The following is a 144179-nucleotide window of genomic DNA, read 5'->3' as shown; positions in this document are numbered from 1 at the left end:
AGGGCACCACACTAGTCAATGTCACTCAGTACTTCAAAACTCCCAGAGAAATCCAGTGACTGCAAACTAAAATAGCTGTTGGATTGTTTGTCATTACAGCACAGCTTGTTTTGGCCCAATTTTAAACTCCTGATTTACAGTCTGTACTAACCTGATAGTTAATATGTCCTTCACAAGCACTATCATCAGTCATCTACCACAAAAGCCTTAACATTTCCATACATTGGGCATCGTGACTCACCTTAATAGATGCTTCTTTACATGTGCTTGTGCCACAGTCAAATCTCTCTTTGTGTGTGTGTGTGTACTCATTTTATACTTCAACAGAGATGTTTATTCTTTCGAAGCACCATGAGTTATGTAACATTATATAGTCAATCCATTAATTGTCAAACAAACTGAACATCTATCAGTAGAGAGGACATCTATCAGTAATTGCATAAGGAAAGCTTTCAGTGTTGAGGCAGCTGGTCTACAGAATGATGACTATTGTGTTTGACCCTCCTAAATCACAATGCTCTATCCTGTTTGTAAGATCGCAAAGGTTTGGACTATGATGACTGAGGTAACATTTTCCTGTAGTGTGTCAGGCAGACAGTATAGACTTCTATAGATATTTAAATTTTCTGAAGAATGTGCAAAACTCAGCGACATGATGCTGAAGTGTTCTGGGTGGTTGCCGGGGCATTTCCAACACAGTCTCATGACAATTTGTAATAATTCTTATGACATGGCGAAATCGTACACTTTCGTTTTTTTGACGGTCCAAAATGCATATTTAGGGTGCATCAAAATAATCCACATGACTCCAGTCGACAAATAAAGTTCTTCTGAACGCAAACGATTGATTATTTTTAGAAACAAAGCAATACTTATATACTTTTCAACTACAAATGTTCGCTTCCGTACATCTCTGTGACGCACGCTCATGAGAGGGATGACGTAAGCTCATTGGTAAGGTCACACGTGGAGGAGGAGGCAGGAAGCGCGTCATTGTTTACAAGAAAAACTTGCACAGACCACAGACCAAGCACCGTTCACAAACCAAAACAGTCCAAAACAATTTCAAACATGATGTCAGAGGATTTTGATTTTAGAAGAGAAGAGGAGATGGAGTTTTTCGCCCAACCCTACCTATTTGAGCCGGAATACACTGATGAGGAACTGAGGGAGATGGAGGAGGCTGCAGCAGCGGTGCAATCACAAGTCTCGGAGAGGCAGAGATCTATGGAGACATGGTGGTGCACATGTAGTAAATGCCAACCAATGCCAACAGAGGCAGAGAGCCTATGCTGCCACGATTGGACCATAGCAATCCCACCGTTGGAAACAATTAGCGAGGCAGCCGGTGAGAACACAATTACTGAGCCCCAGCATTTTAGAGGTGTTTTTCAGTTTGCCACGAATAAACTGGAAGCACCGTCCGAGGACAGAAGGACCCAATGGCACCCTATCAGTAGAGTAATTATCATGTTTTGTTTGTTACTATAGCTACTATATAGAAATATATAGGCTATATGACAAAGTTTTCACACATACCGTCATGGTTACTGGTGTAACCTCCGTTCCCTGATGGAGGGAACGAGACGTTGGTGTCGATGTAGTGACACTAGGGGTCACTCTTGGGAGCCCGAGACACCTCTGGTCTTTGATAAAAGGTCAATGAAAATTGGCGAGTGGTATTTGCATGCCACTCCCCCGAACATACAGGTATAAAAGGAGCTGGTATGCAACCACTCATTCAGGTTTTACGCTGAGGAGCCGATATAAGGTCCGGCCATTTCAGCGGGTAGTTCAGCGTTGTGGCAGGAGGGACCAACGTCTCGTTCCCACGGGTAGAATGGGCTCGTAGCCCTACCGGGGGCGGCATGTTTTGGGCGAGACATGCCATAGTTATGGCGTCAATGAGCCAGTGGGCGATCCTCTGCTTGGAGACAGCGCTTCCTTTCTGCTGTGCACCAAAGCAGACAAAGAGCTGCTCAGAGATTCTAAAGCTCTGCGTGCAATCCAAATAGATGCGTAAAGCGTGCACCGGACACAACAATGACAGGGCTGGGTCTGCCTCCTCCTGGGGCAGCGCTTGCAGGTTCACCACCTGGTCCCTAAAAGGAGTGGTGGGAACCTTGGGCACATAGCCCGGTCGGGGGTCTCAGGATCACGTGAGAATAGCCCGGACCGAACTCCAGGCATGTTTCGCTGACAGAGAACGCTTGCAGGTCACCTACCCTCTTGATGGAAGTGAGCGCAGTCAGGAGGGCAGTCTTCAAGGAGAGTGCCTTAAGCCCGGCTGACTGCAAAGCTCAAAGGGGGCTCTCTGTAGACCCTGAAAAACTACAGAGGTCCGATGAGGGAACAAGGCGCGGCCTGGAGGGATTCAGCCTCCTGGCGTCTCTTAGGAACCTGATGATCAGATCATGCTTCCCTAAGGACTTACCGTCGACTGCGTCATGGTGTGCTGCTATGGCAGCAACGTACACCTTCAAGGTGGAAGGGGACAGCCTCCCTTCCAACCTCTCTTGCAGGAAGGAAAGCACTGATCTGACTGCGTACCTCTGGGGGTCTTCCTGATGGGAAGAACACCACTTAGCGAACAGACGCCACTTAAAGGCATACAGGTGCCTCGTAGAGGGAGCCCTAGCCTGAGTGAACGTGTCTACCACCGCAGGTGACAGACAGATAGGGAACTGAGTTCACTGGAAAAACAACATGGGCACAGCTGATGAATTCAAATATCGACCCTTTGTTTTTTTCAATGGTCTGAAATCCTCAGGGATAAAATGTTCACTGCACACCCTACAATATTTGAGAGAATGTAGGGGTGTACTCCAGAGGTCTGGGCGCGGGTGCCGGATGGTGCCCCTTCCCTGAGAAAGAAGGTCCTTCTTCAGGGAAATTTGCCCGGGGGGAGCTGTCACGAGGAGCGTGAGGTCCGAGCACCACGTCTGGGCGGGCCAGTAGGGTGCTTACCAGGACGACCTTCTCCTCGTCCTCCCTGACCTTGCACAGGGTCTGTGCGAGCAGGCTCACTGGGGGAAAACGCATATTTGCGAATGCCAGGGGACCAGCTGTGTGCCAGCGCGTCTATGCCGAGGAAGGCCTCAGTGAGGGCGTACCAGAGCGGGCAGTGGGAGGATTCTTGGGAGGCGAACAGGTGCACCTGTGCCTGACCGAATCGATTCCAAATCAGCTGGACCACCTGAAGGTGGAGTCTCCACTCTCCCTTGAGGGTAACCTGTTGTTACAGCGTGTCCGCCGAAGTGTTGAGGTTGCCCGGGATGTGAGTGGCTTGCAGCGACTTGGTGCTGCTAACTCCATTGGAGGAGACGGCGGGCGAGTTGTGACATACAGCGGGAGCGCAGACCGCCTTGGCGGTTGACATATGCTACCGCTGCTGTGCTGTCTGTCCAAACTAGCACGTGCTTGCCCTGGATCAACGGCTGGAACCTCCGCAGGGCGAGCAGAATTGCCAGTAACTCGAGGTAGTTGATGTGCCAACGCAGCCGCGGACCCGTCTAGAGGCCGGCGGCTGCGTGCCCGTTGCCAACAGCACCCCAGCCCATTTTGGAGGCATCTGTTGTGACCACAACGTGCCTGGAGACCAGTTCTGGGGGAACACCTGCTCGTAGAACTGAGAGGTCGGTCCAAGGGCTGAAAAGACGGTGACAGACTGACGTAATGGCCACGCGGTGTGTCCCGTGGCGCCATGCCCGTCTCGGGACTCGAGTCTGGAGCCAGCGGGGTGGCCACCGCCGAGGATGCCATATGCCCCAGGAGCCTCTGAAAAAGTTTCAGTGGAACTGCTGTTTTCTGTTTGAACGCCTTCTCAAACAGGCCAGCACCGACTGGGCGCGCTCGTTCGTAAGGTGCGCCGTCAAGGAGACTGAGTCCAACTCCAAACCAAGAAAAGAGATGCTCTGAACCGGGAGGAGCTTGCTCTTTTCCCAGCTGACCCGAAGCCCTAGTCGGCTGAGGTGTGAGAGCACCAGGTCCCTGTGTGCGCATAACACGTCTCGAGAGTGAGCTAAGATTAGCCAGTCATCGAGATAGTTGAGAACGCGAATGCCCACCTCCTTTAACGGGGCAAGGGCAGCCTCTGCGATCTTCGTAAAGACGCGAGGAGACAGAGACAGGCTGAAAGGGAGGACTTTGTACCGATACGCCTGACCCTCGAACGCGAACCGCAGGAAGGGTCTGTGTCGTGGAAGGATCGAGACGTGAAAGTACGCATCCTTCGGGACTACCGCCGCGAACCAATCTTGATGCCGGACGCTCGCTAGAATGCGTCTTTGCGTCAGCATCTTGAACGGGAGTCTGTGTAAGGCCCGGTTCAGTACTCTCAGGTCCAAGATTGGCTGCAACCCACCACCTCTTTTCGGTACAATGAAGTAGGGGCTGTAAAACCCCTTCTTCATCTCGGCTGGAGGGACAGGTTCTATCGCGTCCTTCCGTAGGAGGGTAGCGATCTCCGCGCAAGGTAGCAGCGTTTCCGACTTTCACCAAGGTGAAGTGGACACCGCTGAACCTGGGCGGATGCCCGGCGAAGTGAATCGCGCAGCCGAGTCGGATGGTCCGGACCAGCCCTCGTGACGGACTGGAAAGCGCAAGCCATGCGTCCAAGTTCCGCGCAAAGGGGACCAAAGGGACAATGTCATCGGATGTACCAGCAGGTGGGGCCTCGCAGCGGGGCAGAGCTCGAGGTGCCACACCACATCGTGGCCGTGCTGAGTCCGAGGACATCGAAGCACTTACCTGGCTCCTTGTGACCACCCCCGGAACAGCCTAGGACGGGGAGGAAGAGGCCTGTCCTCATGACCCATGGAGACTGTCACATAGGGGGCGGATTTGTGCCACAGCTGGGCGCTCAGGGCGGGAGACCGCCGCTGGAGCGCCAACCTGCCAAATGGAGTGGTGGACGGTGGTCGTGATGCCAGCCGTACACACTGGATATGTGACCCAGGGAACAAGGAAACCACTCTTGCTGAGCTCTTGAGTACTGCAGCCACTTGGGCATGCAGTGCAATTAAATGCAAAAGGTAACAAAAAGATGAAGATCTGCTTACCAGCTCCAGAGCAGCGGGTTTCGTTGTCCCTGGGTCGCCCGTCTCAGGGGCGCTTCGAAGACCTCCGTGGGTTCTTCGGTGCCGGCTGTGAGACGGGTGGCGTCGGCTTCCTGCGGTGGGCAACACGCCGGGGCCGGGCCGGAGGGGCGGGCTGCAGCGGAGCCGGTGCAGTCACCGCAGGGGGACGCCCTCGGCGATGAGTAGATGTCCCGATCACCGAATAGGCCCGCCTGGGAAATGGGGGCAGCAAGGAATTGTGTCCTGTCGGCCTCACCCATCTCGACCAGGTTGAGCCAAAGGTGGCGCTCCTGGACCACTAGTGTGGCCATCGTCCGCCCGAGAGACCGCGCCATGACCTCCGTCGCTCGGAGAGTGAGTTCGGTCGCCGAGTGCAGTTCCTGCATCAATCCCGGGGTGGAACTACCCTCGTGCAGTTCCTTTAGCGCCTTGGCGGACTTGCAGGAGAGCCATGGCGTGCAGGGCGGAGGCGGCTTGTCCAGCAGCACCGTAGGCTTTGACCATCAGAGACGACGTAAACTTACAGGCCTTGGACGGGGGCTTTGGGCACCCACGCCAGGTGGCGGCGCTCTGCGGGCATAGGTGCACCGCGAGCGCCTTTATCCACCGGGGGATTGCCGAATAACCCTTGGCCGCCCCTCCATCGAGGGTAGTGAGAGCGGGGAAGCTGAAAAGATCGGGACCGGGCAGTAAAAGGTGCCTCCCGCGACCTTGTCAGCTTTTCATGTACTTCCGGGAAGAAAGGAACGGGGCGGGGCGTTGAGCGGCACCGCGAGCCCAGGAACCAATCACAGAGCCGCGAGGGTTCAGGGAAGAGCAGTGAAATCCACTCTAACCGACGCTCACGGCTATCTGGGAAAGCATGTCGTCATCTCCGCGTCAGCCTGTGACTGGGCGATCGACCCCGAAGGGAGGAGCCCAGCTGAGGCTTCCGACTGGACGAGCCCGCTCTCCGATGCTGCACTCGAGAGCTCATCACTTTCGCGGGCTCCGAATAAGAGGTCGAACTCGCCGTGAGACGAGCCGGCGGACTCACCCGGAAGCCCGATCGGGGCAGACGAGCGTGCTGGGGAATGGGAGGTCCGCGGGGGGATACCCGGCGGAGGCGGTCCCATTGGGGTCCACAAATCGCCCCCAGTGCTAGCCGCGCTGTCCTCAAACCCGTGGGTAAAAGGACCGAGGCGGGAGCCTCTGGGGTGGCTCGCTTTCTTACAAAGGCGAGCCGCGACCGCAACGTTGCCATGGACATATTCTCGCAATGAGAACGTGACCATCCACGAATGCTGTCTCCGCGTGAGCAGTGCCCAGACACGAAAGACAGTGATCGTGACCGTTAGAAGGCGAGAGATAACGAGCACAACCAGGAATAACACACAATCGGAAAGGCATCTTTAAAAAGACGCGTCTTTAAAAAGATGTCCCGTGTGTGCGCTCTTTTAGAGAAATATATACTCTTTTAGAGGGGAAAAATGCTCTTTCAGAAAATATACTCTCTAGTTTTTCTGCCGAAGCGCCCAGGGGCGTTCTCTGCAGTGCACCAGTGCAGAGGAGGGAGAAGCTGCTGAAATGCGCCGTCAGATCCAGCAGGTGAATGAACAGTAGTATTCAGCTCAGCGAGCATGACCGTTCGGCTCCGAAGAGAAAATCTGAATGAGTGGTTGCATACCAGCTCCTTTTATACCCGTATGTTCGGGGGAGTGGCATGCAAATACCACTCGCCAATTTTCATTGGCCTTTTCTCAAAGACCAGAGGTGTCTCGGGCTCCCAAGAGTGACCCCTAGTGTCACTACATCAACACCAACGTCGAGTGAGTGACAGATAGGGAACTGAGTTCACTGGAAAAACAACATGGGCACAGCTGATGAATTCATATATCGACCCTTTGTTTTTTTCAATGGTCTGAAATCCTCAGGGGTAAAATGTTCACTGCACACCCTACAATATTTGAGAGAATGTAGGGGTGTACTGATATCCAGGTTCAGCGCGATAAGCCAGAGCTTCAATCGCTCATGATCATGTATAGCCAATCGATGAAAAGTTAATATTTTTTTCCTGCTGTGCATTTTTTGGGGGGTTTCTGAAAGTTGAAGCATCCAGGATACACACACCAAACGACCATTTTGAACAATACACTTATACAAATACAAATCTACAGCAAAGACAATTAAACTTTTGTACAGTGCTCCTTCTCTTATAAACAGTGACGCGCTTCCTGCCTCCACCTCCACACGTGACCTTACCAACGAGCTTACGTCATCCCTCTCATTAGCGCGTGTCACAGAGATGTACGGAAATTAACACTTGTAGTTAAAAATTATATAAGTATTGTTTTGTTCCTAGAAATAATCAATCGTTTGGGTTCAGAAGAACTTTATTTGTCAACTGGAGTCGTGTAGATTATTTTGATGCACCATAAATATGCATTTTGGACTGTCAAAAAAATGAGTACATTCATTTGCATTGTTTAAAGGAGGAGGCCTGAAATGAAATCCTAAAAGTCTTAAATTCTGTTTTGATGAAGAAAGAAACTCAGATACATCTTGGATGGCCTGAGGGTGAGTAAATTATCAGCAAATTTTCATTTTTGGGTGAACTATTCCTTTAATAACGTGAAAAATTACTATTACAATAAAAAAAAAAAAAAAAAAGTCAGAACTTCTTAAACTACTTCAAAGAGTTCTCATCCAAAAATCCTACATGTGCAGCAATGACAGCTTTGCAGATCCTTGTTATTTCTTTTTTTTTTTTCAATTTGGAATGCCCAATTCCCAATGCGCTCTAAGTCCTCATGGTGGCGTAGTGACTCACCTCAACGAACCTCAGTTGCCTCCGCGTCTGAGACCGTCAATCCATCTTCTCACGTGGCTTGTTGAGCGCGTTACTGTGGAGACATAGTGCGTGTGGAGGCTTCACGCTATTCTCCGTGGGGTCCATGCAAAACTCACCACACACTACACCGAGAGCGAGAACCACATCATAGCGACCAAGAGGAGGTTACCCCATGTGACTCTACCCTCTCTAGCAACCAGGCCAATTCGGTTGCTTTGGAGACCTGGCTGGAGTCACTCAGCATGTCCTGGATGGTACCAGGGGTGGTAGTCAGCATCTTTACTCGCTGAGCTACCCAGGCCCTAGTTTTGCAGATCCTTGGCATTCTAGCTGTCAGTTTGTCCAGATACTCCAGGTGACATTTCACCCCATGCTTCCTGTAGCACTTGCCATAGATTTGGCTGTCTTGTCGGGCACTTCTCATGCACCTTACAGTCTAGCTGATCCCACAAAAGCTCAATGGGGTTAAGATCCATAACACTCTTTTCCAATTATCTGTTGTCCAACGTCTGTGTTTCTTTGCCCACTCTAACCTTTTCTTATTGTTTTTCTGTTTCAAAAGTGTCTGTACCCCTGAGTCTTCTCTTTACTGTTGTACATGAAACTAGTGTTGAGCAGGTAGAATTCAGTGAAGCTGACATGTGAGGTGTCTATTTCTCAAACTGGAGACTCTGATGTACTTATCCTCTTGTTTAGTTGTACATCTGGGCCTTCCACATCTCTTTTGGTCCTTGTTAGATCCAGTTGTCTTTTGTCTTTGAAGACTGTAGTGTACACCTTTGTATGAAATCTTCATTTTTTTTATTTTTTTTTTGCCAATTTCAAGCATTGTATAGCCTTCATTCCTCAAAACAATGATTGACTGACGAGTTTCTAGAGAAAACTGTTTCGTTTTTTTGTTGCCATTTTTGACCTAATATTAATTTTAAGACATGACAGTTTATTGCATACTGTGGCAACTCACAAACAAACACAAAGACAATGTTAAGCTTCATTTAACGAACCAAATAGCTTTCAACTGTGTTTGATATAATGGCATGTGATTTTCTAGTACCAAATGAGCAATTAAGCATGATTACAAAAGGTTAAAGTGTTGGAGTGATGGCTGCTGGAAATTGGGCCTGTCTAGATTTGATCAAAAAAGACTTTTTTTCAAAACGTGACAGTGCTGTTTTTTACATCAGTAATGTCCTGACTATACTTAGTGATCAGTTGAATGCCTCTTTGGTGAATTATAGTACCAATTTTCTTCCAAAATAGATAAATCTGTACATTATTCCAAACTTTTGGCCGCCAATGTATGTAAATTATTTTAGGAATCTTGGCCGCGTTTAACCACCATTATATGAAGGATAAATGACAAACTATCAAATTAGAGATCTCCACCATATAATATATAATACAACAGGCTCATTGTATCTGCTCACAATATATTGAGCTAAAATTCCTCGTATATATATATACACACATATATATATATATATATATATATATACACAAGGAATTTTAGCTCAAGAAGGGAATTATGATTCATTTGGGGAATATTGAAAGAATTAAGGTGTACATCTGATAACTCGGTCACAAGTTGATATGACGCATCTGTTAACTTTTTAGAGTAATACCATTCTCATGGCCATCGAAAATAATATCAGAAATATGTTAAAATATTGTTTGAGCATGGAGTGCAGATCTTAAGAATAAATTGACAAGATTATTTATTAAGGTCAAATCCTCCTTGAATACAAACAATACTTTATTTCTAATCTACAACATCTGTGTCAGACTGTTTCAAGCTCCACCCTTTTCTGGGCTTTCAGAGCTCTTGTCTGTTAACTTGGTTTCAGTGGACCCATTTGAAGATTGGCACTTTGTGTCTTGGCTAATCTGGATCCTCTAGGTGACTGTGGGTTCTGATGAAGCCACAGTTCATGGAAGTCTTTCACACAGTTCTTGATGTCTGTATATGATTCATCATGAGCTTCTGTATGACTGGGTTTCTGTCATGTTGTGAGTTAGGATGTGGTTGAGGTTAAGGCTAATGGTTAATATCTGAGTTTTCGGTCCATAAGCCGGTGCCTGGCACCTGCTTTCCCGTCATTGTTCGAGACAGGATACGTATGAATTGTATTTATGGTCTGTCTTGGGTGGATTCTGCTTGAAGTATGCTGTGAGTAGCTTCAGCAGTTCTGGTGGGTCTTCTGCAGGTGGCTTCTCTTGTTCTTGTAAAGACTTAGTTCTGTGTCTGTCTGCACAGTGTGGAAATGGCTTTCATCATTGGTTGCTTTTAAGCGTCCATCTGAGTTCCCATGTCATCCTTTCTCTTGGATTGCTTGAGGGATGTGGTTTGTTCCACGGTTTTCCTCAGTGGTTGAACATACCTCTGGGTCTGGCACTGATGTGGGGGTCACACTCTTGGTCGCCATGGGGTTTACTCCACTCTGTGCTGAAGAACCTGGCTTTGCTGTGATGCCACATATCTTCTAATGCGAGCCCTTGGTTTTGAGAGGTAAGGCTTGAGACTGACGATGCCTTGGTGGCCTTTCTTGAGGCAATTCTTTATTCAACATAAGCCTTATGTGCTAAGTCATGCAGTTGTTGAGCTGTCATCGTGCAAGGACAGGCTGTGACACCTAGATGATAGCTCACCGTGGGATGTAGGTTTCAGAGGAAGATGGCTTTAATGTTGATTTCTTCTTCCATTTCAGGTTCGTTCCAGGACTTGAAGTAGGCTTGCTGTAGTTGATGGTAGTAGGCTTGTATGGTCTCTTTCTGACCGTGTTTGGTGTTCCGGGTAAACAGTTTTTGCTCAGACTCTGGGTCTGAAAATACTTTAATCAGGGCCTCTCTTAGAAGTTGGTAGTCAGACTTTGTGTGGTCTGTCTTGTCAAGAAAACTTCGCACCTCAAGACTGGATGTTGTCCATAGTAGGTAGAAAGTGTCTCTGTTAGTCATCTGAGGCCTCATATTTAGGTGGAAGCCTGTCATGTAGGTAAGCATGGATATTGTGATCCTAAGCAGGATTTGGCATGAACTTGTCAATGTTACTTGCCAGCTTGTCGAGGTCTTTAAAATAAATCCAGATGCTGCTTCAGGGTTCGTTGAGATGCTTGCCCTTTCACTGTTGTTGGCAAGTGGTTCTTGGAAGAGGGCCAGTGGGGTTTTGTGCTGTGGGCCCTTTTTTCTTTCATCATATGGCAACTTTTGGTTGGAGGATGCTGCTTTGTTGAACAAGGGTGCTGCTATGGGATGCCTGTCCATTTTAAGCTCTTGCCTTAACTCGTAAGAGTGTTTCATTCATCTCTGACCATGTCAAGCTTATCTTTGGTGAGGTCAAGTTGCTGGGCCAGGGTTTTTTAACTTCAGTTCTGGACATTTCCAGATGGCCTTCCAATGCCTTGTTTCGAGAGTTCATGTCTTTCAAATCAAACCTGGCTTTTTCCAGTTGCGCTTCAGTGTGCTTTAATTTCTTTTCCAGGTCCTTTTGGGCAGCTTTAACCTGCTTCTCTCTGTGCTTGGCAGCTGTCAGGGCTACCTGGATCCATTAGATTTCTCTCGTTGATGCTTGTTCCAATTGTCCGGACCCCTTGCGTCGATTTTGAGCTTCAGCTTCTAGCTGGTTGATGCGGCACATGGCATGCGTTAGCACCTTTTGGGACTTTGTGGACTGTTGTTTACTTCCTGTGTCAGATGGGTGGCATTCTTGTCACTCAGTTTCATCTGGCAAGGAGGTTGTGAGCTGGTAATTTTTTCCAGCATGCCACTCATTCCCACCTCCAAGCCTTTCCAGTGGGCCGTGGGGTCAGTCTTCAGTGACATGTTGGCACACTGTAGTGGAAGACTAGGGAGAGGGCTAACACAGATCTGCACAGGGTTAAGAGCTTAGGTGTAGTGTTACAGCTAGGTGTTGGCTTCAGTGTGTGGAGACAGAAAAGAAGGGTAGTAACATCTAAGTGTTGTTTTCAATGAATGTGGGTAACTAGTGAAGTGTAATTAAATTTCTTTTAAATCTGGCAGGATTGACACCATACACCTGATTTATGCGGTACAGTTGAAGTGCTTACCACAAATGTCTCAAAAGCACGCTCGGGGGGCGGTGACGGTTACCTGGCGCTTCTCTCTGCGATGTATTTCAGGATGTGGTTGCGTTTGGATGCTGGAATTTGGATTGTGTTGATCAGAGTAGTAGCGTGAGGGTAGACAAGGGAGAACACACAAAATTTAGTTAATGATTTAACATTTCAAGATGATTCTTATTGATGACAAATATTTTAACCAGAATTATTTGTGGTTCAACAGGCTTGGTCTCTAGGCTGTAAACAGTAAGGAGAGAAAAGAGAATTTAAAATGAAATGGAAAATTAAAAAAAGACTAAATGAAAAAACAATAAATGTTCTACTGTTATGCTTAATGGCAATATCAGGGATTCTGTTTGAGGCTTGGTGCTTGTTGACCGTGATTGCGTAACAGAAAAACTTTATTGGAGGGATTCTGTCAATTTAAAATTTCACAATGGGGAAGTGGATAGCATCTTATACTGTGGGGCCAATTCAACTTAATTTACATTTAACTCAGTTGGTACTTGAGAAACAGTATTTTGTAAGATGAGGTAATTGAGAAAGAGAAAAATGTAATAAAATGCATAAGAGAGAGAGAGAGAGAGACAAAAAAATGTGTTTACATTTTGAGAAGTTAAAGGGTTAAATCACATGTTTGTTCAAATGCAAGATGAATTTAACTGTAACAGGCCACAGGATGCTAACCACTAGCTTTTGATGCTATGGTTTAGTATAGGCTTTCAATGCAAGACCACTTATTCAAGTTAGCTTAGCTATGCTGTGCTATGTTTACAATATGGTGTTGGCAGGTTGTGCATGCCTGGTGAGTTGCCCCGGAAGAGGCGTTTTCATAGCAGCCAAACACATTCCAACACATTTTGTTACATGCAAAAAAGTTTTAAGCAAGCTTGTGAAACATCGGCACGTTTCAATGCACGAATAATAATAGTCGCATACAGCGCATTGTAATGCAACATGGCGCTTGCAATTTCAATGCATTCAAGGTGAATCTTAATGCACAAATAAAATAGCACACTTAGCCGTTTGCAGCATGAAATTTATCACTCTAGTTCTTTTAAAGAGCAATTCTTAAGCAATGCAAGTTACAGACAACTCATGTAATTGTTTTACGGATTGGCGCTTATACTTTCAACTCATTCAGAGGGAGACTAATCTATATTTAAGCGGCAGGTTCACTGCGGCTGTTGAACAACAACGTAAATTGATCAGAGCGGATTTTCGTGTCAGTTTCTGGTTACACAGCAGGGTCTATCCATTGACGGTACACAGATTTACTGCAAATCTCTAGCATGATCAAGCATTTACACTCCCATATCCCAATGCGAATATCACTACTCCAATGATTAACCACAGACAGTTAAGATAGACTAGTTGAGTGTCTTTTGCTGGGTCACATGGTCATTTCTGTCCTCCCCTCAAGACAATAAATGTATAGCCCTTTGTGTGTGAAGATTTCTGTTTCCCGCTCAAAATAGAGCAATGTTTAATCATGAACTTTTATATCTTAAATAAAACAAATGAACAAAATTAATTCACCCATTGCTCTCCTCATGGGAAAACAAACCTTCACATACCAGACACGATTCATTTGCTCTGAAAAATTGTTAACTAACTATTTCAACATGGATAATACAAGATTAAAATTCATAATCACCAATTTTTCAGTTATAAAAGTGATACTACAAAAGTGAAGTCACTACACATATTTTAAAGGTTACATCAGGCTACAATCATTTGTGTTAGATAAAGTTTTACTATCAAAAATAGACGTTGTGCAGTGTAGAATGCTTACATTTTACATTTACATTTACATTTATTCATTTGGCAGACGATTTTATCCAAAGAAACTTACAAAAGAGGAAAACATAAGCGAATCATCTTAAGGAGACAGTGGTATGAAAAGTGCTGAATTACAAAGTTTCACTAGCATCATAATAGTATTCAAAACAGAATAAAGTGCAACAGGAATTTTTTATTTTTTTTAATGACTGGTTAAGTGCTTATGGAAAAGATATGTTTTTAGTTGTTTTTTGAAGACAGAGAGTGAGTCAGCTTCACGGATGGAGTTGGGAAGGTTGTTCCACCAACATAGTATGATGAAGCTGAAAGTCCGGGAAAGTGTTTTGGTGCCTCTTTGTGTTGGTACAACAAGGCGACGTTCCTTAGCCGACCGCAGGCTTCTAGTGGGCATGTAGCTCTGCATAAATGATTTTAGGTATGCTGGAGCAGACCCAGTGACTGTTCTGTATGCCAGCATCAGAGCCTTGAATTTGATACATGCATCAACCGGCAGCCAGTGGAGAGAGACAAGGAGTGGTGCTCTCTTGGGTTCATTAAAGACCAGACGTGCTGCTGCATTCTGGATCATTTGCAGGGGTCTAATTGCACATGCAGGGAGGCCTGCAATGAGAGCATTACAATAGTCCAGTCTAGTTATGACAAGTGACTGGACAAGCAGTTGTGTGGCATGTTCAAAGAGGAAGGGTCTTATCTTCCTGATATTGTAGAGTGTAACTCTACATGATCTTGCGGCCTTTGAGATGTGGTCTGTGAAATTTAGTCTGTTGTCGATGGTTACCCCTAGATTACTGACTGATTTGGAAGGCGTTACTGCAGTTGCACCCAGCTGCATGGTGATGTTTTGTTCAACAGCAGGGTTGGCTGGAAAGACAAGGAGTTCAGTCTTGGCTGGGTTGAGTTGCAGGTGGTGCTCCTTCATCCAGGCCAAGATGTCTGCCAGGCAGGCAGAAATTCGAGCAGTCACTGTGGTGTCGTTGGGCTGGAAAGACAAGTAGATTTGCGTGTCATCAGCGTAGCAGTGGTAAGAGAAACCATGTGCCTGAATGATGGGTCCCAGTGATGTTGTGTATACAGAGAAGAGAAGTGGCCCAAGCACTGATCCCTGAGGTACCCCAGTAAGTAGCTGATGTGGCTTGGATACCTCACTTCTCCAGGCTACCTTGAAGGACCTAACTGAGAGATAGGAATTAAACCAGTCAAGCACAGTTCCTGTGATGCCCAGCGAGGAGAGGGTAGAGAGTAAGATCTGATGGTTGACTGTGTCAAAGGCTGCAGAAAGGTCCAGCAGAATCAGGACGGATGAACTGGATTCAGCTTTCGCCCATCTCAGCGACTCAGTGACCGACAGCAGGGCAGTCTCGGTGGAGTGTCCACTTTTGAAGCCTGACTGATTGTCATCCAGCAGCTTGTTCTGTGAGAGATAGGCAGAGATTTGATTGAAAACTGCCCTTTCAAGTGTTTTTGCCATGAATGGGATGAGAGAGACTGGTCTGTAGTGTTCTATTTGTGTGGGATTAAGTGCGGGTTTCTTCAGCAGTGGGGTTACTTGAGCCTGCTTAAATGTAGTGGGAAAAGTGCCTGTAAGTAGAGATGTGTTAATTATGTGTATGAGTGCAGGTAGGATGGATGGAGAAATGGCCTGGAGAAGGTGAGAAGGAATGGGGTCAAGGGAACAGGTGGTGGGGTGGTTGGAGAGGATGAGTTTAGAGATCTCAGTGTCAGTCAGAGGAGAGAACATAGAGACAGAAGAGTTGCATACAGGAGACAGGTGTTTGACAGGGTGTGGTGCTGAGAATATATTGCTGATGGTTGTAACCTCATTAGTAAAAAATGTGGCAAAGACATCTGCTGTCAGTGATGTGTCAGGTGGTGGAGGGCAGAGAAGGGTGTTGAATGTTCTAAACAAGCTGTGAGTGTCTGTGGAGATGTTGATCTTGTTCTGGTAATAGGAGGTTTTTGCAGATTTAACGTTATCTGAAAAAGTTGCAAGCAGAGACTGATATTTACCTAGATCTGCTGGATCTTTAGATTTCTGCCATCTCCTCTCAGCTGCCCTGAGGTCAGTCCGTTGTTCACGAAGGACTTCAGGTGGTGTAGCACGTGCTGGCCTAGAGGAGATAGGACAGATGTTGTCTAGACAGGTTGTTAAAGTAGAGCTTAGTGTGTCTGTGGCAAGCATGGTAAATACATTTAGTGTTGGAAGAGAGGTAGAGGCAGCAGTGGAAATGCGTGGAGTGAAAGAGAACGGAGGTTACGGCGAAAGAAACCAAAGGTGGAGAATGTTTTAATGTAGATGGGAGGGTCATGTTGAATTGAACAAAGTAGTGATCAGAGACATGTAAAGGAGTAACAAGAATATTTGAGCTGGTACAGTTACGTGTAAAAATGTGGTCCAGCCGGTTACCCGATCTGTGAGTTGCTGTGGTGTGTAGTCTTTCCAAGTCAAATGAGACCAGGAGAGTATTCAGTTCAGTGGCCTGGGGCTTGTCTTGGTGTATGTTGAAATCACCAAGAACCACAAGTGGCCTACCATCCTCCAGCAAGGAGGACAGCAGGACATCCAACTCCTCAAGAAAGTTTGTCAGCTGACCTGGAGGGCGATAGATGACAACAACATGTATTTTTTTTGGTTGCATTGTAGTAATAGCATGGAATTCAAAACTAGTATTGTTACATAGTGAAGAGTGTGTTGAAAAAGTCCAGTTGTTATGAATGAGCAAACCTGTTCCCCCACCCCTACCGGTGTGTCGAGGGGTGTGAGAGAATGAGAAGTTGTTGGAGAGAGCAGCAGGTGTTGCTGTATCCTCTTTTCATGCTTCCACAGAAAATGTCTTGTGCTCCCTTATTAGTCAATTTTCTAAGTGTAGCAATCTGGTCCAATAACAAAGAAGCCTTAGTCTAGGATTCTATGCTTTCCATTGCATTCATGAGGGTTTTTTGGGAGAGTCTCTTGCAGATGGTTGAGATGGCCATGTCATGTGATGACCATTAAGTGTGTGGGTATTTCCTGATTTATAACATGAGTAAGAAGGGGTCTGAAGGAAGGTTATGTGCTATCCTAATTAGTTTCCTTTGTTCAGATGATGGTTGAGAATAAAGAGATGTGCATTCTTACACAAGGTTAATTCAGACTTTAAGAGCACCATCTTGGCAGAGTCTTTAATTTATGACATTAAGTAATTTTGGGGTAGACTCTATATAATTTATCTTACTCCTCTTCTGTTTCCGAGCTCCTCAGATCTTACATAAATGATGTAATACAGTGAATAGAAATGCATATTTTATTGACTGTACACCCAAACCCCAACCCTAAACATAACTGTCAGTGTAGTAAAAATGTAATCTTTGAGGAAAAATTGAACCTCTGAATCATGCTCACCATTGTTTATGTAAACACGATTACTTCCTGGTGTCAGTGCAGGACAAGAGCCCAGATCTCACACACTGCTGATGCAACACACTATATGTCAGCCACAGGAGAAGGTTAATACTTTCACTGATGGAAAAAATGTCTGATGGGAGATGCCGTTGTCAGTAACTTGGCAGAATGGGGTCGATTTCAGGGTACTGGAACATTCGGTAGTCAGTAGTTGACTTCCTGTGTTATCATGTTGAAAAGTTTTGGATCTTTGATGGCAGCATTTTCAACAACCAAGGAGAGAAAGTTTTGCTGGCCAAAACCCACAACAATTGATAGATCTGAAAGGCCCAGGATGTAAGATGTGTCATGTATCAGGTCAGGTTTCAATCAGATGTCCTATATAAAGGGGAAAATGACTTGCTGGGTTCCAGGAAGTTACAGTAAAATTGCCGTTGGATTTAAATGTGGAATTAGATTCAAATGAGAAGAGATCTTCAACAGTTCCCATGTTAAAATGGGAACTGTTCTAAATGTACATGTAAATGTGCATCAGTTTATTGCCTTGAGTACCTGTTAGTTTACATTCAGGGTTTGTGTACAGATTAAATGACTGTGACTCAAATAGGCAAATAGGCTTCTGGGTACTTTCAAGCAGCAGCTTTCAGTCGTGGATATGAGAAGTGCTGCTGCTTTAATAATCTTTTAAGCTTTATATAATGTAATACTGTTTATGTATTTTCAAAAAAGTTATTATAAAAGCATATCTGTGATTTATAGTTAAGAAATATTTATATGTTCCTTTTGAACTATCATCAAAACCAGTTTAACTTGTTTTAATGAGCATGTATGATTATGTCAGACATGTAACAGGTTAATGAGTACACATCCTCACATGCTAAACACACTTCTAAAGCCTAAGAAATGTGTCTTATCAAAATGAAAACTCCCATTAGACATGCGTCTTACTGATTACATTGTTTGTATATATACATGGTGTCCATACACGGTGGTTGCAAAACGGGGTCCAGTTCATCCCATTAGATCTTAAATAGTGATAGAATCATCGTTTAATCATATTTGGCCTCTGTCTATGATGTGTTGGAAAAGTTGTTATTTATTTTATTATTATTTTAATACATTCATTTGTTTTAATATCTTTATCAATCTCTGGTTTATTAAGTTTGGTATTCCTTTTTACTAATAACTATAACCATAACTCAATAATCAAGATACTGTATAGTCCTCAGACATATTCATTGCTGATACAAAAATATACTCATTCATTCATCTACTCTTTGTACTCAGGTTTTATGTTATTCCATTTCCTTTTATATACTGTATATTTTTGTCTGCTTCAGAAGCCTATATACTCAGTGTTCCTACTGTTTATGTATGTATCTTGGCAGTTCCTGGCCCCACCCAAGGAGTATACAGTATATCACTCAAACCCTGGTAGATCTGTATAGAGAAATGCTATTCCATTTATCCGTATGACATGTTAGTTTCCCTTTCATGTCTCTTTATTAATGTATAAAATTATTCATGATTGGGGACAAACAATAATCCATGCGATTATCTAACTAGCTAATTGTGTGGCAGCAGTACCGTGCATAAAATCATGCAGATACAGGTCAGGAGCTTCAGTTAATGTTCACATCAACCATCAGAATGGGGAAACAATTTGATCTCAGTGATTTGGACCATGGCATAATTGTTGGTGCCAGATGGGCTGGTTTGAGTATTTCTGTAACTGCTGATCTGATGTGATTTTCACACACAACAGTCTCTAGAATTTACTCAGAATGGTGCCAAAAACAAAAAACATCCTGTGAGTGGCAGTTCTGTGGACAGAAACACCTTGTTGATGACAGAGGTCAACAGAGAATGGCCAGACTGGTTCAAACTGGCAAAGTCTATGGTAACACAGATAAACGCTCTGTACAATTGTGGTGAGAAGAATATGATCTCAGAATGCTATTCTTCGATGCAGGTTGGTGCTGTTTTGGCAGCACGAGGAGGACCTACACAATATTATGCAGGGTTTTAATGTTGTGGCTGATTGGTGTATATGTGCATTGTTGGAGCAGATTTAGACTGACTTCCCTCTGCTCTCTGCATCACCTGACTCTTTGAGGCCTTAGATCTCTCTCAGCTAACTATCTTTCTTTGTTTCTTGTATGAAGATTTTCAACAACTGTTATACTTCAGTCTTAGTATTGTGTTATTAAAATACAGTATATTCAACTATTTTACCTATGCATACATTTATTGAATTATTACTTCTGTTCTTTATACTGTTGATAATTTTCTTCCAATTAAAATTTAAATTCTTTCTTTATACAAAACCGAGTTGAGTGACATCATTCCTCTGCTGGATCGATAGGTTTTTGAATCAGTCTGTCATAGCGATTGTACTTGGAAATGAAAAAGAACCATTTGTGATCTGAGTTTATGGTATTCCTTTGTGAAAAGTTCAAATCTACTAACAACAGCTGCAGGTTAAGTGAGTCTTGGAGCTGACATGATAACAATGATGGTGATTTGTAAATATCAAGATTTATGTCAAATCATGAATTTGTCCTGATTCATTAATCCTGAAGAAGACCAAATCTCCAATTATCTTTAGGAATCAGGGTCTTTAAACCCCACAAATAGCACTTCTGGGGCATTTTCAGCTCAATCTGAGCAAAGCACCCACTGAAAGCGCCATCACAGTGCTTTTCTTTGTAAACATTAACTTCATCTATCAAACTCTTACTTGAATGGTGTTCTTAAGAAAAAGACACCGTATACTGTAAATACACACATAGTGAAGCACATCCTGCTGTGTGAGAGAATGTTACTGTGGGAAATGTGTCCAAATATGCACTAGGTGGATCTGCAATGAGTTACTTATGTAACTTATATATTTATATATGGAGACATGTCTGAACAGAAAGCTGTTTGTGACCTCGAGCTGCAGGCATGTTCAGACACATACATGCATGTAGTTTTGGCAATCATACGAGTTTGCTCTGCTGACAAAATGATAAAAAATTCATCTAGAAGAGGAAAGTTAGTCAAAACAATCTTTGATGTTGACATAGCTTTGTCTGAAAGTTTGAATAGTTTAAACATATTTCAAAAATACTTCAGTTCTCTACTATAGTCTAAAGCTGTGCTGAGGATAGACAGACAGGCAGAGACAGATAAAATCACTAATATAAGTTTGCACAATAACAGTGTGCTTTGTCAAGCCAACATGCTCAATAGAGTGTAGAGTGTGATGTAGTGAGCTCTAGACGCTGCTGTAACTTAAACCTCCCGAAAAGTGTGTGCTAAAGTGTGCATTTGCAAGCATCTTTTGAATATTTAAATCAACATGACTCACAGCGCATAGTGTAAATCAGCAAACACACACACACACACACACACACACACACACACACACACACACACACACATACACACACGTTTACCTAATAAGGACTTCTACTATTTTTACTATAAGCTAATTGTAAAATACATACAAATATATATTCTTAAGCTAAATAAAGCTAATTTAAATGACTTCAGACTAACCAAAACCCTATTCCTAAGAAAACTGTAATATTTATTTTATAAAATAGTATTTTTATTTAAAACAAGGTTTAATTTATTTATTTATAATTTGGTAACACTTTACATTAATGTTCCCTTTGTTAAGGGTTTATAAAGGAGTTCATTGATGACCATTATACAACAGTTAGTTCCGGTCCTCGAATCTGATTGGATGAGAGGTATTTCAAGTTTACGTATTTGTTTATGGTTCATTGAACAGGCATGGAAAACATTGTTTAAACCCTAAACAATAAAGATCTGTAAAGTTATTTAGATTTTTACAAAATTATCTTTAAAATACAGTGTCATGAAAAAGGGACATTTCTTTTTTGCTGAGTTTTATATATATATATATATATATATATATATATATATATATATATATATATATATATATATATATATATAAAAATCTATTCTAGATTAAATCTTATGAACTGATGAAAAAAGGTGTAGTCCCTCCAAGATGGATTCAGAAGTCTTCAAATGTCTGTAAGACCAAGATTTTTACACATCCTCTGAAGTGCCAACATTGCTCTAAAGGGTCTACACACTTCTGCATCACAATGATCTAGGATCAGATCCATTAACAGATTGAAGTCTCCACCCAAAACCATATCATGAAGGATCCCAGCTGCTTGTAACTTTACCTCAAGATCTATAAAAAAGTTCTGATCATCAGCGTTGGGTGCATAAATATTAGCCAAAATAAGATGTTGCCCCTGTTTTTCAGCCACAACAATAATGACTCTTCCTAAATTATCTTTGATCTGTTTGAGACATTTAAATTGTAAATGCTTACTTATCAATGTGATGATGACTCCCCTGCTCTTACTTAAACCAGCACTGCAACACGCATACCCACCCAATGCCTTACCAAGTTTTTCAGCTTCCTGTGAAGAAAGGTGCATTCCTTGAAGGAACACTATATAATATTTGTTATGCTTAAAGAAAGATACAACCTTCCTTTTTATTGGGTGCCCCAGCCCATTAAAATTCCACGTTTTATATTGACATGTAAAAAAAAATTGTGTACCCAAGGCAAAATTATATAGACCACTTTCCAACATTGATGCAACCATCAAATCCTGAACAACCCACAGAACACAAAAAGCACTTCAATCATGCGCACAACAGTCCCAACTAGCATCCATAACTCAGAAATCCGATGGTCAATGCATTCTCACGAGACTTTCCACATTACAACTGTTACCAGATTGCTCAAGTCTGGTGATTTTCCCCCCCCTGTTTTGTTTTTTTAATGTAAACCGTACCATTAAATTGCACATACATTTATGCCATAAAATATTCCCAGTAAATAATCACATCGAACCCACAAAATGAACAAATTAACTCAACAATAAGTAAATAAAGGGAGAAGAAAAAGGAGTAGAGCAAGAGTCAGTGGGCAGCAAACAGAATAACAAACCCTCTCAGGCTGCATCAGAAAAATGCACGATGTGTAGTCTGTATTGTTGATCGAGTGCAGGGAAAGTGACCCACTCACTCCATTGATTTAATAAAGGCCATAGCTTGTCATGGGCATGTAAAAGTCTTGCGCCCATCTTTGCCGTCAATTATCAGCTTAGCTGGATAAAGCAGTGTGAAGCTTACATTCTGTTGGTGCAGCAATTTTTTTTACACAATTTGAATCTGTCCCGCTTCGCTTGAGTAGATTTAGCAAAGTCCCGAAAAACCATGATGTTGTGGTCCTCCCAGCATAACTTGCCTTTATGGATCGATCAGAGTCTGTCACCCGCCCCGGGAAGCTGACCGAGAGCTCTGTGCACACGCTCAAGCTGGCGGCCTGCTGTGTTGATCAAATTCGGAATAAGCCCATGAAAAACTTCACCATATCCTGACCTTCCTGTCCCTAGGGAATTCCAATGATATGAACATTATTACGCCTGCTCCAATTTTCCATATCTCCTAGTTTTTCCCACCTGCGTTCCACATCAGCCTTGGTAGCAGGTGGGTTAGCCCGTAGCTCTCTTCCGTCTGACTCCAGAAACTCCACCCATTTTTCAACATCGTCCATTCTTGTGATCAGGGTGGAAAGATTCACCACCTTAGATGTGTTCGCTCGACCTATATCTGCGAGGCCCTCCATGTTGGTCGAGATTTTCGTCAATGCTGCATAATTTTTCGAGATATCCCAACCTATGTCATGAAGCTCGCTGATATCACCATCAATTGGACCTCTGCCATCTTGATCCTACGAGGTGTCCGACATGTGAGAACGTAAGTGCTTTTTAATGTCCCCAAAGGCCAACGATTTAAAATCTTTCAACATACTGCCCTCCCAGCACAGTTTAGCAAACAAAATTATTACAGCTCTGTAGAGCCGAGGAGGGCGGGGCCAGGCTGGAATGACGCACGCCCGTTCCCCGATCAGCCTGATGGGGTGCGCGAGGGATAAAGGCGGCCGGGGACGACAGTTCGAGAGAGAGAGAATTACAAGCAGCTGTGCTGTATGTGTTTTTGTTTAACTTTATTCATTAAATTATTAAGTCGTCAAACCGGTTCTCGCCTGCTCCTTTCCGCTGAACCCCCTTACAAGCTCTTACCGGTTAATATTGTTAAAAGGATAATAGGATAGGATAGGATAGCACCAGTATGAATTGTTTATGTTTTGGTTCTGGTATAGATGGCACCGAGTCTGTTAAGTCCCTTTCCGGTGCACATTGTTTTTGTTCTTCCTCCATTAAATGTGGAAAAAACCTTACCGCTTGGGCTCGTGGTTTATTGAGTCATAAATGAAACTTTTCCAAATGTTAATTTGTGAGGAGTATGTTCATCTAGGCCTGCCAATAATATTTCAAGGATATACTGTATAAGCTTCTGCTTCCCTCACTCCGACGACGATTCTTCTGGCATCCCTCCACCTCCCCATCTCCACATATATATTGCATAATGCCTATACCAATTATTTCAATTATCTTTCTATTTCTTGATTTAGTCCAATTGTCCGGGGGAATCTCGGAGTTCAAGCCCAGTCCTGCACTCAGCCCCTCTGGACCGCACACCAAATACGTTTACCTTAATGCGCTGCATTTTATTCTTTTAAAAAAACAAAATTCTGGGTAACAGTGAGGCACTTACAATGGAAGTGAATGTGGACAATTTTTTAACATTTAAATACTCACTGAGTATACTCACAGAGATGATTTTCCCAGCAGCTCTGCCCCCAGAGACTATTTCCCCAGCGGCTCCGCCCGCTCCCCCTGAGACTATTCCACCTTGAGGTCATCTCCTTGGTCTCCTGGCCATCCGCCTGATCTGCTCTGGTCTCCTGGCCGTCCGCCTGATCTGCTCTGGTCTCCCTGGTCTCCTGGCTGTCCTCCTGGTCTCCCTGTTCTCCTGGCCACCCGCCTGATCTGCTCTGGTCTACATGGTCCCTGGCTCTCCATCCTTTCAGCTCTGCCTTGGTTTCAAGCCTCCATTACTTTGCCTTCCTCTGCTCCCTTTGCCCCTTGTGCCCCCTTGAACTACCTGTTTTCCCCCACACCCCATTGACAATTTATTTTTGTTTTGTTTTTTGGAGCGTCTGGAATCCACTCCTTAAAAGGGGGGCTCTGTCACATATTCTCTGTTTTTTGTATTGACTTATGTTGAAATTCTGGTTTAGTTCCCTGTTCCTGTTTCCTGTTAGTTTTGTAGTCCTTTGTAGTTTCTTTTCATGATTGGTTTTCCCTTGATTGTTTCCCCAGGTGTTCCTCGTTCCCTTGTTTTCCCCTGGTTTCTTTGTCAGTCTTCATCTGTATTATGCTGTGCTTTTGTTCCCTGTGTTTTGTTTCATTATGTTCTGAGTTACCTGGTTTACCTTTATTTTATTAAAAAGGCTGCATTTAGATCCTCATTCCTCTCCTGTCTCGTCGTACAAACAGTACACAAGTTTTAACAGAAGATTTAATGTAAGTGTTTTTATAAAATTATACGCTTCACATTTTTGCCTTTAAACCCTACCAAAATTGGCCACATTCACTGGAAGTGCCTCACTGTAACCACAGATTTTTCACTTTCTATAAAGAAAAGTTCAGTTAACATTTATCCTTCTTGGAGAAACTAGGTTTGCAGCACCTAATGTGAAGTGTTACCATTCTTGTTTATCTTTACAGATAAGAAAAGTGTATTGTCAGATTTAGCTCACATCTGGGGACGGCTTACCAAACGACACCTCACATTTCAAGTTTGGTGTCAGTTAGTGTGTGTGTGTGTGTGTGTGTGTGTGTGTGTGTGTAAATGGAAAGGTTTTGAAATGTAGGAGTTACAGGAAACACAGAGGACATTCTTACCCAACATTAAATGAACTCTTTGTTTGACACAAAAATATCAGCACTGTGTAACAATTCAACAACTATTGTCCTACTGCACACCGTTTAACACAACACCACATTCTGTGCACTGGATATCTGATACACAGATGAAACACACAGACAGACAGAGGGAGAGAGAACACTTGACTTGCATTCAAAGTGTCAATGGAAAAACTTTTGCTCAGGAAAATATGAAAAAACAGGAGCATAGGCTTTCTGAGGCATTTCACATGACCTTGAGGCTGTGTGTGTGTGCGCGTCGGTTTTGGAACAATATCCACTGAAAAAAAATCAAAGACAATATCAGTGTATATGAAAAACCTGTACTTTAGCTGCCCACGCCTCTCTGAATGTATTGGGATGAAATCTCCTTGGCTTTTAAATACAAGACAAAAGAGGCAGAGAAAAAGTCCTGAGTCACTTGACTGTGGGCAGGACAACTTAATTTCACCAATCTCTCTGTCTCAAAATAGAAAAAGGTGCAGAGGTGTGTGTGTCTGTGTGAACATGATGTTTGAGTTTCAGGGGAAACTAAGAGTTACACCAAACAAACACACAACATTTGCTGAGGCTTATGTTTCATCAAAACATTAAGCTTTCCGATATCTCTATGTATTGTAAAACAATGGTGTTTATTGGCAGTGATACAATGGGAAATATGCTCCGTGTGGGGTATTTCTGGACTGTCTGTGCTGTCAGTAATAGCAGGGGTTTCATAGATCATTTAAACAGTTTTGACATTTGAGAAGTCAATGCCTATACTTTACTTTTCTTTACTATACTATACTGTGAGTATGGTTTTAGGGGGATTCCTGTGTAAATACTGTATATACAATGGCCCCAAAATGTATTTGGACACTTAGTCACACTCATTGTTTGTCATTGCATCAGATAACTAAATATCCAAGCAAAAATCATCTGCAAACAAAAGATATTAGAGCTTTTCTCAGAACCAACTTCACTTTTCATATTGGTGATGGTGTTATAGTAACAACAGATGCATGATTAAATATTGAAATTAAATAAACTCTTGGAGTAATTTAGGAGTATCTACAATCATAGTCAATGCCAACACAACAATAACTGCATCCATAATAAGATACAGTATGGTGAGCAGGGCTGGGCAATACAGCAAAAAAATTATATCTTGATATTTGTTTGGCCCTCGGTAAATATGAAATAAATTTTATTTTTCTGTATTTGCTCAGAAAAGGCTTAAAATTAAAGATGTTGAAATGAACGTGTTAACACATGCAATTCACTTAAAATGTTTAACGTATAATCAATTTTCACATTTGATTCTGATGATTCTAATCATCTAATGATTACTGGACGAAGTATGATTGTGTTGATCAGTGTCACCGCTAAAAGCAGAACAAGATGTTTGGAATGGCGTAAAAGTGAGTAAAAAAAATTATGTGTAACGTTGGATGTCTAGGAGTGGAAGAGGAAGAGAGGAGATGCAGGAGTGGAATCTTTAAATCCTTTAATTATAATCGTAGGAGCTGAACAAACGCTGGAGTGGAACAAACTATAAATCTAAACATCAACTTAGCACAAAGTAACACTTCACAATGTAACACTTCAAGGACTGACAAAGGAGTGGGCAAAACTAGAGGATATTTATACAAAAGGAACTAATGAGTGAATGGAATACAGGTGAGGATAACAAGAAACAGATGGAAGTGATGAGGCCAGTGCACTATGGGAAATGAAGTCCGGGGCAAAACTTCAAAATAAGAGTCCTTGAAGCACAGTTCAGCTAGTTGTGGCGTTTTGTATAGGGACCCCTAGTGTCACTACATCGACACAACGTGGAGTGAGTGACAGATAGGGAAAGTCCTGGTCCTAACCAGGACGTTACTATGAAATACAACAAAATTTGGGTACAATTTTATTTAAAAAATACACTTAAGTATAGTTTACACACATCTAATAAAACCATGTGTACATCTACAATTAATATCCATAGAAAAAAGGGAGAAAAATCTTTTCAGTTAAATGACAACGTTCCGACTCTGAATGGGTCTTCATCAGGTCAAACAAAATGAAACGTTTGTTCTGTTTAGGTTGAAACAATTTCATTAAACTGTTTTTTCTACACATTTTATATACACACACAAACAATGGAATAGAACATCACAGCTAAAGCTCTGTGGTATTTTGTTTGAGGTTATCCTTCCTCATTGATACTGCATGGGGTCATGTCAGTTGTCTGGGATTGATAGATAAATAAGATGTGAGGGGAACGAGACGCTGCATATGATCGCTATGGGACACCGTCCGAGTGTCACATGGTCTGAAGCCCTTATACAACCACACCAATTTATTGGCTGATGCCGCTTAAGAGATGCCCCCTGGGGAGCTATGTCACGGGCTTCATAAAGGTGCTCACTTTCACACCATCGAGTCAGATTTTCTGCAAAAGGCACAAGCCTATACCGCTGCTAGAGAGTATGGCCAGCTATGCAGCATCTTGTTCCCCTCAGGGATCCAAGGTTATGTACGTAACTGAGACGTTCCCTTTCAGAGAACTCGAGCTGCGTATGATCACTATCAGAATGAATACATTCACGCCATGTGAACAGTAGCTGCCAAATGTCTAAGCCCGTGTGGCTAGCATATAGCAGTCACCAATGTGGCAAGCATATAGCAGCACACAGGCGAGCTAAAGCATCTGAATAAAAAGCAATTATGAATTTACTTCTGTTCCAACAGAGAGAACCTGGAAAGCAGGAGTCAATCCCTCATCCAGATTATAAAATCTAACAAATGTATGCGGAGAGGACCATCCTGCCACCATACAAATGTCCTCCAAGGACGCACTTCTAGCCAAAGCCTATGAGGATGCCATGCTCCTCATAGAATGGGCTTGAATGCCTGAAGGTGAAGATAAATCACGTGCTTCATAAGCACTCAAAATAACATCAATAAGCCAATGAGACAGTCTTTGCTTGGACATCGAAACATCTATTCTGATTTACGCCATTGGCTAGTGCAGTCAACATAAACTTGTAGCGCCTGAACTGGTCAATGCATATGTAACCTTTCATGCTCCCCCCGACTCAAATGGGAGTAGAGAAAAAGCTTGAAAATGAATGGTATGCAAGCGAAATGACGTAGAAATAACTTTGGGCAAATAGCCCAAATGAGGTCTTAACACAACTTTTGAATACCCTGGTGCAAAATCCATACAAAAAGGATTCACTGACAGGGCATGCAAATCACTGACTCTCTTAAATGATGCCAATGCCACTAGCAGTGCCATCTTGTGAGTAAAAAAAATGTATCAGTAACTGTTGTCAAGGGCTCGAACAGACCACCTGAGAGCGCCTCTAAAATGACAGATAAATCCTATAAAGGAATGCAGATGGAAGGAAAAGTTCTAAGCCTGCGTACCCCATGCATAAAGCGAGAGACAAGAGAATGTCTACCGACAGAGACTCCATTGATAAGCGCATGTTCAAGGTCCACTTTCACTCTGCCAAACCTCCTCCAGATTTGTTCAATAATCTGAGGAAGAAATGTCCATTCTCCGGGCGTCAGACACTGTCTGGACAGGAGATCTGCCCCCAAGTTCAACCTGCCCAGAACATTTACGACTCATAGATATAGTGCATTGTCCCGTACCCACAGAAGAATACAATGTGCCAGCCTAAGCATGGCATGAGAACGCACCCCTCCCTGGTGACTGATGTAGGACACCACCATCCTGTTGTCCAACCGGATGAGGACATAACTGTCCTTAATCTCCAGAAAGAAAAACCTTAACGCCAGCAGCACTGTGAGAATCTCCAGCCAGTTTATGTGCCAGTAATGCCGCTGGCCCGTCCAGACTCCAAAGGCTGGTTGACATTTGTGTACAGCGCCCCAACCCGTGGAGGAGGCATCTGTCATTATCACCTTGCGGCGACACACCTGTCCCAACAGAACGCCTGAAATTATAAGGCGGGTTTGTTTCCATGCCTGCAGAGTTTGGTAGTGCATGCGTCAGTGGTTGAAGTCCTTTTGTGGAGTTCATGCAGCACTGAAAAGGTCTTACATGAAACATGCCCAGGGGAATGACAGCGGATGCCATGATCATGAGCCCCAAAAGCCTGTGAAATGTTCTCGCAGGGAGAACACATCCCACTCTGAACATCTCTACACACTGGCATAGTGCCCTGGCAACAGGATGCTCTTGTCTAGGTTTACACACAGCCATAGATTGCTAAAATGGCTGAGAACGACATCTTGATGTTGGGCAGCCAAAGTCTCTGAGTGAGCTAATACCAACCAATTGTTGAGATAAATAAAAATGCGGATGCCTTGAAGCCTCAAGGTTGCATCCATGCATTTTGTGAAAATGCGTGGTGCCAGTGCATGTCTGAACGGAAGGATGCAAAATTGGTACGCTAGGCCCCCAAAAGTTTTGTTTCTGCACAATCTGAATATGGAAATAACCACCCCTCAAATCTATTTTCACAACCCAAACCCCAGGCTGTACTTGTGACATTATTTGTTTCTGCATCAGCATTACGAATTGACATTTCATTAGAGTGAAATTAAAATGTCTCAAATCCAGAATGGGACACAAGCCGCCATCTTTTTTGGGATCAAAAAATTATGTCTGTAAAAGCAGCATTCTCTCTGAGAAGGGGGAATCTCCTCTAATGCCACTTTTTCTAAGAGAGAGTGAATTTCCCAAATCCAAAACAGGACTTCCTGAACAGAGACGTCAGTCTGAACAACCCAACTGAATACTGGTGGAGCCCACCTGAATTAAATGACATAACAATGCTCTATCGTTCAAAGTACCCAGTTCGAAATGCCCTGCATCTGCTGCCAAGCCAGTAGATGGGCAGACAGAGGAATTAATGCATGTCTCTCACCTGTAGTGCGACATGTAGCCACTAGATGGCGCAATTGGCTTACTTTTGACGACTGCCCCACAACCAGTGGCACAGCGGATGGGGGCCTTTGTGCTTTGGTTACATGTCGCACTACTGGCTGGATGAATGGGATTTAATAATGTTTCTGCCTTTATTGTATTCAGGCATAAACTATGAGTGCCCTGAAATGCATTTACATCAGGGACACTGACAGAATAAACCTTTCCCTGGTATTTTGAAAAGGAAAGAGTGTGTGAACATTGGGGGGAATGTTTATTTGAGAAAACTGGTTTGCCACAACGGCCCCAGCATTCTTTATGGGGGGACAATTGTGGTGCTTACATTCACTGTGTTTTGTGTACACTTGTGTTTGATGAACATTGAATTCTGTTATGCATGTCTTGAGACCCTTGGTCATGGAGACAGAGGCTGAATTCGGGAAGCAGTTTTTAAAAAAATATTTTTTATTAAATCTTACAATAATAAAGAAAAGCAAAAACATTATATATATATATATATATACACAAACAACATTTAAACCCCACAACCACCCCTCCCGTAATCTCTTGATAGAAGTTAAAGTTCCTCCCCCAGACTCTGAATTAGCAGGGAGTAATACACTGATGCCTCATGACCTTTTCCAAAAGCAGTTATCACCACTCCCAGAGTATCTGCCGCTTTAGGGGTGTGTATGCTACTCCCAAAAATAGTACAGAGTAGATGGCGCAGTTGTAAATACCTATTAAACTGAGATCTGGGGATCCCAAAATGTTGAACCAAATTTTCAAAAGATCTCAACACCCCATTCTTAACCTCCCTCACAATCCACTCTGACCAGCACAAAGGGGACTTATTAATACATAATTTTGGGTTCTGCCATATGTTTGAAGCAACATTTTAATAAATGTCAGAGTTAAACACTCTGAACACTTTTGTCCAAACCGAGTGCAAATGTGAAATAACGGTGTGTAACTTAACTTTTCTGAATAGTTTGATAGAGAGGCTTTGCAATGTCAAAATAGGGGCAAGAACTTCCTGTTCAATACCAAACCAGGGAGCGGCTCTCTCAGGTGGAAGTGACCAATGAGCCAAATGTCTGAGACTGAATGCATAATAATAAAACAAAATCTTGGGTAGGCCTAGCCCGCCTTTGTCAATCGGCCTATGTAACTTATTGAAATGTAATCTGGATGCTTACCATTCCAAATGAAGGACTTCGCAATGCTATCAAATTGCTTTAAATAAGAGAGGGGGACATCTACAAGGAGAGATTGTAACAGGTAGTTAAATTTTGGAATACAATTCATTTTAATAACATTAACCTTCCCAATCATAGATAAATGTAATGAATTCCACCTGCCCACATCGCCAAAAACCTTTTTTTTAGGGGATCAAAATTAACTCTAACTAAATCAGACAAATTTGCTGGGAAAAAAATTCCCAAATACTTAATACCTTGTTTGGGCCACTGGATGGCGCCCGGCTGGAAAGCCGTTAATGGGGAGTACGCTGTCAGAGCCAAGATTTGGATTTAGACCAATTAACTCTATATCCTGAGAATTTAGAAAAGGAATTAATAATTCTGTGGAGGCAAGGCATAGATCTAGTGGGGTCGGAGATGAATAATAAAATATCATCTGCGTAAAGCACACCTCCTGCCACCACCCCTGGGAAATCATCTTTTCTTCTTATCGCCGCTGCTAATGGTTCCAGGGCAAGACAGAACAATAATGGGGAAAGAGGGCAACACTGCCGGGTGCCCCTATCCAGAGTAAAATAATCTGAAATGAATCCATTTGTTTGTACCGCTGCTACCGGGTGTCTATAAAGTAACTTAATCCAACTAATAAAAGAATTCCCAAACCTGTATATTTCCAAAATCTTAAAAAGATAATCCCATTCTACCATATTAAATGCCTTTTCAGCATCAAGTGAGATGGCAGCATCCGGAGTCTGATCATTCACCACTGACCGCATGACATTGATGAAACGCCTAATGTTATCAGAAGAGCTGCGGCCCCGAATGAACGCCACCTGATCTGTATGTATAAGAGGTGTCATAACTTTAATTAATCGGTTAGACAAAATTTTAAACAAAATTTTAACGTCTAGCTGGATCAGGGAACTCTTACACTCACTTGGATCTTTGTCTTTTTTTTAAGAATCAGACTGATCTGTGCTTGTGTCATGGTTGGCAGAAGCTTTCCATTCTTTAGCATAAGATCTAAAAAATTCAGCAGCAAAGCCATCTGGCCCCGAAGCCTTGCCTGTAGGCAGGGCCTTAATTACCTCCAAGGTTATCTCAGAATCAAGAGAATTTGTTTGCTCAGTCATCAGTTTAGGGAGATCTAATGGTTCCACAAAGTTTCTAATATCTTCATCAGTAGATGAAGACGTGGAACTATAAAGAGCAAGATAGAATTCTTTAAAAGCATTATTAATATCAATGGCCGAGGTAAAAAATTTCACCACCAGCAGATTTCACTGAGGGAATGGTAGAAAAAGACTCTCTCTGCTATACATATCTAGTCAAAAGCTTCCCTGCTTTGTACCCCAACTCAAAATATGACTCTCTTGCCCTAAATAACCAAAACTCCACCTTCCGTGACAAAATAGTATTATATCTGTATTTCAATCGGGTCAATTTTCTGAGGCCATCAGACGACATTCGGTGCTTCAGTTCTATCTTGGTACTTTTAATATTCCCTTCCAACTCCACGAGTTCTCGTGCTTTAGATTTTTTGATGAATGAGGGATACTGTATGATCCAAACCCCTAAGAACCACCTTAAGTACCTCCCAAGCCATGCCCACAGAGGATACTGAGGACCAGTTAGTCTCCATATAAACACTGATTTCAGCCTTTAACATTTGTTGGAAATCAGGATTTTTCAAAAGGTATACATTAAAGCGCCAACTATATGATTTATTTTTCTCCATATTTGGCAACACCTCTAAATTCACCAGGGCATGATCTGAGACTAAGATGTTTCCAACTGAGCAATCAACAACCGATAAAATGAGGGACTTAGATATAAATAAAAATCTATTCTAGAATAAATCTTATGGACTGATGAAAAAAAATGTATAGTCCCTACCAGATGGGTTCAAAAGTCTCCAAATATCTGTAAGACCAAGATTTTTACACATCCTGTGAAGTGTCAATGTTGCTCTAGGGGGCTTGCACACTTTTGCTTCACTATGATCAAGGACTGAGTCCATCAAAAGATTAAAGTCTCCTCCCAATATTATATCATGAGGGGTGCCAGCGGCTTGCAACATCCCTTCAAGATCTATAAAATAGCCCTGATCATCAGCATCAGGTGCATAAATATTAGCCAAAATCAACCTTTGCACCTGAATTTCTGCTAAAACAATAACGACTCTTCTTAATTTGTCTTTAATCTGTTTGAGACATTTGAATTGTAGATGTTTACTTATCAGTGCAATGACTCCCTTCTCTTACTTGCGCCAGCACTAAATAAAACATGTCCAGAAACACTATATCATATTTCTTATGTTTAAGAAAAGAAATAACCTTCTTTTTATGGGGTGTCCCAACCCATTCACATTCCATGTGGAGAGAGACAATCCACTCCTATTAACATCTGACATTTTGACATATTAGAAAAAATAGATTGTGTGTATAAAATAAAATTATAAAGACCAACATTAGTGCCACAGTCAAACCCCGAACTTCCCCCAGAACCAAACAATACAGAAAAAAGAAAAACGTGCATATTAATCCCTCGCACGACAGTGCCAACCGACGTCCATCCCTCTAAACTCAAAAAGTCCATGTATGCCTACGAGAGTCCCCATGACAACTTTGCCGTCAGAAGGTGTGTTCCTCCACAAAACAAATTCCAGCCGCTAGCGGAACCAGCACAAAAAAACATTAAAATAAATAAATAAATAAAGCCGATCAGTTTCCTCAGACAGTCAAACGAATGTTCAGTGAGCCGGCTGTTTCATGAGTGCAGCAGATGACCTAATCTTTCCAATGTCCTACAAAAAATACTCCACGAAACAAACTCCATCCAATAGGAGGCATAAACACAAAGAACAAGTAGATTCATCCACAACTGTCCCAAAGGAGTGTTATTCCACAAAACAAACTCCAGCCGCTAGGCGGAACCAGCACAAAAAGAAACAAAAGGCGCTCAGCCTCCTCGGATGGTCAAGTGTATGTTCAGCGAGACAAGCCCACTTGGAGGCACGTGAGAAACACACCATGACTTCCTCAGTCCATTGATTTTATGAAAGACATTGCTTGTTGTGGGCATGTAAATATTTTGCAGCCATCCTTAGTATCTATTCTCAATTTGGCCGGGAACTTCAGTGTAAAGCAACCCTTCATCGATGCAAAAGTTTCTTAAAGGAGTGTTACTACACAAAACAAACTCCAGCCGCTAGGCAGAACAAACACAGAAAGAAACAAAAAAGGTGCCCAGCTTCCTCAGACTGTCAAGTGTATGTACAGTGAGTCAAGCTCACTTGGGGGCCACATGAGAAGCATCAAATGGTTTACTCACCCCACTGTCTCTATGAAAGACAATGCTTGCTGTGGGCATGTAAATATTTTGTGGCCATCCTTAGTATTTATTCTCAGTTTGGCCGGAAACATCAGAGCAAAAGCGATCTTCTGTTGATGTAAGAGTTTCTTGCATTCCTTGAATTGGTCATGTTTCTCTCATTGAATTTGCAAAATCTGGGAACAAGAAAATGCTTTGATTCTTTCAAGAAAGCTTTTCTTTGCTCCTCGCCTCACGCAACACAGGATCTTTATCAGATGATCTCAGAATTTGGCCAGAATTGATCGGGGCCTGTCTCCCTCAGCGAATCTGCGAGTCGGGACTCTGTGAGCTTACTCGATTTCCAGCTTATGGCCTGTTATGTCGAGCAGACTCGGGAAGAGCTAGTCTAGGAATTTCACCATATCTCTGCTTTCTTCATGCTTAGGAATTCCAACAGTTCGGACGTTGTTTCGCCAATTACGATTCTCTAAATCCTCCAGTTTTTCCCAAACACGTTCCAAGTCCATCTTGGTCGCTAGCGAATTAGCAGCTAATTCCCTCTCCGATGACTCCAGATAATCAATCCATCTCTCGACGTCCCAGATTCTTGTAACCAACTTAGAGAATTTAGTTTCCAACTCAGTAATCGATCAGCATATTACAGCAAGATCCTCTAAGTCAGCAACAACTTTCATCAGCATCACAGACATGCTCGCCAGTTGGCATTGAATTTCTCCCGCCGCACCGTCCAAACCCATTCCCTGGTCTGCGGGCCCGTCCGAGGCACCAGCTTGAACATGTAAGTGTCTTTTAATATCTCCATAGCCTGAGGATTTTGAATTCTTTGCCATGTTAACTTCAAAGAACAGATATGTAGCAGGGTGTATCGAATCTCACCAGTTTATGACATAAAAATTATTAAAAACTAGCAAAGTGTGCAGAGTTTGCCATTTACACATCCGCTCCTTGCATGGCATCACATAACCTCCAGAGAAGCAGTTTTTTAATGTTCGCTCCCCAGAGCAAGCTGCAGGGCAAAAATTAACCATATTCTGGTTGTCGGGTGTTCGAGGTGTATACAAAGGCAAACTTATCTCAATACTCACCGAAGGGCAAACGGGAGAAATGGATACATTTATATGGTCCAATTTCGTTCACTGAATGGGGGCTCACCCTTCGTTACACAGCAAGCCCATCAGGCTCATATGTAGATCTATTTTTATTGCACATTGAGTTATATTACGCGTGCCCCGAGACACTTGGTAGGCAGAGGCAAAACTCAAGCTGAAAATTTTCAATGCTCGTTCACCAGTGCAAATTACTGGGGAAACTGAGCTAAATTGGTGTACTGAAAAATGGGTTAGACATTAAACCGATCCCAGCATATAATGGGGGAACTACATGTAGTACTTGGTTTTGCACACCAGATAGAAAATGTAGTTGAGAATGCTCAACATTAAAATTTATTTTTTATTTTAAAATTTTTCACGTGATACATGTGGGGGGGGGGGGGGAGTTTGCTAACCTTGATTCATAGAAGGAGGCACAAAGTCCATTGTCTATCACCCTCGCAAATAAAAGCATCGCCTTGACCAACTCATTCCCCAGTGCGAGCTGTGGGGGGGGGGGGGGGTGGGGGAGATGGTGAATTCAAAGTCATTCCTTAATGTAATGCGCTTGGTTGGACTGCAAAACCATTGTGTGTAGATCCAACAGCTGTCTGAAAAGAGTGACATCCATGCCGCCATTGAAAAAACAAGCAGATATAGCAGTGCACTTTTCTTCTCTCACCAGAACGCCCACGTGATCCATGAAATGGGCAAAAGAAAAAAAGATTTAAAATACCTTGCATCTCCTGATAGAATCCAGAAAGAATAATGGCACCGGTGAAGCACTCCGCATGTTGGTTTGTCATCACTCAGTTAGGGAATATTCTCTTATTCCTGCCCCCTCGTTAGCAGTTCATCTTCGAATGGGGAGAGGAGAAAGAGAGAGGCAGAGGCCACTCCTCCATTGCCTTATTCATGTGCATTCTCCCAGAATGACACAGAAAAAGACAGGAAGGAAGATTTTCCAGCTAGGGTTTCCTTACCTTCCAATTACGAATTCTCTCATACAGCAATTTTTAATGGTGATGGCTCACTTGCTTTCGCTCAGTGGGAGGGCGACAAACACAAGAAGGATTCCCATGTCCATTCGCATTCCTTTCTTCTCAGACACAAATACCAAAAGCCGAAATCCCAAACGGCTCCAACACACAGAGCTCCAAATCTGGAGGCCGTAGAACAGGAACAAGTGGGGATAATGCCTCGTGGTGAGAAAATGCAAGCCTCGATGAAGCACCGTTGTCCTCGTTGGTCCCTTGTAATGTTTGAAAAAAATAAAACACACATTGAAATTGCTCTGAAATTTACGCTGTGTCAACTCAAACGCTGTGTTTGCCACTCAAAAGGGAGAAAAATAATCCTCGCTTCTACGTCAATTCATGCACTGAAGAACAGAAAATCTTTCTCGATGGCACGAATGCAAACGCATTTATGGAGCCTGTGACGTAGCTCCCTAGGGGGTGCCTCATAAGTGCCATCAGCCAGTAAATTGGCGTGATTGTATAAGGGCTTCAGATTGCGTGACACTTGGACGGTGTCCCATAGTGATCATACACAGCTCCAGTTCTCTGAAAGGGAATCTCGGATATAAAACATTAGTTGGTACCAACAAAAATTTACACCTGCTCCAGACCATGTGTAAATCATGTGTAAGACATTTGAACGTGTTGTATTAGGTAAACTGCCATGAGTACATTTTGATAGAAGTGAAATTAAGTAATGAAAAAAAGGTAAAAATTAAAAACTAAAAAAAAGAAGCTTTGTTTACTTTTTAAACCATTCTGTATAGGCCTACTTATTTAGAAATGTTTCTTTATTGCTTGAATTAATTTTATATTATAAAATATAATATAAAAAAAATATAATTTTATATTTATATTATATTATAACTCTGTTTATCATTTTTCCAGCAGAAGTGATTGATTTTTCTCGAAGAAATTAATGCTCTCTAACATGACTGGTTGGACAGACCTTACAGTCTAGCTGATCCCACAAAAGCTCAATGGGGTTAAGATCCATAACACTCTTTTCCAATTATCTGTTGTCCAATGTCTGTGTTTCTTTGTCCACTCTAACCTTTTCTTTTTGTTTTCCTGTTTAAAAAAAAAAAGAAAAACAGTCTTTTTCTTTGCAATTCTTCCCATAAGGCCTGCACCCCTGAGTCTTCTCTTTACTGTTGTACATGAAACTGGTGTTAGTGGGTAAAATTCAATGAAGCTGTCAGCTGAGGACATGTGAGGCGTCTATTTCTCAATCTTGAGGCTCTGATGTACTTATCCTCTTGTTTAGTTGTACATCTGGGCCTTTCACATCTCTTTCTGTCCTTATTAGAGCCAGTTGTCCTTTGTCTTTGAAGACTGTAGTGTACACCCTTGGGTGGGTTGCACCAATTAGGATTAAATTAAGCAGAATTTAGAGCTAATCCAGGGTTTGTTGATCCAAATTGTTTTTAATTTGAGTTGTGTTGCACCACTCAATTTTAAATATAGTTTAATAAATCAGAGATTAGACTGTCTGTATCTCTGTATCTATAATCTATAGATCATTAGTACACAGGGCCGATCAAAGAAAATGCCTCAGCAGCATGTACTGTACAATGTCACAAACTCTAAATAAGGCAGCATAATTTAAGAAAAAAGGACCACATGGGTCTCGTATAGACCGCCTCCCCTCGCATCAGTGCTACTGTTGTGGTCAGAAATAAAGAGCGACTGGCTGCCAGCTGAAGCGAATATGAGAGAGGAGGGAAGCAATAACGAACACCTGTCTCTTGTAAGCGCTCTCGTTAAATGCAGAATTAATGCTCCTCTTCGAGAGATCTGTTTGTCCCATGTCTCCAAATGTAAACCATGTGGAAGAGCTTAATCGCACTGCTAACAAGATGAGCCATCATCCTCGCAAAAATAACCCTGATTATTTTTAAACAAGGTTTAAAGTTTGGTGCAACAGAATTGTCAGAATCCTTTTTGGCGCAACCCAGTATCTGGCACAACCCGCTATCAGTCTATAAACTTTGTTAAGATTAAAACAGCAGACATTAACTCTGACTGGTGCCAGAAACAATGACACAGTCAGTCAAGTGTTGGAATCCTATTAACTAGAAAGCTACTGACATGTAACACAATTGCACTGTCACCAGGACTTGCACTATAAAATTGGCTTTTTTTGCCTTTTAAAATATGACATTATCCTTGGTAATACAGCATATGAGAGAAATTGAGACAAAGCTTTGATCCTTTCTGCTGATATCAGCTTCTGTTTGCTTGAAGTGTGGAGCTCTTGCTCATTGAACTTGTGAATAAACCACGCCCCACCAGATGGTATTTCTGTAAAATGAGACTGGCATCTAGTGGTAGCTGCTTTGCTCACACAAAGTTGCGTGTGGATCCTTAGATATTTGTGTGTGGATCGTGCAAGGCAAAACCAGTGGAAAGGAAGTCTCAAAATTCTAATGAATCAAATGGAATCGACACAAACAGATGTCAAATAATGCACGCGTCTCTTGATCCACAAATGCACATTCAGTGCTTCACAAGAACAATTTGTGTTTGATTTGGAACATCTCCCTTTGGTTGCACACACAAATTGTGATGTATTTGTACAAAAGGGAACACTTGCATTCACAAATATATCTCTATTTGTACAAATTCCAACACATTTATTTAATGAAAAATTTCAGATATACAAGTTGAAATGCATTTGTTTGAGGGTTGAAATAATAATCTGTGATGTTTTTTCAAATTGATAGGTAGATATTGTGGCAGACGCCTCTTGTTCATCGGGAGAGGAGGAACCAGGAACCGGGTTATACAACCAAAATACTTTTAATTAAACAAAACACAACATAAAACTGCTTTCCAGCATAACACAAAAGTGCACACACACGAACACTGCTACATGTGTCTCTCTCTCGAACTGGCATCCCCGGCTCCTCTTTAACCCTCTCCCAGCTGATTGGGCTGATTCAACGCCGGGCGTCCATCGTTACGGCCCGGTCACGCCCTCCTCCTCGTCACAGATATGCACACATTTATGAATAAATTTAGGACTTATTCATTGGTAGTTCTTTGTGTGTGAGTCAGCCATGGTAAAAACAGTTCAAAATTCAAATGAATCAAACAAAATCAACCCAAATACTGTAGACATCAATGAATGCATGCATGTCACTTGATCCACAAATGCACATTCAATACTTCACATGGTCATTTTGTTTTTGATTTGGAAAATCTTCCATTGGTTGTATACACAAATTGTTACACATTTATACAAAAGGGAACATTTATGTTCAAAAATATGTATCTATTTGTACACATCCCAGCACATTCATTTAATTTAGAATTTAACAGACACAAGTTGAATGGCATTAGTCTGTGGATTGTAAGATACATTTGCAACATTTATCAAATTGACGGATATGTATGCACACATTTGTTATCATTTTGAGACTAATTTCATCATATACTCAACTGGACCAGAGAAGATTAATGGTGGTGGATATTCTCCTGCCGGCGTGAACTGAATTTTTTTTTTTTACACTAAAGCTTTGTTTAAAACCATTTTTACTGACCTCTTGGACTGTTTAATTGACAAAACAACCTCTGATGACAGCAAAAGTATGCAATGACTGTAAGTTCCTCACTTTCTTTTTAGAATGAACATGCGAGTGTTTGATAAATCAGTATTTTATTATGTGAATGCATTCGATTTAAAAAAATAAAATAAAAAATTAACATTTATTATAATTGTTTGTATAGATGTTAAAAGCTTCCTATTCTCATTTACTAGTGAGTCTGAAGCAGGGGCGAGGCCAGAAATCTCCAAATGAGTGGACCTTGGTGAAACAGGGTGGACCTCTATTCTGTGCCTAATTTCATTGTGAATATAATAAGGTGTGCCCCGTTCCTCAGCTTTTATGAGTCAATATTAGCTCATTTACCTAATACTTAGAGTTGCACGTACAATAACAATAATTATTTTTTTAAACAATTATTATGTTTATTATCAGAAATGTACCTTAATAGGTCATATTGATGCAATTGTAATGGGGATGTCTCTGCGTTGTGTTGAATAAAGCACTCAATTGACACCATCTCACACCTTTGGTGGATTTTATTCTGCTTAAACACATTGAAAAGTAGTGATCAGTCCCAGTAATCATGCTCACGCATGTTCCACCACAACCACTCTCTCGGCTGGTGCAAATCTTAATCTTTATGTATGAAAAATATAGGACATGTATACAATAATTACACATATTATTTAAAATAAATATAGTCTGTACCTGCTAAAACACATTGAAAAAGTGGTGGTCAGTCCAAATAATTATGCTCACGTATATTGTATAATGAGGATGAACATTAAATCAAACATTACTACACATAAAACATGGTAGCTTGAGAAGAGAGCATACAATACACTTTCATACATGACAAAACAAAATACATGTCTATATTAACCCCCAAAAAATAAGATACAATTAATTAAAATATTTTCCAGGGAGCACTCACTCACCACAACCACTCTCTCGGCTATCTTATTAAACAGATTTCTTTAGACATATGTGAGTAAAGTAACCCTGCAGTTTAAAACTTAAATAAACAGGCCTAAATAAATAAATAAAAAACGTTTATCAAAGGAGGTTAGAGTGAGTGTGCAATGAGAGATTTCCCTCATTTTGTTTAGAAAGGTCTATGAGTAGTTCAATACTGATATCCATAATTTTAATCCTGTTCTTTGTGCATCTGTTCAGTTTCCAGCCAAAGAAACAACACCTTATTATGATGTGATGCTCATCAGGTCCATTCACGTTACATTCACTCCTTGCGTCACTTTTATTAATCTCTATAAGCTGAGCAAACATCTGAAACCTTGTCTTACCAAAGCCATAATTATTTATTGAATTGAATTCTGTAATAGTTAATACATTTGTGCGCCTCGACAAGGTTACAAAGAACTTCCATGGTTGTTAGTATTTCCACATTATTTTCATTTTGAGAAGACAAACACCTGGACATATTTGCCAAAGTGATCAGCACCTTTGGACCAGACAGCTCCCGTAACGAAGCACTTAAGTTCTACTTTATAATGAGCAATCTACATGTTGGTTTGGGAAACAGGCGTTACTCCATCGTAAAATAACGAACAACATCAGTTAAGATGATCGTAAAGGCTTAAGGTGCAACGTTATCGGGAAACCCAGCGTTGGCTATTTCCCCAAAGATCGAATCTTTAAAATCTGACAGCTCTCCTTTGGCTAACGTTCTGGGCTTCATGGAGCTGCTGCCATGTCGCAAAATATTTCTTTTGATTAGTAGTCTAATCAAAAGAGGTCTGGTGAAAAATGTGAGTGAATGAGATGTTCTATTTAACAGCTGTCCAATAGAGTTGTGGAATGTTACATTCAAATGGAGGCTAAAGAGTAGATAAGCACAGAAGAGAAACTTCTTGTTCATGAACCATTTCTGAGGTTGTAGCTACTGAATTATGACACATATTACAATTCACCTGTCTTCCCATTGTCCTTGCATCCTGAGATGGTCTGAGATCATATTCAGCGTTCTCTTAGATGACACTATTCCTGCAAATTGTTCCCAGATTACAAACAGGGAAGAAACAGTGAGAATTCGTCATATGCATGTTCCGCGAGCAATAAACCTTTAAACACACAGCGAATCAAAGATGCGCATCGACGGCTTCTCTTTCGTCTGTTTTCCAAAATATGATCAAGTGTGCTTCTTCAAACGTGCGTATTTGTGTCTAATGGCGTTTCTTGTCATATGTCACTCCAAGAAGTCTTAAAGGTCGCCTGCCACACAGTTGCGGGTAGATGATGAGCAAAATGACCTGCTAATTTCATCCCCTGCCATGTCATTTACAGAAACACCTACTATACTCCCACGTAAAATAATAATAATAATAAATTAAGTGAGCGTTGATACATTATCTTGGTGCTAAGCGCAGTAAGTGGAGTTGTTTACAGGCATGACTGTAGAGAGCTGCGCAGTGCAGAGAAAATGAGTGACTCGGTAAGAAGCAACCCATTTCAGTTCACCATAATAACTCTGGCCCTTATGTGGCCTTGCACCTGTTCTGAAGCTTTCCTTATATGGCATTTTTATGGCCATAGATTACGATAATTGTGAATAAACATGCACACGCCCCCTGTTTACAAATATTTGGAATTCACTGACATATACACGTTTTACTCACAAATCTGGTGAGTATGAAGCGTTTGTGAATCCAGCGGAAAGTTTTCGGGAAGGTCCATTTTATGCGCAAATTACTCAAAATTTATAATGTGGAATGTTCGAGTTACATCCAATCATTTTAGTGTCAGAAGCTGCCTGAAGGTATAATGAGTCTGGCAGGCGTGAATCCAACCATAACTGGTGTGAATATATTTTGCTTACTGATATCCATTTTATTGTTGTTTTAATACTGTTTGCTTCAGAGATTAAATGTATAGTTTTGGAAATACTACAGAAGATACTGAGATTATGAACTAATCAGCACATTCACCACATAATGTATGAATTCACAGTATGAATGACTAAGATCAAAATGATTAATTACACAGTTACATTATGAGATTCTCATGACTGTTTGAAATTCTATGAAGTCACAATTACACATTATTCAAATATTTGTCTTGTGTAATGGTTTGGAATTGAACAATCCCTTTATATTTTCTTCATGATCACTCATAGATTGGTGTGGTGTGATGCAAACAGTGTTTCACAAGTTACTGAAAAACGTACTGTAGCTTGCTAAGATACCACTTATTCAACAGAAAAATTTGCTAAACTAAGCTGAAAGCTACAATTCCAAGAAAGTAACTTGCCACACAAAATGCTAGGCAAAAGGTAGCTTGCTCCATTTAAGCTTCTTAATTTTTTTTTATTAATATAAAATATTAAAAATTAGCAGCTGTAATTTGATATGATGTGTGTGTTAAAGGTGCTGTAAGAGATTTTAGCATTCTGAAGCTTTCACTTGACTGAGCCGTTGAATTAGCCACGGCCCCTCATTCCAAAACTCCGCCCTCCAAATATACACTGCGTGCCCAATTATTAGGCAAGTGAGTATTCTGATCTTGTCATTATTTCCATGCACATTTTCCAACTCCAAACCATATAAACTTGAATGCTTATTGGATTCAATCATTTTATGGTGGTATGTATTTGTGTAATGAGGGAGGGTGTGGCAAAAGTGACTAACACCTTATATCAAGGTATGCATAATTATTAGGCAGCTTCATTACCTCAGGTAAAATGGGCCAAAAAAGAGATTTAACTGACACTGAAAAGTCAAATATTGTAAAATACCTTTCAGACGGATGCAACACTCTTGAAATAGCTAAACTATTGAGGCGTGACCACCGGACAATAAAACGTTTTGTTGCGAATAGTCAACTGGGGCGCAAAAAATGCATGGAGAAGAAAAGGCACAAATTAACTGCAAAAGACTTGAGATGAATTAAAGGTGAAGCTACCAGGAACCCATTATCCTCCAATGCTACAATATTCCAGAACTGCAACCTACCTGGAGTGTCCAGAAGTACAAGGTGCCAAGTGCTCAGAGACATGGCCATGGTCAAGAAGGCTGAAACACGACCACCACTGAATATATTCACAAGTTGAAGCATCAAGATTGGGCAAAGAAATACATGAAGATTTTTCAAAGGTTTTATGGACAGATGAAATGAGAGTGACTCTTAATGGACCAGATGGATGGGCCCGTGGCTGGATCACTAATGGACACAGGGCACCACTTCGAGTCAGGTGCCAGCAAGGTGGAGGAGGGGTACTGGTATGGGCTGCTATCATTAAGGATGAGGTAGTTTGACCTTTTCGAGTTGAAGATGGACTGAACTCAACTCTCAAACCTACTGCCAGTTTCTGGAAAGTACTTTCTTCAAGCAGTGGTACAAGAAAAAGTCCTCAGCATTCAAGAAGGCCATGATCTTTATGCAGGACAATGCTCCATCACATGCATCCAAGTACTCCACTGCTTGGCTAGCCAGCAAGGGCCTCAAAGATGCCCAAATTATGACTGGCCCCCTTCCTCACCTGACTTAAATCCAACTGAGGACTTGTGGGCTCTTCTCAAATGTGAGATTTACAGTGAGGGAAGACAATACACCTCTTTGAACAGCATTTGGGAGGCTGTGGTTGCTGCTTCAGCAAAAGTTGATCATGAACAGATCAAGAAATGTGTAGGTTACTAGTGTAACCTCTGTGTCCTGATGGAGGGAATGAGATGTTGTGTCAATGTAGTGATACTAGGGGTTTGTTCTTGAGAGCCCCAATCACCTTTGCTTAAAATAGAAAAGGCCAATGAGAATTGGCGAGTGGAATTTGCATGCCACTCTCTGCCCCGGACATATGGGTATAAAAGGAGATGGCATGCACCACTCATTCAAATTTATGCTGTGGAGCGGATAGAGAGTCCCGGCCAAGGACACAATGTCTCGTTCCCTCCATCAGGGAACAGAGGTTACACTAGTAACCTAGACATTCCCTGTCTGTCACTCACTCGATGTTGTGTCAATGTAGTGACACAATGGATTCCCTATAAGAAACGCCACAGGCACTGAACCGTGTCATGAGGTACAGAAAAGTGGACACGGGCAAGCTACTGTGTGCCTCGCAGCGAGCGATCGACCACGTCGTGACCTTCCAGTGAGTTAGGTAAGGCATCTCCCTAGTCCCGTTAATGGGGGAGGATGCACTTACCCAAGGAGGCTACAGGCGGTGGCCTTTCCTGATATTTGCTGTTAACCAATTTCATACCTAGCACCTTCTGGAATAATGCTGGGAAGTGCTCTTCCCTCTCCAGGAGGGAGGGCACTATGGAGACCACATCCTACCAGAGGGAAGTTAACATGTGGAGAATACCTCACATGGACTTACCAATGGGCAAGTTCACATATGGAATGATACCACTGGGAGGACCCTATCTATGGAGAGGGTACACAGCAACAGTGGCCGAAGCAGAGCGAAGCTCTGATGAGGGGAAACCGAACAGTGGAAAAGAGTCACATGGGATTACCAAGAGGGAAATCACCACATATAGAGCACTGAGCCCCGAGTACATGGGCTCACCTGAAAAGGGGTATACCACGAGTACTGGGCCTGGTGGTATCACTCCACTGCCGAGTTTGTCACTGAACAGTGCTTAAGTTTTAAATAGGCGTCCAGGGTTCACCAGTTACGGGGAACTGTTGTGGACAAAATAACACACATTATCACCTTGAAAAAAGGGGAAAGGCGTAAATGCAAGCGGTACACCCAACCGGCTGCCCGGCCTACCTGCTGTAACACTCGTGACGAAACCGGTTCTATGCGTAGGTTGTAAAACCTTGCAAAGGTATTGGGTGTAGCATTTAACCCGCAGCACTGCATATGTCTGCTAGAGAGGCCCCCCTTGCCAGTGCCCAGGAGGACGCAACACCTCTAGTGGAGTGCGCCCGGACTCCCAAGGGGCACAGCAGTTCTTGTGACTGGTAAGCCAAGGAAATGGCATCCACAATCCAATGGGCCATCTTCCGTTTGGAGACTGCCCTTCAAAGCAGACAAAGAGCTGCTCCGAGCATCAGAAGCTCTGCGCGCGTTCCAGATAGATGCGCAGGGCGCAAACTGGACATAACGACAAGGCCGGGTCTTCCTCCTCTGAAGGGAGCACTTGCAGGTTCACCACCTGGTCCGGAAAGGGAGTGGTGGGAACTTTGGGCACGTAACCGAGCCGGGGTCTCAAGATCACATAAGGGTATGATGGCCCAGACTCCAGGCATTCTCTGGTGACAGAGAGCGCCTGTTAGTCCCCCACAATCTTGATGGAAGTGAGCGTCACCAGCAGGGCCGGCTTTAGTGACAAAGTGCTGAACTCAGCCTGCTCCAGGGGCTCAAAGGGTCTCTGTAGGGCAGGTAGGACCACAGAGAGATCCCAAGATGGAATCAGACACTGTCTAGAAGGATTCAACCTCCGCAAGGTCGAGCCACAGGTGCCGCTCTTGGACCACCAGAGTGGACATCATTCGGCCCAGGGTGCACGCCGTGACCTTCGTCGCCCATAGGGTGAGGTCGGTCACAGTACGCAGTTCCTGCATAAGCGCTGGATCGGTTCTACCCTCATGCAAATCTTTCAATGCCTTGGCCTGGTGGACCTGCAGGATGGCCATGGCATGTAGGGCAGAGGCAGCCTGACCCGCAGCCTCATAAGCCTTCATCACCAACAAGGAAGAGAACTTACAGGCCTTGGAAGGGAGCCTTGGTCGGTCCCTCCAGGTGGCTGCACCCTGCGGGCATAAATGCACCGCTACGGCGCACTCTACCTGGGGAAGCTCGACGTATTCCCTTAGCCGCACCGCTGTTGAGGGTAGTTAGGATGGACGAGCCCGCGAAGTGTGTACGGGCAGAAAAAGGTGCCTTCCATGACTTCGTTAGCTCCTTGTGCACTTCCGGGAAGAAAGGCACCGGGGCGGGCCATGGCCGTGAGTCACGCTCTGATCCCAGAAACCAATCACCCAGCCTGAACGCTCAGGGCAAGGTGGAGGGTTCTACTTTAGACCGATTTTCGCAACCGCCAGGGCAAGCACGGCTGCCGTCTCAGCATTCACCTCATCCTGAGCTCTACCGCCCGTGGGCAGGAGCTCAGAAGATTCGTTCACTTCCGACAGCAGAAGACCACACTCCGTTGCTGCGACGATAACTCATCCTTGTCACGAGCCGTGAACGAGACATTAAATCCGCCCTGAGGCGGACCGCCTGCATCGCTTGACACCTCTTCCGGGTAGAATGAGCGTGCTGGGGGATGGGAGGTCCGCGGGGGCTGAGCCAGCGGAAACACTCCCATGTCCACATCCAGATCACCCGCGGCACTCTCCGACCCGGCCGCCTGAGTTTCAGCCCAGGACAGAGCGGGTTGGGAAGCAGCCGCGGTGGCTCCTTGCTTCATGAAGAAGGAAGTGAGCCGCGACCGCAACGTTCTCATGGGCATGTTCTTGCAATGAGAACATAACCCCTCCACGAAAGCTGCCTTGGCGTGCTGGCGCCCCAAGCACTCGAGACAGATTTCGTGGTTATCCGGAGGGGAGAGATAACAGCCACATCCAGTAGCACAAAGGCGAAAGGCTGTCTTTAAAAAGACGCCAATCGTTTGTGTGAGCACTTTTAGTGGAAAATATACACTATATTGCCAAAAGTATTCACTCACCCATCCAAATAATTGAATTCAGGTGTTCCAATCACTTCCATGGCCACAGGTGTATAAAATGAAGCACCTAGGCATGCAGACTGCTTCTACATTTGTGAAAGAATGGGCCACTCTCAGCAGCTCAGTGAATTCCAGCGTGGTACTGTGATAGGATGCCACCTGTGCAACAAGTCCAGTCATGAAATTTCCTCACTACTAAATATTCCACAGTCAACTGTCAGTGGTATTATAACAAAGTGGAAGTGATTGGGAATGACAGCAACTCAGCCACGAAGTGGTAGGCCACGTAAAATGACAGAGCAGGGTCAGCGGATGCTGAGGCGCATAGTGCGCAGAGGTCGCCAACTTTCTGCAGAGTCAATCGCTACAGACCTCCAAAGTTCATGTAGCCTTCAGATTAGCTCAAGAACAGTGCGTAGAGAGCTTCATGGAATGGGTTTCCATGGCCGAGCAGCTGCATCCAAGCCATACATCACCAAGTGCAATGCAAAGCGTCGGATGCAGTGGTGTAAAGCACGCCACTACTGGACTCTAGAGCAGTGGAGACGCGTTCTCTGGAGTGACGAATCACGCTTCTCCATCTGGCAATCTGATGGACGAGTCTGGGTTTGGCGGTTGCCAGGAGAACGGTACTTGTCTGACCGCATTGTGCCAACTGTGAAGTTTGGTGGAGGGGGGATTATGGTGTGGGGTTGTTTTTCAGGAGCTGGGCTTGGCCCCTTAGTTCCAGTGAAAGGAATTCTGAATGCTTCAGCATACCAAGAGATTTTGGACAATTCCATGCTCCCAACTTTGTGGGAACAGTTTGGGGATGGCCCCTTCCTGTTCCAACATGACTGCGCACCAGTGCACAACGCAAGGTCCATAAAGACATGGATGAGCGAGTTTGGTGTGGAAGAACTTGACTGGCCTGCACAGAGTCCTGACCTCAACCCGATAGAGCACCTTTGGGATGAATTAGAGCGAAGACTGCGAGCCAGGCCTTCTCATCCAACATCAGTGTCTGACCTCACAAATGCGCTTCTGGAAGAATGGTCAAAAATTCCCATAAACACACTCCTAAACCTTGTGGAAAGCCTTCCCAGAAGAGTTGAAGCTGTTATAGCTGCAAAGGGTGGGCCGACGTCATATTAAACCCTATGGATTAAGAATGGGATGTCACTTAAGTTCATATGCGTCTAAAGGCAGATGAGTGAATACTTTTGGCAATATAGTGTACTCTTTTAGAATATACTCTTTTAGCACCTGTATACTCAGCTGCCAAAGCGCCCACTGGAAGCACAACACTCGACCGTGCGAGGGTGACCGCTGATATGCGCTGTAAATCCGGCATCGTAAGCATAGGTGATGGGATGAACACAATACATGCATTCGGCTCTGAAGAAACAAATCTGAATGAGTGGTGCACGCCATCTCCTTTTATACCCATATGTCCGGGGCGAAGAATGGCATGCAAATTCCACTCGCCAATTCTCCTTGGCCTTTTCTATTTTAAGCAAAGGTGATTGAGGCTCTCAAGATCGAACTCCTCATGTCACTACATCGACACAACGTTGAGTGAGTGACAGACAGGGAACTGACAGACTCCATGGATGGAAGGATCATGGCAGTTATTGAAAAGAAGGGTGGCTATATTGGTCACTGAATATTTTTGAAAGGCCAAAAATTGTATTTAATTGTCATTTTGTGTTACTTATTTGTTGCACTTACTCTAAAAATTGAGAATAAACAACTGAGTTGGGAGAAATTCTTTTTGTAATTTAGTTGCCTAATATTTGTGCACACTTTCTCCCCCGAGAAAGACAAAACTCACTTTTTCTTTGTTAAACATTCAGGTTTGAGGTTCAGTAATATTTTGGATTGACTGAGAGCAGTCTGAGAGTGAGATTGAGATTTGTTCAACAAAAAAATTAAGCCTGAGGAATACAATTTGCCTAATAATTGGGCACGCAGTGTAATGTTGAGACCAAAACCGAGCAAAAGAGCAACATTGTTTGTTCCTGTGGCTGTCAAATTCAACAGTGGCACAATAGCGCCCTCAACTAACAAACATTATGAATCATAGCTTTAATGATCCTCTTCAAATACAGCACTATGAGAACGAGCAAAATGATTGACAGGTCAAAAGCGTCAGAGCTTCAGCTGTAAAAAAGTCAACAGCTGTCACAGAGACCGGTGAGATCTCTCAAGACACTTAATTCATTAATATCTTTAAGGGTGTAGGAACATGTTTTGCATACTTCTCCATGAAAAAATCACTTAAAGCACCTTTAATGAGGAGAGAAAAAAAAAGAACAAAACAAAAAAACAACAAGATGCAGGGAGCATACTTCATCTAAAATACTTATTCACATGATATATAGTATAGAATATTGCAATACAAATATGCAATATGGCACAGTACTGAAAGCATGTGCGACACTAAAATTAATATTTTTCCTAAAAAAATGTGGTCAACATGCAAATTCACTATTTTTGTTTTATTTTTCTATTTTTCATATTCATACTACTTGTACAACTCATACCTCTTTGCATATTTCTGTATATAACAACTCCTAAGTACATTTACTACTGATCCTGTAAATCTGTGTCTTTCTGTTGTATTTCTGTATGTACTGGAAGTATTTCTCTAAGTAGTGGACACTTCTGTTACCAGCTCAAATTCCTTGTATGTGAGCACACCTGGACAATAATACTCTGATATCTGAAGTTTTCAGATGGTAACACAGTGGTACCTTGGCTAAATCCTAATGGAATATGGCCCACATCACACTACACTCGTAATGGTATTTGTAGTGGGAACCATTAGAATTTCTATTGTTTTGTTCAGGTGGGATGTGTTCAACTGAAGAAAGACCTTCTTCATCACTGGCAATATAAAATAGCATACATTTGCAGGTTTTGTTTCTATTGATTGTAGATAAATATCCACAGCAAGCAAGCATGCATTCTTTTCGTTCTCTGTATTCCACTAAAGTGTTGATGAGTGAGATTCAATGCATGGGTGAGTAGTCTGAGTGATTCAGATTGTATCGCAAACCAATTCAGACTGTTTTGATGGCTGTGTGAACAATTCATAGAGGCGGTTAGATTGGGAGCAGATATTGAACATCTTGATACAGCTTATTAAAACTGAGGCAAAAGTTATTATTCTTGTAAAACTGTTACATCTGGATTCACTGAGTCAAAACAAATAGCATTCAAAATGGGATAAATCACTTTCCAAAGGGCAGTTTGAAGGGAGAACAATTATGATAGTCATGCTGTAAGATCTCTTCAGTCAGAATATCCAATACAATTGATTTAAAAAGTGAGTTCCGAATGACCCTTGGTTTTGAGTCCCACATTTTGGCCCTTCAAAGCTCTCACAGTGGCAGGGGCAGAGCCAGAAGGGTGATGAAGCACGTGCTGGAAATCATGAGCTGCTCAGTATCCAAAATGTAAGAATACACTGAATTAAGTAATGCTTCAAAATGTAATCATTAATTTGACATGATAATGGTGTTTGATATGAAAAGAAGCAAGATCACTATGGCTATTGTTATTTTCAGAGCTGTTCAACAGTCATCCTCATAACACACCTGTTACATTTCTCATTTCTGTAGCCTACATGTATTTAATTTCTGTCAGTATCAGTCAGTTTTGGTCTTGTTTGGGTTGTCTAATTTTATGTTTATATCCACACTCTTAATCCATAGATTAGGCCTGATATCCACCTACTCTATATTACACACCACAACAGATTTATTAGCAACGTCTCTTCTCTCAGGAATTCATATGTTTTATTATATTCAGCCAATAATCAAATCTTTAACTCAGTTACTAAATATTTGACCCTGCTTGTGAAGACACTACACACGGCCCAAAAGTTGACAGCATGACTAAACGGGTGACCGAAAACACATAATTTGCTTCACAGAACTCTTCACATAAAAACACATGTGTAAATGGCAGGACGGCTGAGGTTAATATGATGTATTAATTAATTTATATCTGTAAAGCACTTAAATGGGGTTACATAAAGCATAAATCATATCTTTCAAATTATAAATATGATAACATTTTGGGGGAAATTGTCTTAAAAACGTAATAAATGCAAGCATTTTTTTTTTTTTTTTACTTCAGACAAATTATTTTATAGCCATGATGGTAAAAACAACTATTTTACATTTTTGTGTTGGGGCCAGTGAAAATTTTGGTAGGGTAAGTAAAAATCTGAAGCACTGGCCTGACCAGGCCAGTAGAAAAAAGTCCTTAGTGTTGAGCCCTGCTGGGTAAATGTTTAATATGCACATTAATGGGGCCTGGGTAGCTCAGCGAGTATTGATGCTGACTACCACCCCTGGAGTCCGAGTTCGAATCCAGGGCATGTTGAGTGACTCCAGCCAGGTCTCCTAAGCAACCAAATTGGCCCAGGTGCTAGGAAGGGTTGAGTCACATGGGGTAAACCTCCTCGTGGTCGCGATTAGTGGTTCTCGCTCTCAATGGGGCGTGGTACGTTGTGCGTGGATTGTGGAGAGTAGCATGAGCCTCCTGTGCTGTGAGTCTCCGCGGTGTCATGCACAACGAGCCACATGATAAGATGCACGGATTGACTATCTCAGAAGCGGAGGCAAATGAGACTTGTCCTCCGCCACCTGGATTGAGGTGAGTAACCGCGCCACCATGAGGACCTACTAAGTAGTGGGAATTGGGGATTCCAAATTGGGAGAAAAGGGGATAATTATTATTATTATTTTTTTTTTATAAAAAATAGTAATATGCACATTAATAAGCTCATGAGCACAGCATACAGCGTAATTCCAGTACTGGACAGAACCCATGCACATAGATCTCTCACATGTTGTTGGTTGATAGTTGGTTTTCACAAAGCATTGTTAAAATGATAAATAGTACATAGTATTTAGCAACTATAAATACAAAAAATACAGCACAAAACTAGCACTAAACCAGTCTTTTATTTAATTATTTACAGTCACAGAGATAAAAACATATCTTTGGTCAAAAAAATACCACTGAATTAATGTAAATTACCTTCAAAACATAGACATAAATTAACATGCTAGAAATTATTTGTTTTCTATTTAATGTAAAATACATATTTTTAGGCACATTTGTTTTACATGCAACTCTGAAATGAAGGCACTTAGAACGAATTGAAGATAATAATGAAGACAAACCTTTAAAAAATCTACAGTATATGACTCATGAACAACTCTGAATCCATGTGGAAGAAAGTCAAATTATGAATTCAAAAGCCTCATTCACATGGAGACAAGATCTGCGATTCTCTCTAATATATACTGTATACCCACACCAGTAATTATTAGTCTCATTAATAATTTAACCACTTGCAAGTGGCTATTTTCTACTTTAGAGAATAAACAATTATTCCTTCCTCAGCAGAGCAAATACTTTCCTATTACAGAGAACAGCGTTAAGAGTTTCTTAGTTTTGTTCAATAATACACAAAATGTTCGTACCGATGTACAATTCATTGCATTAATATTTGGAAATCTGGAATCACATGAGACTGAAATATTCTCATTTTTATGGTATTTAAGAGTTCTGTCACTGTCTGTGTATTTCCAAGGACTTTTTTTTTTTTTTTTAAAGACAAATCATTTGAATCTATATTAAAGTCTTAAGAGCATCTTTAATGCTGTTATAAAAGCATATTCAGATGTTCATCCGATCTTGCTCTTTCACTTCAGTAACTTCAGCTTATAAGCAATGCATTGTGCAGTCTAATTAATCTTTTTCTGTCTGTGAAAATCTTGTAAACATGCGACAAAGAGACAAAACACAAATGTAGGAAATAATTAACCTGATTACGGAAGTTTTAAAACAATTAAAATGGTAAAGACGTCAAGGAGGATGTACAAAGTTATTTTTCAGTGTTGCCAATTTGTCATTTAGGTGGACCTGTATTCAGCATATGGACTAAATCTCACTCACTTGCTCAGCCTCATACTCTCTCAAAGCACACTCACACATGATGCACAATGATCCTATGCACAACAAGGCAACAGGTGTGCCTGTGTACAATACAGTCAAACAACAAACCACCTGTTTGAGGTCATTTTCTTTTCTTACAATTTACTGTAAAACATAAAGGCCCTTTCATGTAACAAATTATGCAGAATTAATTATTCAAACATTTTTATTACTAGAAATGGGTCTGACAGAAAAACAAATGAAAGCTTCATAATTTTCAGTCTGTAGAGACAGTAAATTATGATAATTACAAGTGTTTTGCAGTGGCTGTGTTGTGTTAAGGCCTTGTGTTGTCCTCATACTCCTCTGTAGAGTGTGATCTTGTGTTTGTCTGCTAGCAACAGTGTGATGTTGTACTCAAAGTCTCCATCGTGGACGCCCGTGTGCCGGAATGCTCCTCCCAGCATGTTGGCCTCCCAGTAATGGTGCCAGTTTCCATACTGGTCTGCACCAAACCCAAACACATTCACCTGAGCACAACACAGCATATGGGTTAGAAATACTTTAGTTTTCACATTTTTATTTTTTAAATTTTTTTTTTTTTTTTTTTTTAGAAATGTTTAGGTAAGATTGGGTAACACTTTACATTAAAGAGGTCATGTCATGAGGAATCACATTTTCCTTGATACATTTTTATCAATATTTATATGTACAATAAAAAAAATATTGTCTGTTTCAGATCTCAAAAATCCTCTCCAGTCCAAAAAGAGCATTTATTTTTTTAAATCTGCCCCATAGTGATGTATAAAAGGGGCTGCATAGTCCCCACCTCAACAACATACATAATGGTCTCGGGGAGATGACAGAGGAAGCGACTGGGGTACTGCAACACTGAAAGTGGCTCTATTGTAACTGTAGTTTGCTTTTAACCAGAGAAGAGTCAAGTAAGGTCCTCAGACATTGTGTTCCTGGTTGTAGAAAAGCTGCATCTCTGCATAGCCATCTGAAGGATCCCAACATTAGGAATGAGTGGCTAATTCAAATGAAGTTCTTTAACGTGTCAATGTGGGATTATATGTTTGGATTCGTGGATGAATTCTCTTGAGAACCAAGGATTCAAGAAACTTGTATTGAAAGGAGGAGCAGTGGCAACAACACTGGATATGACAGTAATGCCAGTGAGTAAGAGATAACATACAGATAACAACCGGCTGACTGTACATTATCTCACTTGTTACATAGCTACTAACAAAATAAATTAATACATGGACATACAATACAGATTTGCGTTGAAATTATGTAAAAAGAAAGAAAATCAGCTGTTGTGTCGGCTGTTGGTGTTTATTTTGCGAAAATGACCAATTGACTCCTCATTATCCAGCTTATTACACAAATACTTGCCAAATAAATAAATGAATGCATATGAAACGTTGATTTGAGATTAAATTATTTAATTTTTAGAGATCGCACAGTGATCCGTGAAACATAAAAGATGACTCACAAATTCGTGAGTGCCACTGACCAATCAGAATATAGTATTCCAGAGAGCTGTGCAATAACAAGTGTAATTTTAAAGTTTCACCTGCCTGTGTCCATTTAATATGTAAGGAATTGTATGGTCAGCCGATTTAAATCACAAAATGGAGTGGATAGTGCTTATTACATTGTTACTTACCCAAGAAACACATAATTCGGAATGTAAAATTGATCTTTGAATCACTTTGAGTTGAAATGATTTAAATAGGGTAGAAAAACACATAGCATGGAGCGCAACAAAATCAATGGTCATGTGTATGATATAAGGTTGCCTGCTTTCTAATCTGTCTTGTAGTAGCCAAGAAGTCCTGTACTTTGGCTGAAATGAACTAAAATAAAAAAATAAAAATGCATGACATGACCCCTTTAATCCTCCCTTTGTGAAGAGATTATAAAGATTTTAATGACTAATAATTAATTTACAAATGCATTATACATCATTTATATGCAGTTAAAACAACAAATAAAATGGGTGACCTTCATGCAATTGACCTTTTTCACAGAAAGTAAACGTTTGCAGGGTAAACTTTGACAGCGGTGAATGGGAGTGAATTGGAGATCAGAGCAAATATTATTTTCACTTACCCATTTGCTCCAAGAGCAAAAGAAAAAAAATCCACTATTACGTTTGAATGACTTTCCAGAAGAGGAAAAAAAAAGAGAGCAGTGGATTAAGACAGTAAAATGGGAGAGGATGTCAAATTTACTGTCACTCTCTCAGCAGCTGTAATAGAAACCCCCCTCACAGCTGTGGTAATTCATTTTTTTAAACTAATTCCAGGGTAATAAAACACAAAGCATAATGTTTTAAATTTACATTCAAAATGTAAAAAATGTATAATATATAAAAAACAAAGCGAGATTTACGCTGATAAATAAGGCAGAAACGCGTCATCACAGTCTGTGAAAAAGGTCCATTTATGTAAAGAGGACACATATATTAAAACACATTAATTAAGAATTTGCCAACATTAGAAACCAGGCCGGTTTAATAGTCACGAAGCTTTATTATGAAGAGCTAAAAAGTACTTGTGTAGTGTAGAGGATTTTAGGTCACTAGGACTAGTTAAGTTGGGACAACACTCGGAATACCGCCACTCTTTTGACATCAAAGTGACAAGAAAAATGACAACACTAGTGTGTCAAGATATTTTAGTAATGCATATAATGAAAATGACACAAAATGACATAATCCCTCCTTTTAATCTCACTATAATACTCTATTTTTGCTGCATTGTGATATAAATCATGAAATGGGACATTTTATGTTTTCGATTAATGTAAGTATGAGTAAATGTATTTATTAAACATTTATAACAAAAAACATTTATAACAGTTAAAATGCTCATTTTTTGGCAGGTATTAGATGAAAGTTGTCCCTGTAATGTTGCTAAAACTGGATATAAATGATTTATAATGCATTTGTAAATGACCTAGTAATAAATGAACTTCTTTATAAATCCTTAACAAAGGGAATATTAATGTAAAGTGTTACCTAAGATTGTGGGGCAGATTCACTAACAGTTTTGCGCGTGGTATTTCAGTCTTTTCACTAACCACCCGCAATCTATTTTAGCAACCACGATCAGTCCTGAAAATGCACTGCGTCTTGAGTATTTAAATAAAGTAATTGTACGTGCAAACACGCCATGTAAATTAGGCATAATGTAGATTGCGCTTCATTCAAAAAATTGCCTGGCGGAGTTTAGATCACGTTATTACTGCAAATTAAAGTAGGCGGTAAAATGAATTTTACTTAAAAAGAGATGTTTGTGAACGTTTTCAACCGATCATATCAGCAGTAATTAATCTAATAATGATCAAATGATGGAGAAGAGCGTTATAGCTTGGCAGATATCCAGGCCTTGTCCCAAATGGCACACTTGATGTGGACTTGCGGTCTCGTGGCATTCATTTGTGCGTTCCTGCGCAGTCCACAAGACCGTAGAGTATCCCATTTGACATTTTAACACTCAGAAGGGTGTTCACGAGCACCCCCTTTGCACCCTCAACGCACCCTTCGGCTGAGCCTGCATCAGTATGAGCTCCACTGCGGTCTACTACCCAACAGTCCCTGCTGCTGATTCTCTCAACCAATCACAGCTGACTGGAGTTTCCGAGCTGGAGAAAAAATCATGGCAGATGAGGCGATGTCAATCACTGATTAAATATAGATTTTAATAATCTTTTTTTTTTTTTTTTTTTTTTTTACTGATTATCAACAACGGATCACTTGACTTTCTTGTGTATATAGTATAAAATTTTAGTCTAACGTGTTTGACTGTATCAAAACTTTGTTTTCAGTTTTTCGCATACATCAAAGTCTGGACTCAAAAGAGGAACGCAAGGGTTTAGGGTGGTATTTGAGACAGGGCCCCAGATGTGTGGTGTCCAAGTGCACTTTCACCATATTTAAGAGATGATTTAGGTGTGTGGATCACAGTAGTGAGTGATGTTCAGTCCCGGCAGGGTGTGTCAAACACAGTGGTCTGCGGCATCCTCTGCTATATAGCGCTCAGAATTGGCCCGCAAGATCAGAATTGCGAGTGCAAATAGCATTCATGCGATTTTGTGGGTGCATTTGCGCCATTGCCTGATCTGCATAATTACTTTAGCAAATCAGGCGTTAAACCAGCACAGCGTGTGCAAAAAATGCCGCTTTTAGTGGTTGTAATTCATTATTAGTGAATTATGTTTATGGTGCACTACAAAATCCTTTTAAATCTTTAATAACATTACATCACATTCACTACAGCACATAAAATGTTATGATCTGCTCAACAAACAATAGCAGAGGATTTGCTCCACAAGCTGGGGATATTCTCACATGGAGAAAGACAGTCATTCAAGCATTGAAGACTATTAAAATGTTAACAGAATGAAAGAAAAAATACTGAACAAACACACAAAAAGGAATCTGACCTCATCACAGACATGAACTGCGAACATTAGAGAGAGAAAGCCGGTGGATGGATATCTGCCATGACCCTCCAGCCACGAATCATAGACATACTTTAAGAAACTGGGGTTGTAGATTAACACCTGTGAAAACATCAGTTAACAAGAGAATGAAAGAAAAAATTAGAGAACTTAAGAATAGAGTTTCCAAAACCAATTTTATAATGGCAAACATCTGTTTACACTGTGTTAAAGACTGACCTTGTCCTTGTTGGCTTTGATGCGGGAAATAACTGGTATATATGTCCTGAGAAAGACAACACTTTCTGATTAATAACACATAAGGGCTTTTCACACCATGCTAAACACTGGGTTAACTTACCCTGTGTTAAGCAACATTTTACATTTTGACAGGGGGTTAGCACCGCTGGTAACACTTTACAACAAGGGTCCATTTGTTATCATTAGTGAACAACATCAGTTGATATGAACTAACAATGAACAATACTTTCAGCATTTATTAATCTTTGTTTATTTCAACATATACTAATACATTCTTGAAATCAAAAGTTGTATTAGTTAATGAACTATGAACTAACATTAACTAACAATGAACAGTTGTGTTTTTATTAACTAACATTAACAAAGATTGATAAATGCTATAACAAATATATTGTTAATTGTTTGTTCATGAAACCTAATGCATTAACTAATGTTAACAAATGAAACCTTACTGTAAAGTGTTACCACAACGCTCAACTCTGGGTCATAAAACCCTGCTTCAGAGCTTTTGCAATTTTAAGCCCAAGGGTGATTCTCATGAAACAAAACAAAATAATAATAAAAATAATAAAAATGATAAAAGAACATGAAATGGTATTTTGCATAAAGAAATTGAAACCTACATTTAGGACCATTAAGATTTTTTTGCACTGTAACATTATTTTCAGGACACTTAAGCACATTTTATCCCCCAATTCTCCCAATTATCAAAATGCATCCAGGTGTTTTACTTACCATTCCCATTGTTTTGACTGTTTTACAGTAAAAATGCCATTTTACAATGATTTTTAAATAAAATCAGTAAAAGTTAAAGGCAATACTACTATGATGTGTAAATACATTTCCTTTTTAAATATATAATTTTTTAAAACATTGCGGCAGTGAGAATATTTATTTTTGCATTGCGGTAATGGGAATTAGGGGTAAAATAAATTGTCAAAATGTTAAAAACTAGGCTTCAATTACTAAATGCAAAATATAATTTCCTATTAGTTTCTTTTGATTTTGGAGTAAAGAAGGACCAGGAAGTTTTCTTGACATGTTTATGAGAATAACCCCCAACCCGTGGTGCCAAAGGTATACAGTGTGAAACAATGCTGTGTTAGAATTTAAGTTGTTTAGCAACAGACAAGCAATCATAAACTGAACAGCAAATATGCAAATAAGAGCATAAACCCAGTGTTTACATTACATGTACAGTGTGAAATATTGAAACCTGAATACCCAGGATTAACAAATAAGAGTGTAAAGAACAAACAAACATGAAACAAGATAACAACTTCATTTACCCAGTGTTAAAGGAATGTTCCAGGTTCAACAGAAGTTAAGTTCAATTGACAGCATTTGTTGCATCATATTAATTACCACAAAAATATAATTTCAACTTGTCCCTCCTTTAAAAAAAATAAAAATAAAAATAAAAAATCACAAATCGAGGTTAAAGTGAGGCACTTATAATGGAAGTGAAGGGGGCAATTTTTGGAGGGTTTAAAAGGTAGAAATGTGAAGCTTATAATTTTATAAAAGCACTTACATTAATTCTTCTGTTAAAACTCATGTATTATTTGAGCTGTAAAGTTGTTTAAATTGTAATTTTTACAGTCGTTAGGGTTAGGGTTTTTTGACATTACATCATGGCAACAAAGGTGTAAAATTGGCTATAACTTTACACAGAAATGGTTAGCAAGTGATTTTATCACACTAATATCATGTTTATACACATATTGTTTATGCATTGTGTCTATACTTTTGAAACAGTAAGTATTTTAATGTTTACAGATTGGCTCCATTCACTTAGTGCCTCACTGTAACCCAGATTTCTGCTTATTTTTTAAAAGAGGCCCTATAATGCTTTTTGGGATTTTACCTTTCCTTTAGTGTGTAATATAGCTGTTTGTACATGTAAAAGTTCTGCAAAGTTGCAAAGTTACAAAGCACAAAGTCCACGCCAAAGATTTATTCTCTCCCACAGAAAACACTGTTCCTGAACTGCTTGAAACACCTGATTTGCAGTCCAGCCATTACTTCCGTGACATAGCTACATCCCTATGTAACACATTTGCATAATGCCCACCTCAGGAATGCGTTGCTTAGGAAGCCTTGGGAGCTGAAACTTGGTTATGGTAAGGGGAGTTTCCAACACACACCCTAAGCGGTTCACCAATCACAACAGACTGGGCCAGCTGATCAATCAGAGCAGACTGGGCTTTTTGGAAAGGAGAGCTTTAAAGAGACAGGAGCTAAATCAGAGTGTTTCAGACAGAGGGTGAAAAGAGGTGCAGCAGCAATGTACAGTATGAGAATTTTTTTTTTAACATTAAAGCATGTAAACCTACACTGGCAGCCAAAAATTTGAAATAATGTATATATTTTGCTCATATGGAAAGAAATTGGTACTTTTATTCACCAAAGTGGCATTTAACTGATAACAATGTATAGTCAGCACATTAATAATGTGAAAAATTACTATTACAATTTGAAAAAAAATGTCAGAACTTCTTAAACTACTTCAAAGATTTCTCGTCAAAAAATCCACATGCAGCAATGACAGCTTTGCAGATCCTTGGCATTCTAGCTGGCAGTTTGTCCAGATACTCAGGTGACATTTCACCCCACACTTCCTGTAGCACTTGCCATAGATGTGGCTGTCTTGTCGAGCACTTCTCATGCACCTTTCAGTCTAGCTGATCCCACAAAATCTCAATGGGGTTAAGATCCATAACACTCTTTTCCAATTATCTGTTGTCCAATGTGTGTTTCTTTGCCCACTCTAAACTTTTCTTATTGTTTTTCTGTTTCAAAAGAAATATTTTTTATTTGCAATTCTTCCCATAAGTCCTGCACCCCTGAGTCTTCTCTTTACTGTTGTACATTAAACTGGTGTTGAGCGGGTAGAATTCAATGAAGCTGTCAGCTTGTGAGGTGTCTATTTCTCAAACTAGAGACTCTGATGTACTTATCCTCTTGTTTAGTTGTACATCTGGCCTTCCACATCTCTTTCTGTCCTTGTTAGAGCCAGTTGTCCTTTATCTTTGAAGACTGTAGTGTATACCTTTGTATGAAATCTTCAGTTTTTTGGCAATTTCAAACATTGTATAGCCTTCATTCCTCAAAACAATGATTGACTGATGAGTTTCTGGAGAAAGCTGTTTCTTTTTTGCCATTTTTGACCTAATATTGACCTTAAGACATGCCAGTCTAATGCATACTGTGGCAACTCAAAAACAAATACAATGTTAAGCTTCATTTTATGAACCAAATAGCTTTCAGCTGTGTTTGATATAATGGTGTGATTTTCTAGTACCAAATTATCAATTTAGCATGATTACTCAAGGATAGGGTGATGGCTGCTGGAAATTGGGCCTGTCTAGATTTGATCAAAAATTACTTTTTTCAAATAGTGATGGTGCTGTTTTTTTTTTACATCAGTAATGTCCTGACTATACTTTGTGATCAGCTGAATGCCACTTTGGTGAATTAAAGTACCAATTTCCCACTGAAACGGAAAAATCTGTACATTATTCCAAACTTTTGGCCGCCAGTGTATTCTAGTAGACCCCCAAATTAATTATGAACCTGTAAATGAGCATAATATGGACCCTTTAAAAAGGAGGGATGAGTTAAAATTATATTTTTGTAGTAATCAACATTGTGCCACAAATGCTGTCGATTGAGCTTAACTTGTATTGAACCCAGAATATTCCTTTAAGAATGAAAAGCCCTTAACTGATTAACACAACAATACTTCACTGGACTGGTTGGTCTGACAGATCCTGCAGTATCTGTGAAAATTTTTAAATAATCATGGTTTCATAATGTGGGTTTCATGTGTTTTTTAGGATATGGAAAGAGTCAGTGGTAACACTTTACAATAAGGTTCCATTTGTTAACATAAGTGATTAGTTAACATAAACTAACAATGAATAATACTTTTACAGCATTCATTAATATTGTAATGTTAATTTCAATATATACTAATATATTTTTAAAATAAATTTATATTGGTTAACATTAGATAATGCACTATGAACAAACATGAACTAACAATAAACAATTGTGTTTTTATTAACTAACATTAACAAAGATTAATAAATGATGTAATTATATATATATATATATATATATATATATATATATATATATATATATATATATATATATATATATATATATATCGTTAACATTTGTTAATGCATTAGGTATCATGAACGAACAATTTACTTATATATAAATTGTTCATTCATGATACCTAATGCATTAACAAATAAAACCTTTTTGTAAAGTTTACCGATTCAGTGTAAAATCAAGTGGGAATAACTGGACCTAGTTGACTATCAAAATATGTTGGGCAGCAAAGCTTATTATGCAATATGTAACACTTAAATGGTTCATGTCATGACAAAAAGCTTCCTTGATATTTTGATATATAAGAGGTCATTGTACTATAAAAACATACTGAAAATTTCAGAACTCAAAACTTCTTATCCAGCCCAAAAAGAGAATTTATTGTTTCTACTCTGCAAAGACGACATAGTGACATTAGGATGTGGTGTTCATTTGAATGGCCCTGCCTCCACAACATACTCATAGCTGTAAATTGATAGAGAGCTGCTCCAACACTGAAAGTGGTAATTTTGTTACTGTAGTTTGCTTTTAACAAAAAAATTAAGATGTCAAGTAAGGTCCCCAGACATTGTTGTGTTTCTGGTTGTGGACAAACTGCATCTCTGCATAGCCTTCTGAAGGATCCCAACAGTAGGATTGAGTGGCTTAAATGTTCCTGAATGTGTCAATGTGGAATTATTCTATGCTTGTTTGGCACATTTCTCTATGGATTCTTTTGAGAACCAAGATTCAGGCTTTGGAAAGAAACTTACATGGAAAGAGGAGGCAGTACCAACTCTGTTTTAAAATGTTTAAAATGTTTGTTATGTAAGGAATTGTATAGTCAGCCGTTTTCAAATTGCATATTAAACCATGATCAGGACTCCAAAGCGGAGTGGATAGTGCTTATAACACAGTTACTTACCAAAAGAAATACATAATTGCTCACGAAACATTGATTTGACATTAAATTATTGTATTATTGTAGAAGATCGCTCAGTGCGGAGACAATTGTGAAGTACACGCTTAAGGATGCCAGTTGTCTGAACTGTCTCGTAGCCATTTTGGCTGAAATTAATGTGTCAGGATGCCGATTATTCTGTATTTAAGCAGCGATACAATTGAGGGGGACTGGTGAAATGATCGAGGGGGTCTCCCCACCCGGCGAATATCCCATATTTCTTTACACATGATGTGCATTGAAGCGGATGACAGAAGCGAACCGCAGGGCTTGACCATCCCTTATAACTCTTCCAAGAGCTGGATACACATTTATTAACCCTTCAACTTCATAGCTTGTGCTAGTCTGGACTGTTTTCACTGTTGTCAGCTTTATATAGCATTATTCCAACACCAAATATTGTATACATTATAAGTATTGGGGTGCAATGCTGTGCAGACTTTGTTCTGTTGTCTATTGTTCAGTCAGAACAACTATAGTGGTTTGATTGTGTATTTTACATAAATTGGAACATATAGTTATCAATGACTGACTGAACGGAGTGCTTTCAGGGGATTTTTTAATAAAATCGCTTACATGTCTTTATTCTTTTATTCTTGGATATTGTTCCACAGGTGTTATGGTGGGGGTGTTTGGTCTGCAAAGATGTTAGCTAATCATAACAGTGGGCATGTATCAGTGGCGTATTAGGCTCATTATTTCTGGTGTGGCACAAACAATCACTTAACCCAACATGATTAGGGGTTGCATTAACTGAAAATTCTGTAATTTATCGATTTTTGAAACATTGATAGATAAATCAAAATGCTGTCTGTCATTTTTACAAATAAAATCATTTTAAACTAATGAATCAGTTTTGACTTCACTCTCACTTTTACACACACTTGCTGTGTGTGTACCCTGTTTATCAACTGGTATTAAGATAAGATGCATATTAACAGGTGCCATCGCCATTTAATGTAAACCCGGTAATATGCGTCTCTTTTGGATTTCAAGGAGAGGGTCTCTGATTTTATGAATGCATACATCAATCATTAAATCAGTGTGTTACTGCATGGTAATAAAGAGTAAACATATATAACAGAATGCAAGAATCGTTTCTGCCAATTAGGCCTATGGCGGCATTTAAACTAAGTCCAAACATTACATTTAGAGAAGAATTATCAGTTATTTTAGTGGAGAACCTGTATTAACTGAGCTTCAGCGATGTGTGTACTTGTCATCAGTACCACTTTACATTTATCACACACAAACACACACACACACACACACACACACACAGTTTATAGTAAAAAAAAATACTTAAATATAGATCTTTTTTGCACCAAAAGTGATAGTGTCTGTGACGAGGAGGAGGACGGGGCCGGGCTGTGAGGACTGGGAAGGAGGGATGCGCTGTCGTAGAGTCCTTGCCTCTGCCGTCCGCCAAAGGAGTAGCCGTGGCCATCTGCCTGTGGACGGAGGGGTCATTGCCGGCCGCCGAGTGCCGGAGGAACTGCGGGGTTTCCCCAACCTGAGTCGGGCGTTGAAGTAGTGTGATGAGGAGGAGGGCATGTCTGGTCCGTGAGGACACATGGCCGGCCCTGAATCGGGCTAATCAGCCGGGAGGGAGATAAAGACGAGCCGGAGGCGCCACGTCGTGTGTGTCTTTGTTTTGTTGTTTTAAGTTCATTTATATTATTAAACTTTACGTTGACTGTTCAGCCGGTTCCTGCCTCCTCCTTGCCCACCCCTTACCCCGTTACAGTGTCACTTTCGAAGACATTAATATAACTGCTGGAATCGAATGGATGAAGTTTATACTGATTATCTGTGACTTTTGGAGCTTCAAATGTCGGATCACCATCCACTTGCATTTTAAGGACCTACTGAGCGGAGATATTTTTCTTCAGATGTGTTCCGGTGAAGAAAGAAAGTCATACATACCTGGGATATCATGAGGGTGAGTAAATGATGAGAGAATTTTCACGTTTGGGTGAACTATCCCTTTAAGTTAAGAAATGATTATGGGGAAAAATTTTTTATAAACAACAACAACTGTTATTTTTCTTATTTTTTATGAAACAGTACCACATTTATATAATATTTTCTTAACCTTAGCTACGCCTTTTTTGGAGAATGCTTTATTTTGGGGGAACTTTGAAGGAAGACATTTTGTAGTACAGTTGACAATGCCTTGTAATGCAGAGAAATTCTCTCATCCACTCTTTAATCCACAAAATACCCAGTATTATGATGTTACTATAGATTTCGATTGTAACTTTTAGTGGCCAAGCATATTTGGAATTACAGTGAGTGAATCAAAGGTACAGTTAGTGAATTTAGAGTGCTATTAATATAACATGCATAGCTCATTAGGGGCGGGTTTACAATTTATGAGGCCCCAAGCAAACGATCAACCGGCCCCATTTCGAAAATTAAATCAATTTTAAATTCATCCTATCAGCCGTTGTAGCCAAGTACATTCAAAATGTTTACTGAAACATAAAAATCTAGTTAAAAGTTAATTAATGCATGTTTTCCAGTTCCCTATCTGTCACTCACTCGACGTTGGTGTCGATGTAGTGACACTAGGGGTCACTCTTGGGAGCCCGAGACACCTCTGGTCTTTGATAAAAGGCCAATGAAAATTGGCGAGTGGTATTTGCATGCCACTTCCCCGAACATACGGGTATAAAAGGAGCTGGTATGCAACCACTCATTCAGATTTTCTCTTCGGAGCCGAACGGTCATGCTCGCTGAGCTGAATACTACTGTTCATTCACCTGCTGGATCTGACGGCGCATTTCAGTGGCTTCTCCCTCCTCTGCACTGGTGCACTGCAGAGAATGCCCTTGGGCGCTTCGGCAGAAAAACTAGAGAGTGTATTTTCTGAAAGAGCATTTTTCCCCTCTAAAAGAGTATATATTTCTCTAAAAGAGCGCACACACGGAACGTCTTTTTAAAGATGCGTCTTTTTAAAGATGCTTTTCCGATTGTGTGTTATTCCTAGTTGTGCTCGTTATCTCTCGCCTTCTAACGGTCACGATCACTGTCTTTCGTGTCTGGGCACTGCTCACGTGGAGACAGCGTTCGTGGATGGTCACGTTCTCATTGCAAGAATATGTCCATGGCAACGTTGCGGTCGCGGCTCGCCTTCGTAAGAAAGCGAGCCACCCCAGAGGCTCCCGCCTCGGTCCTTTTACCCACGGGTTTGAGGCCAGCGCGGCTAGCACTGGGGGCGATTTGGGGACCCCAATGGGACCACCTCTGCCGAGTATCCCCCCGCGGACCTCCCATTCCCCAGCACGCTCGTCTGCCCCGATCGGGCTTCCGGGTGAGTCCGCCGGCTCGTCTCACGGCGAGTTCGACCTCTTATTCGGAGCCCGCAAAAGTGATGAGCTCTCGAGCGCAGCATCGGAGAGCGGGCTCGTCCAGTCGGAAGCCTCAGCTGGGCTGCTCCCTTCGGGGTCGATCGCCCAGTCACAGGCTGACGCGGAGATGATGACATGCTTTCCAGGGCAGCCGCGAGCCGCTCAAAGCCACGCCCCGCCCCGTTCCTTTCTTCCCGGAAGTGCAGGAAGAGCTGACAAGGTCGCGGGAGGCACTTTTTACTGCCCGGTCCCGATCTTTTCAGCTTCCCCGCTCTCACTACCCTCGATGGTGGGGCGGCCAAGGGTTATTCGGTTATTCGGCAATCCCCCGGTGGATAAAGGCGCTCGCGGTGCACCTATGCCCGCCACCTGGCGCGGGTGCCCAAAGCCCCCGTCCAAGGCCTGTAGGTTTACGTCGTCTCTGACGGTCAAAGCCTACGGTGCTGCTGGACAAGCCGCCTCCGCCCTGCATGCCATGGCTCTCCTGCAAGTCCGCCAAGGCGCTAAAGGAACTGCACGAGGGTAGTTACGCCCCGGGATTGATGCAGTAACTGCGCTCGGCGACCGACCTCGCTCTCCGAGCGACGGAGGTCACGGCGCGGTCTCTCGGGCGGACGATGGCAACACTAGTGGTCCAGGAGCGCCACCTTTGGCTCAACCTGGTCGAGATGGGTGAGGCCGACAGGACATGATTCATTGCTGCCCCCATTTCCCAGGCGGGCCTATTCGGCGACACCGTCGAGGACTTTGCCCAGCAGTTCTCGATGGTAGAGCAGTAGATGGATTCTAGCCGGCTTATCCTGCCCCGGCGCGGCTCAAGATCCCGCACCCCATCTACTCATCGCTGAGGGCGTCCCCCTGCGGTGACTGCACCGGCTCCACCGCAGCCCGCCCCTTCGGCCTGGCCCCGGCGTGGAGCCCACCACAGGAAGCAGACGCCACCCGTCTCACGGCCGCCCAGAACCTGTGAAAGGCTTCAAAGCGCCCTTGAGACGGGCAACCCAGGGACAACAAAACCCACTGCTATGGAGCTGGTAAGCAGATCTTCATCTTTTTGTTACCTTTTGTATTTAATTGCGCTGCATGCCCAAGTGGCTGCAGTACTCAAGAGCTCAGCAAGAGTGGTTTCCTTGTTCCCTGGGTCACATATCCGGTGTGTATGGCTGGCATCACGACCACCGTCCACCACTCCATTTGGCAGGTTGGCACTCCAGCGGTGGTCTCCCGCCTGAGCGCCCAGCTGTGGCACAAATCCACCCCCGATGTGACAGTCTCCATGGGTCACGAGGACAGGCCTCTTCCTCCCCCATCCCAGGCTGTTCCTGGGGTGGTCACAAGGAGCCAGGTAAGTGCTTCAATGTCCTCGGACTCAGCACGGCCACGATGTGGTGTGGCACCTTAAGCTCCGCCCCACCGCGAGGCCCCACCTGCCGGTACATCCAATGACATTGTCCCTTTGGTCCCCCTTGCGCGGAACTTGGACGCATAGCTTGCGTTTTCCAGTCAGTCACGAGGACTGGTCAAGACCGTCCGACTCGGCTGCGCGATTCACTTCGCCGGGCATCCGCCCAGGTCCAGCGGTGTCCACTTCACCTTGGTGAAAGACGGAAACGCTGCTACCTTGCGCGGAGATCGCTACCCTCCTACGGAAGGACGCAACAGAACCTGTCCCTCCAGCCGAGATGAAGAAGGGGTTTTACAGCCCCTACTTCATTGTACCGAAAAAAGGCGGTGGGTTGTGGCCAATCTTGGACCTGCGAGTACTGAACCGGGCTTTACACAGACTCCCGTTTAAGATGCTGACGCAAAGACGCATTCTAGCGAGCGTCCGGCATCAAGATTGGTTCACGGCGGTAGACCCGAAGGATGCGTACTTTCACGTCTCGATCCTTCCTCGACACAGACCCTTCCTGCGGTTCGCATTCGAGGGTCAGGCGTATCAGTACAAAGTCCTCCCTTTCGGCCTGTCCCTGTCTCCTCGCGTCTTTACGAAGATCGCAGAGGCTGCCCTTGCCCCGTTAAGGGAGGTGGGCATTCGCATTCTCAACTATCTCGACGACTGGCTAATCTTAGCTCACTCTCGAGACGTGTTATGCGCACACAGGGACCTGGTGCTCTCACACCTCAGCCGACTAGGGCTTCGGGTCAGCTGGGAAAAGAGCAAGCTCCTCCCGGTTCAGAGCATCTCTTTTCTCGGTTTGGAGTTGGACTCAGTCTCCTTGACGGCGCACCTTATGAACGAGCGCGCCCAGTCAGTGCTGGCCTGTTTGAAGGCGTTCAAACTGAAAACAGCGGTTCCACTGAAACTTTTTCAGAGGCTCCTGGGGCATATGGCATCCTCGGCGGTGGCCACCCCGCTCGGGTTGATGCATATGAGGCCGCTTCAGCACTGGCTCCAGACTCGAGTCCCGAGACGGGCATGGCGCCACGGGACACACCGCGTGGCCATTACGTCGGTCCGTCACTGTCTTTTCAGCCCTTGGACCGACCTCTCATTTCTACGAGCAGGTGTTCCCCTAGAACTGGTCTCCAGGTGCGTCGTGGTCACGACATATGCCACCAAAACGGGCTGGGGCACTGTTGGCAATGGGCACGCAGCCGCCGGCCTCTGGATGGGTCCGCGGCTGCATTGGCACATCAACTGCCTCGAGTTACTGGCAATTCTGCTCGCCCTGCGGAGGTTCCGGCCATTGATCCAGGGCAAGCACGTGCTAGTTCAGACAGACAGCACGGCAGCGGTAGCATATGTCAACTGCCAAGGCGGTCTGCGCTTCCGCTGTATGTCACAACTCACCCGCCGTCTCCTCCAATGGAGTTAGCAGCACCAAGTCGCTGCAAGCCACTCACATCCTGGGCAACCTCAACACTTCGGCGGATGCGCCGTCACAACAGGTTACCCTCAAGGGAGAGTGGAGACTCCACCTTCAGGTGGTCCAGCTGATTTGGAGTCGATTTGACAGGCACAGGTGCACCTGTTCGCCTCCCAAGAATCCTCCCACTGCCCACTCTGGTACGCCCTCACCGAGACCTTCCTCGGCATAGACACGCTGGCACACAGCTGGTCCCCTGGCATTCGCAAATATGCGTTTTCCCCAAGTGAGCCTGCTCGCACAGACCCTGTGCAAGGTCAGGTAGGATGAGGAGAAGATCATCCTGGTAAGCACCCTACTGGCCCGTCCAGACGTGGTGCTCGGACCTCATGCTCCTCGCGACAGCTCCCCCCGGGCAAATTCCCCTGAGGAAGGACCTTCTTTCTCAGGGAAGGGGCACCATCCGGCACCCGCGCCCAGACCTCTGGAATCTCCATGTCTGGCCCCTGGACGGGATGCGGAAGACCTAAGCTGTCTCCCACCTGCGATGGTAGACACGTTCACTCAGGCTAGGGCTCCCCCTACGAGGCGCCTGTATGCCTTTTAAGTGGCATCTGTTCGCTTAGTGGTGTTCTTCCCCTCGTGAAGACCCCCAGAGATGCGCAGTCAGATCAGTGCTTTCCTTCCTGCAAGAGAGGTTGGAAGGGAGGCTGTCCCCTTCCACCTTGAAGGTGTACGTTGCTGCCATAGCAGCACACCACGACGCAGTCGACGGTAAGTCCTTAGGGAAGCATGATCTGATCATCAGGTTCCTAAGAGGCACCAGGAGGCTGAATCCCTCCAGGCCGCGCCTCGTTCCCTCATCGGACCTCTGTAGTTTTTCAGGGTCTACAGAGAGCCCCCTTTGAGCTTGCAGTCAGCCGAGGTTAAGGCACTCTCCTTGAAGGCTGCCCTCCTGACTGCGCTCACTTCCATCAAGAGGGTAGGTGACCTGCAAGCATTCTCTGTCAGCGAAACATGCCTGGAGTTCGGTCCAGGCTATTCTTACGTGATCCTGAGACCCCAACCGGGCTATGTGCCCAAGGTTCCCACCACTCTTTTTAGGGACCAGGTGGTGAACCTGCAAGCGCTGCCCCAGGAGGAGGCAGACCCAGCCCTGTCGTTGCTGTGTCCGGTGCGCACTTTACGCATCTATTTGGATCGCACGCAGAGCTTTAGAGTCTCTGAGCAGCTCTTTGTCTGCTTTGGTGCACAGCGGAAAGGAAGCACTGTCTCCAAGCAGAGGATCGCCCACTGGCTCATTGACGCCATAACTATGGCATATCTCGCCCAAAACATGCCGCCCCCGGTAGGGCTACGAGCCCATTCTACCCGTGGGAACGAGACGTTGGTCCCTCCTGCCACAACGCTGAACTACCCGCTGAAATGGCTGGACCTTATATCGGCTCCTCAGCGTAAAACCTGAATGAATGGTTGCATACCAGCTCCTTTTATACCCGTATGTTCGGGGGAGTGGCATGCAAATACCACTCGCCAATTTTCATTGGCCTTTTATCAAAGACCAGAGGTGTCTCGGGCTCCCAAGAGTGAACCCTAGTGTCACTACATCGACACCAACGTCTCGTTCCCTCCATCAGGGAATGGAGGATACACCAGTAACCATGACGTTTTCCACAATACAGTGATAAAAAAACAAAAACAATATTTACCTACATATATTTTTACAAAACACTCTTTTTATGAACAGAGTTTGTAAAACCTACTACACTCGCTAACATTTTGGAATTCAGTTTTTATTTATAAGCCAAGAATAATTTATTGTTGTCCAGTTTATCATTATTTGATACAGTATTATTATTATTACTTTAAGGATTTGTTGTATACAGTAGTAATATTTCTGTTTTATTTCATTCACTTTCACCAGGAGCTTATATTCTGATGCTGCAGTGTATTGTTCAACATGTTGCAAAAGGCTGTATTTTATGTTAGCATCGTTGGCAACATTCATTACAGTACAGTAACAGTAGACATACAAGGCACAGCGGCCCCTCAGCACACTAGAGCAGAAGGAAAAAAAAAAAACATTGCTGAAACTTTGCTTGGTGCAGAACAATCTGGAATAATGTTAAACCTCATGCATGCTTTGAGTATGTGTTATACACTACAAAGAACAGAGATGCACATTAGCAGTTTGATAATCACAGTACGCAATATCGCAATTTCGATTTTACTTTGATTAATCATTCAGCCCCAGGGGACATTATACTATAACCAAGGCATCATCCTTGTTAAACTGAGGTCCTAACTCTCTGTGGTCATTAAAAATCCCAGGGCACTTCTTGTTAAAAAGTAGGGGTGTAAAAATGGGAAAAATTGAAAAATTCCCTCATTGGTCCTTATCAATCATGGCTTTCTAATAATCCCCATCCATGAATTGGCTGTATCACTCTCCTCTCCATCAATAGCTGGTGTGTGGTGAGCGTTCTGGTGCACTATGGCTGCTGTCGCATCATCCAGGTGGAATCATCCAGGTGGATGCTGCAAACTGGTGGTGGTGGAGGAAAACCCCCTGTTCACTATGTAAAGTGCTTTGAGTGTAATGTCATAAAAAACGCTATAAGTAAAATGTATTCATTCATTTAAATATCCTTTGACATCTAATGGGGCGCAACCCCACCCGCCCCTCATGTAGAGATGCCACTGGTGTGTTATTTGAAGTCTTAAAGCAGAAATGGCACAGAAACTGAACATTTCAGACAGAGGGCCAGAGACAGGGTAGAAAAATACCATGTTATACTACATAATTACTGTTTTTTATTGTGCAACAAACTTTACTTAAAATAAACCTCAAGGGGGGAAAAAATGCATGTCATGACCCCTTTAAATGTTTCTTAATATAGTTTACTTGGTGCCATTAAACGTGGTTTGAAAGAGAAAGTGGTTTATTAACAGTAATGCCTCAAAAGGTTACTTAAAACTGTTATACATATAGACGTGAAAATTGGCTGATTAGATCAGTATGCTAAATCAGTTTGCATACTACCTGAGTGGAAGAGAATGAAAGGTAGAAATAAAAGAGAAGGGGTAGCCTCATGGCTCAGAAGAGAGATTTCACTGAGAGCAGGAGTCTTGTCTGATAGCCTGTCAATCCACTCTTATCCTTTCTTGACCATGCAACCAAAACCAAACCTGATACATTTGAACTGATCAATCATTAGACATCACTTAACCCCCACTGGGCGGACCCCCCTGATGTAGAAACAACTCAATAAGCATAAATCACTATCAGCGTATGTATTTTAGTATGCCTTGGAATGCAAAAGGCCGCTTTTAAAAAGGACATTATTTTTCCCCTTTTGTCACTCACTCGAAGTTGTGTCGATGTAGTGACACTAGGGGTCGCTCTTGAGAGCCCCGAACACCTCAGATCTTTGAGAAAAAGCCAATGAGAATTGGTGAGTGGAATTTGCATGCCACTCCCCCAGACATACGGGTATAAAAGGAGCTGGCTTGCAACCACTCATTCAGATTTTATCTTCGGAGCCGAGCGGTTGTACTATCAGCGAGCTGAATACTACTTCTGTTCCATTCACCTCTTAAGAAGCGTATGCTGTTGGATATACGGTCGCGTCTTTCCTTCTTCCGGGGGAAAAAGCCACTCTAGCCGCCCCCCGTGCCTCGCCTTTTACCTCTGGGTATGAGGCCGGCCCGGCTGGCGCTGGAGGTGATTTGGGGGCTTTAATGGGCGCGGCTCTGCCGGGTAAATCCCCGCGGACCACCCATGCCCCAGCACGCTCGTTTGCCCCAGCCGAGTTCCGAGAGGAGACCAGCTCACCCCAAGGCCAGCTTAGTGTACCTTTCGGAGCTCTGGAGTGGGATGAGTGCTCGATCGCTGCATCGGAGAGTCCAAGGACTTGACTGGGCTGCATCCAAGGACTCGAATGGGCTGCCACCTTCGGGTCGGCCCGCCCAGTCTGAGGCTGATGGTGAGATGGCCGCCATGCTTGCCCGGGCCACCACGTGTGTCGGGTCGGAGTGGAAACTTCCACCCTCCCCTGAGCCCTCGCGGCTAGATGTTTGGTTCCTGGGTTCAGGGTGCTACTCAGCCACGCCCCCCCCCCCGTCCCTTTCTTCCCGGAAGTGCACGACGAGCTGACAAGGTCATGGAGGGCACCTTTTTCTGCCCGAAACTTACCTCCCAGCTCATCCGCTCTCACTACCCTCAACGGGGTGGCCCACAGGTATACGGAGGTCCCTCAGGTGGATAAGGTGGTTGCGGTGCACCTGTGCCTGCAAAGCGCAACCACCTGGCGGGGTCACCCGGCACTCCCTTCCAAGGCCTGTAGGATGATGTCGTCTCTGACGGCCAAAGCATACAGCGCTGCTGGTCAGGCCGCCTCTGCCCTGCATGCCATGGCCCTCCTGCAAGTACACCAGGCCAAGGCACTAAAGGAACTACACATGGGTAATCCTGATCCCTATGTAATACAGGAGCTACACTCGGCGACCGACCTCACCCTCCGGGCGACGAAGGTCACGGCGCGAGCACTCGTGCAGGCGATGTCCACCCTCGTGGTCAAGGAACACCACCTGTGACTCAATCTGGTCGAGATGAGGGATGCAGACAAGGCTCGCTTTCTCAATGCCCCAATCTCTCAGATCGGCCTATTCGACAATACCGTCGAAGACTTCGCCCAACAGTTCTCGGCGGTGAGGAAGCAGACCGAGGCTATACAACACATCTTGCCCCAGCACGGCTCAAGATCCTGTATCCTGTCTGCTCACTGAGGGTGTCCCCCTGCGGCGGTGAAAGCCCAGGTGGCTCCGCCTCAGCCTGAGCCCAGTTCTCATCCCCAGTGTAGAGCCCCCTACCTCACGGGCCGGCACGAGGACCCGGAAGGCTCCTGAGATGGATGACACAGGGAGCAAGATGTCTGCTGCAAACCAGACCACTCCATCCCCCGGTGGAGGGCCGGGAGGTAAATCCTTGGTTTCCTTTTATGTTCGCCACACCCCGAACGGGCTGCGGTACCCACATTCTCCCTGCATCACATAGCCAGTATTTACCACCCGCCTTCGTGCGTCCAGACGCTCCACCCACGGCCAGGCGATTATGATGGACTACGAGGACGGTCAAAAAGTCCCTCCACCCCCGTCGCTGACCCCCCCTGACGCCGGGTACATGGAGCAAGGTAAGTGCTTCATGGGTACCCTCAATGCAGCCACGAGTTCGAGACGAAGCGAGGCTCCTCGACGTGGCATCCCCTGCTCCCTCCCGCTGTGAGGCCCCACCCACAGGTACGTTAAACACGATCGTCCCCTTAGTGCCCCTCGCCCGGAGCTTGGACGCGTGGCTAGCGCTTTCCAACCCATCGCGGTGGTTGGGCAGGACCATCCGACTCGGCTATGTGATTCAGTTCACCAGGCGCCCGCCCCGATTCGGCAGCATCCACTTCACTTCAGTGAGGAGTGAGAACGCTGGCAACTTGCACAAGGAGGACCTTGTATCAGTACAAGGTCCTCCCCTTCGGCCTGTCCCTGTCCCCTCGCATCTTCACGAAAGTCGCAGAGGCAGTTCTTGCCCCGTTAAGGGAAGTGGGTGTCTTGTTCAGCCCTTGCATTTCTATGGGCAGGAGTTCCCCTACAGCAAGTGTCCAAGCACGTCATCATTATGACAGATGCCTCCAAGCAAGGCTGGAGCGCTGTGTGCAACGGGCACGCAGCCACTGGCTCCTGGATTGGACCATGACTGTGTTGGCACATCAACTGCTTTGAGTTGCTGGCAGTATTGCTCGCCTTGCGGAGGCTTTTGCCGTTGATCCAGGGCAAGCATGTGTTGGTCCGGACAGACAACACAGCGACAGTAGCGTATATAAATCACCAAGGCGGCTTACGCTCTCGTCACATGTTGCAACTCACCCACCGTCTCCTCCTATGGAGTCAGTGGCGACTGAGGTCGCTGCGGGCCACTCACATCCCGGGCAACCTCAATGCCACAGCGGATGTGCTGTCGTGGTAGGTGACGCTCAGGGGAGAGTGGAGACTCCACCCCCAGGTGGCCCAGCTGATTTGGAGTTGGTTCGGCAAAGCACAAGTAGACCAATTTGCCTCCCAAGAAACCTCCCAATGCCCGCTCTGGTATTCTCCGACGGGGGCCCCCCTTGGCCCAGACAAGTATGCGTTTCCCCCTGTAAGCCTACTTGCACAGAGCCACAGCAGTGGTAGACACATTCACTCAGGGGAATTGGTGTTCTACCCGAGCTGAAGACCCTCAGAGATGCGAGGTCGGGTCAGTGATTTCCTTCCTGCAGGAGAGGCTGGAGGATGGCTGTCCCCCTCCACCTTGAAGGTGTATGTGGCCGCCCTAACAGCACACCACGATATAGTGGATGGTAAGACCTTAGGGAAGCACGACCTGATCATCAAGTTCCTGAGAGGTGCCCGGAGGCTGAATCCTCCTAGGCCACGCCTGTTCCCCTCATGGGATCTCTCCGTGGTCCTCCTGGGCCTTCGAGGAGCCCCCTTTAAGCTGCTAGAGTCAGTCGAGTTGAAAGCCCTCTCCTTGAAGACGGCCCTCCTGACTGCGCTCACCTCCATCAAGAGGGTCGGGGACCTGCAAGCGTTCTCTGTCAGCGATACCTGCCTGGAGTTCGGGTCCAGGTGACTCACGTAATCCAAAGACCCCAGCCGGGCTATGTGTCCAAGGTTCCCACAACCCCCTTCAGAGATCAGATGGTGAACCTGCAAGTGCTGCCCCAGGAGGAGGCAGACACAGCCCTGTCATTGCTGTGTCCAGTGCGTATTTTGCGCATCTACTTGGATCGTACATAGAGCTTTAGACACTCTGAGCAGCTCTTTGTCTGTTTGGTGGACAGCGGAAAGGGAAAGCTGTCTCCAAACAGAGGCTTGCCCAATGGATCATGGATGCCATCACTATGGCATACCAGGCCTAGGCCGTGTCTGCCCCTTCGGGAATACGAGCACACTCCACATGGAGTCTGGCATCCTCGTGGACACTGGCCCATGGCACCTCTCTAGCAGACATCTGCAGGGCAGCGGGCTGGGTGACACCCAATACCTAATTTTACAATCTCTGGGTTGAGCTGGTTTCGTCCCATGTTCTGTTAGGTATGAACAGGTAAGTTCGGGAATACGAACAGCTGGCCGGGTGTATCGCTTGTGTATAGCGCCTTTCCCCTCCAAAGAGGCGAAGATGTGCGCTTCTTTTCCCATGCGAGTTCACAAACCCATGAACCCTGGATGTCCTTCTTCCCTAGCCCTGTGGCTCATGAATTCAGCAGAGGAATTCACAGCCGGAACCAGTACGTGTGTAATATGCCCTTACTGAGTTAGGTGCTCCACAGGTGCTGGTTATTCCGGTAACCTCCTGTGATGTATTTTCTGCAGTACGGTCTCCCTGTCGGCAGACCTGCGTCTCCCTTCGACAGAGCCCTCTCTGTCCCCGTCGCCGTGTTTGTAGAGCTCCTCACCTTTCAGGCAGGACCTACCACCGCGCCTCTTCCATGTGCGACTCTGAGCCCACATGACATGCTTGCCACGTTACCTTCCCTCTGGGCAGGATGTGGTCTCCACGGGGTCTTTTCCCCCTGAAAAAATATGATAGGAAAAGAACACCTTCCCCGGCGCATATATTGGGCGTTAAAATGGCCCCAGCTGAATAACTGAATACTCTGTGGAGAGAAAACATAGAGAGAAAAGGCTGCTGCTGGCACGGCCTGCTTCCATACTAGATACGTCTCCCCCCCCGCGCCCCCCGCCCCCAGGGATGTGGTGAACTATACAATGTTTTTTGGGGCATTGGGGGTGGCTACGTGCAGACCGGTGCACCTGCTCCTACGCACGCAGCAGCTTGCTTGCTTGCACTGGCACCGGCAGTCCACGTAACATGGTTCAGCTAGTTGTGGCGTTTCATATAGGGACCCTTAGTGTCACTCCATCGACACAACGTTGAGTGAGTGACAGAAGGGGAACGTCTCCGTTACTGTCATAACCTCCGTTCCCTGATGGAGGGAACGAGACATTGTGTCCCCCCTGCCACAACGCTGTACTACCTGCTGAAATGGCTGGGACCCTGTCTCGGCTCCTCAGCACAAAACCTGAATGAGTGGTTGCGAGCCATCTCTTTTTATACCCGTATGTCCGGGGGAGTGGCATGCAAATTCCACTCGCCAATTCTCACTGGCATTTTTTCAAAGATCTGAGGTGTTCGGGGCTCTCAAGAGCAACCCCTAGTGTCACTACCTTGACACAACGTCTCATTCCCTCCATCAGGGAATGGAGGTTACGACAGTAACCGAGACGTTTTTGTTAATTTTCAACCCTACACATTCACGATTATTTTTCCTCTATGCTCTTGCGACACATCCCTCCATATTGAAATCAATTAACTGAGTTATACATAAACTCTAATATGTCAGCACCCTAAAAAAAAAAAAAAAAAAACACTCAATGAAAGACTTATTTTCTGAGAAAAAAAAATATTTTGGCCTGAGTAAAACAAAACCAAAGCAGGAAGAAGAATCAATACACTTACTGCGAGATGTGTCCTGTGGTTAATGCACTGATCATCCACTCCAAATCCAGAGTTTTAAAGGGAATGAGGATCAGACTGGTGTTGTTGTCTAAATCAACAGCGCTCTCTGGATACATGACATGATGAGTGGTCTTATAGCCAACATCCTTTTCAAAACCCTGTGTAGAAGCTTGATTCATTCTGATGGCACACACACAGAGAATGAATCTACAATGCAACAGAAATGTACCATCTCTGTACTATCTACAGTATTCTGCAGTAACATCTTACAAAAGCCAAAATGATTAAGACCAAGCAGAACAAACAATCATAAACTACAGTCACTAGAGTTGGGGTACTCGAGTCTGGACTTATATTGGACTCGTCACAGACTCTGATAAATTTTAACTCTGACTTGACTCGCACTCAAGCCTTTGCGATTCTGAAAAATAAATTAAAAATAATTTTAACAAAACAAAATTGAGAAATAAATGAATGCATCTTTCTCTATTCGGCTGTAGCACCCCCTGATGTCATAGCCAGAATTTGTTTCACCTTGTTGAGCACAAACGCACATAGGCACACTCAAACAATATGCATGAACTGTTCTAGGGAGAACAATGTATAACATCGATTACCGAGGTGGCTGGCACAACTGCCAATGCCCTTTCCCCTTTAGTGGATGTGTTTGTGCAATCGAAGCTGTGCTGGTGTCACGTTTTCAGGAGCAGATTGTGTCGTGGTTACAATCAAGACCTTAACTGAGCCAAGTCACACACACAAGTCTCTCAATATTTAAATAAAAACAAATCCGTTCTTAATCTATATGAACTGGTTTCATTCAGTTTAAAAAAAAAAAAAAACTGAATCAACCCGAATATTCAGTCAATATTTAAACATCCACAGATGCATGAGTGAATTACAGTAAGCATGTATGCTATATAAAACTAAAAACAATCATAAAGTGCACACTCAGCAAAAGGGCACAGCGAAGTTCCAGACATCTGTTGAATATGGATGTTTCTTCAAATTCAGGCACTTTTAGCACTGTGAACTGCTAAAAAGTAAAGTTTCTACAATATTTTTCACACTCTTTTCTTTGTCTACTAACAATGTTTAACAGTGTAAGTACATGCACAGGAGATTTATGTCACTAGTATTTTTGTCTGAAAGTTATTGTAACATTTGCAGGAACGAGGCAAGGAGGGTCGAAGTGCAGGCTTCTTTAAAACTCAAATAAACATAAGAAACTCAAAACATGAACACAGAACATACCATTACATCGATCAAGGTTAACAACTGACAGAGAGAACAGGAGGGCAATATATACACAAGAACTAACAAGGTTAACAAGACACAGCTGGGCTCAATCAAGGGGAACACAAACAGAGACAAGGAAAACACAGAACTTCAAACTAAAAGTCTTACTTCTCCTAGCAACCTCTAGTGGCCACTAGGGCAAATGTCCCAAGTGTTACAGGAGCCGCTCCGACGCTCCAGCACAAAAAAGAAAAATATTTCGTTGAGGGCCTGGAGGCAGGCATAGACCAGGGGACCAGGGCAGAGCCAGTAGCCAGGGAAGTGGCTCCAGGAAGGGAGCAAGGTCTGGCTGCCAGGGAGGTGGAGACTCATAGGGCAGAGCAGCAGGAGGCGGAGCTGCAGGAGGTAGAACTGTGGAAGCCTCAGAGGACTGGACAGGCTCATGGAACAGGGCAGGCTGGGAGCGCTGACAGTGACTGGGGAACGGCCTCCATAGCCAGAAGCGCCGGCAGCGACTGGAGCAGGGGCCCTTCTTCTTCTCTGGATGGCCGGGAGCACTACTGTGGGAATGACCTCCATGGCCAAGGCTTCAGGCGCTGGGACGGACGAGGCTTCAGGCGCTGGCTCAGGGTCGTTGACCGTGACCAGTGTGGGCACTGGCAGAGGCATGGGATTACTGCCATACCCAACAGTGTAACAGGAGAACGAGCCTCAAAACATAGTCAATGAATTCGACCAAGGAAAGCTCACATCTGCCTCTTGGCAGACAGGATTCCACAGGCTCATTTAGTCCGAACCGATAGCAGTCCTTGAGACAAATATCTCCCCAACTGAAATCCTGGGCAACTGCAGAACTGCTCTGTATATTGCTCGATGGTATCCCCTCCTAATCAGGTCAAGTCATTTTTATTTGTATAGCGCTTTTACCAAAACACACAAAGCAGAAATATCCTTGGGAGAAACCAGGCTCACTATGGGGGCAAGTTATCCCTCTGGCTAACCAGCATGAATATAATGCCAATATTAGATATTTATATGCAGTGTAAGTCACGGTTTAAAATGTATAAACCAAGTGTTAAGGTCAAGTGTTTACAAAAAAAAAAATACAAATAAAATAAAAATAAAAAAAACTTTATGAACTGTAAGATTAATGACTGTCTTTGAAATCCATCCTGGATTAACTGCAGAAGTTCACATATATGCATTGTCCTTTGTTAGTTGGATGAAGGCTTTTGTTGGCAAGAAAATGGACTATACTCTTGAAATGGAAAACACAGACTATCAATAGACAAAGGTGATGCAGGCAGAGATCAATGAGGTGCATCACAGTTCAACCGGCAGGTCATTTTGGTGAGGTTCTGTGGGTTCCATCCTAAATCCAAGGTTCAGGCAGTGGCATATGAAGTATCCGATGTCTTACAGTTGGAGTTGGCATCATTACATCCTCTGAAGTCCATTGTAAAAGACTGAAGTGATGTCTGGCTAGCACCGGCTGCATTTAATTGTCATCACTCAGAGACACAGAGCAGTGGAGTCCAACACAAAGCAGGAACGGAGCTGGATCTGGCAGGCTTTGGTAACCTCGGGATATGAATAAATACAATAATATTAGCGTAGATGTCATTCAATTTTATGCGGAGTTATAGATCGTGATAGATGTTTCTGGTTCCAGCAGACCCAACTAAAGCAGCCTAATTGTGAGTTGGATAAATTAAGTGTATGCCTGGCTAAATAGATGCATCTTTAGTCTAGACAAACTGAGTGTGTCTGCATCCCGAACAGTGTTAGGGAGACTATTCCATAATTTAGTAGCCAAATAGGAAAAAGATCTACTTCCTTTTGTAGATTGATATTCTAGGAACTATTAACAAGCCAGAATTTTGTGATTGTAATGAACGTGATGGAATATAGCTTGTCAGAAGGTCATTTAAATCTGTGGAGCTAGACCATTCAAAGCTTTGAATGTAGTTAACAGAATTTTAAAATACGAAATTTAACAGGTAGCCAATATAACAATAAAATGGGGCTAATATGATCATTTTTCTTGGTTCTAGTCAGCACTCTGGCAGCTACATTTTGAACCAATTGAAGTTTACTGAACTTGCTGGACATCCTCCCAGTAATTCATTACAATAATCTTGTCTTGAGGTCATGAACACATGAATTAGTTTTTCAGCATCAGAGACCATGTGTCAGCAATATTTATGGAGGTGGAAGAACGCTGTTCTACAAACATTGGAAATTTTATTTTCAAAAGGGCAGATTGGTATCAAATATAACAAGTTCTTTGCTGTAGAAGACAACGTAACAGTACATCCATCAAGAGTCAAATTATATTCAATTTTATTGAATATATTGCTTATTTTATTTTTTATTTTTTATTTTTTTAAAGAGGTTTTTGGTCCAATAATTAGTACCTCTGCTTTATCGGAATTGGGTAGAAGGAAATTTCTGGCCATTCAATCTTTGGCTTCATTGATACAGTCTGCTAATTTGGAGAATTGTAAATTTTCGTTGGGTTTAGAAGAAATAAATTTGGGTATCATTGGCATAAGTGGAGACTTATTCCATGACTCCTGATAATATCTCCCAGGGGAAGCATGTATAAGGAGAAAAAACTGAGACCCTAAAACTGATGCCTGTGACACTCCATACTGAACTTTTGATTTGACAATTCCTTGTTTACATATACAAAGTGGTAGCGATCTGATAAATGGGACCTAAACCATGCTAATGTAAGTCCACTAATGCCAACATAATTCTTCAGCCAATTCAAGAGAACGTCATGATCTATCGTGTCGAAGGCAGCACTAAGACCTAAAAGCACTAGAAGAGAAATGCAGCCACGATCAGTTGATAAGAGCAAGTAATTTGTAACTCTGATAAGTGTAGTCTCTGTACTGTGATGGGGGCTAAATCTGACTGAAATTTTTCATATATACCATTTCTCTGTAGAAATGAACAGAGTTGGGATACATTTAGTTGACAAAATTGTAGATTAGAAATGAGTCTGTAATTAGCCAATTCCCCAGGATCAAGCTGTGGCTTCTTAATAAGTGGTTTGATAACTGCCATTTTAAAGTTTCTTGGGACATGTCTTAAGGATTGTGAGAAGTTAATATTAAGAGGTTCTGAGATTACAGGAAATACTTCTTTAGAGCCTAGTTGGTATAGGATCTAATATACATGTTGTGGCTTTTTAATTTGATAAGTTTTGTTAGATCTTCATGACCCATGACAGCGAAGGATTGAAGTTGCTTGAGGAAAATTATGATACTGTTTTCTGAGGTGCTGTGACAGTTGATTGCATAGTTCCAATTATTTCTGATCATTTCAATTTGATCAGTAAAGAAATTCATGAAGTCATTACTATTGTGCTGCAACAGAATATCTGGTTCAGTTGATGCTTTATTCCTAACCAATTTAACCACAGTACTGAATAAACACCTTGAATTGTTGTGGTTATTTTCTAAGAGTTGCTAAAAAATGCTGACCTGGTAGCTTTTAGTACCAGCTACAGACAAGATCCTTCCATGCACCGCAAAACACCTCTAATTTTGTATTCTTCCACTTGCGCTCCATTTTTCCAAGCCGCTCTTTAAATGTTTTATAACTCTTTTCCCAAATAAACTCAATGTAAATAAACCAAAACAAGTAAACTTATATAATTCAAATAAACAATTAAACAATAAATCAACTGAATTACCAAATGTACTGAATAACATTCAATAACTGTCCAGATTCACAAATACCTCGACCTTTTCGTTGTCGAATGAATTCAAATGAATTGAAGATTATTCGGAAATCCACGAACAGAAGATATTCACAGTTCAGATAAGACTCTTGGGTTTTTGGCTCGCCATCAAACTTTCTGGAAAGTTCATGCAGAAACATCCACGATGAAATGTTCACTATCCTCATTGAAAACGTGGTCCAACTCGAACAAAACACATATACAAAAAAAAAAAAAAAAAAAAACTGGCCTGCACAAAGCAGGAAAACATTCTCAGAAACATTTTCCAACATTTCACAATTATTTCACTTTTCTTAACTCCTAATACATTCATTAGCTTTAGCTCTAAATGCCATGCCTCATGTTAGCATTTACACAACACAGTTTCTCAACCAAGTTTACATTTCTAATTGTCATTTATATTTAAATTAAAAGATTAAACTTACAAATTTCCTCTAACTAAACACTGTTCTTTTCTTCCAGGTTTTATCTGGATGAACAGTGAAATAAATGACTTCATCACTCAGCTTTATCTCGATTAGACATCAAGATTCACTCAGGTAAGTATTTCTCTTTTTCTAGAGCTTTAGCTTAAGATTAAACTAATCTTTTCTATTTTCAGACTTTTGCTGCTATAAATTCCTAACAGCGCAGTTGATCAGCATCTTTGCTTCTTCTGTTGTGTCTGCGTTAACTCTAGGGTGGAGTCAGCGGCTACAGCAAGACTGGCTGATTGGATAAATCACATTTGCAACGCTGATCCAAACTCATATTGCAGATAAACTTGACCAATAAGTTTTACATATATTTGCAAGTATTAATAATAAATATACAATTGTACATATTTTTCTGACTCTTTGGTTTTCATTCTGATTCTAGTTACTTGTCTTTAGTTTCTTCACATATTTTAGTTAAATATACACTTTATATAGTTAGTTTTAAGCTTCTAACTAGAATACAATTTACTCTGATTTTACATCTGGGTCACATATCTTTAGTGGTCGAAAGAATAGGTCTACCTGAATGATAGTGTGGTGTAGATTGAGTGACATTAGCTGATTGCAGCAGTTAAGAGAGATAAGGTAATGATATAAGGTAACGATCTGAGATGTCATCACTCTGTGGAAGAATTTATATAGTATATCAACATCAACTCCATATGAAGAATTAAATCAAGCCTATGATTATGGCGATGAGTTGGTCCCATCACATTTTGTCTGACTCCAAGAGAGTTCAGAATATCGATAAATGCTATTCCCAATGGTCATTTTCATTACCTATATGAATGTTGAAGCCACCAACAATTAAAGCTCTATCCACAGTAACTACTAGATCCGATAGAAAATTTGCAAATTCACCAAGGAAATTGGAGTATGGCCTGGGTGATCTATATACTGTAGCGAGGGCAAAAGACGACAGATTTTTAATTTATATCTGACGGTCACATTAAGCATTATTAGTTCAAAGACTTAAACTAATGTCCTGTCCTCTGAGTAACACCAAAAACTTCACTGTAAATAGTAGCAACACCTCCTCCTCGACACTTCATGTGTATAACAATAACCCGAGGGAGTAGATTCAAACAAATATATTCATCTGGTTTAAGCCAGGTTTCAGTCAAACAGAGCGCATCCAAACTATGATCTGTATTAATTTACAATTGGTGTTTTGGTAGAAAGAGATCTAATGTTTAATAGCCCTACCTTTATGTAATGTTTCTTTTTATCTTTTTCAATTTTGACCTAAATCACATTTTTTCTAAATGATTTAGGGATGGGTTTGTGTTTGGTAGTTCGGGGAACAGACACGGTCTCTATGAGATCTGGGTGATACAGTCTATGTGTGTTGTAGTTTGTGACCTGTGTTGATGTCTTATATTAGCTAGCAGATGTTCAGACTAACCAGTTTGTCTGCTTCCTGACCTGGGCCCCAATTAGTCAAATACTATCACTAATAAGACTATGAGCCAAATTACTAAAGGAGAGCAACACCTAACCTGGAGGGTTGGAGTCCATCTCTATTTAGCAGGTCAGGTCTACCCCAAAAACTCTTCCAATTGTCAATAAACCCTATACTATTCTCCTGACACCACTCAGACATCCAGCCATTCAGTGACACTAATCTACTATAGACCTCATAACCACGACGAGCAGGGAGGGGACCAGAGCATATTACAGTGTCTGACATCATTTTTGTAAGTTCACACACCTCTTTATCTTTAGTGATCTCTGACTGGCGAAGCCGAACATCGTTAGTGCCGACATGAACAATTTTAGAAAATCAACGTTTAGCATTAGCCAGCACTTTTAAATTTGATCTGATGTCAAATTTGATCTGATGCTTCCGATCCCCCCAAATGCATTTAACAATGGTGGCTGGTGTCTCTGTCCACATTCCTTATAATAGAATCACCAATTATTAAGGCTCTTTCAGAATGATCCTCAGTGGGTGCTTCACTGAGTGGGGAGAATTGATTGGAAACCCTAACAGGAACTGGAGAATGGTGTCGCCTTGCTGAGCGAGTATGCCACCGAGACGTCACCCAAACACCCTGCTGCGGGGGCTGCACACGCTGAACAAGAGTGTGTATGTTTCTCACGGTTCTACCCGCATCCAAAACAATATCTACCGGCTTCTCTCTCACTGACCTCCACTAGCGTTCGGATGCGTGTCGAACTCATTAAACTTCTCCATCTCCATCATGGAAGAAGCTATGGTAAACATGTGGCATGCAATGCAGGAAAGAATAACATGAACGGATGCCATAACTTACAACAATTGTTTGTTGTTGTGGTTGTTCTTGAGCAGCAAGGTTTGAGATTGATGTGGTTCAATGTGGTTCCTGATCAGATGACATGATATGAAAAAAATGACATGACCATTGGCGTTCATCGGACAGACAGCTAGCCTTTATTTTTAAGCAAATTTATGTGAGACTTGCTAAATAAACATTAGCTAGCAATACTATGTACATTTTTAGCTAAATATCAATAACTTTTTTGGCCAATTTTGTCGCTTGTGGAAGATAGTCAAACCTTTTTAATTACGAAGCATTTATTTGCGCTAGCTAGTTTATTTCTGGAAAAATTGATGTGACCATCATCGGCGAGCCTCTTCTTTTTATATAAATGTTTTTTGGCAGTTTCTGTGAAACTTGCTAAATAAACATTAGCTAGCAATACTATGTACATTTTTAACTAAATATCAATAACTTTGCCTGAATTAATGTGAGGCAGAGAGCAGACGCTGTTCAGACCTGCCTGGAAACTGGTCTGCTAGTTAGATAAGTTATCTAGCTTGTTGATTTTCCCATGTAATAAAAAAAATGGTAGATATCTTTCTATAATTTAGCAGATAGCCTTACCCATCCATCACACAGACATGATTTTAGACTGTGTGTAGCTTCCTGTTCACAAGGAAGTGTGAGAGGGCTGTCTGCAGTTGGACATTCTGGTTAGTCTGTAAGCCTTTGATGACTATTCAGTGTATGGTTTGTGAAGAACACACTGCTAGCTACCAATTGTGTAATTTTTTTCTGTTGTAGAGATGGATAGAGACTATGGCTTCCTGCTCAGCACCCTCAAGAGGAGGAGGCAGCTGGCTGCTGATGAGCTTAGGTTCATAGCAGAGGAGGATATGGCTCATGAAGGCATGAGCACACAGGAGGAAGATCTGCTGGACCAGGAACTACTGCAGGAAGACCCGAACCACGAGGAGATGGAGGATGAGATGGAACCTGATCCCCAGCCAAGACCATCAACTGGGTATGTATGAATGTGTATGTATTGTTTGTTTCTATTTCTCAAATGTCTGATACTCACAGTAACACTAACACTAACACTGTTACTCATATTATTTTGGGTATGGCTAGCCATTCTTGCACAGGTCCCAAGTTAGCTAGAAAGCGTAAACGCTTCCCTGACTCTGTTTCTTATCCCTCGTACTCTGATATCGATTTACAGTCACCAAAACCTCTCCCATTTAAGCCTAGCCATCCATTCAGTATTGACTTAGGTAGCATGCGTCGGGTTGTGGGGTCAACCGTCAATATAATGTTGCGAGAAATTGACTTTTTCATGCTGTTTTTTACTCAGGCTGTAGTTGCTGACATATGCAGCTTTACAAACCATCAGGGGTGGGAGCTCGTCCTAAACTGTCCATCATATTATAGCTACCAAGGAGCTTGGATGAAGGTGACCCCCAATGAATTTTACAAATTAAATCATTAGAATGGTCATAACATTTAAACAATAGATTATATTTCTAATCTGTCTGCTATTCTACATTGCCCACAAAATTATGTATATTTGTGGCGCGGGGGCGTGGTCTAGCATCTCTCTGGAGAGAGAGAAAGCGGTGAGGGCGCTTACACCTGAGCTAAATTATGTCTAACACCTGTCTCTAATTTCAGTGAGCACGGGAGAGTGGCTTAAAAAGAGCCACACCACCAGCAGTCGGAGAGAGAGACTGGCACAAGAAAGGCCATGGTGCTACAGAAGCTATTGTGATGTTTATGTTATGAAGCTAAAGTTTTAAAGTAAATATTTGCCTGTGAAACTGTAAGCATCAAGGTGGACAAATTAAATGCCTACCTGAATCAGGAAACCTCGCTTCTCGCCTCCTCCTTTCCATTGAAAAGTGTTACACTGGTGCCGAAACCCGGGAAAAGTTTGGTTGAAGATGGACGGAAGTCACCCCGTAGAGTCCTCCAAGTTGGCGGAGATCCTCCAAGCCCTCACTGGCTTACATCGGAACCACCAGCAAACACTGCTTGAGCTCTGGCAAGATCAAGATCGCAGGTTTATGGAGCTCCTGCGCGCTCAAGCAGAGGACCGGCAGGTGATCCGAAGCCTCCTCACCCTGGACACTCATACGCCGTTGCCCCCGCCTGCTTTACAGAAGATGGGGACGGCAGATGACCCCGAGGTGTTCCTGGATTTGTTTGAGCGTACTGCCGAGATCTGGGGCTGGTCGCTCGGCCAGTGGGAGGCCCGACTTATTCCGCTGTTGTCTGGGGAAGCCCAGCTCACGGCTCAACAACTGCTGGCAATGAGCCTCCTGGCTTACGATGACTTGAAGAAAGCCATCCAACAACGGGTTGGTCAGAGTCCGGAAGAAAATCGTCAACTCTTCCAGAGCCTGAAGCTGGAAAACTCCGACTGCCCGTTTGCCTTCGCCCAATGGCTCCGCGACACCTGCCGAAGATGGCTGCTAGTGGGGGACCGCGGCGTCGACAAGATCATTGACCAGGTGGTACTGGAGCAATTAATACATCGACTGCCAAAAGGGGCGGCGGAGTGGGTCCAGTGCCACCATCCGGTGTCGCTGGAGGAAGCCGTCCAGCTTGTGGAGGACCACATGGCAGCGATCCCGAGGGCAGAAGAGCCCTCCTACTCTCTCTCTCTCCTCCCCCATTTTTTCCCCTGTCTCATCCCCCTCCCCTCTCTCCTCTCATTCTGCTCTCTCCCCAGGGCCCGTTCCTGCCCCACGCAGGCAAAGAGGACTTCAGCCACCGAGACCAGCTCCCCGGGCATGGGAGGTGACTCCTCCCCCTACCCCGATGCCCCGCCGCTCTCCCTCTCAGGTGAAGGCACCCGCTGATGCAGGTGCGGGCGTGGCACCTGGGCCAGCCTGCTGGAGGTGCGGGGACCCGGACCACTTCCGGGATCAGTGCCCTCTGATGGAGCTGGGGACAGTGGTGTGGGTCTCCAACCTCCCGCAGGCTGCCCCCGACCGGGCCGGAGCGTACCGGATACCGGTAATGTCAAGGGGGGTACTCACCAAGTGTTGGTGGACACTGAATGTAATCAAACCACTATCCACCAATGCTTGGTTCAACCGAGGCTTTGGGCACAGCTAAAACGGTGAGGGTGAAGTGTGTGCATGGGGATATTCACAAGTATCCTGTGGTGACTCTGACGATTAAATTCTGGGGGAAAAAGCATAGAGTGGAGGCCGCGGTTAGTTCCCATCTCACCCATCCACTGATTTTGGGGATGAATTGGCCTGACTTTAGAAATTTACTGAAGGGAATTTGTGCAGATGGGTCCTGTAATAAATTAGGGAGATGTACAATGTGCGATGCTCTGGCAGGGGAGGTGGAGCCAGGGCCATCCTCGACAGATCCACGTCATAATGATGAGAGAGGGGGAGAGGCTGCAGCCCCTCCCCTTCTCAGGGAATTCCCTGAGGGAGATTTCCCTTTGGAGCAGTCGCGAGACGAAACTTTCAAACACGCCTTCGACCAAGTGAGAGTCATCGATGGTCAACGACTCCAGCCTGACATTGCCCTTTCATACCTCTATTTTGTGATTATAAATGAGCGGTTGTATACAGGACGCTCAGACTAAAGAAGATACAACCCAACTTTTGATCCCACGGAGCCGTCGGGAAATGGTATTCCAGGCGGCTCATTATAATCCCATGGCTGGTCACTTAGGAGAAAGGAAAACACTGAACCATCTAATAGCCCCCTTCTATTGGCCGGGCATTGGTGGCGATGTATGCAGGTGGTGTGCGACATGCCGCGAATGCCAGCTGGTTAACCCACCGGCCACCCCAAAAGCGCCATTGCGCCCTCTTCCATTGATCGAGGTCCCCTTTGAGAGAATTGGAATGGACCTCATTGGGCCATTAGAATGGTCAGCACGCAGATATCGCTTTGTATTGGTCCTAGTGGACTATGCAACGCGATATCCGGAAGCAGCGCCTCTTCGCAAAATCTCAGCACGCAGTGTTGCGGAGGCGCTCTTCAAAATAATCTCCCGGGTGGGGATTCTGAAAGAAATTCTCACCGATCAAGGCACAATGTTTATGTCACGAACATTACGCGAACTGTACGAATTGTTGAGTATTAAATCTATTCGCACCAGCGTGTACCATCCTCAAATTGATGGCCAGGTGGAACGATTTAATAAAACCCTCAAAAACATGATTTGTAAGTTCATGCACGACAATGCTAGAAATTGGGATAAATGGCTCGACCCCCTGTTATTTGCAGTATGTGAGGTCCTGCAAGCCTCCATTGGCTTCTCCCCATTCAAGCTGCTGTATGGGCGACACCCACGCGGTGTGCTTGATGTATTGCGAGAGGCCTGGGAGGAGGGAACTTCAAATAGTAAGAATGAAATTCAATACGTTCTTGATCTTAGAGCAAAACTCCACACTTTGGGGCAACTAACACAGGAGAATTTGCTCCAAGCTCAAGAACGACAGTGCTGACTGTATGACAGGGGAACTCAGCTAAGGGAATTTGCACCGGGAGATAAAGTGCTTGTATTACTTCCCACATCGAGCTCTAAATTACTCGCCAAGTGGCAAGGACCCTTCGAGGTCACACGACGAGTGGGAGATCTCGATTATGAGGTTAAATGAACCGATAGAGGGGGCACACATCAAATATACAACCTCAATCTCCTGAAATTGTGGAGGGAGGAGGACACTGTGACGTTGGCTATGGTAGTTCCCGAGAAGGTGGAGCTCAGACCGGAGGTGAGTTCAAAACATAAACAGTTCACCTCGGTCACTTGCGGAGACCACCTCTCATCGAGTCAACTCGCAGAGGTTGCCAGGTTACAGCAGGAGTTTGCGAATGTGTTCTGCCCTCTACCGGGGTGTACGAACCTCATTCACCACCACATCGAGACCGAGCCGGGGGTCGTGGTACATAGCCACCCCTACCGATTATCCGAACACATGAAGAAAATAGTTCGGGAAGAATTGGATGCAATGCTCGATATGGGGGTAATAGAAGAATCCCACAGTGACTGGTCCAGCCCAGTTGCTCTAGTGCCTAAGAGTGACGGGTCTGTACGGTTCTCTGTGGATTATAGAAAAGTCAATGCGGTGTCTAAATTTGATGTGAATCCAATGCATTGTGTTGATGAGTTGCTCGATCGGTTGGGCACTGCTCGATTTTATTCGACATTGGATTTGATGAAGCGTTATTGGCAGATCCCCTTGACACCAATTTCCCGTGAAAAAAACCACCTTCTCCACACCATTCGGATTACACCAGTCTGTGACCCTTCCGTTCGGTTTGTTTGGGGCCCCGGCTACGTTTCAGCATCTCTTGGACCGAATCCTCAGATCGCATTCAGCTTACGCCGCTGCCTATTTAGATGACGTCATCATCTAGAGCAATGATTGGCAGCGGCACATGCAACATCTGAGGGTGGTTCTGAGTTTGCTGCGCCGAGCGGGACTTACAGCAAACCCAAAGAAGTGCACGATTGGGCGGGTGGAGGTACGGTATTTGGGGTTCCACTTGGGCCACGGGCAGGTGTGTCCCAAAATTGACAAGACAGCGGCGATTGCAACCTGCCCGAGGCCCAAGACCAAAAAGGGGGTGAGACAGATCCTGGGGCTGGCTGGCTATTATAGAAGGTTCGTGCCTAATTATTCGGATGTCACCAGCCTGCTGACTGATCTCACTAAAAAGGGAGCTCCAGACCTGGTCCAGTGGACGGAGCAGTGTCAGTGGGCGTTCACGCAAGTTAAAGCCGCACTTTGCAGGGGGCCGCTTTTACATTCACCTGACTCCTCTCTCCCTTTTGTTTTATAGACAGATGCTTCAGACAGAGGGCTGGGTGCTGTGCTCTCGCAGGTGGTGGAGGGGGAGGAGCGCCCGGTGCTGTACATTAGCCGTAAGCTCTCGTTGAGGGAAACTAAGTACAGCACCGTGGAAAAGGAGTGTCTCACCATCAAGTGGGTGGTCCTCACTCTCTGATACTACCTGTTGGGGTGGGCCTTCACCCTCTGTTCCGATCACGCCCTGCTCCAGTGGCTCCACCGCATGAAAGATACCAACGCGCGGATCACCCGTTGGTATCTGGTTCTTCAGCCGTTAAGATCAAGGTGGTCCACAGACCGGGAGCGCAGATGGCTGTCGCCGACTTCCTTTCCAGGAATGGGAGGGGGAGTGGTAGGCAGGCCGGATGTCTCTGGCCTGAGTCGGGCGGTGGGGATATGTGGCAGTGCGGGCGTGGTCAAGCATCTCTCCGGAGACAGAGAAAGCGGTGAGCTAAATTATGTCTAACACCTGTCTCTAATTTCAGTGAGCATGGGAGAGCGGCTTTAAAAGAGCCACACCGCCAGCAGTCGGGGAGAGAGACTGGTACAAGAAAGGCCATGGTGCTACAGAAGCTATTGTGATGTTTGTGTTATGAAGTTAATGTGTTAAAGTAAATATTTGCCTGTGAAACTGTAAGCATCAAGGTGGACAAATTAAACGCCTACCTGAACTGGGAAACCTTGCTTCTCGCCTCCTCATTTCCATTGAAAAGTGTTACAATATTTCATACACTCTAAGTTTTCCTCTAGCTTGTAATTAAAATGGTTGAAAATGCAGTTGTCTGATGAAGTATGGTGGCCGGAGAAGATTTTTATAAAAATTGCTGTGTGAAATCTTATTGATAAAGGATGATTAGCCTTAAATAATCATATATATATTTATATCATTTGAAAGCCCTAGTTCTTCTCTTCAATATGGTATATACAGTTCAGGTGTGTGATGTTATATGAATATGAATATACTATGAATTTGTATATGAATATCATATTCTGGCACAGAATGGAATTTTCGGAATGTTAGGCTAAGGCTTTAAAGGGTTAAACACACAAGTAATATATCAAACGAAAGCTCCCATTCTCAGGAAGGTGACTGTACAATTTTGTTTTTTGCCATAATACCACAGTTTGAATTATTTTAAAAAAATATCGCAAAGTGAAATTTTATTTCGGTAAGGCATAAAATGCAAACATCACTTTTCTTTGCTAACCACTAATCTATAAGTCCCAAATAGTCTCAAACTTTATATAAAACCTTACCTTGGGTTATTAGCTTTAAAATGAGTTAAAGAAATTACTTGTTTACTTGTTTGTTATCTTGCTTGGGTGAATAATCCAATGTTAAAAAAAAAAGTACAACAAAATATGAAGTCTGGTAGAAAAAGTACGAGAAAAAAAATCATCAGCAAAATAGGTTCTCATCTATAGAAGATAAAATGTTACACATCATTGTAAATCTGGTATTCTCTGATTTCCAATGACACCTAGATTGGGCTTCTAGACAACTCAGAAGCCAAGATATTCAACAAAACAATGTGGAAGCTCTCAGCAATTCAAAAAAAATACTTGTTGTCTATGGGTGAGCGCTACAATTCGTTTAGTGCACCACCTACATTTCAGATCAGTATAAAGTGATGGAAGGTGAGAGGAAAAATTCTTATTTCTAGTACTTTCTGCCATCCAGTGGAATAAAATAAGACTTTTTGCTTGAAAATTTAGGACACAGAACTGAAATGGCATGCATTTAAACTTTAGACATTAAAAAAAGTTGTAATTTTTACAAAATTGACAGAAATCATTTTCACACACTAAATATTGATTTGGTTTGTTTTGCTCGTTGTTTAGATTATTATAGTTTTAATATGTAATAATTTGTATTTTTATAATGGATTTTATAGATTCATATTGAAAGTCTGGGTCTGGGACAAGGTTAAAAAAGTCAAATCTATACATAAAAGGCACTTGAAAAGGTACCAAAAATAGATGATGAAGGCTTGGTTAAACGTTTGAATAAAAATCAAACCATGGGACGTGAATATATAATAGAGTATTTATTGTGTTGTTAAAGGTGCACTCATTCAAAATCAACAGTTTTCAGTTACAGATGCCATTGTAGAAATTCACTATTCACAGTCAGTCATGATTAATGGAATCCAAGAGTTGTGTCCAATAACAAGATTAAGTCTCAGTAATCTTACTGAGATTAAGTGAGTAGTATTCAGATGGTCATGTGATTCTAACATGGCAGCACCCATGAGGGCGTCCCTGCCCCATGCAGAATAAAACAGCTTTTATATAGTTACTGATATGACTAGAGTCCTCATCTCATGTGAGTGATAATGATTTTATACATATGTTTCAAAATTACAATTAATTTCTTTAGGAGTAAAACTTTTTTAATGGGGAAAAATTACTGAGTGCACCTTTAATGTACTGTAGATTCATGCGCTCCAGTTAAGTTGTTTCTACTTTAACTGTGTTTTTGTTTGTACTACATGTTACCAGCAGAACTGTCCCTGATTGAAAAACACAACTGTGAAATTATTGAGCTGAATCTTTTACCTGTTGCTGCTATACACCTAAATAACCCATATAAACTGACACAGAAATGCAGAGATTCACCTACTGAGAAAAAATAAATAATCACAGCTGGTTCACAAATCACAGATCGTTAGTTAAAAGGTAAACCTCAAAACACCTGCAGGAGCCTGAATCTGTCTTTCTGTTTTGACAAAGTAATAAAAGACTGTTGCATGAAAAATGAAAGTGTTAGAAGAACCTTTACCGTATGACAAAATGACTGGAGTCGATATATGATCCATAATTGGACTCCCGTAGATTCCCAGAATTTCCGACTACAGAGCAGGTTCGACAGCGATCGGGACCAGAATCAACATAGTTTTCCTCACTGGGGATTAGCTGGAATAATCTGTCCAATACTACGCTCAGATTGGATGGGTTCCTCTCTGCCTGGAGCCACTACACAACACACACAAACATGTAACAAGTGTTCACAAAATAGGAAAAAATATATGAAATCAATCATTATAGTAAAATTTGCAACCTGGTGTAAGTAGCATCTGCCACACGGCAGAAATATTTGACAAACTAAACAATAGATGTTGCAGCAGTGGCTTGGGGTGTGTAGGGCTTTACCAGTTGTTTAGATCAGTGTTACTATCAGAAATAATTAATAATTATTTCTGTAGTTATTAACTAATATTTAAATTAATTAATTGGATCTAACTCATTAAAACCTCATATGGGACTCCAGTAAATGTAGTGTGCTACGTTTAGGAGCAAGTTTGGTTATTAGCAATAATTAATAATTATCAAAGATAGTTATTAATTATTAAAATCACATAAGGTGTGTGTGTGACAGTGTGTGTGTGTGTGTGTGTCAGTGTGGTTAGTGAGAGAGAGAGAGAGAGAGAGAGAGAGCGAGAGAGAGAGAGATTATTAAGTGACAGCCCGAAAGCTGATTTCGCGATAGCTGGAGAGAAAGCAGCTGTGCTCATCACTCAGAGACGCGGTTTTACGAGCGGGGCTCGTAAAAGTCCTGCGTTATTTGACTCTAATGGATGAACTCAGTTTCTGTCTCAGTTTCATAGCTAGAATGTGTTTTCCTCCGTCCTTTAACTTTGACCCGGTTCCTTGAGGCTCGTGTGATGACAGGACGCCGCTTCCTCGCTCTGTCGGCGGGCGGTACGGCTGTTGATTCTCGGCGGGCTGGCAGAGAACTCAGAAATGTCGACTTGATTGAAGATGGAAGAGAAATCTCTTCACCTCTGTAGGCCAACGGATGAAGCTGCGAATTGCTCAGCGGTCTCCTTCGGATCTGTTTGAGTGTTCGGTTGAACACAGAGTAATCTCAACTCGTCTAGCGAGATGGAGATTGTATGGCTACAGTTTCAAGTCGGACATTACTTCCTTATGCGACGAGGTTGCACTGGAGAGCAGCAAGAAGCTACGTCCGTATTCGGTGAACTAAGTCGCTGGAAGCGAAATCTTTAAGCATTTCAGAATTATTTGAACTCCTGATGATGTCATGTTTGAGGGACGTTCTGTTGTGTGCCTCATCCAATAGGAGTTGAGAGCTCGATCCTTTAGTGAGCAAGGCTTCCTGGATTTGTAATCTGTTTTGGACTCCCTTTGTTTGATTTTGGCGCGATTTTTATCAGTAAAATTTACGACATGGAATGTGTGGGGGCTGAGTTAGGTTTTACGACTGTTAGGCCTGCCTTTGTCTTCTATCTGAATACATGAGTTGTCCAGCATCTTTAGAGCAACTGAAGGTCCGAACAGTTCTTGTCAGTTCACAGTAACCTGTGGGTTACACCATCCATGTATTCCTGATAGGAAAGAGAAATGGTTGCACAGTCCATACAGTTCATTAGAGTTCACAGAGGCTTTATCGTCTGGACAGAGATTGAGGCACATCTGGGCATAGAACTTCTAGCTAATTCTAAAACTAGATTCATCACACATAAACATTTCAAGTTATTGGAAGGCACAGCATTAACCATACAAAATCCTTTGTTGTTCTTTGGTCATAACACAAAATCAAAGTAGAACCTGACATTGGTTACTAGGAACAAAATGTTAGAGGAAAGGAGGGTTAAAGGTTAAAAGGCTTATCCTTGGAAATGATTGGGGTTAACCTGTGGGATGGGCTCAGACTGGTGTGTAAAACGCGGCTGTATGAGAAGTGAGTCCAGTCTGGCCTGTAGGTGTTGAATGTGCCTGTACATGGCGTGTGCAATAATTGCGATGATGATCCAACCACTAAGGAGGAAACAGATGGCAATCAAACTGATAGGGTGTTCTCGGTAAGATGACGATCTGCTTATGTGACTATGAAATATAGTGGTCAAGCCAGTCGGTTTGAGACTGAACTTCACTAATTCCTTCCCTTCAGCCTGAAGCTGCTGTTGAAGGGTGTCATCAACGGTGAGGCTGTGACCTCTAAATGCGTCCATGATCTCAATTTCTGCATCATGTTTGTTGACGTTGAGATGATGGAGGACAATATCGTCAGTGTGCACGATGGCTCTTTGGGGAACCATTAAGAACAACGTTTGGTTTGGTAGCCTTAGTTTAGTGGCCTTAGATTAGTGGCTGTATCATGGCAGTCGTATGACTTCGGTGGCTGGTGTGTTAATGAGCTGGCGACTGCCTGCTCGCTCCACCTTTGTCTCTGTTCCTTCATCTTTGATGGACATGCTACCATGACACTTGTTCAGGGAGGTAGTTAGTCACCTCTCTAACAAAGGGGTTGCATTTTGACAAACCAATGAATGTACTTTGTCTTGGTACACATGTTTAGATTAGAGATAAGGTAGAGCGAGGGGTCCTCATCATGGTAGGCGAGTGTTGGTGGTGTTTTGAGGTGAATGTGTGCATTACCTCTCTGAAAACCAACATTAAATACAGATTTTAGTCTATATATATTCTGCCTATGATGGTAGATTGAGGATAAATCCTATTTTGAGGTTCTGAGGATTTACATAGATTGGAATTTCAATGCCAAAACTATATGCCATGTGTATCTGTGAAGGTTGCACAACGGAGATAGTAGCAGATCTACGGATTTGTTCGACAAGGTCTAAGGATACCAGGTAAGCTGGAATCCTTCCACCAATCAGACTGTTGACTGAGGAACTAATTTCCCTGAGGAGGTCCTGCACTAGATCTCTAACGATACACGCATAAGTTGTTTTCTCTGACAAAATCCCTAAAGTGTGCAAAGTGTTATTGATAAGAACGGATTGCAAATTAACAGTGACTATAGTACCCTGAAGGGTTTTGTTCAGGCCCTGTAATTGTTCTTATTGGAGTCGTCGTCTCTGCTGGATTTTTGGACGATGGCGATGTGTACATCTGAAGCTGGTGAACTGTTTTCTGGACCAAGTGGTCTCGGTATGTCAACCTGAGCCAACATGTGTCCACGACGGCAGTCAATGAGCAGAGCCAATCGGTTCAGTAGGTCATGGCCAACTAACAGTGGTTCCGTATTAATGGGACATATGTAAACAGGGTCTGTTATCATCATCCCTTGAAAGGTGTCAATCCAGGCCCGTTTTGTGATAGACAACCTATCTTGCGTGTAGCTTGTGATGCTTACATTGTAGGTCTCGGTCTATAACGGTTTGCCAAGGGAGAGCTTTGCTCTAGTCACCTCTGCGAAAGTGTTGGAACCCATTAGACTATTTCGGAACCGGTGTCGAGTAGTGCGTGGGAGTGGAATGACCCATGTGTCAGGCCTCCAGACCTAGTGCGTTACTTCCTTGGAAGTACGTGGTTCTCAGGCGTCTATAATATTCACGCGGAGGCTCGTGCCTCTTCTGGGTGATGGCGAAAGCAGCTATGGTAGCGGAGGCTTCGTCGATATACAGCGAATACCCCTCGCATAGGGCTTTACACAGAGCTGAGTAGCAGTTTCGTGTACCAGTCGGTAGCGTTTCCATGAACGTATGGACACACCTTACTATGGTCTTCCATATAAGCTTGAGTTTTTCACGCGACGAAGCGTAAGGCAAATCAATCAGGCAGTGCTCAATTTCCCTAAGATAATTGTCGATGTTTGAATCTCAAATACTTGGGTCAAAACGTTCTATGTCCCTTGCGAGGGACTCGAGTTGTCGGATTCACAACAGGTGTAAAGATGGTGTGTGAATGTGTGGTTCGAATCTGTGTTTGGTCCCACTCTTTTTCCCATCCGATTTCCTATTTCCACTCTTAATATATCTTTAATACTACTTACAGTAATACATAAAAGTGAATACAAAGGTTGATTTCAAGCAGTGATTTGGTCACGGTAAATTTTGAGGAGTGCACAGAAGAGTTTGATCCGGAGGCGGGGTCTGTCGATCACACTCATTCACGCAACTCGGCATCGCTTGTGAGTACATCACTGTATTACTAATATTGTAGTAACTGTGTTCTTCGGCAGACACCATAGTTTTAATGCAATTAACCATGGTGTTGTTAGTACAGTAATATGGTGGTAATAAAGTAACCATAGTTAATTTTGAGGTTACTGTAAATTTACCAAAAATACTATGGTGAAACCACTGGAACGATTTTGCAATTAAGCCAGCCTAAAATTGGCTGACTCACTGATCAGAGTCCTGACTAATGAACTAGGGAACTGATTGAGACATACCCATTCTCAATTCTGGTCATGGAGCACTCTAATAATAAGCTAATCAGTAGAATCATATGTGTTAGATGAAGGAGTTACTGTAGTAAAACCAAGGTTATTTTTTTCTAAGGTAAGGTTAAGGTTAGGTTTAGGGGTAGGGTTTCTGTGGGACTCTAAATAAACAGAATAAACTCACTCCAGTGATGCTCATATACTGTATATTAGTATTTAAATATGGGTGCAAATAGTATCTGACACTAGGTGCACCAGGGTGCAATTAGTATCTACTATTATTTGCACCGGGGTTGGGGTGCAAATAATATCTGCTACTATTTGCACTGGGTGTAAATTGCATATTTGAACCAGGGTGCAAATAGCATCTGCCTTTAAAAAAGATATGGGAGGTCCATTTTAATGAAGTAGCACAAAACTCAATTTTATTGAGATCTTTGTCCTTAATAGTGCTGTGTCAATACTGAAAGATTGTCACAAAAATGATCTGCATCACTTCCGGGAAGGTCAAAGAACTCTGTGAGAACCAACGTCATAAAACTCTCACACAGAGGAGCATCTCCACCTGAGAAAACACACCCCACTGATTGGGGACCATAAACCGCAAATCACACTCACATCTGCTCTCTCTTTCTCACCTTAGGTCACTTTAAGGACACTAAAAACTAAGTTATGACTTAACCTGTTCTGTAATGTAAAAGGTTTTCTGATCATACATGTTTGATATCATTCAAAAGGTCTCAGTGCAACTGGTAAAACGGTCTCATTTCCTTTCAGCAAAGTCAAATCACAAGTAAGATTTAAGAACTTAATAAAATACAGTATTCTATCCGGGGCATGCCCCTCCCAAGTCTCACACAGAGACCAGATGCTGTATGCAGATTAGGTGTATTCTTTGTAAACATCAAACAACCTACTCAATCAAAGGTTGACTACAACTCCCTAAATTGTTAACCAAATCCTAAATAACATCAAACACACACATCTAAAATAACAATGGAATCGTTTGGTACTTAAGGAAGGATGGCAGAGAAGATCAGGGAATCTGCAAATCAGATCTCCCATGCATCGTTGTTTGCATGTAGTTTTTTCTCTACCAGGTATTTCTTATTATTGATAAATGTTTGAAGGAATCTGCAAATCAGATCTCCCATGCTTCGTCGTTTGCATATAGTTTTTTCTCTACCAGGTATTTCTTATTATTGATAAATGTTTGAAGGAATCTGTAAATCAGATCTCCCATGCTTCGTCGTTTGCATGTAGTTTTTTCACTACCAGGTAATTGCAATTTGTATTTCTTATGTTTGGTAAATGTTTGAATGGAATACAACTTTAAATATATTATTATGTTTGGTTCACTGATAGCTTTGAGTTTGATTTGTTATTTTAATTGGATTATTTGAATGTATTACTATTACCTGGTAAATAAATTGTTATTATGATTCATTCTGAAGGACTGTTTTCTAGTATATTTCTTGTTAACTACAAATCTATGGTCAGAGTTGGCTTAATTAAGCTACTTCAGAAGTAACCCATTAGTTAAGTATTTAAGAGGCTAAACGGTAAACCGAGAATCTATTATAGAACTTAGCCAAGTAGAATTAAACGGGAATACTAAATGTAGGACCGAGAACCTGTAAAACAGGACTTAATTGACTGGGGTTAAACGGTAAACTGAGATTCTATTATAGAACTTAGCCAAGTAGAATTAAATGGGAATACTAATTGTAGGACCGAGAACCTGTAAAACAGAACTTAATTGACTGGGGTTAAACGGTAAACCGAGAATCTATTATAGAACTTAGCCAAATAAGACTAAACGGATAAAGCCGAGAACCTATAAGGACTTAGTCTAAAACTTACTAATATCTGAAACTGATGAATTTGTAGTTAAAGGACCTGTGTCTGACCAGCACAGGACCCAAATAACACTGAAGTAACAAATGCAGTCTAGAAGAGAGAATTACTAAAATTCAGAGCATAGATACATCAAAGAGGATTTTCAAAATTGGAGTCAGATGAAATAAAGAAAATAATTAATGATAAGATTAATAAAAAACATGGAACTCAAATCAAATAATCAAAGTATTATTTAATGTTGCGCACGATAAGACAGAACACGCAGGAGACCTTCAGCCACACCATTGGATACCGTCCTTGGGCCAGTGGGTGACTTCCCCCTTACAAAGCAATCAAATGTCGATATATCGTGAAACTTTTTCTCTCTCTATTGTATCAATATATAGATGCATATGTCGCGATATATCATGATATTTTCAGTGCTGTTCCACAGGTGCATGTTCATTAATTGTTTATGGTTCAATGAACAAGCATGGAAAACATTGTTTAAACCCTTTACAATAAAGATCTGTAAAGTTATTTGGATTTTTACAAAATTATCTTTAAAATACAGTGTCCTGAAAAAGGGATGTTTCTTTTTTTTTGCTGAGTTTATATGTGTGTGTGTGTATATATATATATAAATATATATACATATACATTATATGTATAGTACTCTCCAAGCTTCTTGGTGAATTTGCCAAAGTTCTTCTATCTATTTAGGCTGTCTCAATTGCTTCTGTCTCTTTATGTAATCTCAGACTGACACAATGTTCAGTGGAGGGCTTTGTGGGGGCCATGACATCTGTTTCAGGGCTCCCTGTTCTTCTATTCTGATCTTTTCTATTTGTAAATGTATTCTTTGGGAGTCTAACATTTATATTTCCTATTGACACACTAAAGCTGAAGATATAATTAACCATCTTAAGACAAATGCTTTTGTGAAACATCTTATGTGCCTATGACTTTTGCAATATATATATTATTTTTTTGATCACTGTGTTATTTTAATTGCTTTTTTGTTTCATTTGGAGTGCAATTTGAATTAAGAAATGTATTTAATTTAAGTTTTTCTTTTTTTTTAATAAATTAATTTAATTTTCAATGTAAAATCACTAAAGCAAGAATATTCACTCAACCCTCAGCCCAGGGGTTGCCGATGTAATTGGATATTGCGATATATATATATATATATATATATATATGTCGTGAAGGAGGGAACAAAACAAATTTATTCACACACATGATGTTGTAACGTTGGTGTCTGGAGTGGAAGAGGAAGAGAGGAGACGCAGGAGTAGATTCTTTAAATCCTTTAATAATAATTGCTGGAGTGGAAACAAACACTGGAGTGGAAACACACAATAAATCTTAATACTAGTAATCACTGGAGTGGAACAAATGCTAACAATAAACCATAACATAACACTTCACTTACTCAACATAACACTTCAAGGACTGAAAAAGTAGTGGGTCAAATTAGAGGATATTTATACAAAAGGAATTAATGAGGGAATAGAATACAGGTGAGGATAATAAGAAATAGATGGAAGTGATGAGGGCAGTGCACTATGGGAAATGAAGTCTGGAGGAAAACTTCAAAATAAGAGTCCTTGAAGAAGATGGTGACAGACTGTGACATATCAAACCCCCCCCCGGGTCCTGGGTCAGGAGGCGGAACCGCTAGGGAAGCGGGCAGAGCCGCGGAAGAGACTGAGGGCAGAGCCAAGGGAGGCTGAGCCATGGAAGGTGGATACAGGAAAGGCTTGAGGGGTGGAGACATAGAAGGCGGAGCCATGGGAGACTGGAGAGGCGAAACCGTGGAAGGCGGAGCCGTGAGAGGCTCGAGGGGCAAAGCCATGGAAGGCAGAGCCGTGAGAGGCTCGAGGGGCAAATCTGTGGAAGGCGGAGCCGTGAGAAGCTCGAGGGGCAAAGCCATGGAAGGCAGAGCCATGAGAGGCTCGAGGGGCAAAGCCATGGAAGGCGGAGACGTGAGAGGCTCGAGGGGCAGAGCCATGGAAGGCAGAGCCGTGGGAGGCTCGAGGGACAGAGCCCAGGAAGGCAGAGCCATGGAAGGCTCGGGGCTGAGAGCCGTGGAAGAGAGTACAGGCAGAGACTGGGGATCGACCTCTGTGGTTGAGAGCATGGGTAGAGACTGGGGAACAATCTCCGTGGTCGTAAGCATAGGCAGAGACCGGAGAGGAGGAGTCCTATTCTGGCCAGCAGGGAGCGTAGATACGGGGATGGTAGAGGCTACAGGCACTGGCTCTGGGACGGTCAAGGCTACAGGCACTGGCTCTGGCTCGTTAACCGTGACAGGCATGGGCACTGTCTCTGGCTTGCTAACCATGGCAGGCTTGGGCACTGGTTGTGGCCCGGGATTATACGCCATAATTCACAGAATATGGGGAAAATGCAACCTCTGTGGTCGCTACTGCTGACTGCGGCGGGGAATCGACCACCGGAGCTTGGAGAGAGTGAGCCCCCCCAAAAATTTTTTTTAGGGGAATTGTATGGGAAGGAGTTACCTTGGAAGACAGGGGCCGTTGAAGGCATGGAGACAGGGGCCATGGAAGGCGTGGAGACAGGGGCCATGGAAGATGTGGAGACAGGGGCTATGGAAGGCGTTACCTTGGAAATGGAAAATATTGATGGGTGATGGATAAAGAGTGTGGCTCGGATGTATTCCAAGAAGGAAAGATTATCCACTTCCGGAAGAGCAGTGGGACAGTGGAAGTTCAAGCCCATTCCATAAATGGCACAGAGGTAGGGGTCCGAGATAGAGGTGGAAGTAGTGAGTTGACAGAATTTGGCGGTATAATCCAGGAGTGGAAGGTCTTGTCGAAATAAATCCATAAATAATCCGGTAAACTCCATGATTCATGTGGGTCTGGATGGATGGGAGAGGAGGATTAGAGGGATCCTGGAGTAGAGGAGGACATTTGGAGGAACAGGTTGGTGCAGCTATCATTATGAGGACTCTCCATAAACATAATTATTTTTATACTGTACAAACTATAGATTATATCCCCTAAACCTAACCCTACCCCTAAACCTAACCCTAAAAAAAACTTTTTGCATTTTTACATTTTCAATAAACCATCGTTTAGTATGTTTTTTAAGCAATTTGAATTATGGGGACACTAGAAATGTCCTCATAAACCACATTTATAGCATAATACCCTTGCAATTACCAGTCTGTAACCTAAAAATAAATCCTCGTAAACCTAATAAAATTATTGTCTGTCTGTTTACAATGTATAATTATCTCATGTTGTTTAAAATGTACCGATTTCATAGCACAGTAATGTACATATCATATGTACATATGTAGTGGAGAAACATGTAAAGAGCAATGATGCTCCCTGGTTTTTATTGTGCATTGTGGGATTTTTTTTACGAAGCGATCGTTTCAGTGCACTGGAAAGATTTTGCGATTAAGCCAGCCCTAAAAATGGCCAACTCACTGATCAGAGCCTTGACTAATGAACTAGGGAACTGATTGAGACATACCCACTCTAATAATGAGCTAATCAGTAGAATCATGTATGCTAGACATGCAAAATGTGTAGTGTTAATGGTACTCCAGGAAAAGGATTGAGAAACACTGGCCTAGTGTCATGGTATTATGATTGCTGGTCTCATGACCATGTCGTACTTGACTCTTCCTGGTGTGAAGATAAATATTTTTCATGTCCTACTACTCCGTTGGCTAGTGGCATTACATTATCTTGTCAGTCTGCTATCCTTTTTTGCTTCTAAATTAGGGTGACCAGACATCCCGGTTTTTGACGGTCTGTACCCGACTGGAGCTGTCCCCAGAAATGTCCCTGTTTTTACTGTGCGTTCAAAACAGTCCGCTAAGTGAAAATACGTGAGGAATAATTGACTCCGGCCCATTGAAAAATAATGCACACCCGAGGTGGTAATGTGGTCATAACGCGCAGTGGAGTGTGTGTTTTTGAGGGATCGAAAGAGAGACACTAAAAATGCTTTTCACCCATAGATATGTGAGGCCGATTAGGGCGAAATACATTGAAACATTAAAAGTTATTTCAGATAATGGAAACTGTATTGATCAAGTTGCTGGGATGCGGCTCTATTTGTATGTATAGCAAAGTATCTGCAAAGAACGACAATAAATGTAAATCAGCACATTACAGCATAGATTACATTATGCCTTTCTGGGAAACAAGTGACTGAAAAGAAGCATCATAATGCAAATTTTGAGTTGATCAAAATAAAAGGTATAATTAAGAAAAACAGGTCCATATGAGATAACTGATAGAAACAGTTAGGTGAAATAGTGTAATAATAATAATTATTATTATTATACAATATTGAATATCTTTGTGTCATGACTACAAAGTGGAAAAATCCCCAACAATATGAGGCATCTAAGTGGGGCAATCCCCCCTTCAGAAATGAATTGCAGGCCCTGATATTATACATAGTGTAAGTGTTTCATATGATTTCAGTTGTAATGCTGAGGGAAATGGTAGTCAAGTAAACTAATTTCTTTTGAAAAACCTCTGCCAGTTTGCCAGTAAGCAAATTAGTAGCCTACCGTCTTACTTTTAGGAAAGTGCCAGGTAAAGGTGAAGGAAAAGAGGATAAGAGAAGGAATTTTAGAAGAGAGTGAGAAGAGAGATGTAAAGAGTGTGACCAAGGGCAGGTGTCCCTGTGCTGTGGAGTCAACTGCAATAGTTCCTATATTCAATCATTGTTTATATATATGTTTGTTTAGTTCACTTTTATGCCACAGTGTCATCTACTTTATACAGTGTAGAAAAGAATTAACTCGTAACAGAAGACAATTAAAAACTATCAACTTTACCTGCGTTTCAGAATTTCATTGAGACATATTCAACAGAGTATGATATACCATAGTTCACATTACTACATTCACCATGGTCAAAATACATAACATCCGAATTGTCCCCTTTTTTTAAATCATAGATAAGTAGCATGTGATATTAAATTACATATTTACCACTAAACTAGAAATGTCCCCGTTTTTCATTTCAGAAATCTGGTCACCTTATTCTAAATGCTTTTTCCCACTACGGTGCGGCTGTAACTTGACAATGTATTACTGCCCGGTACAGATGGTATCATTGTTATACTTCTTAACCATGAACGGTTACTGAAGTTCTCTCTTTTCCTTCCTATTTTTAACTACCCTACTGGCTAGTAGGCATTGTCTCTTGTGTGTGAATCAGTAACACAGTGTGATGATCCCTATTCTCATAGTGTCAGCTACAGATGCAGCATCGAAGTAACCAACTATGGTTATGACTGAAACCTTGGTTGCCTGAAAGGAGGTAACTAAATGCTGTTTAAGTTTGCTGCAGATTTCTCGACAAACAGATGCTCTCTTCTCCTTTCTGTCACAAAATCCAGTTAACTAATGTTCATAAATGGAACTATATTGTAAAAAGTTGCAGAAATACTTCCTTAATGGTGCACTGTAATGTTTAATGTGTGTGTTTATGTATTTCATGTCTTTTATTTTGAAAAGTTTAGTTCCTGTTTCTTGTCATGTGTCCCTAGTCATGTGATGTCCTGCTTCCCTCCATGTTCACGTGTCTTGTTTTCATTGGTTTATTGGTTGATTATCTTGTTTAGAGTGCTGTTTGTTCATTGGTTTATGTTCTCCCATGTCCATGTATTTAAGCTCTCATGTTTTCCATTGTCCTTTGTCAAATATTATGTGTGTTTGGTAACGTGTCATGCTGTGTCAAGTCAAGGTTAAGTCAAGTCCAAGTCAAGTTTATGTTCATGTTAATTGCTCATGTTTATGTTATGTTTAGTTTACATCCATAGTTAGGGTTCCCTATCTGTCACTCACTCGACATTGTGTCGATGTAGTGACACTAAGGGTCACTCTTGGGAGCCTGAGACACCTCTGGTCTTTGATAAAAGGCCAATGAAAATTGGCGAGTGGTATTTGCATGCCACTCCCCCGAACATATGGGTATAAAAGGAGCTGGTATACAACCACTCATTCAGATATTCTCTTCGGAGCCGAAAGGTCATGCTCACTGAGCTGAATTCCCACAACTGTTCATTCACCTCTGCTGGATCTGACGGCGCATTTCAGCTGCTTCTCCCTCCTCTGCACTGGTGCACTGCAGAGAATGTCCCTGGGCGCTTCGGCAGAAATAAAAGAGTATATTTCTCTAAAAGAGTATATATCTCTAAAAGAGTGGCACACACAAAACGTCTTTTTAAAGACACGTCTTTTTAAAGATGCCTTTCCTTTGTGTGTTATTCCTGGTTGCGCTTGTTATCTCTCGCCTTCTGATGGTCATGATCACTGTCTTTCGTGTCTGGGCACTGCTCACGTGGAGATAGCATTCGTGGATGGGTCATGTACTCATTGCGAGAACATGTCCACGGCAACGATGTGGTCGAGGCTTACCTTCGTAAGAAAGCAAGCCACCCCAGAGGCTCCCTGCCTCGGTCCTTCTACCCACGGGTATGAGGCCAGCGCGGCTAGCACTGGGGGCGATTTGGGGACCCCAATGGGACCTCCTCCGCTGGGTATCCACCCACGGACCTCCCATTCCCCAGCACGCTCGTCTGCCCCAATTGGGCTTCCGGATGAGTCCGCCGGCTCGTCTCACAGCGAGTTCGACCTCTTATTCGGAGTCCGCGGAAGTGATGAACTCTCGAGCGCAGCATCGGAGATTGGACTCATCCAGTCGGACGTGGAAGCCTCAGCTGGGCTCCTCCCTTCGGGTGCGGTCGCCCAGTCACAGGCTGATGTGGAGATGATGACATACTTTCCCGGGCAGCCGCGCGCATCGGGCTAGAGTGGAACCCTCCGCTCTCCCCTGAACCCTCGCGGCTCGATGACTGGTTCCTGGGCTCGCGACACTGCTCAAAGCCACGCCCCGCCCCGTTCCTTTCTTCCTGGAAGTGCATGAAGAGCTGACAAGGTCGTGGGAGGCACTTTTTACTGCCCGGTCCCGATCTTTCGCCCTCACGACCCTCGATGGTGGGGCGGCCAAGGGCTATTCGGCAATCCCCACAGTGGATAAAGGCGCTCGCTGTGCACCTATGCCCACAGAGCGCCGCCACCTGGCGTGGGTGCCCAAAGCTCCCGTCCAAGGCCTGTAGGTTTACATCGTCTCTGACGGCAAAGGCCTATGGTGCCGCTGGACAAGCTGCCTCCGCCCTGCACGCCATGGCTCTCCTGCAGTCCGCCAAGGCGCTAAAGGAACTGCACGAGGGTAGTTCCGCCCCGGGATTGATGCAGGAGCTGCACTCGGTGACCGACCTCGCTCTCCGGCAACGAAGGTCACGGCGCAGTCTCTCAGGTGGACGATGTCCACCTTGGTGGTCCAGGGGCGCCACCTGTGGCTCAACCTGGTCGAGATGGGAGAAGCCAACAAGGCATGGTTCCTTGCTGCCCCCATTTCCCAAGTTGGCCAGTCTGGCGACACCGAGGATTTTGCCCAGCAGTTCTCAGTGGTGAAGCAGCAGACAGAGGTTATCCAGCACATCCTGCCCCGGAGTGGCTCAAGATCCCACACCCCATCTGCTCGTCGCCAAGGGTGTCCCCCTGCGGTGACTGCACCAGCTCCGCCACAGCCCGCACCTGCAGCCCGGCCCCGGCATGGAGCCCACCGCAGGTAGCAGATGCCACCTGACTCGCAGCCATCAAGAACCCGCGAAAGGCTTCGAAGCGCCCCTGAGACCGGCGACCCAGGGACGACGAAACCCGCTGCTCTGGAGCTGGTAAGCAGACCATTCCATCCCCCGGTCGAGAGCCGGGAGGAGAATCTTTTGTTACCTTTACATTTAATTGCGCTGCATGCCCAAGTGGCTTCAGTACCCAAGAGTTCAGCAAGAGCGGTTTCCTTGTTCCCTGGATCACATATCTAGTGTGCATGGCCGTCATCATGACCACCGTCCACCACTCTATTTGGCAGGTTTGGTGCTCCTCCCCGCCCCTGAGCACCCAGCTGTGGCACAAATCTGCCCCCAATGTGACAGTCTCCATGGGTCACGAGGACAGGCCTCTTCCTCCCCCATCCCAGGCTGTTCCGGGGGTGGTCACAAGGAGCCAGGTAAGTACTTTGATGTCCCTGAACTCAGCACGGCCACAACACGGTGTGGAACCTCAGGCTCCGCCCTGCCGCGAGGCCCCACCCGCCGGTCCATCTGATGAGACTGTCCCTCCAGCCGAGATGAAGAAGGGGTTTTACAGCCCCTACTTCATTGTACCAAAAAAAGGCGGTGGGTTGCGGCCAATCTTGGACCTGCGAGTACTGAACCGGGCTTTACACAGACTCCCATCCTAGATGCTGATGCAAAGACGCACTCTAGCGAGCATCCGGTATCAAGATTGGTTCGTGGCGGTAGACTTAAAGGACGTGTACTTCCACGTCTCGATTCTACCTCGACACACACCCTTCCTGCGGTTTGCATTCGAGGGTCGGGCATATCAGTACAAGGTCCTCCCTTTCAGTCTGTCCTTGTTCCCTCGTGTCTTCACGAAGGTCGCAGAGGCAGCCCTTGCCCCGCTAAGGGAAGTGGGCATTTATATCCTCAACTATCCCGATGGTTGACTAATCCTAGTTCAATCTCGGGATGTGTTGTGTGCACACAGGGACCTGGTGCTCTCGCACCTCAACTGACTAGGGCTTCGGGTCAACTGGGAAAAGAGCAAGCTCCTCCGGGTTCAGAGCATCTCTTTTCTTGGTTTGGAGTTGGACTCAGTCTCGTTGATGGCGCGCCTCATAAACGAGTGCACACAGTCGGTGCTGACCTGTTTGAAGGCATTCAAACAGAAAACAGTGGTTCTACTGAAAATTTTCAGAGGCTCCTGGGGCATATGGCATCCTCAGCGGTGGCCACTCGGGTTGATGCATATGAGACCGCTTCAGCACTGGCTTCAGACTCGAGTCCCGAGATGGGCATGGCGCCGCGGGACACATATTCATGTGGTCATCACGCCGGTCTGTCACCGCCTCTTCAGCCCTTGGATTGACCTCACGTTTCTATGGGCAGGCGTTCCCCTAGAGCAGGTCTCCAGGTGCGTTGTGGTCACGACAGACACCTCCAAGACGGGCTGGGGCACTGTTTGCAATGGGCACGCTGCCGCTGCCTTGTGGACAGGCCTGTGGCTGTGTTGGCACATCAACTGCCTCGAGTTGCTGGCAATTCTGCTTGCCCTGTGGAGGTTCCGGCCATTAATCCAGGGCAAGCACGTGTTAGTTCGAACAGACAACACGGCAACGGTAGCATATGTCAACCACCAAGGCGGTCTGCGCTCTCGTTGTATGTCACAACTCACCTGCCGTCTCCTCCTCTGGAGTCAGCAGCACCTCAAGTCGCTGCGAGCCACTCACATCCCGGGCAACCTCAACACTGCAGCAGATGCGCAGGTAGACCTGTTCGCCTCCAAGGAATCCTCCCAGTGCCCGCTCTGGTAAGCCCTGACTGAAGCATCTCTTGGTATAGACGTGCTGGCACACAGCTGGCCCCCTGGACTGTGCAAATATGCATTTCCCCCAGTGAGCCTACTTGCACAGACACTGTGCAAGGTCAGGGAGGACGAGGAGCAGGTCGTCCTAGTAGCACCCTTCTGGCCCACCCAGATGTGGTTCTCAGACCTCACGCTCCTCGCAACAGCCCCCCGGCGAATTCCCCAGAGGAAGGACCTTCTTTCTCAGGGACGGGGCACCATCTGCAACCCACGACCAGACAGCTGGAATCTCCATGTCTGGCCCCTGGATGGGACACAGAAGACCTAAGCGGTCTACCACCCACGGTGGTAGATATGATCACTCAGGCTAGGGCCCCCTCTACGAGGCACCTGTATGCCTTTAAGTGGCGTCTGTTCGCTAAGTGGTGTTCTTCCTGACGGGATGACCCAAAGAGATGTGCAGTCAGATCAGTGCTTTCCTTCCTGCAGGAGAGGTTGGAAGGGCGGCTGTCCCCTTCCACCTTGAAGGTGTATGTAGCAGTTATAGCAGCACACCACGACACAGTGGATGGTAAGTCCTTAGGGAAGCACGACCTGATCATCAGGTTCCTGAGAGGCGCCAGGAGGCTGAACCCCTCCAGACCACGCCTCGTTCCCTCATGGGACCTCTCTGTAGTTCTTTAGAGTCTACAGAGAGCCCCCTTTGAGCCTTTGCAGTCAGCTGAGCTTAAGGCACTCTCCTTGAAGACTGCCCTCCTGACTGCACTCACTTCCATCAAGAGGGTAGGAGACCTGCAAGCGTTCTCTGTCAGCGAAACGTGCCTGGAGTTCGGTCCAGGCTACTCTCACGTGATCTTGAGACCCCGATCGTGCTATGTGCCCAAGGTTCCCACAACCCCTTTTAGGGACCAGGTGGTGAACCTGCGAGCGCTGCCCCAGGAGGAGGCAGACCCAGCCCTGTCATTGCTGTGTCCAGTGTGCGCTTTATGCATCTATTTGTATTACACGCAGAGCTTTAGGATCTCTGAGCAGCTCTTTGTCTGCTTTGGTGCACAGCAGAAAGGAAGCGCTGTCTCCAAGCAGAGGATCGCCCACTGGCTCATTGACACCATAGCTATGGCATATCAAGCCCAGGACGTGCCGCCCCCGGTAGGGCTATGGGCCCATTCTACCGGGGGTGTAGCGGCCTCCTGGGCCCTGGCCAGGGGCGCCTCTCTAACAGACATTTGCAGAGCAGCGGGCTGGGCAACACCCAACACCTTTGCGAGGTTCTACAACCTCCGGGTGGAACCGGTTTCGTCCCGGGTAGTGACACGTAATACAAGTGGATTAGCCCGGGATAGCCGGCCGGGTGTATTGCTTGCACATAGCGCCTTTCACCTCCTCTGAGCTGAAGACGTGCACCATTAACTCCCAGTATTGTTCACAAACTATGTTCCCTGGTTGACTTCCTCCGAGCCCTGTGGCAGTTGAGTTTTCGGAGAGACTCCCTGCCGGCCCAGTACATGTGCTAACTAAAAGCCCTGTTCTGGGGTAGGTGCTCTGCATGTGGCGGTTCCCTGTAGGCAACCCCATGCGATTGTATATCTTCCGCTAATTCGTTTCCCTGTTGGCAAACTGCGTCTTCGTTGGGCAGAGGCCCCTCTGCCACAGTCTCCATGTTTGTAGTAACTCCTCCCCCGTTGGGTAGGACCTATCATGAGACATCTCCACATGATCGGCAAGACCATGTGACGTATTTTCCACTAAATATCCCCCCTCTCTCTGGGCGAGGTGTCCTTCGGGAGTTGACAAAAGAAGGGGAAAAGAGGCCACGACTGGGCTAGCCTGTCTCTATCTTGTGGATAGTCGACTCATCCCCAGAGGGCCGTTCGACACTCATAACTTGTTGCGGGAGGTAATGTGTCGGCCTGGTGTGCTGGCTATGAGGCACACAGTTGTCTGCCCATCACACACCGCCAGTTCACGTAACACAGTTCAGTCAGTTGCGGCGTTTTGTATAGGGACCCCTAGTGTCACTACATCGACACAACGTCGAGTGAGTGACAGATAGGGAACGTCATGGTTACTTGCGTAACCTCCGTTCCCTGATGGAGGGAATGAGACGTTGTGTCCCTCCTGCCACAACGCTGAACTACCTGCTGAAATGGCTGGACCTTGTCTCGGCTCCTCAGCATAAAACCTGAATGAGTGGTTGCATACCAGCTCCTTTTATACCCTTATGTTCGGGGGAGTGGCATGCAAATACCACTCGCCAGTTTTCATTGGCCATTTTATCAAAGACCAGAGGTGTCTCGGGCTCCCAAGAGTGACCCCTGGTGTCACTACATCGTCACAACATCTTGTTCCCTCCATCAGGGAACGGAGGATACGCAAGTAACCATGACGTTTTTGGATATCATGTTTGTCAATAAAATTGCACTTGGGTTCTTCACGTCATCATCTTCGTCATTGCCAGTGCCAGCAGCCAACATCGTTACATGCACTCAGTAACTTTTTGTTTGTGTCATCTTGAACTTACAGTGACACCTAGTGGTGTGGATGCAGCATCATTCAAAATCAATAGTTTTCAGATACTGATGCTGTAATGTATGTACACTTGGTTCCCTTACGATTCAGTTCACTTGACATTGCGTCACTAAGCTGACGCTATGGGAGTATCCTTCTTCATGACTTAGTTGAAACCCCTCTACAATAACACCAATTCTAAGATTGGCTATGGTGTTTAAGCCCTGCCCTTTTTGGGCATGAAACTGTCCGGTATAAAAGTGGGCATGCAAACACCATTCCTCAGAATTTTCTTCCTTCAAGACTGCGAGCATCTCTTTTGTCTAAAAGCCCTCTACAACTTCGCTGTCGACATACATGAGTCAGCGGGCGGGATCTTCATGGCAACTAAAAGACTCTTTGCTACCCTGCAGTGTTCATTTACAATACCTCGCCGCTTGACGATTCACTGGTGAATGGGCCGCTTCAGCATCCTGATTCCCCGCAGCACTTTGGCAGGAGTTTTGTATCCTTATAAGCTATTGTTGACATTGTGTGTGTATATACTGTATATATCACAAAAGGGCCACTTGCGTGTATGCGTCTTTTTAAAGACGTTGTTTTGCAAGTGTTCCAAGTGGCACATCCCAGGGCACAAAGGCGACGCCAGAGCCCTGGGGATCCAAGCCTCATATGCAGACCTAGCGTATGAAGGCAACAAAATGCCTCGCGTTAAGGTGAATGCTAGAACTGGACCCCAGAGGCGCCGTTTACCCCGCCAGCAGGGTAGGCAACAGAACCAGGGGGGTGGTGACTAGACACGCCCCCAGGGTCATGGCAGGCCTAAACAACAAAATGTTCGCCGGCCGAAAGGAAATGTGCGTTTCGAACGAAAACCCAAACAAGAAGGTGAGTGGGTAGAAAAGGTTTCAAATCCCCTCAGAGAACAAGATTTGAGAGAGGAAATGGAGGATATTAGGAGACGCTTGACTGAGTTGGTAACTAAGCTTGACATGCTCTGTTGTTCATCAGGTCCGTCGAACTCCTCAAAGGAACACGGCGCTGAAACCTCATCAGTATGACTAGACGATGTACCCCCTCCCGTTAACGCCAAAGTTTACTTTGTAGGTCGGGAAAAGGGGAACAGTGTCCCCTTGGCTCGTTAACACACCAGCCACCGAAGTCATACGACTGCCATGATACAGCCACTAAGCTAAGGCCACTAAACTAAGGCTACCAAACCAAACGTTGTTCTTAACGGTTCCCCAAAGAGCCATCGTGCACATTGACGATATTGTCCTCCATCATCTCAATGTCGACAAAAATGACGCAGAAATTGAGATCATGGATGCATTTAGAGGTCACAGCCTCACCGCTGATGACACCCTTCAACAGCAGCTTCAGGCTGAAGGGATGGAATTAGTGAAGTTCAGTCAAACCGACTGGCTTGATCACAATATTTAATAGTCACATAAGCAGATCGTCATCTTACCGAGAACACCCTATCAGTTTTGTTGCCCTCTGGCTCCTCCTTAGTGGTTGGATAATCATCGCAATTATTGCACACGCCATGTACAGGTACATTCAACACCTACAGGCCAGACTGGACTCACTTCTCATACAGCCACATTTTACACACCAGTCTGAGCCCATCCCACAGGTTAACCCCAATCATTTCCAAGGATAAGCCTTTTGACCTTTAACCCTCCTTTCCTCTAACATTTTGTTCCTAGTTACCAATGTCAGGTTCTACTTTGATTTTGTGTTATGACCAAAGAACAACAAAGGATTGTGTTATGGTTAATGCTGTGCCTTCCAATAACTTGAAATGTTTATGTGTGATGAATCAAGTTTTAGAATTAGCTAGAAGTTCTATGCCCAGATGTGCCTCAATCTCTGTCCAGACGATAAAGCCTCTGTGAACTCTAATGAACTGTATGGACTGTGCAACCAATTCTCTTTCCTATCAGGAAAACATGGATGGCGTAACCCACAGGTTACTGTGAACCGACAAGAACTGTTCGGCCCTTCAGTTGCTCTAAAGATGTTGGACAACAACCAACTCTTCAGAACAAAGGGGGGAATGATGGGCCTCATGTATTCAGATAGAGGACAAAGGCAGGCCTAACAGTCGTAAAACCTAACTCAGCCCCCACACATTCCATGTCATAAATTTTACTGATAAAAATCACGCCAAAATCAAACAAAGGGAGTCCAAAACAGAATACAAATCCAGGAAGCCTTGTTCACTAAAGGATCGAGCTCTCAACTCCTATTGGATGAGGCACACAACAGAATGCCCCTCAAACATGACATCATAAGTAGTTCAAATAATTCTGAAATGCTTCCAGAATTCACTTCCAGCGACTTCGTTCACCGAATACGGACGTAGCTTTTTGCTGCTCTCCGGTGCAACCTCGTGGCATAAGGAAGTAATGTCCGACTTGAAACTGTAGCCATACAATCTCCATCTCGCTGGACGAGTTGAGATTACTCTGTGTTCAACCAAACACTCTAACGGATCCGAAGGAGACCGCCGAGCAATTCGCATCTTTACCCGTTTGCCTACAGAAGTGAAGAGATTAAAGATTTCTCTTCCATCTACAATCAAGTCGACATTTCTGAGTTCTCTGCCAGCCCGCTGAGAATCAACAGCCGTACCACCTGCCGACAGAGTGAGGAAACGGCCTCCCGTCATCACACGAGCCTCAAGGAACTGGGTCAAAGTTAAAGGACGGAGGAAAACACATTCTACCTGTGTCCTCATGCGATTCAAGTAAGAGGTTATGTCTGGGCAGAGATAGAATATTATAGCGTGTTATTCTTGTGTTTCAAGGTTTTTGCTTGTACAGTTTACGGACCGCCAGGTCCGCTCATTATTAATACTCTTATTATTAATTATCACAAATTTGTTTTGCTGTATTGTGGTCCAACCAAATTGGATTGTTGTGCATTTTCACCACCGCGGGTGAGACAGAAACTGAGTTCATCCATTAGAGTCAAATAACGCAGGACTTTTATGAGCCCCGCTCGTAAAACCGCATCTCTGAGTGATGAGCACAGCTGCTTTCTCTCCAGCTATCGTGAAATCAGCTTTCGGGCTGTCACTTAATAATCTCTCTCTCTCTCTCTCTCACTAACCACACTGACACACACACACACTGTCACACACACACCTTATGTGTTATAGGATTATTTTTATTTCCATATCTAATCATATCACTGTTTAGTTTGTAGTTGTAAGTCGGAAGTTTATTGACTGCATTGTATTAATTATTAATTGATATTACTGCATAAATAAACTTTTATTTATATTACAAAGAGAAGTGTTTTGGTTTGTTTTGCATACACCTGTGTCATGCTGACGGGATGTCAGTGCTTGGATTCAAACCTTCATTCATTGTTTTTTTTTCCCGAAAATTGATATTCTTCGATGCCAATTTTCCTAAGAAAACAATCTAATACTGAGACTGTTTTAATATTCAGTTATTAGTCCCTGATTTCAGGGTGGTGCCCCATCAGTGTTAATCCTTATTAATATTCTATTGATTTTTGATAATTGATAATTATCTTTGATTGAATTTGAATGATCAATAAGCTAGTGTTAATTTTAATTAATGTTTCATCAATGTTAACAATTAACGACTATCTTTGATAATTGTTGATTTAAAGGATTAAAAAAAAGCTAACATTGATTCTCATCAATGTTCTATTGATTTTAATAATTAATAATTAGCTTTGATAATTATTAATTATTGCTAATAACCAAACTTGCTCCTAAACGTAGCACACTACATTTACTGGAGTCCCATATGAGGTTTTAATGAGTTAGATCCAATTAATTAATTTAAATATTAATTAATAACTACAGAAATAATTATTAATTATTTCTGATAGTAACACTGATCTAAACAACCAGTAAAGCCCTACACTGTCACTGTCCTATGTGGTCTGTGACATCCTAATTATTTTCACTCCTCCCAAATTCACTAGGTGGGGAAATTAATCATTACAAATCACATCTGAGGTGTGTATATTGACTGCTGTCACCACTCCGTGTGGTCTGTGACATTAGAGCCCGACTGTTATGGGATTTTTGAGACCGATACCGATTTTAGAGGGGGAATTCACCGATTACCGATATGGTGGCCGATATAGTTAATTTCTGAGCTGGAATGAAAACACCTGTTCTATGTGGACTGTGCACCGATTTTGCACTGATATGACTATGCAAAGGTACTCAGAAAGCTGCTTTCTTAAATATTTTTATCAAAGAATATTTGACATTATTATTACACTGTCAACAAATTCTAGAAATGAATGCTGAGAAAATAAAAATAAATAAAAATACAATAAATAATTAAATAAACATCAGTACTGTATGTTCAGTATCAGTCAGTTGCTGACCATTTAAATAAAGAATAAATTAAAATTATAGCTAAATAAAAATCAGTACTATATGTTTAGTATCAGTCAGTTGCTGAACATTTAAATAAAGAATAAATAAAAATACAATAAATAGCTAAATAAACATCAGTACTGTATGTTCAGTATCAGTCAGTTGCTGAACATTTAAATAAAGAATAAATAAAAATACAATAAATAGCTAAATAAACATCAGTACTGTATGTTCAGTATCAGTCTGTTACTGACCATTTAAATACTGCCAGTTAATTAGGGGCAGGTTGTAAAACAAGAAGCATTTACACCTGCCGAGTCAAGAGATAAACAGCGGCAGCGGTGTTACACCATATTCTGCTATACAAGTTCAGGGGAAACTTTCAATGGTGGAAAACCAGGCTTTTAAATATTACATTTTGTAAATGCAATGACTGGAATTGTTCAGTTGAAGATGGTACCAAACTACGAATCCTGAATTAAACAGTTTGTTGAATACATGTTTACACATTAGCTTCAACTCAGCTGACAATGTAAATAGCTACGTGGTTAGCTAGTTAGCTATAAGCTCGTTGTCACGGCGAGTAAAGGATGGACGTTGTTTATTTACTTTCCAGCATTGCATCTCACCAACTAGGTAACAACGTAGTGTGAAATCAATACTCAACAGACACAATACACCATCACACCGTTGTCTGCTGAGCTGCAAAAAGATGCTGTCATGCTTACCTTTCAATCTGCTATGGTACTGACTGGACTGACAAACTATAGCTGGCTAACATAGCAAACAGACATGATAAACATGAGTGACATGATTGTCAGCGTCAGGGTTAACGTTATATTAGTTATACTGAAAAGGGAAAATTATGGGGTCATTGTTTATTAACTTTCCAGTATGTCTTTCACAAACTAGTTAGCAACTTACCTTGAAGACACCGCTTAACTCCACATGTCAGCAGAACCACGTCAGCTCAGCTCTGTAAACAGAGTCGGAGCGCGCTCTGCTGGACAAACTACATTATGACACCAATTCTAAATCACCCAAAGCATTGTTTTCTGCATTATATGTTCCACAAAAAAGTTTTCATATCTGCGCATATCAGAAAACATATACGTCCTTCCTCAAGGACCGGGATGCGACCCTATTGTCATGCCAAGGAACGATGCTGGGCGAATGGAGACTTCATCTTCAGACTTTCCTGAGGATTTGGGAAATATTCTGTAAAGTGGAGATCAATCTATTTGCCTCTGCAGAGAGCGCCCACTGTCCCCTCTGGTACTCCAAGTCCCAGGCTTCGCTAGGAGTGGACGAAATGGCCCAAAAATAGCCTGCGAAACACAAATACGTGTTTCCCCCGGTGTGCCTCCTTCACTCTGTCATATGCAAAGTCAGAGAGGACAAGGAAACAATTTTATTGGTTGTGCCGAAGTGGCCCAATCAGTCATGGTTTCCAGAAATGATAGAGATTCTGGATGGTCCTCTATGGGAAATACGGCTAAGGGGGAACTCCTCTCTCAAGTGCAGGGCACAATCTGGCATCCCCAGCCCAAGCTATGGAATCTGCTTGCGTGGCCACTGAACAGAATGTGCTAAACGTGCCAGAACTGACTTAGTTGGTTATGAAGACCATTTTACAGGCTAGAACGGCATCTGCGAGACACTTTTACACACTGAAATGGAATGTATTCACTAATTGGTGCCCCATACCTGAAATTCGTACCTTTATTCAAGAGTGATTGGACGCAGGGCTCACTCCATCAACGCTCAAAGTTTATGTGCCAACTATATCTGCGTATCATGCACCTGAAGCCGGCACCTCTTTAGGCAAACACGATTCATTCATAAAATTCCTTAGGGGAGCGAGGTGGCTAAATCCCCCTCGCCCGGCTACAGTCCCAACTTGGGACCTAACTCTGGTCCTAAAAGTGCTTGCGGGGCCCCCCTTCGAGCCTCTGGACTCTTTGCATGCACTTTTTCTTAAGACCACATTACTGCTGGCTTTGGCCTCAGTAATACGGGTTGGTGATTTGAAAGCACTGTCAATCGACAATTCATGTCTGGAGTTTGGTCCGGGTCTTTCAATAGCCACTGTCAAACCCAGAAAAGGCTATGTGCCAAAGGTTTAAACCACTCCCTTCAGAGCACAGGTGGTTCACCTTCAAGCCTTTTTCCCTTCTCCATTTAATTTGGATGAGGAGCAGTCCTTGCATTTGTTATGCCCTGTGCGAGCGCTTCACACATACGTTGAGTGCACCCACCAGTTCAGACTGTCTGACCAGCTCTTTGTGTGCTATGGAGGACACAAGAAAGGAATGTCCACCTCCAAGCAGAGACTTTCTCACTGGATCGTTGATGTGATCACCCTGGCTTACGAGTCACAGGGGGCGAATTGCCCAATTGGTATTAAAGCACACTCGACTAGAGACATGGCCTCTTCATGGGCATGGACAAACGGTGTGTCCTTACAAGACATATGTTTTGCAGCAGGATGGTTTTCTCAAAACACATTCGCAAGGTTTTACAACCTAGAAGTAACGTCTCTCTCATCGCAAGTCCTCTCTGTCTAGAGCACTTGCTATTTTGTTGGCCAAACATATACTTATGCCCCTCCTTTTAAGTATGGGTTCCCCATCATTTTACACATCTGCCTGCATTCAGGCCGTTGTAATTTCCCAAAAGTCACAAGCATTTCATTATAAATAAAACTTCCTTCCTGACTGGGTTCAAAAAGGGGTTTATTCATACTCCATGACTATTGTTTATATATTCATTCTGAGTTTTCCCCTCCTGGCTCACCATGAGGGTCATTCACTTGCAGCATACTCATGTCAGTTGCCATACCGCGGGACTGCGGCATCATATTTTCCTTTCTGGGAGGGTTATGTCTTGTAGTGAGGCGTGATGTGAATCAGTTCCCCATAGCGTCAGCTTAGTGATGCAATGTCAAATGAACTGAATCGTAAGAGAATGTCTCGGTTACATATGTAACCTCGGTTCCCTGAGATGAAGGGAAGGAGACATTTCGTAAGCTGGCCGCACTACAGACTCAGAGTTTTTTGAGGTGTGAGCGATGCGCTCTTTGCCCCTCAGTCAGAAAAATATGAGGAATGGTGTTTGCTTGCTTGGTAACCACCTGTGGATGGCAAAGAAAAACAGAGAGAAGGAAAACATGAAAAGAGCATGTGTGGAGTGGGACATGGTCATGTGTCTGTCACTGGGGAGAGAGGAAGCGGTAAGGGCCATCACCTGGTGATTAATGATATGTAACACCTGTGTCTCGTTACAGAGATGATGGAGATAGGCTTGAAAAGGCTGCCAAGAATGCCAGTGAGAGAGAGATAGTCCGAGACACACACCTGAAGCGGAGGCCGAAAATCTGTTTACAAATGTCTGTGTGAAGCTGTTTATCGTTAGTGTGAAGCTGTGTGTGCAAAATCCTAGAGACCTGTGATACTTTATTGTGGAGCTGAAAAGCCAATATTTATTGTGAGGCTGAAAAGCCAATACTTGTTGTAAAGCTGAAAAGCCATTAATGGTTCTACCACCCTGCTTCCCACTTCCTTCCTCATTATTGGAACTTCTACAGCATGTAAGTTCACGAAAGAGAATTCAGAGTGTAAAAAAGACTTTGAAACGAACAAAAATGTTGATTGGAACTATCACAGCATTTGATAGTAGTGTTGAGAATTGGGGAACTTAGGTTGAAAGAGTGGAATTGTACTGCAAGTTCAATGCTGTTGTAGGCGATAAGAAAGTGGCCTTGATGAGTTTACCCCTGGTAATTGCTGAAAGGTTCCGATTTCATATATGGAATAAAGCTAAAGGAGAAATTATTTCAGAATACATGGCAGAGCACTCCTGGTTGCAGGACAAGGAGTGCAGGAAGTGTCATAATAAAGGGCACACTGAAAGAGTGTGCAAAACAGAAAAATGGAGAACACACAACAAAGACAGAATGCATAAAGTGAAATGTAAAACCACTAATGTGCATAAGGTGACTGAAAATTAAGCAAGTGAATCAAGCTCAGACACTAATGACCTCTCCTGTCTTGAATTGCACAGCATTAATGAGGCAGATCGCAGAGTTATTTGGATCACTCCAGAAGTGTCAGGAGTTAAACTCAAAATGGAGTTAGACACTAGATCTGCTTTATCTGTCATCTCCACAGCTGATTACAAGCAATTGTTCTCAAAAATATGACTGCACAAGACATCAGTGATATTAAAGACCTATACTGGTGAAAAAGTTTCTCCAAAAGGCAAATAAACAGTGACTGTAAACTACAAAGAGAACCAATAGCATTTACACCTGTATGTACTGGAGAACGGAGGCCCTATATTATTTGAACGTGAATGGCACTCAAAGAGACTCATAACTTCTGAGGTAGTGCTTGCACAATTTAATCCATCTGTACCCATCAGACTTGCATGTGATGTGTCACCATATGGAATCAGCGCTGTGCAGTCACATAAGTTTCCAGACGGCATGGAAAAACCAATAGCCTTCGCATCCAGATCACTAATGGCAGCCGAACATAACTGCACAGATAGACCGAGAAGCGCTTAGTCTTGTTGGGGTGTAAACAAATTTCACCATTACCTGTATAGTCAAAAGTTCACCCTGGTCACAGACCATCAGCCCTTGGTCTCAATTTTCAACTCCAGGAAGGGTGTCTCAGTAATGGCGTTGGCACGTCTGCAGCGTTGGTCAAAAAGGCACCAAGCTACATGGTAATGCAGACGGCTTGTCGCACTTATCACTAAAGACAGAGGAGTAAAACACTGCTGATCCAGCTGATGTATTCCACACTACAATTTTCAATCAGCTACCTGTGACAAATGCTCTCATCAAAAGAGAAACCCAAAATGACCCAACGTTATCTCAAGTCTATGACATTACGGTGAAAGGAAATCCTGCACACGGAAGCTCATTGTATCCTGCATTCTCAGTGAGGAGAGACCAAATGTCTGTATGCCAAGGAATGCGGATGTGTGGCGTAAGAGTTGTCATTCCCCCCAAATTGCACAGCAGGATGCTGGACACGCTACATGAAGGACATTTAGGCAATGTAAAGATGAAGAGCCTTGCGCGTAGTTACATTTGGTGGCCGGGAATCAACAAACATATTGAGGATCTAACAATATGCCCGGGATGTCAGAAGATTCAAAACCCACCACCAATAGCTCCCCTTCACCCATGGGAATGGCCTTCAACACCATGGCAAAGAGTGCACATTGATTTTGCTGGACCGTTTAAAGACTCCATGTTCCTAATTGCTGTCGATGAGCACTCTAAATGGCCTGAAGTTCTTCAAATGAAAACAACAAAACCAGAAAAGACTGTTTCTGTATTGAGGACAATATTCTCCAGGAACGGTTTACCAGAACAAATCTGCACTGACAACGGATGCCAGTTCATATCAGATGAGTTAAAAAAATTCTTGAAACAGAAGGGCATCAGACATATTACTTCTGCAACATACTATCCTGCCACCAATGGCTTAGCAGAAAGATTTGTACAGACTTTCAAAAAAGTAATGAAAGCAATAGACAATGACAACATTTCACTGCAACACAAAATAGACAACTTCTTATTTATGTACAGAAATGTAGTGTATGCAACCACTGGCCAAATTCCAGTGATGATGTTCCTCGAGAGAAACTTGAGATCTTGCATAGACCTCATCAAAACTGATTTTAGGAGAGATGTTGAAAACAAACAAATTGCGCACATGAATGAAAAACCTACAAGAAGCTTTCAGGTGGGTCAAGAAGACATGAGACTACAGACAAAGAAGTGGCAACCAGTCACAATCAGCACCAGAACAGGACCTCTGACATACACAGTGGATGTTGGAGACACCACATGGAGGCATCATGCAGATCAGTTAGTGGACTGTCAAGTGAAATCCACCTTTCCCCCGTCTCTGATTCAAATGACAGAGACAAAGATGCTGTTGAAATTGCCAACCCTGCCTCAGTCAATGTGAATGACACTGACCAGCATGAAAGTATACCTGATGTGAGAATTCTGACCGGGCCAGAACCGCCATCATGTTCACAGAGACATTACCCTGAAAGGCGTAGAAAACCTCCACAGATATTTGATTTATAAAAAAATGAAAAAATCACAATATGTTGAGGTTAGGGGTGGGCAATATGACCAAAATCTTATATCACGATATGAGTAATTTTATTTCACGATACCGATATATGTCACGATATAGTTAAAAATGTTTTTTTCTGAAAAATCTATACAATTGTAGTAGATATTAAGCTGTAATTAGATATTATGTCACAATGTGTAATTTTAAGTATTCCAGTCAGTGGATTAATTACTTTATAAATGAAAACTACATCTTCTTATATAATTTTCTCTTTATTTGCAAGTTGACAAACATAGTTAAAATAAAAAGAAATAAAAATTTTTTTTTTTTTTTTTTTAATGCCACATTTCAGTCTGATGATGTGCACTAATCTCCTTCTTTTAATTTGTATTATTATACTTATAATTATAATTATTATTATTATTAACTTTCCTCAAGAACCTTAACATCTTCTCAAAGCAATGCAACAAAGAAAATAACATAAATAAATAATTATCCATAAATAAACACTTTTAGGCTCTTAGTGTTTTTTGTAATCTACATAAAGAAAATATAAAATATCTGAATGAAAATACAGTATAGATGGTTTGTTTCCTGATATCAAACATCATTCGAACTGAATTTTAGAAAGGGTTTTGATGTGTATTTTAAAAACCCACATGACATTGAGAGAAACCAGTATGAGTGGGAAGGGACTGGGATGCTTTCAACACTCGCACGCACTTGTGTGTTTCAGATTGCACATCCGAGCAACACTCGCACAAAACACAGCTGCGCGTGTTTGGATGGGAGACATGTTTGAAGCACGGGATAAATCTCATTGAATTTGGTTTGATGGTCGCTCAAGTAAAATTTCGGGCCTCAGAAGCATATTCAGTGACATTTTCTTGCGTTCTAGACATTTCATCCAATGACACATGCAGCTGTAAGTGAAAAACCATGTGTTTCATCATTACTCTCAGTCTCACATGAAGCCCTGACCACTGATAGACACGCGCACATGGTTATTTACATATATTGACAATCACCATGTACAAATCTTGCAAATCGCTGTTTTTTGCTTGGTATCAAGTTTTCTAAAGTGAAACCAATTCCACACCATGGAAGACGCACTTTTTCATTCATAAACTCCTTTTTATCTTCTCATTCAAATGAATTTGAGGAATGAGTAGTCGCTCCGCCTCCAAAAGTGTGTACACATTATGTGCTGTACACATTTCTCATGTGGCAATTCTGTGTTACCGCGATAGAGACGATAATCCAAAATGTATACTGGTTGGCAAATTTCTAACGGTTTAACATGTCTACCCAGGCACGTGCACATATAGACATCAAAGGGGGCTTGAGCACCTGCCCTTTTTCTTCCTCGAGTGAAAGTGCCCTTTTTTCTGGGGTGCTTTTTTTGTTTTGTTGTTTTTTATAAATGAATATATATATATATATATATATATATATATATATATATATATATATATATATATATATGTATGTACATATATATATTCCTGTTTGCGCACAGCTTCCCTGTCAAACAAATATATTTGTTGAATAAAAAAATCTAATTATCAGGTCGGGAGATGAGACTTTGTCGAGTTCCGATGCCCTACCTCCCTCTCTCCCTCTCTCTCTCCCTCCCTCCGCATCTCCACGCAGCAGTGCAGCACACATCGGCACATCAGACACACAGACAGGCAGACAGGCAGGCAGCAGCCCTCCCACCTCCTATCCCAGTTGTGTTTTTCTTGGCTTGTGTGGAGGTGAGTGGTGATGAACAAAAGACTAAGCTACCAGTGCCTCGACTTTACAGCTAATTAGCCAAAAGCCAAAAGACAAATATTGTTTTGGTTAATTTAGAAGAAATCTATAGATGCAAACAGACGGAGGGTAATAGGCTTAAAACAAACACCATCTAAATGTGTATTTTGGAAATTCTCTTACATTAGAGTTAAAGAAGACATGGAAGCAAAATAGACCAAAATCTCAAAATTGACCACTACATGAAAAAAGTGTCCTGCCTTGAACAGTAACTTCATAATTTTGATCGTAGGCTCCTCATCTAATAACTATCCATTCTATTAGTTTATTGTATGCTGTTAGATCTTTACATGATACAGACAGCCTTCCCTCAAATGTGAAACTAAATCCTTGACACCATCAGTTATTGTGTGTGTGTGTGTGTGTGTGCGCGCGCATGGTAAGTGTAATTATAATAGCAATAATAATAATAATGTATTTGATCAATACATTAATGTATTCAGGCAATTCAGTATTCTGTTGCTTGGCTGCACAATGGCAAAAAAGAAAGGATACAGAAAAGGAAGGAAAAGGAGCTCCAGGAAACAGCCAAGAGTAGCAAATCACTAAATGCATGGTTAAAACTAGGTACCAGAAGCAAAACACAAGAGAGAACACATAACTCAGATGTTGAAAGTGTTACACCTGAGAGAGCAGTAGAGATCTCTCAAGCAACAACTGAAAGACAGGAGATTTTTTTTTAAAATAAATAATTATGAGAAGTGCCCTGTTTTTTCCACTTGAGCCCTTGCCCCCACAAAATGTCTGTGCACGTCCCTGTGTCTACCGTTATAACGCCCACTCCTAGTTGAAGTTAAATGTGTGAATACATACTATACGTGTGTTATTCTTTAAGCCTAAAATTTGTGCATTTTCATTTTCTCTAGCATAGTTAATCTAAGATGGGAGGAATTGTAATGTATGTACATTCATAGCTGTTTTCTATGGCGAAAGTCTGCCCCCTTTCAGCTGCATATGTACTGTAATAGTATTGAATGTGATTTTCAATACACAAGTTCAGTAAAGAATTGAGCAGCCTACTGCACAGATTGTGTTGAGTGCTTGATTGTGTCATGTTTGATTGCATACACTACAGATGCCATTGAAGAAATTCACTATTCACAATCAGCCATGATTCATTTAATCCATGCGTGAAAGTGTCCAATAACAAGACACTAACTGAGATTAAGCGAGTAGTATTCAGCTGGTCATGTGATTCTAAAATGGCAGCTCTCATAAGGGCACCCCTGCCCCATGCAGAATAAAACAGCTTTTATATGGTTACTGATATGACTAAGAGTCCTAATCTCATGTGAATGCTCTTGATTTTATACATATGTTTCAAAATTACACTTAATTCTTAAGGGGAAAATCTTTTTTAATAGGGGAAAAATTACTGAGTGCACCTTTAAATTAAATTAAATAATTTAAATTACAACACAATCATTTTCATCTAGAAAATATACAGAGTTTAAAAGGTTCTGCATGACAGAACTGACCCAGCCAGTGTTTTCATTTACAGACCTGCCACCATCTGTAAGTGTCATCTGTGAGCACACTGTTTTTCCTGGACATCAGCGGGTGGAAGGACTGGTTAAATCGCTCCATAAACCAGCCGTCATCTTCATCATCATTATTATCATGCAGGTGTGTGATACAGCGATGGCAGGCACATGCGCTCTCCCCGAGACCAAGAGCAGATCTGAACAGCGAGGGCTCTCTCAGTGTGTAACTGAACACAAACATGGAGAAGGTGACAGCACAGAAGAGTGCCATCAATGTGAACATTTTCCTTTGCCAAAACAAAGACATCTTGAGTTTGGAACAAACCCCGTCTGTCACTCTCATCAGGTTAAAAATCCAGCAAGTGATCCGCAGTGACCAGGGATATACCACACATGCTCTATCCTCAACACCCTCTTCGCTACAAAAAAAGGGAAGAAAATCAAACTCTACAGTCATGTGATACTGTACTCTCTGTCAGGTATCCACATTGTAAAGGTAAAGGTCTGATCATGGTTTGTGGAGATGAAATACAGTCATCATTCGCCGCTCGCATGTCAAATTCTGTCGAGTGCTACGATGGTTTCTGGATGATCTTTGTGGAAAGATCAAAACATCTGTAGGACAAGTAATCCAGGATGTGGTGAGAAGGCTGGTCTCTCTCTCTCTCTCTCTCTCTCTCTCTCTCTCTCTCTCCCAGTATTGATTTAAAGGGGTCAATGGCTGTTTTCTGGTCTGGTCTGTGTAATGATCCACCTGGAAGACAAACATAGGAAATTCTGTCTAAATATCAGCAGACATTTAGAGCCAGTGTGATGTGTTCTTTGACCCTTTTCCTGAAGAATCATCCTCCTTTTATTAGGGATCCAAGCACCAATGGTGCTACAACCCTATTGTTTTTGTGCTGATTTTCTATTTCTTCTTCTTCTGCCCTAAATAACTCTGAGCAACAAAAAGCATCCATCCTAGAGACACTGAAGTCAGAAGAAAAAAATCAAGCAGACCAATGAAATAATGCAGCAACAACTAATTGATAAAATCAATAATAATCAATAATAAAAATGATTAACAATTAATATTGTGATCGATTAGTTGGATATGTGGGACATGCACACAGAAACTCTATCAGTGAAGTCACTTTATATTAATGAAAATCATTTGTATTATAAAGATATGGATGCGGATGGCCACCTCGGTGTGGAGAGCTCCTATTGTTTTGTTGTTTTTGTTTGTTTGTCCTGTGTTTAGTAATCTTTTTCCAGTCAGTTTTACCAGAGACGAACTGCTGTACATTCGACAGCATATACCAGTCCATCTTTTCCCGGTTTCTGAATATTCAGATGTTTTGCTGACATTTTACTTGGAGGCACGGCTGTGTTGTTCAAGAGATGCAGGTGAGGGAGACAAGGAGGCGTGCTGGTCAGGCTCCGTCGGCAAGGCTTTCGAACAGCCTGCCGAGTATTCATCAAGAGAATCTCCGCTCTCTTCCTAACAAAACGGATGAACTACATCTCCTCACCCATACAAAAAAGGACTTTTCAACCTCTGCTGCCTTGTGCTTCACAGAAATCTGGCTGAGTGAAGCCATTCCGGACAGCGCATTACATCTGCCGGGCTTTCAGCTGTTTAGAACGGATCGCATCGCGGAGTTAACGGGGAAAACGAGAGGCGGTGGAACATGCTTTTACATCAATGAAAGTTGTTGTACAGATGTAACAACGTTAAAGAAGATGTGCTGTCCTAATTTGGAAGCTCTTTATTAACTGTAAGCCTTTCTACTCACCATGAGAGTTTTCCTCATTTATTCTGGTGAATGTTTACATCGTGCCAAACGCGTATTTGAATGCCACGCTGCAACAGCTGGCTGATCAAATCACAGACACAGAACAACAATACCCGGACTCAGTTATTATTATTCTTGGGGATTTTAACAAAGCAAACTCAGCACGTGAACTGCCCAAATACAAACAGCACATTACATGCCTAACTAGAGACAGAAATATACTGGATCACTGCTACACAACAATAAAGGATGCATATCGCTCTGTCCCTAGAGCAGCTTTGCGACTCTCTGATCACAGTCTTCTTCCAAACTACAGACAGAAACTAAAATCTGCTAAGCCTTTAGTAAGCACTGTAAAGAGATGTACCAATGAAGCAGAGCTGGAACTACAAGCCTGCTTTGACTGCACTGATTGGAGTGTTTTTGAGGCTGCAGACACCAATCTGGACGAGCTCACAGATACTGTTACATCATATATCAGTTTCTGTGAGGATATGTGCATCCCTACTAGGACTTATTTAACATTTAACAATGACAAACCATGGTTTACAGCAGAGCTCAGGCAGCTTCGTCAGGCCAAAGAGGATGCTTACAGGGGAGAAGTCCCATGCTGCTTCAAACACTCCATTATCATCCCCATCCCAAAGAAACAAAAAATCACAGGACTTAATGACTACAGACCTGTCGCCCTGACGTCTGTGGTCATGAAGTCATTTGAGAGACTGGTGTTGGCCCACCTGAAGGACATCACTGGACCCTTTCTAGATCCCCTTCAATTTGCTTATCGAGCAAACAGGTCTGTGGATGATGCAGTCAACATGGGATTGCATCATATCCTGCAACATCTGGACAGACCAGGGACATATGCAAGGATCCTTTTTGTGGACTTCAGTTCGGCTTTCAACACCATCATCCCAGCTATTCTCCGGACTAAATTACACCAACTCTCTGTTCCCATGTTTATCTGTCAGTGGATTACCAGCTTTCTGACAGACAGGCAGCAGCTTGTGAGACAGGGGAAATTCACTTCCAGCACCTGTACAATCAGCACTGGTGCCCCCCAGGGATGTTTGCTCTCCCCACTACTCTTCTCCCTCTACACCAACAACTGCATCGTCAAGGACCCCTCTGTCAAGCTCCTGAAGTTTGCAGATGGCACCACTGTCATCGGCCTCATCCGAGATGATGATGAGTCTGCATACAGAAGTCAAAACAACCTTGAGCTGAACATGCTCAAAACGGTGGAGATGATTGTGGACTTTAGGAGGAACACCCCAACACTGTCCCCCTCACCATTCTAAACAGTACTGTGGCAGCAGTGGAGTCATTCAGGTTCCTTGGCACTACCATTTCACAGGACCTGAAGTGGGAGACCCACATTGACTCCATTGTGAAAAAGGCCCAGCAGAGCTTGTACTTCCTTCGCCAGTTGCACTTCAATATCTGTCTGGTTTAGTTCAGCTACGAAATCAGATATCAGAAGACTACAAAGGACAGTTCGGACTGCTGAGAGGATTATTGGTTGCCCCCTGCCCTCCCTTCAAGAACTATACACTTCCAGAGTTAGGAAAAAGGCTGGAAAAATCACTCTGGACCACACTCACCCTGCCCACTACCTTTTTTTAACTGTTGCCTTCTGGCCGACGCTTCAGAGCTCTGAGCACCAGAACTGTCAGGCAAAGGAACAGTTTTTTTCCCTCAGGCTATCCATCTCATGAACAGTTAAAACTGCCCCATTGAGCAATAATGTGCAATACACAGCATAGTCTTTTTATATTATCCAACACATCCTACCTCTTCTGCCATTACATTCCCTTGCACTATATATCACCGATTTGTATTTAGATTTGCACTATGTATGTGTATGTGTGTATGTATGTATGTATGTATGTATATATATATATATATATATATATATATATATATATATATATATATATAATCTATTGTGTATTCTATATATACTTAATTTTCTGTGATACAACAGGGTCTTGACGTATATCTCTTTATCATCATTACATTATATCCATGCCCACCACCACAATAATAATAATTAAAAAAAAAACAGCCTTGAAAATACTGACATAAACTTTTATAAGATAGGCCTATATTTAAAGTGTGAACAGCTAGTTATTTGACATATGCAGCTTGCTCTGTCATTATAAAGATGCCATGGTTTTATATTACAAGCTATTATGATGCAATTTTACTATAACCTCCTGAGATAGCAAATGTCAATATAATGTTTGGTGTATTAAAAAACATGATAATAATTGATTTTATATATATATATTGTATTTGAAGTGCTGAATTGTAATGTCATACATTTCTATAGAGCAAGGAGAGGAAGTTATCATGGCCAAACTCACTAATATCTGGCATCACTGTAAATCCCAGGGTGTTCTCTAAACATGCTATATCTGCATGTTTGCCCTACATTATAAACAAATAACTTGCCTTATGTGGTTGGGGAAAATAAAATATTGATATTATTGATAGATTATTTTCATATAATCTGTTACTTCTAAATCTGTTAAATAATATATATATAGATATTTTTTTACTTTCAGTCAGTTGTTGCTCTAAAAGAAAAAAACAAAAACAATCACTAATCACACATTGTATGGATGCACTAAATAAACCACACAACACCACTCTTGTTTATATGCACTCAACTGAAACACTTCTGTGAAATGCTCACTGAACTGCCACTATTCTTACAGAGACAGTACCATTTTAGCATTTGCGGTACATATCAATGTGAACAATGTAAATACTTGTAAATACTACAAAATATGCATATAATATACAATGAAAAATGATCAAAATGCATATTAAATACCAAAATACTTAAATACAGTGCATCCGGAAAGTATTCACAGCGCTTCACTTTTTCCACATTTTGTTATGTTACAGCCTTATTCCAAAATGGATTAAATTCATTATTTTCCGCAAAATTCTACAAACAATACTCCATAATGACAACGTGAAAGAAGTTTGTTTGAAATCTTTGCAAATTTATTAAAAATAAAAAACGAGAAAAAAAATAAATAAATCACATGTCCATAAGTATTCACAGCCTTTGCTCAATACTTTGTTGAAGCACCTTTGGCACCAATTACAGCCTCAAGTCTTTTTGAGTATGATGCTACAAGCTTGGCACACCTATTTTTGGGCAGTTTCTCCCATTCTTCTTTGCAGGACCTCTCAAGCTCCATCAGGTTGGATGGGGAGCGTCAGTACACAGCCATTTTCAGATCTCTCCAGAGATGTTCAATCGGGTTCAAGTCTGGGCTCTGGCTGGACCACTCAAGGACATTCACAGAGTTGTCCCGGAGCCACTCCTTTGTTATCTTGGCTGTGTGCTTAGGGTTGTTGTCCTGTTGGAAGATGAACCTTCGCCCCAGTCTGAGGTCCAGAGCGCTCTGGAGCAGGTTTTCATCAAGGATGTCTCTGTACATTGCTGCGTTCATCTTTCCCTCGATCCTGACTAGTCTCCCAGTTCCTGCTGCTGAAAAACATCCCCACAGCATGATGCTGCCACCACCATGCTTCACTGTAGGGATGGTATTGGACAGGTGATAAGTGGTGCCTGGTTTCCTTCAGACATGACGCTTGCCATTCAGGCCAAAGAGTTCAATCTTTGTTTCTCATGGTCTGAGAGTCCTTCAGGTGCCTTTTGGCAAACTCCAGGCGGGCTGTCATGTGCCTTTTACTGAAGAGTGGCTTCCATCTGGCCACTCTACCATACAGGCCTGATTGGTGGAGTGCTGCAGAGATGGTTGTTCTTCTAGAAGGTTCTCCTCTCTCCACAGAGAAATGCTGGAGCTCTGTCAGAGTGACCATCGGGTTCTTGGTCACCTCCCTGACTAAGGCCCTTCTCCCCCGATCGCTCAGTTTGGCCAGGCGGCCAGCTCTAGGAAGAGTCCTGGTGATTCCAAACTTCTTCCATTTACGGATGATGGAGGCCACTGTGCTCATTTGGACCTTCAATGCTGCAGAAATCTTTCTGTACCCTTCCCCAGATCTGTGCCTCGATACAATCCTGTCTCGGAGGTCTACAGACAATTCCTTGGACTTCATGGCTTGGTTTGTGCTCGACATGCACTGTTAACTGTGGCACCTTATATAGACAGGTGCGTGCCTTTCCAAATCATGTCCAATCAACTGAATTTACCACAGGTGGACTCCAATGAAGTTATAGAAACATCTCAAGGATGATCAGTGGAAACAGGATGCACCTGAGCTCGATTTTGAGTGTCATGGCAAAGGCTGTGAATACTTATGTACATGTGATTTTTTTTTCGTTTTTTATTTTTAATAAATTTGCAAAGATTTCAAACAAACTTCTTTCACGTTGTCATTATGGGGTATTGTTTGTAGAATTTTGAGGAAAATAATGAATTTAATCCATTTTGGAATAAGGCTGTAACATAACAAAATGTGGAAAAAGTGAAGTGCTGTGAATACTTTCCGGATGCACTGTACTTTAAATATTGAAGAATTTAAAGGGATTGTTCACCCAAAAATGAAAATTCACTCATAATTTAATCACTCTCATGCCATCCCAGATGTGTATGAATTTCTTTCTTCTTCAGAACACAAATGAAGATTTCTAGAAGAATATTTCAGCTCTGTAGGTCCATACAATGCAAATTTTTGAAGCTCCAAAAAGCACATATAGCCATCATAAAAATAATCTGTTCGACTCTTGTGGATTAAATAATGTCTTCAGAAGTGAAACGCTAGGTGTGTGTAAGAAATGGATCAATATAAAACATTTTTTTACTAAAAATTCACGAGGGTAGAGGTCAAGCACACTGGTAAGTACACGCGAGAACTGACGCGTGAAATACGAAAGAAAAAACAAAAGTGCAGTGTTGTTTACTATGGAGGAGCCTAGAGAATCATACATAGATGCCTCTTTTGACTGGTTTGAATACGTAAACTGTGGCACCATCTTGGAACGGTCAACAAGGAGAGCTGTTTGAATCAGTTTGAATGAAAGTGAGTGAGTGGAGGAGATGCCTCAGACTGAGCTCCTTGCTCAGACTGCTGCATAAACTTCTTTTGTGTGGAAACAGTATTCGGGCCATAGAAAAAGCTACTAATAAGTGATCTACATATGAATATCTATGCAGAGGAGGCTTTTGCCCTTATGTCACACGAGAGGGAGTCTGAACTCAACCCTCGTCAATGAGCTGTCCAGAAGTGGAATTTGTTTAGTAAAAAAGTTTTAAATATTTATCTATGTCTTATACACACCAAGCATTTCAATTCAGAAGACATTAATTAATCCACTAGAGTTATATTGATTACCTTTATGATGCTACTCTATATGTGTTTTTAGAAAATTAAAAAAGTTGGCACCCATTCGCTTGCATTTTATAGACCTACAGAGCTGAAATATCTCTGAAATATAATCTTCTAAAAATCTTAATTTGTGTTCTGCTGAAGAAAGACAGTCACAAACAACTTGGCATGAGGGTGAATAAATTATAAGATAATTTTCATTTTTGGGTGGACTATTTCTTTAATAAAGAGGCTCCTATGCAGACATTAAGTCAAATAGAATAAAATGTGGAATTTGTACATTTTTAAAAAACGAAATTAAATAAAAAATAAAATATACACTCTCACATACTATAGCCTCTACATACACACACACACACACACACACACACAGACACACAGTATATATATATATAAAGTATATGTAAATATGTCACGATTACCCTTGTGACCACTAGGGGTCGCCATGTTTATTATTCCCTGCCTGTCTTGTGTTTGATTATGGGTTTTGTAGTTCTTGTCAGTATATGATGTTTCCATCCAAGGATTTTTTGCAAAAAAGTTTTAGCGCATCAAAATTAAGCTGATGGAAATGCAATTTAGCGCTAACATTTCACAAGTGTTGACATAATATTTTTCCGTTTAACTCTAGCGCATAAACTCTATGTCGATACATCAATGTCGTGAAAAACTTGTTTGGAAACACTTTTTGTCGAGAAAATTGCCATTAACGCAAAAATGTAGTGTCACATGACAGAATTTACCCCAATCGTTGCCTGTGTTAATCATGATGACAAGGTATAGGATCCTTGAAAGCCAATTTATTGTACGTGATTATGGATTGATCTTAATGGCATAAAGATCCGATCACTGCAAACATGACACTTCCAGGAGTGCCAACACAAATATCTCGTTTCAAGACATGCACATTTGAAGTGCACGGAGAACAAATGAATGGCCACTGTTTGTGGTTAATTTAATCGCGGTAGCCATCCGTTTATTTATTAAAGTTGCTTTTTCACACCAATCAAAATAATAGACGGCAGTCACGGAATTAGCCCACAATACAAAAAACATATCATTTCTGTGCACAAATATGTTTTAAATTAAAAATATATGCACAATACTAGAAGAAAAGCTTCAGTGTGCTTTTTTGGAACACTAACATATAGCCCAATTTTATTAAATTATTGTTTATACTTTTGAAAAAATGCTGGCAAAATTCCCTATATTAAATAAAATAAATGACCAAATGAAAAATGCATTAAATAAAAAAAATTAAATAAATACCAAACGAAAAACAAATGATATTTTTAGACCTATATATGCCTTTTTTTACACAAACTTAAATTAGCCTTACCCTGTTCTGTAGACTAATAAAGTCGGCTGAATGACATTTTCTACATTTCAAGACTATAAACTATCAGAACTATTTGTCCAATGAGTTCACCTTCAGAAAACAAGCTTTTGAAAATTTTAAATCTAACCCTCTTTACCTCGGATCGCATTTGCTGAGCTTCTTCAGAAAATGTAAATTGCATTATAACACAAAAAATAATTTGAGATGACAATCAAGTTTAGTTGGTCGTCCTGACGTCATCACGCACACCATTTTTATCGATAAAAGCCATTTGAATGGAAACAGGCAGAAGACAGCATTTTTGTTTTACACATTTTCACTTTGTCGACAACAAAATAGCACGAAAAGTGGATGGAAACTAGGCTATTGTCTTTGTTTCACTGGTTCTTGTGATTATTAGTCCCAGGTGTTCCTTGTTTCCCCCTTGTGTATCTAATCCCCTGGTTTTCCTGTGTTCTTTGTCAGTTGTTACCATTCATGGATGAAACAGTTTGTTCTGTTTTCATGTTTTAGTTTCCTGTGTTTATTTTCGTGAGTTTTTGCTAAATAAGCCTGCATTTAGATCCTTTTTAAATTAAATACATGCAATTTATCTGATAACATTTACATTGTAAAACATTTTTGTACATAATGTATAACATACAATCATTTATACTTTTTTAATAATGCTTTTCCTAATATAATATAGGAAATAAAAATGTGTCTTATCCAATTAATAGAAGAAATAATCGAAGATTAAGTGACTATCAAAATAATCGTTAGTTGCAGCCCTACAATGAAATATATTCATATTCATATATAAAAAAGGTTATACAAATAATTCTGATTCATCAAATCCCTCCGATTAACAATAGGTTGATAAGTGAATTGGGCCACAGTGAAAAAAGTAATTAACTTTCTAAATGATTTAACAACTCAAAACACTTTTGAAAAAAGATTAAATCGGAGATATATGTTATGTTGATCTCTAGGTAATAGATGTAAAATTTCATGCAAATTGGACCAACTATCTAGGAGTTTGAGGAAGTAGTATTTTTTAGAAAACTCAAAATGGTGAATGGAATAGACCATTTCAAGGACTGTTCGTTGGTGACGTCAAGTGATATCACTGTTCCTGCTTGTCAAAACAGAGACCATTTAGCAGAGATGGGCCACTTCTATTAAAAAGAATGAAAGAAATTGGAACGCCCAACGGCAGCCAACGGTCAACCCAAAAAATACAGCATCATCACCGCTGTCTTTAAACACCAAGCGCGCCTCTCCTCGGGAGACTGGTCTCTACCTGCTGGCATCTTCGTGGGTCCAGGAACAGAGCGGGGGTCCGGTACGAGTTACATGCATCGCTGGGGATGGGAGCACGCGCTGCTCCAGTGAAGCCAGCACCACACGTACCTCTGACAAATAAAAGGTTACTGCTTATTTGAAATGTGTTCTTTTATCATAATCTTGACCAACTGTTTTGGAGATTCAAGTACATAGGAGCTGCAGCTGTCATGACGCTTGTTTACACAGGTGCCCAAACTGCCCAAGAGCGTTCCAAAAACGGCCGTGTAAAAGATGACACAAGAAGCAGTTTTCCTTCTTCAGGTGAGGCTTTATTTCCCCTCTTCCTCGACACCACTTTACAGTTTACCTTTATACGCTGTCTAAACCCTAACACACACTGTTTCTACAAATAAACTCTCACTATTAGGGACTCGTTGCTCTGGCTCGGCTCTGTCATATCCAGTCTCTCTCTCGACTGAGTGTTGTGTCGCTCTCTTTATGCTGCTCTCCCCGTGCTCACTGAAATTAGAGACAGTTAGACATAATTTAGCTCAGGTGTAAGCGCCCTTACCGCTTTCTCTCTCCGGAGAGATGCTTGACCACGCCCCCGCTGCCACAGGCCGCCAAGTGGACTGACTTACCTTAAAAAAGAGACTTTGTTGAAAGGATCCAGAAATAAATTTGGACCGCTCTAATTCATTTGTTTTTGTTTACATTCTTGAAATGGTCTATACCTACAAAATAACTAGAGTACTTAGTAATAAAATACATTGCCCCTGACAGATCTGTGCTCTCAAATGAGGTAATTTTGGTAATTTACTCCACTTTTCCAAATTGCTTGGACCCCAACAACTGCTGCTTGCAGCTATATTCATCTGTTATTGTAATTAAAAATTTTAAATGCAGTGTTTTCAAAGTGCGAGTCATGTTCCCCTGCTATAGACTGCCTTGTTCTCAAATCTCTTTCACACATTAAAAAAAACTGTGACAATACATGCAGGAACCAATGTATGCAATTTATTCCTCCACATTTTTCTCCTTCAGCCTTGTTTATACTTTCCCCTGGCACTGCAGCATGTGCATCCTGTGCACGCAGCTCTTGGCAGCCCAAGGCATTTATACTTAAAGTATGTTCCAATCGACCGTTAGGGTCCTCCGAAGTGGACTTCACATGGTATTCAGCCAACTTAAGGGAAATTCCAATCCGAAGGGAACGTTTATGTTCAACTGAACATAAACGTTCCCTTGATGTACACTTATTCCCTGTGCCGTTTGCAGTGCCACGGCACAGGGAATAAGTGTACATCAATACATCACTTCACAGGAAGTGGAGAGGAAAATTTACCCATCAGTCATTGCGAACCAGCAGAGTACTGACGTAGTTTGTTTAAAATAAATGCAAAAATTTAATAAACTAAAGGAGTTTGAGACGGTCATTTTAATTCAGCCTAATTTACCTCAGGTGTGCTTTCTCTGCGGTTGTGCTCAAATACAAAGCACACGAGATGCACCCGTTACATCCATTATCATGAAAATTGTACATATAACAGTTTAAATGACACATATTATAAAAGAACCACATAACGTTTATTTTTTATATTAATAAACAGCAGTCATTTAACATATGGGCTACAAGTCTGGGGAAATGTATTCATTTAAATATATAACAATCAGTTTTTATAAGTAAACATGTAGATGTATTATATAAATGTATTTATATAAATGGATGTAAGGTTTTTTATTGTACATTTATATGTATTTACAAGAGCATATTTTGCCATCTTGAACCCCGTGATCGGTGCGACTCAAGCATCATCTGTGTTTGATGACATTGCAGGGTATTCCAAATGAACATTTTGTTAAGTGAAGTGAAGTTAAACAGATATCCCGTGCTCAGTGATTAGGGACATAGTCTTTCTAGCAAGTCAGTCCACTGTCAGCCATTTTTGGAATGCTCTCGGTTGGCTATTTCCAGTCATGCCAGTGCAGCTCCTATCTACTTGAATGGAAAAATACCAAAATCTCAATAACGGTTGGTCAAGATTACAATCAAAGAACATATTTCAAATCAGCAATAAAATCTGACAATACTGGTATCATAAATTGTTATTATTTATCTCATATTATTTAAAAAATGCAATTTTCTTGGCTTATAAAGCTAATGCGCATGCGCGTTCCAGAGTTGATTGACAGGTGATGTCTGTATCTAAAAGGTGATTGTCTCTTTTAACTGTAAGGCAGGACTTCCTTTCTACATCCGTTGACTGTTGGGCGCTCAGAGCTCCTTGGTTGAATGTTCCAATTTTCCACTCGTTTTTTTCATATGCAAATGAGCTTGTGATTCGATGCAATTGTTTGCCAGAAATTTGCAGCTTTGGCAACAACGGACAATTTGCCACAAGTTTGCCGCAAAGCTCATTTGCATGTGAATATTATCTGTGGCAAGTTTGTGGCAAATTTGCAGTGAACTCTCAATTTTTGTAAGGTCGGGCAAAAACTGAAAAGCTAAAATCAAACTCTTCAAACTCAAATGTCTTGGCATAATGTGGAGACAGTCTCATGAATCCCCTAGTAGGATTATTTAAAAGTTCAGAGGCTGCAATATTCAAAAAATCCAAAATGGCTGACTTCCTGTTGGGCATAGCTAATAACTATAATTATGAAAGTTGTCCAGCTTGATGAGAACTATGTATGTACCAGTTATGGTGACTGTAGGTGAAAATGTTGGTGCTACAGAGGCTGTCTTACATGCCCATTTTAAACCTGTTAACTGTCACTGGCCAACAGATGGGCCGTTTGAGTGTGGCTATAAAACAAATTCTTTGTTTTATATCAAAAACTTCATCAATGTTCACAAAGTTGGTGTCAAATTAAAGCTTACAAACACAACTTTCATCTTCTGCGGTCTACTTTGCAATTAGAACATTACAGTGAAAAACATATTTTAAAATGTTAAAAGAGTACATTTTTAAAACATGCGACGTGAGCAACAGTACTTATATTTTCTGCTTATGATCTGATCCAATGATTGAAGAAAAAAACGGCATGCATTTCATTGTGTGGGTCCACTGTTGAAAATGGACTCAACCATTCTATCCAAAACATCAAAAATAGGGGAAAAAATTATTGTCTAATTTCAATAAAATATTGATACAAATTAATTTTTATGCTATACAAATCGATGTCTCCCTGATTCTGTGGACTCTTCAGTGTATTTTGAGCCTACCCACACCTTGATCTGTGATTCACAGCCAGAGCTCTCATTCAACACAGATCAGACACACTGTGGTATTACCAGATGTGCATTAGATATTTGTCTGGATCAATCTGGCCAATAGATCTCTAGTAATAATTATAATTATAATAATTAATAATTAATTTAATAATTTTATAATTTTTTTATAATTTAATAATTAAAATGGTTTGACTGGCAGGTCATGTAGGCAATAGTGTGCAGTTTACAAGGTTACATAGGCTGGCTTTCTCAGTTTAGAAAGCAGCATCAACCACGTGATCATTTGGAGCGATACAGAGGAGGGGCTCTGACAACTAAGCTGCCTGGAGGCATAACGTCTCTCACTGCTGCTGTGTGTGCATGGCCAAAATAAAATGTTCTCACTCCTTTTTTCAATGGATCTATGCAAACATACAATGCTTTGGATAAACGAATGTATTTGGTAGAAGTTCCATGCAATTTTGATGAGGAATAATCGATGTATGGGCGGGAGTACATGATCTGCCCGGGTGCTCAGAGCAGCTAACGGGCTAAAGGCTATTACACACACCGGCGCTCATCTAATGTTCATGCATAAGCACATCTGAGATTTTTATTACTTTACTGCATCATCTAGTGACATAAACCAACGCTTGTATAATTTATGGCAGAAAAAATATAATGTTTGTTGAAAATGAAAATAGTTGCTAGCTCCAACTGGTAACAGCACTTACATTTTAACCAGTAATTTTAGAAGTTATAATATTTCTAATATTTTAAATGTCTTATATAATGTTGTGCAATAAAATATTGTCACTTCACATGTGGTTTGAGAGGTGTTTCTAACATTAGTTTTGTTTAGATCCCAAACCTTATATTAGGGGTGGGCAATATGACCAAAATCTTATATCACAATATGAATAATTTTATGTCACGATAACGATATATATCACGATATAGTAAAAATAAATTCTGAAAAACCTATAGAATTGTATTAGATATTCAGCCGTAATTAGATATTATTTCGCAATGTGTAATTTTTAGAATTCCAGTCAGTGAAGTATAAATACTTTATAAATGAAAACTACTTCATCTTATATAATTTTCACTTTATTTGCAAGTTGACAAACATAGATCAAGTAAAAAAAAAAATGCCACATTTCAGTCTGATGATGTGTACTAAACTACTTTTTATTTGTATTATTATACTTATAATAATAATAATAAGAAGAAGAATTATTATTATTATTATTATCAGTGTTGTATAAAGTATCCATTTGTCATGCCTGAGTAAAAGTAAAGACACCTTCATGGAAATTGACTTAAGTAAAATTATTAAAGGAACTGATATTAAATTTACTTAACTACAAGTAAATTGCATAAATTATGGAACAGGGGCCAGTTGCACCAGCTATACGCAAGTCAAAATTGAGCCTAGCTGTGGCGTAAATGGGCACTAATTCAATATTTATGCACTACTAAATATGTGAGCAATGCACCATTAAACTTAGGTACAACATAACCCTACGTATAAACTAAATATTTATGGAAGCCTCTGACCAGGAATAAAGGTTGGAATAAATAAGCAGACTGCTATTTTATGATATCAATGAGCATGTTTTGCGTGACAAACTTAAATCCTTTCAACATACAGTATGATGATGACATTTACACTCATTTTCATTTACAAGAGAGAGAGAGAGAAAAAAAAGTACTTTTAAGCCTTCAGCATGAAACCGTTCTAATTGGGCAGTTTTCAGGGTGCGTCTGTGTCATGTTTCAACACATTCAAAATATGTATAGGATATTAAACCTCTTAACATCCAGCCTCCTTTTGTCCATGAGCTTGAAAACGACATACCCAAAGTAAAATTCTTCCAGTTCTTGAACCGTTTGTGTTTGTAGACCAAATGGTTAAAGAACTGGAAGAGTTTTACTCATTGGCTCTTTGAAAGTAGACACTTAGAAATTTGTTATTCAAGAGTAAAAATGTATAATTTTAGTATAAAAAAATTAGTTAGAGCTATTAAAATATTTTGAATAGTGACTGCAAATATTATTTATAAAATACTTTTTTATTTTTAAATATGCAAGACTATGCGCAGTGCCCCAAAAACATATCTGATACAAAGCCACATGTCTGATGAAGGTCTGACACAATTTTGAAGTCCATATGACCAAAACTCTTTGTTCCATAATGATTTATGTAAGTGTACTTCCAAAAAAAGGCCACTTGGAGGCGCCAATAGACCACTTGTAGTAACTATGAAAATTTAAATGATGAAAGTGGTTCAAAACACACAATTTGTTTATATTTTAATGTAAAAAAAATACCCCACAAACCAAAATATACATGAAGATATAATTTTTTCATTATTATTTGGGAATATATTATAATGCATTCCATATATATTTATGCACTTTATAAACAAAAGAACATTACAATTTGAAATGTTGCAATGGAAACAAACTTTTACTTACAATAAAGATGCTTCTGTTCATTTTTTTCCCCATACAAATGCAAATTGAGGGTCATTTTTCAGAGCTTTTGCTCTGCCATTCACCCAGGGTGACTTAGTAACAAACTAACTAGTAGTTACAAAGCCCTTAGTGTGAACTTTACTTCCCTATCTGTCACTCACTCGACGTTGTGTCGATGTAGTGACACTAGGGGTCACTCTTGGGAACCCCAAACACCTCTGCTTTTTTTAAAAAAGGCCAATGAGAATTGGCGAGAGGAATTTGCATGCCACTCCCCCGGACATACGGTATAAAAGGAGCAGGTATGCAACCACTCATTCAGATTTTCTCTTTGGAGCTGAGCAGTTGTATTCAGTGCACTGAATTCAATTCCCTCCAAAGACGCACCTCAAAACTGCTGGATTTGCAGTGCATTTCAGCGGCTTCTCCCCCTCTGCACCTATGGAGTGCAGAGAACGCCGCTGAACGCTTCGGCAGAGCGAAAATAAGAGAGTATATTCTAAAAGAGTATATTTTCATTCACAAAAAGAGCGGCACACACACGGAATGTCTTTTTAAAGATGCCTTTCTGTTTGTGTTATTCCTGGTTGCGGTCGTTATCTCTCCGCTTCTGACGGCCACGATCACTGTCTTACGTGTCACTGCCCATGCGGAGACATCGTTCGTGGATGAGTCATGTCCTCATTGCGAGAACATGACCGTGGCAACATTGCGGTCTTGGACTGCTTTCGTAAGAAAGCAAGCCACCCCAGCAGCTCACCGCACCGGTCCTTCTACCTACGGGTTTGAGGCCATGTCGGTTAGCACTGGGGGCGATTTGGGGACATCAATGGGACCACCTCCGCCGGGTATCCCCCCACGGACCTCCCATTCCCCAGCACGCTCGCTTGCCCCGATCGGGCTCTCACACGAGACCGCCGGCTCGTCTCAGCGTGAGTTCGATTTCTCGTTCAGAGCTCGGGAAGACGATGAGTTATCGAGCGCAGCATCGGAGAGCGGGCTCGTCCAGTCTGACGCAGAGGCTTCGCCTGCGCTTCCTCCTTCGGGAACGGTCGCCCAGTCTCACGCCGACGCGGAAATGACGGACATGCTTTCCCGGGCGGCCACTAAGAACCCAATGAAGGCTTCGAAGTGCCCCCAAGACGGGCAACCCAGGGGCGAGGAGACCCACTTCTCTCGGGCTGATCGATAGACCACTCCATCCCCCGGTGGAGCGCCGGGAGGAGAATCTTTTGTCGCCACATGCCTAGGAGGCTGCGGCACCCAAAAGCCTGACAAAAGAATGGTTCCCTCATCTCCTGGGTCACATATCCGGTGTGCACAGCTGTCATCACGACCACCGTTGACCATCCCATTTTGGCAGGTATGGTGCTCCAGCGGTGGACCCCCCACCCTTGTGCGCCCAGCTTTGGCACAAACACGCCCACATGGGATTGGTTCCAGTGGACTACGGGGATGAGATTCCTCCTTCCACCTCCTCGGCCAATCTTATGGTGGGTGGCAGGAGCCAGGTAAGTGCTTCGATGTCCCTGGACTCAGCACGGCCACGGGGCTCGAGTCCCCTCGACGTGGTACCTCGTGCTCCGCCCCACCGCGAGGCACCACCCGCTGGTACGTCCGATGTCATCATTCCTCTGGTCCCCTTCGCCCGGAGTTTGGGTGCATGGCTCGCGCTTTCCAACCCGTCGCGATGGCTGACCCAGACCGTCCAACTCGGCTATGTGATTCAGTTCGCCAGGTGCCCGCCCAGGTTCAGCGGTGTCCGCTTCACCTCGGTGAAGGGTGAGAACGCCGCTACCTTGCATGCGGAAATCGCTACCCTTCTGTGCGAGGCCGTGATAAAGCCTGTCCCTCCAGCCGAGATGAAGAAAGGGTTCTACAGCCCTTACTTTATCGTACTGAAGAAAGGCGGTGGGTTGCGACCAATCCTGGACCTGCGACTACTGAATGGGGCTTTGCACAGACACTCTAACGTGTGTCCGGCATCAAGATTGGTTTGCGGCGGTAGACCTGAAGGATGCGTACTGCCACGTCTTGGTCTTACCTCAACACAGACCTTCCTGCGGTTTGCCTTCGAAGGCCAGGCATACCAGTACAAGGTCCTCCCCTTCGGCCTGTCCTTGTTTCCTTGTCGCAGAGGCAGCCCTTGCCCCGCTAAGGGAAGTGGGCGTCCGCAACCTCAACTATCTTGGTGACTGGCTAATCCTAGCTCACTCTAGAGAGTTGCTTTGCGCACACAGGGATCTAGCACTCTGGCACCTCAGCCGACTGGGGCTTCGGGTCAACTGGGAAAAGAGCAAGCTCTCCCCGGTTCAGAGCATCTCTTTTCTCAGTTTGG

At 42.7% G+C, this 144179-nt stretch overlaps 1 protein-coding gene across 2 annotated transcripts; it reads right to left on the bottom strand.

The window, feature by feature from the left end:
- Window positions 1-52685: 52685 nt before the first annotated feature.
- Window positions 52686-127103, bottom strand: LOC127420738 (CMP-N-acetylneuraminate-beta-galactosamide-alpha-2,3-sialyltransferase 1-like). Of its 2 annotated transcripts, XM_051663253.1 has the most exons (6): window positions 126467-127103; window positions 94507-94700; window positions 78182-78361; window positions 58379-58424; window positions 58142-58261; window positions 52686-54213 (listed from the first exon to the last, which is right to left on the bottom strand). In XM_051663253.1, the coding sequence occupies exons 1-6, from the start codon at window positions 126902-126904 to the stop codon at window positions 54040-54042; spliced, it is 1152 nt and encodes a 383-aa protein (XP_051519213.1). In that variant the 5' UTR covers window positions 126905-127103; the 3' UTR covers window positions 52686-54039. The 2 variants fall into 2 exon arrangements, with proteins under 2 accessions (XP_051519213.1, XP_051519214.1); XM_051663254.1 differs by lacking the exon at window positions 78182-78361.
- Between the last annotated feature and the right edge of the window lie 17076 nt (window positions 127104-144179).

Source organism: Myxocyprinus asiaticus, chromosome 30 (genome assembly GCF_019703515.2).
Source record: "Myxocyprinus asiaticus isolate MX2 ecotype Aquarium Trade chromosome 30, UBuf_Myxa_2, whole genome shotgun sequence".
Taxonomy (NCBI): domain Eukaryota; kingdom Metazoa; phylum Chordata; class Actinopteri; order Cypriniformes; family Catostomidae; genus Myxocyprinus; species Myxocyprinus asiaticus.
Note: the sequence above shows the minus strand (reverse complement) of the source record. Positions and strands in the feature narration are given on the sequence as shown.

Bases quoted from the DNA above. Each gene is read 5' to 3' on its own strand.
- LOC127420738 (XM_051663253.1), bottom strand. From the start codon at position 126,904: ATGACTGTAGAGTTTGATTTTCTTCCCTTTTTTTGTAGCGAAGAGGGT. The intron at 58,262-58,378 runs GTCAGTCTTTAA...ATGTTTTCACAG, and splicing joins TCAAAGCCAACAAGGACAAG to GTGTTAATCTACAACCCCAG. The intron at 54,214-58,141 runs GTCAGATTCCTT...TGTTGTGCTCAG, and splicing joins CAGTTCATGTCTGTGATGAG to GTGAATGTGTTTGGGTTTGG.